Genomic DNA, 134,108 nt, shown 5'->3' with positions numbered 1-134,108 from the left:
AAACTATTCCAGATCTCTGGCGTGCCTGGGTCAAGCGCCAGTCGGGATTAGACACAGGCAAGTGACTGGTCCAGTTGCGCCTGTGACTCAGGCAGAGGAGGTGTCCGGGACTGCTGCTATGTCGTAGTCACAGTGCCCCGTCGAATGGTTACCTTCCCCGTAAGGGGCCCCAGGTGATCCTTCATCCCCCGTGGGACCGCGCTCTTCCACTCGCTGGGGGTGGCTAGGTCAGAGCCACAGCTGGGTGATTTGCCCTGGACTGGGCGTGGAGCGGTCCTCACAGCTATGTTGCACCTTGTTGGGGAGGGATGGGGGGGGGGGCAATGTTTGAAAAGGGGGACCCCCTCTCGCCCCGCACCCTTGTGTCCTTGGTGTTAAAAGCCACTAATAAAAGATGGCCTCTGTTGCCATGGTGCTGCACTCGTCTTGTGGCTCCGCTCACTGTGAACAAGCACCTGCATCCCTCCGCAGACGAGGCGGTGACCTCCGAACGGCCACGCGTAGCAGACAGTTAGCTCGCCAGACCGGTTTGCAACCCAGCTGCTGTAGCAAACGAGAGTGTTACCTGGCCCGTGTGATGCTCAGTGCTCCTTAAGAGACGGGCATGACGAGCTGCTGGAACGTGACAGAGGATGGGATTAGAGATATTTAATTAAGAATATAGTTGAGAGCTGTATTTATTCCACCACACCCCCCCTCGCCTGTTCATCGGAGCAGGTAGAATTGTAGCAGTCGGCTGTACTGTCCATCCAAACCGATCCTTGCCTCCACTCTTGGGAAGTGCCTGGATTGCTGCTACTGTTCCAAAAAGCTGGGTCATTTGCCACCTCTGTAGCCGAGAAGCTGCGGGCCAGATTCCAGTTTGAAAGCCAGGTTTGTGCACTTCCACTGCTGATGGGTCCTCTGCTAGAACGTTACTGGTGACGCTTCAGCAAAATGATGGAATTGAATCGGAAGATGTGTAGGATGTAAGCTCTATTTTTATTCGTCAAAGTGTATAGAGAGGGTGTGTGTGTGTGTGTGTGTGTGTGTGTGTGTGTGTGTAAATCATGTACAATCTCCAACTTCGCTGTGTTGCTTTTTTGAGTGTATCTAATAAATCAACATTATTTTCTTGAAAACTAGCTTGTGCCATTTAATTCTGAGGGGCTACATTTCCCAGGTGCATTACAACTAGGTAATGGAGAACAGGTACTGAGATCGAACCGGGCTACCCGGAGACTAACACGTGTCGACCAAGAAATAGGAACATGTATTTGTGATTACATGGAAAAATTCCTTTCTTCAAATAACAAGTTAACAGTAATAGTCATTATTTTTCATGTTTTTTACTGAGTACTGTTGGTCGTGGTATTTTTGTTTTTATATCTGCTTCTTCTGTCACTTGCACAGTCTGATGGCTTTACTGATACAAACCCATTTTAACGCTGCCAAATGCAAGGTCACACATCTATGAACAAAGAATAACAGGTCGCTGTGACGTACCCAGGGTACAATCTGACCTGGTGAACAGCTGTGTCCCCTCAGTTCTCTGACCTAGGGTTCAGTTTACACTACTTCGCTGTGAGAGCTACCACTCCGGATGTGATCACACACAGCCTCTAGCATGTAAGTCACTCCCAGTTATACTGCAGGAGTGCTACAGCCAGCCACCCTTGAATTACGCTGCAGACAGAGCAACACCTGCAAATTCCCAGTCCCAGACTTTCCCCAGAAATGTGTCTTGTACTGCCCAGCCCTCTCCTGGACAACACAAGCTCATAGAAAGTCCGTCATTTTATTAATAGAAAATGATGTGCACAGATCCTGTATCCCAAATGGAGCTTCCCAAACACTTCGATCCAAGCACCCTGGTCTAGATAAAACAGTAAAACTAGTTTATTAACTGCAGAATGATGGATTTTAAGTGAGTACAAGTAATGAAGCATAAAAGTTAGAATTGGTTACAAGAAAATAAAAGTAAATTGCAACTAATGCCTAACTGAATAAGCTAGAGGGAATTCAAAGCCAAGGTCTCTCTCACCACAATCTTATTAGCTGAATATTTCAGTCAGGATCCCTCCCCCAGTCCAAAGCTGTTTCCTTTGTTCTTCAGGTGTCGTGGATGCTGTGGGAAGAGAGAAAGGAAGAACCATTAGGAGCATCTCCTCTCTCCATTTTTAGCTCTCTCTGTTCTTCGAGAATCATCTCCAGCTGAGGTTCAGGAGACAGAAAGTCTATGTGGATGGGAACCCCCAGTTGTTTCTTTGTCAAGATGTAAATCTTCATCCACATCCTCTTTCCTGCCAAAGAGTGGCCACTTCACCAGGCGATGATCCATTTGATTTTGTTGACACCTGGCTGAGGCATTGGCTACATTTTTGTCTCTGGGGAACTGGTTTGTGGCTTCTCCCCTCCAGATTTCATAGAATCATAGAATATCAGGGTTGGAAGGGACCTCAGGAGGTCATCTAGTCCAACCCCCTGCTCAAAGCAGGACCAATCCCCAACTAAATCATCCCAACCACTTGGAACATGTCTAATATCATACAGAGGAATCCTATAACTTGAAATCTGTGTGGCAACATTGCATGTAACCAGGATAATAATGATCAGCAAATTATGAGCTCGCAAATGATATCTCACAAGTCATACTTTGTACAAAATGTATGTTCACCCATTTTACAGGACTATGATAGGGTACAGACTTTCACAGTCACCCTTATGATTAAGGCCAGAACTCAGAGTTTAAGGCCAGAAAGGACAGTTAGATCATCTCATCTGACCTGTATTTCACAGCCAGTATTTCACCCAGTTACCCCTGTATTGAGCCCAATAACTTGTATTTGGCTAAAGCATCTCTTCCATAAAGTCTTGATCTGAAGACATAAATTGATGGAGACTCCACCACTCCCCCAACGGTTCACCCTCATTGTTAAAAAAAAATAGTGTCTAATTTGAATTTGTCTGGCTTCGGCTTCTGGCCATTGGGTCTTGTTTATGCTTTTCTCCAAATGACTGCGTCCTGGAGAGCAATGTCTCTGAGAAGGATTTTGGGGTCTCAGTGGATAACTAATTTTACATGAGTGCCCAGTGCAATGCTGTAGCTAAGAGGGCAAATACTCCCCTTGGATGTATAAGCAGGGGAGTATCGGGTAGGAGCAGGGGAGTATCGGGTAGGAGTAGGGCCGGCTCTAGGCACTAGCGCTCCAAGCATGTGCTTGGGGCGGCACTTTCCAAGGTCAGTACTCCAGCTCCTTTTCTTTTCTTAGGGCGCAAAAAGCTGGGAGCCGGCCCTGAGCGGAGGTGAGCTGCGGCGGTGGGGGGCGTGGGGAGGAACCGCTCCCCCCCCAGCTCACCTCCACTCCACTGCCGCCTGCTCCCCCGAGCGCGCCGCTGCTCTGCTTCTCCCCCCTCCGTTCCTCCCAGGCTTGCTGCGCGAATCAGCTGTTTTGCGGCAAGCCTGGGAAGGACGGAGGGGGGAGAAGCGGAGCGGCGGCGGTGTGCTCAGGGGAGCAGGCGGAGCGGAGATGAGCTGCGGCGGTGGGGGGCGTGGGGAGGGCTGCAGGAAGTAACCCTGGGGGAGGCAGAGGAACCGCTCTGCCCCCCCAGCTCACCTCCTCCTCCGCCAAGCGCGCCACCGCTCCGCTTCCCCCCTCCCTCCCTCTCAGGAGGGAGGGGTAGGAGGGGAAATGCGGCGTGCCCAGGGGAGGAGGCGGGGCCGGGGATTTGGGGAAGGGGTTGGAATGGGGTGGAGTTGGGGCGGAGTCAGGGGGGCGTGGGAAAAATTTTTTGCTTGGGGCGGTAAAAAACTTGGAGCCGGCCCTGGGTAGGAGTAGGGAGGTGGTATTACCTCTGTATGGAGCATCAGTGAACCTATCAATGGACAACTATGTCCAGTTCTCGCATCCACTCTTCAAAAAGAATGTTGACAAATTGGAAAAGGTTCAGAAAAATGCTACAAGCACAATTTCAGGTCTGGAAAGCTAGTAAGAGACTAACCAAGATCAGTCTATTTAGTTTATCCAAGAGAAGGTGACTTGATCATGGTCTACACATGCCTACTTGGGGACGAGATTTCTGATAATAGACCGTTCTTGAAAGTGGCAGAGATCCAAAGGCAGGAAACTGAGGCTAGAAAAATTCACACAAGAAATGAGGAGCCCATTTTTTAACTGAGGGCCATTCACCGTTAGAACAACTTACCAATGGGCATGGTGGATTCTCCATCATGTGACGCCTTTAAATCAAGACGTTCTAAAAGATGTGCTATAGCTCCAACAGATGTTATGGGCTTGCTGCAGAAGTCACTGGCTGAGGTTCCCAGACTAGTCTAAGAAGCGTGCTCCTGAGCTGAGCCAGCAGACGTATTGGAGAGTGAATCGAATTTCCTATGGCTTTGTGCATAGCGAGGAAATCATTCAGTTGCATTCGGGTTGCTGAGATTCCATTAGCCCCAGCAAGAAGCCCAGAGAGCACAGCCTGGATAGAAAACTGTAGCTTCTCTTTTACTTTCCGACTTTGGATTCTGCTCAGCTGCTGGTGACTTCAGACCTGAATATCTGACACAGACATCACCAAGGAGGAGTATACAAAGACCCATCCGACTGTCCTGTTCAGAGGCCTTCTCAGATGATAAGGGCGTCATCTAAAGCCTACTGTAGTCCGAGAGAGTCTGTCCATTGACTTAACTGGTCTTTTGGATCGGCTTTGATCTGCATTTGCACACACTGATTCCGTATTTCCACCCATCTGCGACTTAGAGAGATGGTGGGTGAGGTGATACCTTTTATTGGACCAGCTTCAGATGGAGACAGAGAGGTTACACGGAGCTCGTCTTCAGGCCTGGGAAAGGTACTGCAAATACCCACTAGAGGGCGATGTGAGACTTGAGCTTGAGGCTATGGAGGCGAAGCCATAGCCTGTGAGTCAGTTTCCTTATGGATCTACTTTCAATGCCACAACATGCCTCTTCTGCAGATCTGAGCAAGATTAGAAGAGAGAAGACAAAGCTTTGGGGCCTCTACTGTTTGTAAATTCCTTTGGGGGCAGGAAACTGGTTTTTAGCTGTAAAGAAGCATCAGTGGTTTCTGGAGCCTGTCTCCAAACACAGCTCCTGCCCAAGTCCAGAGTTTGTTTGCACTTTTTACTGGCCGTATGACCTCGTCCACACTAGAGCTTGTAAAACTTGTTTGGAAACCATTTCCAAACACGGTGACAGATAAACTGGGCCTGTGTCCACCCGCAAACCGTTACAGCGGCGTTAAGAGGCTGTGTTAAGAGCCTGATCCACTCAATGGCTATCAGTGTTGTTAAACACGTTCGATCTAGATACTTTTATGTCGTTCTAATACAAATATTAAATATAAGCACACACAATAGCCAAAGTGGATCGAAGCAATGTTGTGCTTTGGTTATTGGAATGAATTATTCATTCATTAATTCAACATCACTGAAATGAGAGAGAATCGTTCTGATTTTGTCCCCATCACATTTTGTCGAAATCGACACATTCCTGGGAAACGGTTTGATTTCGATAGATGCATTTTCCAACGGACAACTGGTCCATCTCAAGCTTTTCAACCCGGCTCCGCCCAGGAATTATGATCCCCATCCTTGAGTGCCATCTACTGGCCTGTTAGCCATAAACTCTTGACGTATATACAGACATAAGCACTCTTGTCACAAAGGCCCCCTGACCTATGATGTTTCCTCTTCTGATTTTTCTCTTCCTCCTTCATCCCCCACAACCAAATTCTCTTGGTAGCAGAGCAGCCAGACTCCTGCGAGGTGGAAAACTTTCAAGCCAGTAATGGTCCCAGCTTCCACTGACTGAGGAAGCGCTAAGCAGCTGTAGGGAGGTGCAATGCCCCTCAGCCAACCCAGGTGAGTCTCATTAGCTCCCGTGGAGCAGTGTGCGCCTCTCTGAAGAGGGCAGCGGTAAGAGGGACAGGGCAGCTTGCAAGCAGGGGCTGGTCGCCTCAGGAGCATAGCTTTGTTTCTACGGGAGTGGTTGGACGCATGGCTCCTGCTTACGTCCCTCAGGAAGCTGGATAAATGCAATGATCACGAAAGGAGGTAAGAACCTGCCGTGCGTGGGTGCATTATGGCGCATGGTCATGGGGAGTGACAGGTATTTCCCTTCAGAACCCCGGCTGTGTTAGTGAGGGTTAGCGAGAACCCCGGGTCAGTCGGTCTGTCTGGCAGCCTCAGAACAGGCTCCCCTTAATGGCAGCCACTGCACAACCGCTGACGGGCGGGAGTCGGGAGTGTCTCTCCGCGGTGGCTTGCCCTGCTGCCGTCCCTTGGGGTGGGGGAGGTGGCCGTCACCATCAGCTGGAGGCCAGCGGGACAGAGCCAGGATGGGACTTTGGGAGGGGGGGAAGTGACCTGTGGGTGGAGCCAGTGCTGACAGGCAGGAGGGAATTGGGGAGGGGGGTATGGGTTGCTGGGGTGGTGGGTGTGGAGGAGGGTGTTACTTTGGGTGATGGTTCTGAGGCAGGTTGTAGTTGTGGATGGGGAAGCCCAGCAGGGGGTTCTTCCCATTCACTCACTTACTGCCCTAGGGTAGGATTTTCAAAGGGTCTAAAGGACTTAACCCCTCAACTCCCCCTGAAACTCAGTGGCTGCTCTAAGCTCCTTTTGTGAGGAAATGTCTCGTTTTGCTCATTCGATCGGTCAGGTTTGGAGCAAGCTGCCGGTGCCCTTTGGGCAATGCAAAATCCTGGGCAGAAGGCAAACCAAAGTCTTCTGTGCTAGAGTTTCCGCCGGCATCTTGTCTCCTCGGAGCGCTGGGTTCAAATCCTCATTTAGGTTCCAGTTAAAAAGACTCATGCTTACAAAGTCTGGCTCTGGAGTTGGAACCACCCCAACGTTCTAGGGAGCTCAGACCCACGTTCGATCGGGATGGGATGCTCATTTCTGCTTCCCTCATCTCCAGCCTCGGTGCAGGGAGCTTGCGTGAGGTTTAGGTCTGGCGGGTTAGTGGCCGCTTGCCGTATCCTGCTGTCAAGTTCAAAGTCGGCCTTGTGGGTCTGGCAGCAGCCAGCCGGCCAGGCTCCGACTCTGGATGGGCACCCAGCAGTTTAATGTGCTTGCTCGCATCTTTTGTCAGACGATCACATGGAACGTCTAGACAAAGGCGGCAGCCGCCATTGCTAACATCAACGCCAAGGCCAGGCAAAATAAACAGCGAATGTTCCCAGGCCAGTGGGCCTGTCTGTCTCTCCCACAGGGATCTGTGGGGCTCTTTGTTCGTAGTTCATGTCTGAGTGCTCAGCTGAGATTCAGTATCTGGATTTACTAGGTACGGGGAAGGGGAAGGTACTGTTGTTTAAAGCCCAAAAGTCCGGACTCCTGCGTTCTTCTACTCCCAGCCTTGCCATTGACTTGCTTGGTGACCTTGGGCAAATTGTTTAGTTTTCTCAGTCTGTTACCCCGGTTTTTACAGATGAGGTTAGTCCTCGGCTTCCTCCTAAGGGTGGGGTTGTGAGGTTCATTAATGGCTGTAAAGCGCTTTGAGTGGCTTGGGCAGAAGGTGCTGCATAAGGGCAAAGGGTAGTGGTGGTGGACTTCAGGCAAGGGACTGCTTTGCTTAGAACCACAGCCCAGGCCGAATGGCTGAAGCCTCGCGTTATCCACCAGGTCCAAATCTCTCTCCAGTCCCTCCCACCCTGTCTCCCGATAGACCCGCATTCTTCCCTCGTCCAAGGAGAGGAGGGGCCTGGCATGCTTCCTGCCAGCCAGCTGTGGGTGTCTGCTGTCCCCCACTATGTCTACACAACGAGCCCCCGGTGTGACTCCTCTGCCCCATCGAGGCAGCACAAGGAGAAAAAGTAGCGTAGCTGAGGCAGCGTCAGTGGTGGCACAGCTGATCCCGGCCATAAAAAATCCCACCCTGAAGCCGGTGGGTCTGTATTTTCTGCTGCACTACTACGGCTACCCTGCCATTTATACTCACTGTAGGTCAATTCGCAAGGAGTACGTGTGTGCAAACAGGTGACTCTTGCCTCTAACCTGGGCCTCATCAGAATGGTTTGTATGTTAGCCCTGTACACACCACCTGTCCCCTCCTGTTGAGATGGTGATGGTCACTTTGTGTTAAGGTACCATTTGGAGGCCCCAGTCCTGCCTAGGGCTGGGTGGGAAATGGTTTTCCCACACCATGCGTATTTTCAAGAGTTCAAAACTTTTTGGGGATGAAAAGCCAGCCTCAAAAATATTCACAACCCGAATAAAACCAAAAAATGTTTACAGGTCAATTGAAACATTTTCATTTCGATTGTGACCCTTTTCTTCACCGTTTTTTTACATCCTAATTAGCTGAAATTTCCCAACAAAAGGCAGTTTCGGACAGGAGAACTGGGATTTTTCATTTCGACAATGTCAAACCTTTGTTTTCTCAACGTCGTTTCAAGTCGGGAAGTTCGTCGAACCCTGTCCTGTTTCACAAATGGTTTTCGTTTTTGACGTTTGTTTTTTTTTCCAATAAAAATTAAAAACCCAAATTGTCAGAAAATTCCCACCCAGCTGTAATCCTGACTGGGACCCCAGCACACCATGAGCCGTGCAAACACAGAATGAAGGTGTCCTAACTATAAAGGGAAGGGTAACAGCCCTCCTGTGTACAATACTATAAAATCCCTCCTGGCCAGAGACTCAAAAATCCTTTTACCTGTAAAGGGTTAAGAAGCTCAGGTAACCTGGCTGACACCTGACCCAAAGGACCAATAAGGGGACAAGATACTTTCAAATCTTGGTGGGGGGAAGGCTTTTGTTTGTGCTCTTTGTTTTGGGGGTTGTTCGCTCTTGGGACTAAGAGGGACCAGACATCAATCCATGCTTTCCAAATCTTTCTGAACAAGTCTCTCATATTTCAAACTTGTAAGTAACAGCCAGGCAAGGCGTGTTAGATTTTATCTTTGTTTTCTCAACTTGTAAATGTTCCTTTTGCTAGAGGGTTTACCTCTGTTTACTGTAACTTTGAACCTAAGGCTAGAGGGGGTTCCTCTGGACTCTTTGAATCTGATTGCCCTGTAAAGTTATTTTCCATCCTGATTTTACAGAGATGATTTTTACCTTTCTTTCTTTTAAGAACCTGATTGATTTCTCCTTGTTTTAAGATCCAAGGGTTTGGATCGGTGTTCACCAGGAAATTGGTGGAGAAGTCTCTCAAGGCTACCCAGGGAAGAGTTATAGTACTTGGGAGGGAGATATTCTGTGGGGGGAGGTAGACAGAGTTTCCCAAATAACTCCTAAATAATTTGGGTGGTGGCAGCAAAACCAGATCTAAGCTGGTAGTTAAGCTTAAAGGTTCTCATGCAGGTCCCCACATCTGTACCCTAGAGTTCAGAGTGGGGAAGGAACCTTGACAGAAGGGTGGCCTCTTCCTGAAAAGCTTGCAATCTCAAGACAAAATGCAATGAGTGGGTTAACTATTATAACAAGGTTGGGAGGGAAACGGGAATCAAAACCAAGTTGTGGAGGAAGCTGGATGGTTGAGCCAGTTACCTTCTTTAGATGACAAACATCAGAAGTCCCTACTGGCACCTACCTGGCCATGATCAGCTGGCAATTTTCCATAGGCATCATGATATAAATGGTTTTTGTGGTGATCTTGCAGCACAGAGCACTTGTGTTTAGCAATTCAACAATTGTATTGGCCAAACGTTGCATGGCATTGCAGCTAGCCAGCTGTAAGTGGCAGCGGGCAGCAGCTCATCCCCTCACCCTGTAGTCCAGGGACCCGCCTTTGACCTGTGCAGCCACATCCTTAAATAGCTGTTCCACAAAGGGCTTAAGGAGGGAATCAGAGGGCTGGTTTGGAGAGGATGTTCCATGCCCCTGGGTAAGAGAGTAGGCATCACTGGTGATGTGCAGAGGATGCTGATACAACAAGGTCCATGTGCAGACGTTATAGAACGTATTTGCTTTCTGTAGCTCTGTAAGAGAAACATCAGTGTCATTGCAGTAGTGCCAAGGAGCAACGGTCATGGCCCAGGCCCCCGTGGTGCTAGGCGCTGTACAAACACAGAACAAAACGACCGTCCCTGCCCCAAAGAGCTTGACAATCCAAGCAGATAGCAGCAGAACCAGGTGTGGGCTAGTTTATAGTTTCTTTGGGTTCACAGTTCCAGGCATCTGAAGGTCTCTCAAAGGAATGCCCTATGGAACATTCCTACCGAACTTAATAGGAATGAAACCCTCAGGGTTCTACAGAAGTAACTTTAGAAGCCTAGAGAATGGTACCTTCTCACTAGCATTTTTAAAGCAACTTACGGACTTGGATAGAGAGCCCCATCCCTGTTACAGAGCTCTACAAGGTGGAAAAGTTACCATTCTCTGTTAATTTCTTTCCCCTGGATGCATTCTGTGGTTTCCTTTCACCTTCCTCTAAAGCATCCCAGCTTAGCAACAGCTGGAGATAGGAAACAGGACAGGGTGGACCAATGTTCTGAGACGATACAGAGAACCTTCTTTCTTAGATGCGTGGCTGATGTCTTGCTCTTGTGTTTTGGGTGTTCCTCATGGCCAGATTTGAGGTTGGGAAAGAATTCTCCCCCAGGTCAGATTGGCAGGGACTTTGGGTGGATTTCACCTTCCTCTGCAGCATGAAGCATGGGTCACCTGTTAGGATCATCAACGTAATCAATTCCAGCTTCCAGCATTGGTGGCACTGTGGTCTCTCCTGGTCTCTGCCTGTGGCACACAACAGTCAGTCTCCTGAGGGCTGAAATGGTTTAATCTAACCCAAGTTAACCCAGGGGTAACTAGGCAAAATTTAGTTGGGTGTGATATACAGGAGATGACCTAATGGTCCCCTTCTGGCCTTAAACTCTCTGAAATTCCATAGGGCTTCTTGAGCAAATGTGAGGTTAACTAGACTTTAAATTGTTGACATTAAATCTTAACAAGCTTTAATTTAAACAAGTGCCTTTACCTGCTTATGTCTCTGATGTCCCCTGTTTTGTACGTACCTTTCAGCTGTATGTATAATTTTCTCTGGCAACTCGCATCTTTCATTTTAGTATGCCGTGTGGTTGTAGCTGTGTCGGTCCCAGGATACTAGAGACAAGGTGGGTGAAGTGATATCTTCTATTGGACCAACTTCTGTTGGTGAGATAGACAAGCTTGCGAGCTTACACAGAGGTTGAAAACTTGTCTATCTCACCAACAGAAGTTGGTCCAGTAAAAAATATTACCTCGCCCACCTTACCTTTCATTGTGCACAGTTTTAAAACTTTTGTGTCGTTTGCTTTGAAGTCTTTATTTTTTCCAGTGAGAATAAAGCTCTCCTCCCTCATCTTGGATTTTTCATCCTTATTACCGTCTGATGGATGCTCTCTCGGGGTGCATGTGTGAATACATGTATGTCCAGAAAAAATAACCTTCCAAAATCAAAGTTATCACACTTCCTATTAGGGCTGTCAAGCGATTAAACAATCATGGAATACCATTTATTTAAATATTTTTGGATGTTTTCTGCATTTTCAAATATTGATTTCAATTACAACACAGAATATAAAGTGTACAGTGCTCACTTTATTATTATTTTTTCTTACAAATATTTGCACTGTAAAAAACAAAAGTAATAGTATTTTTCAAGTCACCTCATACAAGTACTGTAGTGCAGTCTCTTTATCATGAAAGTTGAACTTACAAATGTAGAATTATGTACACAAAATAACTGCATTGAAAAATAAAACAATATAAAACTTTAGAGCCTACAAGTCCACTCAGTCCTACTTCTTGTTCAGCCAATCGCTCAGACAGCCACATTTGGTTACAATTTACAGGAGATGATGCTGCCTGCTTCTTGTTTACAATGTCACCTGAAAATGAGAACAGGCGTTCGCATGGCACTGTTGTAGCCGGCATCGCAAGATATTTACGTGCCTTATGCGCTAAAGAGTCATATATCCCTTCATCTTCAACCACCATTCCAGAGGACATGAGTCTATGCTGATAATGGGTTCTGCTCGATAATGATCCAAATCAGAGCAGACCGATGCATGTTCATTTTCATCATCTGAGTCAGATGCCACCAGCAGAAGGTTGATTTTCTTTTTTGGTGGTTCGGGTTCTATAGTTTCCGCATCGGAGTGTTGCTCTTTTAAGACGTCTGAAAGCAAGCTCCACACCTCGTCCCTCTCCGATTTTGGAAGGCACTTCAGCTTCTTAAACCTTAAAGGTCGAGTGCTGTAGCTATCTTTAGAAATCTCACATTGGTACCTTCTTTGTGTTTTGTCAAATCTGTTGTGAAAGTGTTCTTAAAGCAAACATGTGCTGGGTCATCATCCGAGACTGTTATAACATGAAATATGTGACAGAATGTGGGTAAAACAGAGCTGAAAACATACAGTTCTCCCCCAAGGAGTTCAGTCACAAATTTAATTAACGCATTATTTTTTAACGAGTATCATCAGCATGGAAGCATGTCCTCCGGAATGGTGGCCGAAGCATAAAGGGGCATACGAATGTTTAGCAGATCTGGCATGTAAATACCTTGCAACGCCGGCTACAAAAGTGCCATGCGAACGCCTGTTCTCACTTTCAGGTGAGATTGTAAATAAGAAGCAGGCAGCAGCATCTCCTGTAAATGTAAACAAACTTGTTTGTCTGAGCGATTGGCTGAACTAGAAGTAGGACTGAGTGGACCTGTAGGCTCTAAAGTTTTACATTGTTTTGCATTTGTAAGTTACACTTTCAGGATAAATAGATTGCACTACAGTACTTGGATGAGGTTAATTGAAATATACTATTTCTTTGGTTTATCAGTTTTTACAGTGCAAATATTTGTAATCAAAAATAATAATATAAAGTGAGCACTGTACACTTTGTATTCTGTGTTGTAATAGAAATCAATATATTTGAAAATATAGAAAAACATCCAAAAATATTTAATAAATTTCAATTGGTATTCTATTGTTTAACAGTACGATTAATCGTGATTACTTTTTTTGAGTTAACTGCGATTACTTGACAGCCCTACTTCTTATCAGTGTAAAGCCTGGAAGAAGAGGTAACACAAACAGATCCTCTACTTCTGTGTTACTGCAATAGGTCCTGTTTGTACAACCAATGTAGTATCAATTTAACACTAATGCAACCTCTATTGAGAGGCGATATGGATTATATTCTGCCTAGAGCTTGGCAGGAAATGGTTTTCCTGTCCAGTGAATATTTTCAAGCGTTCAATTTATTTTCCCCATCTCAAATCAGGATCAAAAGTCAAAGTTTCAGATATTTGCAAAATTCAATTTTTCCCCCATTTCAGGTCCATTGAAATATTTTTGAATTTTGACTTTTTTTCTTTTCAACCATTTTTTCCGTCTAATGGCTTACATTTCTAAATGAAAAGTCATTTCAAACTAGAAAACTGGAATTTTTTGGGTGGAGAACATCTTGACATTTTTTTAATAACTTCTTTCCTTGTTGTTTTTCAAGGCAGGAAATGTGTCAAACCCAGCGTTGTTTTGTGAACACGTCGGGGTTTCAGAAAATGGGCATTTTTTTTAACAAAAAAAATTGTCAAAAAAAAGTCTCCGCCAGCAATATTCCTGCCTTTGCAGGGGGGTTAATTTAATCTTGTGTGTTCTATTTTTAGGGGAGCTGCAGGGCCAAGTGGTTTGAGAAATGGAGTCGGGGGGGGTTCTGTTCCCAGTTTTTCCCTGATTTTCGGTGCGACCACAGACAAATCGCTCCCCCTTTCTGTGCCTCAGTTCTCCCATCTGTAGAATGGGGATCGTATCCAGTTTTGTGAAGTACTTTGCACTGCTATAGTGCAGCGGATCTTGAAGATCTGGGAACGGTCTTCGCTTTCTTACTGCAATGTAGTGCTGCTAGTCTGTGGACTGCCATCCTCTAACCACAAAATGGAGGAGCAGAGACCACAATAGTGCAAGCTCCCCCATGCTGCTCTGCCAGCAGGGCCTAGGAGGAGTGACTGGGAGGGATGCCTCTTGGCACTGAGGAGTGCTCTAGCATGGAAAGAGGAATTCCATTCTGTCCTTGGCCTCTTTGCTCTCACTGCCAAACACTGAGAACCAAAGCCGACTTAGATCAGCCATTCTTTGGGGCAGGGTTGGATGGTGGTTTGGTTTGGTTTGTCCAGCACCTTGCGCAGTGGGGGTGTGGTCCGTGGCTACCGTCCTAGGTGCTACCACGCTACAACTCATCAGTAAGAGTGTATTCGGGTGACAGTCTCTGGGGCAAGGTGCACACTGCACTGCCAGCCCAGCCCTGTGGGAGCCACGCTTGTGGACTCGCGGTTTCCAGGCCTGAGCTCTGGACCCAGGCCTCACAGCCGTCTTCCCGCGTCCCTACTGCGCTACACGCACCGCCTGACTCAGCTCTGCGGCTTGTCCCGCGTCCATGCTGCGAAGTGACAGGGCTTGGCCCTGAGTTTCAGTGGGACTCGGACGCTAACCCGCCCACCCACAGCAGGGGCCAGGGACCTGAGCCTAGAGGGGCTCCTGGCCCGAGTTGGACCGAGATCTGTGTGGATGGAAGGGGAATTTAGGCCCAAAGCCAGGGTTTACGGTGCAGTGTAAACACACCTTAATTGACCTGAGCGGGACTTTGGAGGAATTATCATGGGGCCTTTGCTAGGTGCCTACTAGTCTGCTGAGGCCTGGGCTAAAACCACCAGTGTGTTGTTCCCACTGAAAAGCCGGTGAAGGGGAATGACTCCTGACCACCACTGTCCTGGGCTGTGTTGGCACCAGTGAGCCAAGGTGGGAGTGCTCTGCATCCCATTCCCAATCTCTTGAGCTTCTGTTGGCAGTATTGCTATTATCTGCATTGCAGAAGTGCCTGAGAGCCCCCAATCCTGGATCAGGACCCCATTGTTCTTGGCCCTGGACAAACAAAACATCCAGCCCCTCTCTTCTTTCCTTGATCTCACAGCCACTAGGGTTTGAGGAGTTTAAAAAAATAACCCTGCAATTCAGTGACGGGCAGTAACCTCCATTTCTATTTTCCCTTTAAAGGCAGCAGGACTGAGTACGCACTGGGTGTAGCATTAGGACCCAGTGGTGCAAGCATGTTGGAGGTAGGAGCTATTTGTCCCATTTTGGAGCTTTTAGACCAGACAGAAGAGATCAAGGCATTTGGAAAGGACCAAACCGGCACATCGATCCCAAACTGGTAAGAAAATGAGAAGCGGCGAGAGGACCCCTTGGGACATGCAGAGCAATTCTGATAGGTTTCCTTTGATTTGGGGAGCGGAACACTTCCCAGCTGGAGAGGCAACATCTTTGGGTTCTACTTGGAGGGACGATGGGAGGGATGATTTTAGGGTACAGTTAGCTCAAAGTGAGGAAATGCAGAATTTCTTGGTTGAACAGAGGAAAAGGGGGGGAAATCCCCTTCATTGCATTTTTTCTTCTTGCCAAATGTGTTTGTGTTTCTCCAGCCTAAAGTGAAGCTCAGTTCTGCAAAGCTGTTCTCTGGGCTTTAAGCAAAAAGCAATTGTTCTGAGCGGCCAAAGTTTGATTGGAAAAAAGAGGGGAGGGGCTTGGAGGGGGGGGGGGACATTTTTTAAATCTAGAACTAGACAATTGTAGAATTACAGATGTTTAGCCAAGAAATAAATCTACAAATATCCTAACTTTTGAAGGAAGCTCAAACTTTTTTTTTCGCCCTGGAAACTAACGGTACAAAAGATTGTTAATGTCTCCCCCCCAACCCCCAAAAAGTGTCTGCGGGGTGGGGGGAATTAAGCCCACTTCAGTGAGTTGTACCTTTGGTCAGTGGCCAAAAAAACCCAGAAACCTCTCTCATTCTCTTTGTTCTCTCCCTCTGGCAGCTGGATTGCTGTGTAAAAAGTTGGGGGAGGGGGGACGCCTTTTGGAAGGTGGGGTTTAACTGAATGAAAGAGGGCGACTGTGTTGTTCTTTCTCCGAGATTGATTGTTCCCAGATGTGCATTACAAAAACATCTGGTTTCTTGGAGCGCTAGACCCCTGCACAGAGCAGAAAGGAAAGTTCCTCCATAAACTTGAGCAGACTTTCCCACTTCCAGCTCAGTGCATGCAACAGCCACATCTTTCATAGCAAAACAACTGTGCCTGGGTGCGGGGGTAGATTTAATGGGGTTCTTCCGCTAGGTGAGTTGGAGCCTGGGGGGGGGGGTGTATTTCTTGGCGCCTGTTGACTGATGATATTCCATTGATCTGCTCCGAGTGAGGCACTGGGATGCATATGGTTAGTGCCCATCTCTTGGGACCCTTCTACCGCTCACTCTTCGTGGGCAGCAGCGGGCGTGCCCAAAGGGAATGTAGCAGCATGCCGCTGGGTGAGCTTCCCAAGGGGGGGAAGGGGCTGTCAGCTGAAAGGATGCATTGGGGACTCGGGGCGGGGGCAGAGGGAGCTGGTGGCTCGAATGCAGCTTTGTGGAGAGTCAGAGCTCGTCTACACTTGGACGTTTTCTGGACTAAGAGTGATTTCAGTAACTTGCCAAGTGGAGACCGGTCCCAGCAGCTTGTGGAGATAAGAGGAAAAGCTGTGACGTTAACTAACCAGCAGTGGCCACCGTGACCAGTCTAAAGGCGCAAAGGGCCTCCTTTGTAATGGCCCTTTGTATCGGTAAACAGATCATGCAGCCCAGGGACCAACTCCATGGAGCAATATTGTTTATTTTTGGACAACAGTGCCTAGGGGTACCGACCAGATTAGGGCCCCGTTGTGCCAGGTGGTGGACAGACCCCTGATAAGAAACAGTCCCAGCCCTGAAGAGCTTAGAGTAGAAACAGACAAGACAAAGGGTGGGAGAGGAAACAGGCACAGGGAGGTCATGTGACTTGCCCAGGGTCACACAGCAGATCAGTGGCAGAGCTGGGAATGGAATGCCCTGGCCCATGCTGCCTCTCCTAGGCAGGTTAGCTCTGAATTTTGACTCCATTCCAGTTCGTCACCAATCTTGGATGGCAGGGATGAAAATAGAACTAACAGAGTTGATCCGCGCTCGTTGCATGGGGAAGCGCATTGAGATAAATGCTGGCTTTTGAGGTGTAAGTGCATCTCAAAGAATTGATTAGAAAAAGCTGAATTGACCGGGCGTTGCCACCCGCTGTTTAGGGATACGAATGTTCAGACGAAAGACATGAGCTCTGCCCCCGTCCGCAGTCTCCATTGCACACACAGCCACCCCACCTGAGACTGATTGATCCCTTTGCCAGCAGTCTTGGCCGAGAGGCTAAGGCCTGAATGGGCCGTGGAGCCTGTACTTACCTCTCGCTCCTGGCTGTGTGGATAGAGGACTTGGTGTGTGGGGTTGCCATTCTGCCCATACCCTATGCCCACCACACTCGCACACGCTAACAACCCAACCAATTAATGTATTTCAACCCCGTAACTTAAAGAAAAAAATAGAATAACGTGACTTTCTGGCAAGTAGCACTAACCGGGGCCTGGATTCGATCAGTCAGGGGGGGCCCTTCCAGGCCTGTGTGAATGGGCCCAATTCTCCCGTCGCCTTGTGAGAACTCCGAGTCCAGCAGGGTGGAACAGAAGCACTGCGCGGCTCAGGACAATGCAACCAGGGAGGCAGAAGTCAGAGGTGGGAGTTAGATGCACCCCCTTGGATCCACCCGTACGAGCGGTTGGGTTCTGGGGTAGAGGAGATACAAGTGCCAGGCTTGAGCCGTGGTCAAAAGCGAGGATGAGTCCACGTCTTTCTCTCGTCGTGGCAGGTCGGGCTAAAGGATGGGGCTCCAGGAGATGCGGTGACTCTTGGGACGCCAAAGGAAGGGGCGCTGGGTCTATCTGGCAGTGGTGGGGAGCTGGGCAGGGAGGCGGCCCCGTTTTCCTCCTCAGCACCCCCAGTTCCGGCAGCTGAATTCCAACGTACCCAGCACGTGGGCTGACAACAGGGTCGTCTTTCTCTTCCTCACCTCACTCGCTAGAAAAGATGGGATTGGCCTTTTCCTTTCCCATGTGGACTCTGAATCTGTTCCCCTCTCCTTTATAGCCCCGGCGGGGTGGGAACTGGCTTGGAACCAGACTCCTCAAGCTCCAGATGCAGCCCGTGGGGGAAGGAGGTTTTTGAAACAGTGACCAGCTCCAGCGGGTCCCCCCTCCTGTGGACGTTTCCACCCCCCTAACCCAAGGCGGTTGCCCTTTCCTGTGATGCCGCCCATGTGCCTGTTCTCTGGGCTGCCAGCTGTGGAGTCCATGTGCACGTGCAGAGACGTGTCGCATCCTGGGTGCAGAAGGCTCGGCCCCAGCATGTTGACTCTGGGCTCTTCAAGTCACAGCGTCCTCGTTGATCGTAGACGTCAACGGGAGACGAAAGCAAAGCTCCGAGATGCTGCAGGACCCGTGCTCCAGCGACAGTGTGGCGGCACTGCTGCGTAGCCAGGGCACGGGCATTTTAGCCACCGGCGCGTGCTTTTGTGACGTGGTGGTAAAAACCTACGCAGGTGTCCTTCCATGGCCAGCACCAGGGCAGCTCTGCCATTGCTGGAACATGGGCAGGAATCTTTCCTAGTGTAGATAAGGCCTGAAGGAGCAAGGACCGGCCAACTGAGGGCTTCAAAGACTAGCACTAAAACCTTGGAATTGGTCCACCACTGGCTGGAACGGTGTGTGCTCTCATCAGTTGTGCTGTCTGCTGGGCTAGCTGAACCTTCTGTGTGAACCCCACATTAAGAGGCAAATGAGCCTCATTCACTCTACTCTCTGCATGATCTTGGGCAACTCTTTTCCCTGGACTGTGCCTCAGTTTCCCCATCTGTATAATGGGGACCATTATCCTTGCCTATCTCACAGGGGCCTTTGTAAGAGTTTGTGTCTGTAAAGTGATTGGAGCCCTTCAGACACAAGAGGCAGGAAAAGAGTTAAGTGTTTTATTAGGGATGGGCAAGCTCATTTGGCCTGGTTTCAAAGGCACTGGAACATGATGGGCTTGGAAGTTTTGACTTGGATTTATTGGCTTCATATGCCGCTCAGAGGCGAGACTGAGACAAGAAAGGGAGGAGGGACAGTGTAATTGGGAGGGGTGAGAACAGAGCCTACAGACCACAGGCAAGTCACCCAGACGTGCCAGTTGAGCTTTAGGATGATGGGCTTGTCCCTAGCCAACAGCACAGGCTGCCGGTCCTGGAGCTAGGCCAGTGGTTCTCAACCCACTGTGGGCCGCATCCAATACTACCTGTATAGCCCTGAGGATGTCACATGGGCCGCAGCTGTGTGCTGACTGGGCCCCAAGTTGAGAATCACTGAGCTAGGGAAATCGTGAATTTAAAATGTGAATGGGGCATGGAAAGTACCCAGGGCTTCCAGAACAAGACAAAAGAGGGTTTGCAAAATCGAAGTGGCTTTGTCAACCCAAAAACCCCGGTGACTAGATGTTGGAGGATTTTGTAGTCCTTGCTATTCATTCGCCAGTGATGCACAAGATGCAAAATACCCCTTGACACAAGGACCATATGGGGAGCAGTCGAACTCTCTCTGTTTCACCCCAGAGAGGGAGAAATCTTGCAATAAGCTCTCGGTAATGTTGTGTATTTCACTGCCAGCCGCGGGGGCTGCAGGTGTGGAGACAAAGCGGTGGGAGGGCCTAGGGTTGGAATTGCAGGAGGTGCTGGGTATCTGGATTGAGGTGTATTGGCAACGCTGTGGGTGGTGGAGGGCAGGACTGGAGTGCCGGGGGAAGTGGGAGGTTGCAGGACAGGATGGAGGTACATGGGCAAACTGGAGGGGGAAAGAGGCAAGAGTGGACCAGCAGAAGGTGCTGTGTGTGGGGACTGAGGGGCATTGGCAGAGCTGATATGGAAGCTTCTGCAGCACCTTCCTCCTTTCCACAGTTGCCTACAATTAACCATCAGTTGTTTGTCTCTTAAATGCAATTCTCGAATCTCGCTTCCCAAAGCTATCGCGGCATCGCTTGTGCTTTGGTGGGAGCCGGGCGTGACTGCTCCTAGGAAGGGACACACAGAGCCTTCCAAGGAATCCTTCCCAAATGAGCTCACATCTCTGCAAACCACTGAAAGCCAAGCACGTGCAAATACCGAAAAACCCAGTGCCCAGACCCTCCTGCCTTGGGGCAAAGGCCCCACTCCCAGCCACCCCTTTGCTCAGACTGGGTCTCCCGGCACCCAAAGAGGAACCTAGTTTGCTTGTTGAAAAGTGCTTTTCTGGATCATTGACCTCATTCCTTTTCAAGCTGATTGCATCAAGGGGGCATTTGGCCCTGGATTAATTGATTGGAGGCTGGGGAGGGGCGGGGGATGGGGGGGAGAAGAGCATCAGCATGGGCAGAAATGGCCTCCTTCGATGCTCTGCGCACGCAAGTAGAGTTCCGCAGCATTTCTTCAAAGGGGAGGAAATACCAGGAAACTTTCCTAAAGAACGAAGCGTGTTACGTCCAGGCCTGTTTAAGGACACTTTGCTCAGAGCATCCAGCAAGTATTTCCTTTCCAGTGAAGGACCTTGGGGGTGGGTAAAGTGGGGGGCGGGGAGCATTCCAAGGAAAACCGGTATGGTCAGAGGGGGGAGAAAGAGAGAAGAAATTCTCCCCCTGTCGCTCAGGAGAGCAAGTCTCTATTCATGCATGGAGAAATCAAAGGACGCTCGGAAAGAGCTGCTGTACGCATTAGAAGTGGAACTGTCAACCTGTATGCTGGCCCCTTAAATAGGAGGCTTTTGACCACAGTCTGTGCTAATTGCAGGGTTTGGCTGTGTGATCTAACTCTACAAGCACCCGCCACCTCGTACCTCTGCTATTTCTTAAAGGGACACACACCAAAGCAGCCATCTATGCCAGTGTATTTTTCAGTTCACATCAGTCTGGAAAAGATTCTTTTAAAACAGATCCTTCCCCCCCCCTCCCTCCCCGTGTGATTTGCAGTTCCTGCAGCTCCCATCCTGCAAACACCCACACCGCACTTGACTCATACAGTGGCTACTCCCATGGGTTAAATTAAGCGTGTGGGTAAGTGTGTGGGGGAGCCGGGCCTTTGTTTTCAGGGTGGGGAGTTGATAAGGGGGAATCCCCCTTTTTTTTAACAAAAAAGTGTTTAGTAACGGTTGTGCAGAGGTGTTTGATACGAAGGAGTTTTGGGAAATAAGCATCATACACTGATAACAGGGATGACTTAGAATAGAATCATAGACTATCAGGGTTGGAAGGGACCTCAGGAGGTCATCTAGTCCAACCCCCTGCTCAAAGCAGGACCAATCCTGCACTAAATCCCCAAATGGCCCCCTCAAGGATTGAACTCACAACCCTGGGTTTAGCAGGCCAATGCTCAAACCACTGAGCTATCCCTAGAGGAGGAAAGCAGTGTTCCACCTTGCACTGGCACTAACGAGACGCCGGCAGCAGTCCAAGTGGTGGATAAGCCGTCGCAACTGAATCTTTGCAAGAGAAGCCTGTAAACACATGGGCAAAATATACGGGAAAGGCGAAGGGAGAAAAAAGACGTGTTTTTGTTGGCACGTTACCACCCCCTTGTCCCCCCTCCCTTTACAAGTTGCACCAGCAAGTCTTTTGACTGGCAGCTGTACAACCTGCAGGGTGTATTTGTGTCCGAGGAAAAGCTCTGTGTAGCACAAAAGCTTGTCTTTCACCAGCAGAAGTTGGTCCAATAAAAGATGTGACCTCCCCCCACCTTGTCTCTCTAATATCCTGGGACCGACATGGGCTACAACATCACTGCGCACAACACTTAAACGTAAGCAGCGTCTGCTCTGATCAGTACTGAGCAGGGCCGGCTCCAGGCACCAGCCCACCAAGCGTGTGCTTGGGGCGGCGCCTGGAGGGGGGCGGCGCGGCGGGGCGCTCCGGCCCGAGAGCGGGGCCACGACTGGGCTCGCCGTCCTCCCCGCGGCGCTCCGGCCGGTCGGGGAGAGCGGGGCCCCGGCTGGGCTCGCCGCCCTCCCCTCGGCGCTCTGGCCGCCGGGGAGAGTGGGGCCCCGGCCGGGCTCGCCGCCCTCCCCCCGGCGCTCTGGCCGCCGGGGAGAGTGGAGAGCCCCGGCCAGGCTCTCCGCCCTCCCCCCGGCGCTCCGGCCGGTCGGGGAGAGCGGAGAGCCCCGGCCGGGCTCGCCGGTCGGGGAGAGCGGAGAGCCCCGGCCGGGCTCGCCGCCGGGGGCTCGCCGCTCTGCTCCCGGCGCTCTGGCCGCCGGGGAGAGCGGAGAGCACCGGCCGGGCTCACCGCCCTCCCCCCGGCGCTCTGGCTTTCAGTTCTTGGCTTTCAGTTCTCCTTGGGCAAAACAAGGCTACGTCTTTGGTTTCGTGCCCAAATCTGAAGTTGTTTTGGTGTATTTGTTTGTTCTGCAAGGGATACGGAGCATCCACAGTTGGTCCTGGCTTCCCAGATTTTACTGGAGAGCTTGTTAGTTGTGGGAAACAGGGCTTTGGAGCGAGCCCGGAGCTGGAGCAGCTCCGGAGCAGTGGAGCTGCAGGTTTTTGCCTGGAGCCGGAGTGGAGCCGGAGCACAGCTCCAAAGCCCTGGTGGGAAACGTTCACTTCATTGCTAGAGCGTTCTGTACACATATTGTAATACTGGTAGGTAGTTTAACATGCTGCAGTACTGGGGACCCTTCAGGAAATTTTTCCAAAAAAACTTTCTGGCAAAAGTGAAATATCCAACTAAGTTATTTCTCTTATATCAGGATTTCCCCTTGGGCATTGGGGAATGACCCCATAGCAAGCACTGCTTAGCCACTGCTTCATGGGAATTTTAGTTCGGTGGTCTCATGCCTCCATTTTATTCTATGGGCCAGCTCCCTGGTCAGACTACATCTCCCATGATACACCACTGTGACCCTTCTTGTTGAGCCATGGTGGTGTATCATAGCAGATGTAGTTGGAACCTGCCTGTAGAGGAGACTGGGGCCATGAGCCCACCTGAACAGCGGCTCCCAGAATGCACCGCAGCAGCATTCCTGAATCAAATTTTTTCAGGTATTCGGTTTTTCAACTAAAAGTTGAGATTTGCAGTGGGAAGCGGACACTTTCCACGAAAAAACTTCTTTAATCTATGCCCCAATTTTCCATCAAATAAACAGTTTCCACCAGGCCTCGTGCTGCTGCACTTTATCGCACAGCCATGACGTTCCACCCCAGAGATGGCTGCGTTTCAGTGGGAGGGGAAGAGAATGCTGAAGCGTGTGGTTAGTCAAGCACTGCTAATGAACGTGTGAGGATTATGATGATATAGTTACCATTTTTAAGCAATTCCCTGTGTGTTGAGAGAGGAGAACAGAGCGTTAAGATGAACGTTGGGAAGCCAGGGCAGCTATTTAGCACAGTTGCGTGTCAGTGCTGACCATCGCGTGAGGTTTTGGATTGAGCCAGAGGCCATCTTTGGAGGTGACCCAAGATGCACCCAGGGGTACTGCTTCGTTCTGCCTTCCTTTGAGGCTGATGCTACCTGGAGTCACTTCTCTGACTGCCCTCCACGTAGGGCACCATCCGTGATGCCTCCAGCTGCTTCCCCTTTGGACGTCTCCTGGCTTCAGATGATCCTGGTGTTAAAAACAGCGAAAAAACAAACAGCTGAGTAAAGTCAGGCTAAGCATTCATTGCTAAGCATTGACAACCCTAGTCCTGTTTTCCCCACGTGATGGGAGGGGGGTTGATGTTGTCTGGGCTGGTGTAGATCAAGAGAAATCACATTCTCGCCACTTGTATGACGTTTTCCTGTACCCGAGTGGCTGAGATGAGATCCTTGCAGATGAGTTTGTTCCGCTCCAAGATCAGGTCGCCATGCCTCTCCCGGGGAGGTGGAGGAGGAAGATGGAGCGAGGTTGCCTGCGTTGGCTTGGATTGAAAGCCATTTCTTTACTGAGTCATAGAAAGACTTTCCATTTCATGTGAACTTAGGGGGGAAGGAAGGGTGGTTTTGTGGTTAATGCACTGGACTGGGACGCTGGAGATCTGGGTCCAGTTCCTCCCTGCGTGACCTTGGGTAAGTCACCTCATCTCTCTGTGCTTCAGCGCCTCGTCTCTACAGTGGGGATCATAATTCTCCTACCTTTTCTGGCTTGGATGGAAAGTTCACTGGAGCAAGGACTCGCTCTTGCTGGGTGTATGTACTGCTCTGATCTCAGCTGGGGCCTCTTAGGAGTAGCAGGAAGTGAACGGTGCTGGATTGACAGGACTGAAGGCCTCTGTTTAGCCACAGGGTAGAGATCACACGTTGGCAGCAGTACAGGCTTTCTCCGGGTCCCTGCTCCGCCAGCGTGCCTCCATCCATCCCCAGAGGGACCCTCCCTAGGGGTCAGGGGAGAATTCAGTCTCCAGTGGTCCTTCACCTTGCTGCTGAAGCTGCTGGTAGGAGATGGAGAAGTAAGTGCCTGTCCCCACGGTGGTGGCTTTGTGATATAGACACCAGTCCTGCTAGGAGCTGGACTGAGATCCCCCCCCAACCCTGCGCTGGGGTGAGGATGAGCTGGTGACTCGGAGGCTGCTCACAACAAACCGTATCCGAGATCCCAGATCCTCCTCTCTCCAATCCAGCCTCCATGATGGGCTCTTGCCAGGAGATGTATTAGCTTGCTTCCCCCGCAGCGCTGTGACTCAGACAGACATCTTGTTTGGGGAAGAAGGGTGCTCTCACTCCCCTCCCATCAGCAGGACATGCTTGGGGAGATGTTAAGATCCGCAGGCCACTTGGCTCAGTGTCAGCCAGCAGTTCACCCTGTGTGGATACAGTAAGAACAAGGAGAGAACGTGCTTATGGCAAGTGACCTTTGGAAAAGGAGCCCAGCATGTGTTCTCACTTAGCCAGGCTGGGCTTGCCCTCCAGAAACTTCCATCACCCCAGTGGAAAGAGGCTGCCTGTGTGGATTTTAATTGGGAGCAGCCGGCATTCTGCACTGGGGTTACCAGTGAGCACGGGCCGCTGAGCGCGCCAAGGAGAGTGGCCGATGGCATTGCCTGTTTCTTGCTGGAGAACTCGGGTTCAAATCCAGCCCCAGTCACTTGTGCAGGGAGTTTGGCAGCATCGCTTCTTGGCACGCTTTGGGTATGGCATTGCACGGTTCCCTCGGCCTGGCAGCCTCTGTTCTTCAGGCCCTGTGTAGGAGAAGCCAGGGTATTGCAGGCCAGGGCTGAGCGCAGTGTCGGATGGGGAGCTTGGAAGTGGGTTACTATGGGTCTTGCAGAGTGGGGCAGTGGCAGAAATATACATAGGACCCAGGATGGGGATGGTGGATGGGTGGGGTTTGGGGTTTTTTGCAAGTCAAGAACAGTCCCTCCCAACAGTCCTGGGTAGGGTTGCCAACCCTCCCGGTTTCACCGGGAGTCTCCCGGAATCCAGCCCTATCTCCCAGAGGTGGCTGAAGCCAAACCGGGAGATTTTAGGTGGTTAAAAGTCCGGCGGTGCAGCGGGGCTAAGGCAGGCTCCCTGCCCCTGGCTCCACGCAGCTCCCAGAAGCGGCCAGCATGTCCCTCCGGCTCCTAGTTGTAGGGGCGGCCATGGGGGCTCAGTGTGCTGCCCCCACCCCAAGTGCCAGCTCCGCAGCTCCCATTGGCCGGGAGCTACAGGGGCGGTGCCTGCAAGCGGGGGCACCGCGCACATCCCCATGGCCGCCCCGCCACTAGGAGCCGGAGGGACATGCTGGACGCTTCCTGGGAGCCACCAGAGGTAAGCGTCACCCGGAGCCCTCACCCCCTCCTCCACCCCAGCCTGGAGCCCCCTCCTGCACCCAAACTCCCTCCCAGAACTTGCACCCCACACCCCTTTCTGCACCCCAACCCCAGGCTCAGCCCGGAGCCCCCTTCCACACTGCAAACCCCTCAGCCCCAGCCCAGAGCCCGCACCCCCTCCCACACCCCAACCCCCTGCCCCAGCCCAGTGAAAGTGAGTGAGGGTGGGGGAGAGCGAGCAACGGAGGGAGGGCGGAATGGAGGGAGTGGGGCAAGGCCTCGGAGAAGGTGCGTGGCAAGGGTGTTTGGGTTTGTGTGATTAGACAGTTGGCAACCTTAGTCCTGGGTTTCATGGGCCTGCCCTGCTTTGACCCCCAAAACCCCTGTCCTGGTTGAAGGGCAGTTTGCTAAGGGCCCCCAAACTGAGTGGGATACGGACCTAGTGCACAGGAGCAAATGGGGCAATAGAAATCAGAATTAAGGTGCATTGGCTGGTCAGTGATAGATGCTGTCTGCAGTGTTGTCTCAGAGCAATGAAATGCATCACGTTCCCCTACACGCCGTCTAAAAAAGAAATGGTGAAATATCGTCAGTTAGCTCTTACGGAGCCCCCGTCGTCTGATCTCTAATGCTTTACAAAGGAAGGTCGGTAACATTAGCCTCACTTTACTGACGGGGAAACTGAGGCATGGGGGTTGTCCGAGGTCATGCAGCACGTCCGCATCAGAGCTGGAAACAGAACCTGTCTCTTTTGGCTCCCAGCCCGGTGCCCTAGACATCTAGCAACAGGCACTGGGGACGCTCCTGGTAGAACTGTAGTCAGTGCAATCCTACGGGTGCTAGATCTCTTGTTAGAGCTTGGCGAAGTGCTTTCCGATGAGGCTTTCTGCCATGTGCACGGAGGACATGCTCTGCTTCCATCAGGAAGGGAGGGAATGCTGCAGGTTCCGGCGATCCACCTGCATCAGTGGGCTTGGGCCCATTATAGGACAGCCCAGAAGACCCCTTTAAAAAATAAGCTGGTCTTGGCAGGGACGCACACGGAGGGGCTGCTGATGGATTCCTGATGGGGAGGAAGGGATGGCCTTGTGGTTAAGGGGTGCGGGAGTCAGGACACATGCGTGCCAGTCTCTACTCTGCCACTGACGTACTGTGGGGCCTTAGCTAAGTTGCTTAAATTCTCCAAGCCTCGGTGTCTCTGTGATGGGAGGATGATCCTCAAAGGGGGGAAGTTCAGGCCTCATTAATGTTTTGTCCAGTGGCTTTGAGCCCCGTGGCTGGAAGATGGCACAGAAATGGCAGGTGTTAATTCTCGGTGGTTCTATGTGGGAGAGCTTAGAGCGAGGTGTGCAGGAGCCGTTAATGGGTCCGACTTGGCCAGCCAGCGACCCCAGTAATTCCATCCCCATTGGCCTGGGAGACGAGTGGTGATGCATCAGCAAGAGGAGGCTGTAGAATGCCCCTTTGGCATCTCGGCAGTACCCCCAGACGGCACCTAGGGATTGTCCCTGTAGTGACATGGTTGGGACGACGTCCAAAGCCTCCTGCTAATCCCTGCTCCCGTCTTCTTTTCCAGACTTCCCAAAGCTCATCCAACTACCTCCTGCGCTGCTTCGCTCCTCCCCGCTGCCCCCCGTGACCATGAGAGCCGTATGTCTCATCCTGCTGTGTCTGCCAGGTGAGTGCAAGGCATCCCAGCCCCGAGCCCGCTGGCATGGGCAGGCCAGCATGGCATGCGCGTACCTTGGGGAAAAGTGACCTGGTAGAGTCACTGTTAGAGATCCACCCACCTGGTCAGTGATGGACCAAACCTGGGGGGGAGGGGGAGAGGCACAGTCCCTCCCCCACAGAGCCTCTGGTCTAAGCAGACGAATGACACCGTTCAGGTGTACGATGCGCTGACCAACCAGCTCTCCGAGTGCGGCAGAGTTTTCATCTCCTGAAGCCCGGACTCAGATGCCTCTCCCGGGCTTGGCAGTCACTGCTCGGCCTCCCGGAAGAGGGGCGTGGAGGGGGAGGAGTGTTCGGAAGCGATTCGAAGGGGAGAGGGAGTTTGAACCTTTGGGGCAATGTGGCAGAAGGCAGAAAGCCAAGAGCAGGGGGAGGGTCCAGAGGAAGGGGCTAGGCAGTCTCCATCCACGGGGCTTCAGGAGTGAATAGAAAAAAAAGGAACTGAGGACAGGACAGCCTAGAGGCTACAACAGTGGATTGGCCTAAATGGGCCTGGGTTCAATTCCCTGCTCTGTCACAGATTCCCTGTTCGTCAGTTAGACTCTCTGGGCCTCAGTTTCCCCACCTGTGAAATGTGACGGCAGCCCTTCCCTACTCTCCGGCGGTGCTGGGGGGCTGGCTGGTGCTTTGAGATCTGGGGACACTAGGTCCAATGTAACAGCAGATTATTGCATCATTAATGACCTTTTATGTACTTGTCCCTATTGGCGTGGGGGGAATAGAGGGGTGCCAGGGAGACGGCGTCACTCTCGATCGGTGGTTTATGTGGGCAATTAACAAGGCTGTAGGATGTCTGTCCCCGGAGCAGGGCAGGAGGACACCAGTAGCTCTGTGAGGTTAGAATGCATGTCTCCGTTCCCTAGCAGCATTTGCAGCCTAATGTTGCAGCCTCGTGCTATTGCATGAGATCCAGCAAGTGAAACCAGCCAGCTTAGCTGATCCTTGAGTGAAACTGAAAGAAGCAAAGTAACGTTAACAGTGAGAAATATGCACTAAATGTTCGGAGTAACCTCACGTCGAGTTTGTGAAAGAACGTGCTTTTTAACTCGGTGTCACTTTAAGGCTGTGTGTACATGGGAGCTGGAGAGGAAACGGATTTACCATCCCATGAACATTTTTGAGATTTAAAAAATGTTCCCATTCCACGTCGGGAAGAAACCGAGGGCTTTCAAAATTCTCCATCACCCACACACTGGGATGAGGGAGTCCTATCCCAGGTGACTGCCCTACCACGCCATTGCCTAGGCTGGAGCTTTCTCTCTCTGGTTTAGACCAGAAATTCCAGCCCGGACCTGCGACATCTCAGTGAACGTTTCGTCAGAACCGTACATTCCCTAGGAATCTTTTGACAAAATTGTTTTGACCAGCTCTAGTGTGTGCTTTATCAGGGAAATCTTGTTGGGACATCGCCCCCTGCCAGCAGGAGCACTAGTGTCGACGGCACTCGGGCATTTTCGCCATCATGTCATCTGAACCTGGCAGGTCTATAAAATACCCGTGGCCCCGGAGGCCTGTCTACACTTGGGCTCTCGCTGCCACGGGCAGAGCTGGGCCTCAGATGATCAGTGGCAGCTGTGGCGAGCAGCGTAGTGTTTGAGTTCACAAGGATGGTAGCCAGGTGAGCACCTGGGAAGGGTGAGTGCATGGGCAGTGGGTTTCATAGGCCGGGGGAGGCTAAGCCTCCCCTAACCCAGGCCATGGCCCTGGCTGAGCCCTGAGCACTGAGCCCTGGCGCCCCCTTTCCCTCCTGAAGCCAGCAGGGGCTCAGCTCGGGCTGGCAGCCTGGAGCTGGGGCTCGACTAGCCGGTTGCTTCGGGGGTCGGGCCGGCACTCAGGGGCTGGAAGGCGGCCTGGGGGTTGAGGAGGTTTGGTGAGGGCTCCTCCAGCCGGGTGGGCGAGGCCTCAGGCAGAAGGGGCAGGCCTGGGGGACTAGCCTCCCCAAAGGGGGTGTTCATGTGCTGCCCATGGCTGGGTGTATTTTTTCAGTGGTGCAGATAGGGAAGGGGCAGTGGGTAACGCTTTCCACTGGACGTTCAGCCTATGTTTGAAGTGTGTGTGTGACAGGGAGGAGAGACCCTGTGGGAATTTCCAGACTTCATGAGGGGAGGTGCATTTTCCAACCCCACCGTGGGGCCTGAAGATGGACAGGGGGAAACAATGGGTGCTGAGCAGTGATTCGGCTCTTACAGCTTATTGCAAGGTTTGGGGTTTTTACCTGGCCTGGAGTCGTTAGGCTATTGCTCTTTCTGGGCCTAAGCCAGCTCTTCCCCTTCCTCATCTGCCGTCTGCTGCTTTGTGGACACCGACCTCGCTGAGGAGTGGAGGAGCTCTTGTTCACTCAATGACTTCCAGCCGGAGGGAGACTTGTCCCAATTTCCTGCTTCATTTGCCAAGCCCTTGACTTCCAGTGCATCTGCTTTCCTAGCTGCATTTGAATGCAAATGGCTGAAGAGGCTAGCGTGCACGCATCCCATAAGCACACTAGGTTCGGGGGTATGTTGCCATCTGGATGTGGGTACCCCATCGGCACTCGGGGGGGCTGTGGGTGCGACACGTGCTCTGCAGATCCAGAGGAGAGGACCTTAAATGTCCACTTTGCTCCGCATCCGGCATTGTCGGTAACTCAGCCCAGATTGGACCCCAGGGTGCTTTTAACTGGGATTTGGGCTGTCGGTCCGGACAAAGCATGAGGTGATTGTCTGTGCACCTCGGCGGGGACGCCCGTTTCTAATACACTCCCTGGACTTGTGCTTGACGAGACAGATTTACCAAGCTGCCAGCCAGCTCCAGGCACCAGCCCTTGCTGTGGGTGTAGGAAGGGTGAGGGACCAGGCTCAGCTCCCTCGCTTTGCAGGCCTGCCCCACGCTTGCTGATTTTGGGACCTAGCACTTTTTGTGCTCTCGGAGGTCCCTGCGGGAGTTTGTGGCCCTCGTTTGCGCTGTCTCTGTGTAGCACGCACACTAGTTAGGGTTGCCAACCCTCCAGGGTTGGCCTGGAGTCTCCAGGAATTAAAGATTCATCTTTAATTAAAGATTATGTCATGTGATGAAATCTCCAGGAACCCACCCAAAACTGGCGACCCTAATCCTAGTGCTTGCGTACACGGCTGGACGCATCCTCCGCGAGGTGGTGGCTCACAGCTGGTTCTCAACGCTCGCGCTCTTGGCGAATTTGAGGCCTCGTAAAGTTCCCACTTGCAGTGAGCAGGAGGATGTTTGAGGCAGGACTCGGAGCCAAGCACCCTCTCCCAGGCCCCCCACGAGTCCCTATCCAGGGAGTGGTGATTCCTGTCCTGGGCGGGGGGGGGGGCAGTCCACAGTCCGTGCATCTGATCCCCTCTAAATCGTGGAGACGGAGAGACTGGCCCGTGTAGCTCATGTCAATGCGATGTGCAGCCTTCAGGGGCGCCGCTATGTGAGTTCAGCTCACGCTAGTTGAGGCTTCTTCAGTAGAGCCATGGTGGGACAGGTAAATGTAGCAGAGTGGCCGCCTGGCTCGGCCTGCGCCTCCTGTTTGTACGGTACGGGCAGTGGCACCATGGAGCCGGGCCCGTGCTCTGCGCCCCGAGACCCCGCCAGCCCGCTGGCTCCCCCCCCCCCGCCACCCACCATTTGCTCCTCTCCACCTCCTGGCCTCACCCTCCAGCTTCTCTCTGCCCCTGGCCGGACCCCAGTGCCCCTCCAGCTCCGGGCAGTCTCTGCTTCCCACCACCTGCGCGGCCCCGCCTGTCTCCCCGGAGCTGAGCCGCCTGGGACTGGTGCAGAAGCCTGGCTAGTCCCAGCCTGGGGGGGCGGATAGTGTTGGGGGATTGGCTGGGCCCCTCCAGGCAAGTGGGTCCTGAGGGAGCCCGGCCGGGGCAGGCCCTGGCCTGGCTGATCGCGCCCCCTCCTGAGGGGCCGGAGCGATTCCTGGCCCTGGGACCGGCCCTGGCTGCGCTGCCGGCTCAGACCGGCAAACACTCACCTTCCAGCAGAGCCAGTGAGTGCGGCCAGGAGGCAGGGCGTGGGGAGAGGGGTCTCTGGAGGGCCTGGGCGGGGGTGCTGGGCTGTGAGGGGGCAGAGAAGATCTCTGTGTGTTGGGGCACTAGGGAGTGGGGTTTCTGTGTGGGGTGCTGGGCAGTTGTGGTGGGGCTGTGGGCAGCGGGGCGCTGGGCAGGGGTGGTGGTGTGCAGGGCACTGTGCATTTCTGGCAGGGTCTGCGGGGGCGCTGGGCACAGTGCGTCCAGGGGGGCTCTGGCCATAGGGAATTGGGTGTGTGTGTGTGTGTGTGTGTGTGTGTGTTGGGGCACTAGGGAATGGGGGATCAGGGGGGTGCTGGGCAGTTGTGGTGGGGCTATGGGCAGGGGGGCGCTGGGCACAGTCCGTCCAGGGGGGCTCTGGCCATAGGGAATTGGGGGGGGGGTGTTGGGGCACTAGGGAATGGGGGATCAGGGGGGGTGCTGGGCAGTTGTGGTGGGGCTATGGGCAGGGGGGCGCTGGGCACAGTCCGTCCAGGGGGGCTCTGGCCATAGGGAATTGGGGGGGGGGGTGTTGGGGCACTAGGGAATGGGGGATCAGGGGGGGTGCTGGGCAGTTGTGGTGGGGCTATGGGCAGGGGGGTGCTGGGCACAGTGCGTCCGGGGGGGCTCTGGCCATAGGGAATCGGGGGGGGATGTGTGTGTGTGTGTGTGTGTGTTGGGGCACTAGGGAATGGGGGATCGGGGGGGTGCTGGGCAGTTGTAGTGGGGCTATGGGCAGGGGGGTGCTGGGCACAGTGCATCCGGGGGGGCTCTGGCCATAGGGAATTGGGGGGGGGATGTACGTGTGTGTGTGTGTGTGTGTGTGTTGGGGCACTAGGGAATGGGGGATCGGGGGGGTGCTGGGCAGTTGTGGTGGGGCTATGGGCAGGGGGGCGCTGGGCACAGTGCGTCTGGGGGGGCTCTGGCCATAGGGAATTGGGGGGGGATGTGTGTGTGTGTTGGGGCACTAGGGAATGGGGGATCGGGGGGGTGCTGGGCAGTTGTGGTGGGGCTATGGGCAGGGGGGTGCTGGGCACAGTGCGTCCAGGGGGGCTCTGGCCATAGGGAATTGGGGGGGGATGTGTGTGTGTGTGTGTGTGTGTGTGTGTGTGTTGGGGCACTAGGGAATGGGGGATCGGGGGGGTGCTGGGCAGTTGTGGTGGGGCTATGGGCAGGGGGGTGCTGGGCACAGTGCGTCCAGGGGGGCTCTGGCCATAGGGAATTGGGGGGGATGTGTGTGTGTGTGTTGGGGCACTAGGGAATGGGGGATCGGGGGGGTGCTGGGCAGTTGTGGTGGGGCTATGGGCAGGGGGGTGCTGGGCACAGTGCGTCCAGGGGGGCTCTGGCCATAGGGAATTGGGGGGGGATGTGTGTGTGTGTGTGTTGGGGCACTAGGGAATGGGGGATCGGGGGGGTGCTGGGCAGTTGTGGTGGGGCTGTGGGAAGGGGGGGGCTGGGCACAGTGCGTCCGAGGGGGCTCTGGCCATAGGGAATCGGGGTGGGGGGGGGGAGAGGATGTGTGGCTCAGCATGGGGCACGCCGGCAGAACAGGGCCACAGACCATTGTGCATCTGGCAACTGCCGGTTTGTAACTAGTGCCCTCGCACAGGGCTGGGCAGAGAGGGCTGCCCCTGCCATGCCATGTCCCTGGCCGGCCCCTCGCTCTGGGGACCGACCCCCCCGCGCCATGCTCCAGTGCCCCCATGGGGGCCCACACGTACGTTTGGCGCCGGGCCCACAAAAGGTTAATCCGGCCCTGCCCGGGTGCTGTTTGGGTCAACCCGGAGTCCTCTCCCGAGAATTTCTGCTCTGCAGGCGGCCCTGGCCACACCCTGACAAGGGGCAATCCCAGCGACTGAGCCGACCGTCCCAGCTGCCAGGATCGGTGGCCAGCCATGCGGCGTGGAGACAAACGCTGGCGCTCCTGGGGCGGAGCGTCAGGTCAGCTCTCTTCACGCGGCCGAGCCCTGACAATGAAACTCTCAGGGAAACTGAGGTAGTGAAGGGCCTGTTGTCAAAGCAGCGCAGGGAGGCCCTTGCCTGCCGGCTTCCAGGCACTGAGCCCTTCACCCCCTCAAAGGAGCCATTGCTATTGGTCCAGCATTCCCCCCTGGGGGGCTGGTGAACCAGATGTGCCTCCCTAAGGTGTCTGGTTCAGACCACGACCACTCTCATGTGAACATGGAGGTGGAGTCCAGTTGTTGATTTCCAAGAGCTTTGCTATGCCAGCGGATTGGGGCTCTCCCAGGGCTGCTGAAGGTGTGGTGTGGGAGGTGGGGATTGAACTCACAGATACCTGGATGTTGACTTGTGCCTGGGATGCTGGCTCCCCTTCTACGTGTCCATCCCACAAGCAGTGGGGGCAGCTTTTTTATGTTGAATCTGCCCATTAGTCAAGGGACAAGCAGTGGGAGCGGCGTGGGGGGGGGGCAGTTTTGAAAGGGTCAAATACTTTGATCACTCAGTAAACCACAATGATTTCTCTCTCCTGTGTGTGTGCGTGTTCCCAGCAGCGCTCCTGGCCCAGGGACAGTACGATCTCGAAGGACCTCCTTATCTTGACCAGCTGCAGTATTCCCAGTACGACCCTCAGTTAGGTGAGTGGTCCTGGTGGCTTCACGTATATATCTCCCCCCGCTCCATCCCTCCACACACACGCCTGCTCTTTCTGTGTCTTGGTGAGACGGCTTCACCACCTAACAGATCTCGCCAACTGGGAGGCTTTTTTCCTGATGTTCAGTCTGAATGTCCCCTTTCTGAATTTCATTCCAGTTTGTCCCATGCCAACCCTTTCCTCTCCCTCCCTCATATTTACACCTTTCAGGTCCTTGGAGAGAGCTCCTCCCAACCCCTGGTCCAGTCCCAGTCCACAGATGTCGCTCCATTAAACTTCCCCCTAAACCAGTCCCTGGTAACGTCTGATGCGCTTCACTGAACTCTTCTGATTTATAGGATAGTAGGACTGGAAGGGACCTCCCTGGGTCATCTCAGTGCAGGGGACTGGACAGGGCAGGATTAGTCGCTATCTCCCTGGTAACAAGGTGCCCAGAGACAAACAGAAGCACCTCCGATTCTATGTTCCTGGATGCTGTTGCCTTTAAACTGTATTAAATGTTTCTCACTGTCACATCGCCCAACAAACTCGCAACGGATATGCTGCCCACGATCACCCCTAGCTGATAGAGAAGGTTGGACAATTTAGGGTCCTCCCAAGTAAAATAATCTGCTTTTTCCCATCTGGCAAAGCTAATTTATTCCATTAACAGACGCTTGGCTAACTCAGGTTTCTACTTCCCGTGTTCAGAGTAGCTCATGAGGTGTCAGGGAAATTATGATTGCAATATTGCAACTGAACTCTGATGGTTCCTGATATTCTGTTGTGCCAGGCTGCTTCCAAGAAGCGTATTCACTGCCCATGAATCTTGATCAGTCTAGAAGAGACTAATGGCCAAGATTTTCAAAAGCGACTTGTGATTTGGGAGCCCCAGCTTGAAACATCTTTCAGAAAGTGCTGGACACCTGACCTCTGAAAACTAGGCCTCTGTATGGTGTCTTCAGGGCCGGCGCTTCCACTAGGCGACCCTAGGCAGTCACCTAGGGCAGCAGGATTTGGGGGGCGGCATTTTGCCACCCTCGGCGGAAATTCGGCGGCAGGGGGTCCTTCCGCTCCAGGTCTTCGGCGGCGGGTCCTTCACTCGCTCCGGGACCCGCCGCCGAAGTGCCCCGAAGACGCGGAGCGGAAGGACCCCCGCCGCCGAATGCTCAGAGGAGGAGCGCTGCTGCCTAGGGCGGCAAAAACCCTGGCACCGCTCCTGGGTGTCTTGATCATTCCACTAGTCGCTTTAGAAAATTTTAACCTACTATCTCAAACCGTCTTCCCATACTGCAGTGGGTGAAAGTTTATGCCTTGATTTTTTCCCCCAGAGATCATAGACTATCAGGGTTGGAAAGGACCTCAGAAGGTCATCTGGGCCAACCCCCTGCTCAAAGCAGGGCCAATCCCCAGACAGATTTTTACCCCAGTTCCCTAAGTGGCCCCCTCAAGGATTGAACTCACAACCCTGGGTTGAGGAGGCTAATGCTCAAACCACTGAACTATCCCTGCCCCCTAAGACATTTGTGACGGACACAAGATTTGAACCCAGATCTAATAATTCCTAGCCCAGTTTTGTAACCATAAGACCACTCTCCCGTTGACTTGGGCGATCAGCAACTCAGAGCAGACTTGTAAACCCTAGAGTGGATTGTCTGTACACTGCAACCACCTGGGATTCCATTGCCCTTGGGATTAGGAAATCTGTCAGTATCCCAGGCGAGATGCAGCCACCACTGAGATGACTGGGCGAGACAGGTTTTGTGCAGAACAAGAGCAATTTGTTTCCTTCTTCCACATGCTGTAGTGGTCTTTGCTGTTCCTAAAATGAGACCTTTCTCTGTGCTTTGTTTTTTTTAGACAATCAAGATTACTATGACTATCAAGGTAAGCGCTTGCTCAGTGGAGCACTCATCTGCTCTTCTGAGCTGCCCTGTTTGCTACAGCTGGCCAGCACTGGCTGGAGTGTAACTAACGTGCCGCAGAGGCTGCATAATTGTGCTTTGTTGGGAATATGAATTCTGCCGTTCCCAGCCTGGCTTCCCTTTTGCCTTGATCTTGCAGGGAAGGTCTAGTCCTGCGGGGTTTTATGATGCAGTCTGTTGCCCCAGTTACTATGTGGCATTGATACGTCACTGCGGGATTAAGGAAGAAACGGAGGAGGATCCAAACTGCAAAACGGGGAAAATGACCAATAAAACAAGGCTCCTGGGGAGGGAGAGTGCTGGGGTCTCTGGCCCCGTTTGGCGGGGTGGGGTGTGGGTGGTGCCCGATTAGTCTGAGCTGAACATGCTTGTTCTCTGTTGCAGATGCCACCCAGCGCACTCCCGAGGAGCAGTTCCAGTATCAGTCCCAGCAACAGACCCAGCAGGAGATCATCCCAGCGCCAACCCCAGGTGCGTCGTGGAGCCCTATTGTAGCCAGTATGTCTGCTGCCGTACACTAGCCGAGGAGCAGATCCGCCCTGTTTAAATGTGGAACAGAGGATAAACAGTGTCGTGTGTGTGTGTGTGTGTGTGTGTGTGTGTGTGTGTGGGTTGCTTTCCTGGGCAGTAGCACCTATCCCAGAGCGGGAGGATGGCCCAGTGGTTAGTGCACTGGCCTGGGACTTGGCAGACCTGTGTGCTCTGCCACAGCCTACCTGTGTGACCCTGGGCAAGTCACTTGGTTTCTCAGGGCCTCGGTTCCCTATCTGCACAATGGGGATAATGGCCCTCCCTGCCTGGCGGGGCGTGGGGAGGCTCAATACATCCCAGATGGTGAAGCGCTCAGAGGCTGGAATAACAGGGGGCCCTTATGTACCTTATAGACAGGAGCATGAGTTGTACCAGTTTGCAGCCCGTTCCCAGCCTAGTGCTGTTTTCTCAACGCCACCTATTGTCTTTCCCCTCCAGATTTTCCCGAGACCGAACCCACAGAACCTGGACCTCTTGGTAAGACCCGCAGCCCATTGTTCTCTGAACCGTAGGGTGCCTCCGGGAGCTGCAGCTGCCTGAAGTCAGCTCTAAGCGGGAGGAAGGGCCTGCAGGAGGCACGGCTGGAAAGTTTAAAGGAGGTGGAAAAAGCTGCTCGCTCGAGCGCTGAGAGAGGAGCCAGGGCACTGGTTTTCCCCCCTCCGCCCCCGAGCACGCAGGCAGGACAACCTGGGGTGGAACGTGAAGGAGACACCCCAGTTGGGAGGCGGGGCTGTAGGCTCTCTCCAGCTGGCAGGAGCTGCCTGGTGGATTTCTAGCTTTGATGACGTTTCGCTTACAGGAAATGCTTTAAATTGAGCAGGGGGTTAATGAGGCCACCCTCGTACCTTCTAATCCTTCAAATCACCATTGATCGATTGCAAGCATATCGTCTGAGGTCTGCCCGCAGCGTAAGAAACCCGTAGCTCTCCGACGTGGCTGCCCACGCATCAGCCAATCTGCCTTTGAGCAGGGAGTCTGAGAGAGAACCTGCCATTAACAAGCAGGGTAGTAGATGGGACAGAGCGTTCTCTCCTTGGACCAGATCCTGCAGCCCTCCCTTCTGGGAGCAGCCCTGCTGAATCCAGCAGCGCTTCTCCCGGAATTGCAGGATCGGGCCCTTCCAGTGGATGCTCTCGGTGACACTTGTTTTTTTTAACTGATGTCGGAGAGTAGCTTAAAGACCCTGCGCGGCGCAGCCCCTCCTCTGTGGGGAGGAAATGTTCAATCCCCAGAGAAAGCACAAAGTCCCCTTGATTTCCACAGTGGGGGGCTGGTCTCCTCCCCCTTCTCCCTAAACTCTGCCTGCGATGCCGTCTGCCGTCCCTGCCCCAGAGTTAGACACGAACCAGCTGAGTTTGCAAAGCCCCATGGAGTTTCCTTGTCTTGCCCACAGGTGCTAGCTGGTTACCGCTCTGCCTTTGGGTTAGGAATCGGATCTGTGTGCGTAAGGGGAACGTTCAGTGGCAGAGCTAATGAGGGTGGGGAGCAACAGCCCCCCGTCGTGGCCTCTAGGTGTATGAGGGTGCCTTTTGGGGGCCCTGCAGTCACCCAGCAGTGGCCACTCCTGTCCCGCAAGGTTGCACCCAGTTCCTCACTCAGGCATTGCAACATGGTGCCCGGGGTCCCGTGGCGCTGTGAGTGTGGGGCAGGCTCGCTCTGCGGCCCGCCACCAATGACCCATCTGGCTCCGCCACTGGGAGCATTGAGCTGTTGAGGGTGGACACGTTACTGAGAGCAGTTGGGGTTAGAAGTCGGCCGTCTCCCGGTGACGTGGTGTGGGGCTGCTGCATAACCGCCCGGCGTTGCAGGGCGGGGATGGAGGGACGGCGCAGGCCAGCGCTAGCGATCCTACCAAGCGTGCAGAGACCGGGGTGCTCTGCTCTGCTCCAAGCTAAACACTCTGGCACGGTGTCGTGAAATCACATTTTTCCTGCTTCTGCCCCCCTCCCCCCCCAAAAGGGAAAATCGAGATCACCTTCCAGATTGGACCTACTCCTGGCGCTTGCCAGCTGGCCGAACTAAAGGAGGCGGAGAACTCCTGCTCCCGGCCTAAGGAGGCCAGCTTTCCAGGAACTGCTGGATAACCCCGCCATGGGCTGCTGGCAGCACCCGAGGTGTTAGCCGCCTGTCTTCTGCCAAGGGCTGACTACCCTCCAGCCCCTGCAATTCAAGGCCCTTGCAAGATGTGGCTTTTAGCTTGTTCATTCTTCGCAGCAGGGGCTTTATCTGTGAAGCCCCACCCATGGGAGCAGCCCTGTATCAGCACCTGCCCTCTCACCATTGAGATACTAGCTGCGGGCACACACACCCCCGTCCCCCCTAAAGCCGTGCCAGCCGCAGGATTTGCAAGCTAAGCAAGGCTCTGGCGTTCATGCAGTTGAGGGGCAGTCCCCTCTGACAGCCGGGCCAATGCCCCAGCATTCTGCAGGGGGCGCTAGTGTGCTATTAGGTGTCGTCTAAAGCTGAGGTTCTGGCCACGGCTCTGTGCTCATTAAAGAACTCGCCACAAGAGGAAAGGCGTTAACTCAGCTGTCCAGCTCCAGTAACTAAATTCTCCTTCCCTGAAGTCCCTCCTCCCCCCCAATCCAGTTTTCATTGGAGATAAAGTCCTTCACTTTCTGCCCTAAGCTGTGGGGCTATTTAAACAGTTGTGCTGTTCCACCCTAGAAGTGGCTGCATTTCACTGCTCCTTACAGCAATTCCCAGGCACGGGGGTGCAGTCGTTTGGGATCCGACGGGATGAAAGGTGCAATAGAGAGAGGACATTCCTACTCCAGCTCCACTCCGCTTGTGGGGCACTTCATTAACTCGGGGAACCAGGAGGTCCGAGTCAGCACTGGCGTGGCACTCCCATTGAGATGGTGACTGGGCCCACGGACGATCTCCCCCCAGCCCTCCGCTGCCCCAGACTGGTCAGAACTCCCATTGGGCTCATGCTGCAGACCCAGCAGCCAGTGCAGAAGAAGCAGGAGAGGCTGCTCTCCAGGGAAGGGTTAAGGGAGATGGGCGGCTTGCTGACCACGGGCTCTTAAATGAAATTGTGGGTCCCTGTTAAACACTCATCCCTACCTCTCAGCTTCCCCCATTGGCACCAATGCCAGAGCCACAGCAGCTGCTCTGGAGTTTGGCTGATGTCAGCGGCCAGTTTAATGGGCTAGTGCTCTGTTCTCTCGTTGGGCAGATTGCCGGGAGGAGCAGTATCCCTGCACCAGGCTCTACTCGGTCCACAAGCCCTGCAAGCAGTGCCTGAACGAGATCTGCTTCTACAGGTAAGCGGGAGGCAGGGCTGAACCGCATGGCCTGGTTGGAGGGCCAGGCCCCGGTTTTTCATAGGCCATCCCAGGAGCAGCCCCCAAGACGGCCCAGTTTTGCATTTAATAAAGGAAAACAAAAAGTTCCATCTGGGTAGGGTGGGTAGGGTGACCAGCTGTCCCGATTTTATAGAGACAGTCCCCATTTTGGGGTCTTTTTCTTATATAGGCTCCTACTACCCCCCTATCCCCTGCCCCGGTTTTTCACACTTGCTGTCTGGTCACCCTGCATCTGGGCTGCTCCGAGTTCGCGGTGTGACGAACCGAGTTTGGGGCTGCCCCTTTGCACGGAGTGAATTTGAACTACATGTGGGCAGTGGCTTGTGACCCTTGTCCTCACTAGCCAGTGAACCGGAGCTTACAGCTTGAGTGGCCCCATTCACGCGCCCCGTGGCCACACACACAACCCACTCATGGTAACACAGGGGTGTGTGTGTGCGGGGGGGGGAGATAGGGCAGACCTTGAGTGAGCCTCCCTTGACAGCCTGAGCTAGTATGGACATAGGCTAACACCACGAGGTAACCAAGAGCCACCAACACCTTCCCATGGGCCCCCCCAGAGCCCTGGCCCTGTGGCTTGTGTTAGAGGGGAGGAGTTCTCCCCCATTTCGCTGCTGACTCAGCTGCTGGCCGCAGCAACACCACTGCACACGTGATTAAAAAGAGCCCTTGTCTGCGGTATTTCATTCCCCCCAAAACGTGGCCCAATTTGACAGTGAAAATACAGGTCACTTTGGCCCAAGCACGGGCAGGGACCAAAGAGCCCTTCCCCCACTCCACCCACCAGGGCGCCTCAGGCCGTGCGCTCTGTTCTCCCTTTCAGCCTCCGACGGGTGTACGTTATTAACAAGGAAATCTGTGTTCGTACCGTGTGCGCCCACGAAGAGCTGCTCCGAGGTAAGGAAGTGACGCGCTGGCGCTGAGCTGCCGCCGCGGGGTGAATTGGCCCATGAGACGGGCCGCGGCCTGGTCTCTGGAGGACCCTGGGAGGGGACATTTCAGCGGGAGGCTGGCTGAATGGCAGCTCTCCAAAAAGGGGGGGAGGGAGAGATTTGGCTCACACACAGTGGGGACCCTATACTTGGGCAGTGGGTGCGAATCACTCCTCGATCAGTACACAGGAGCGGCTGGTGAGAGGGTCCAACCACTAATTCCTTGCTCTGCCCTCCTAGGACAGGCCGGCCCCTCTGCCCCTAAGATGCTAAACTCCTGGACACAGCTGCTCGGGAACTGATTTATTTTATCCCCTGGCGGGGGGGGGGAAACAGGGATAAAAACAAATCTTCAGCTGTAGAAACTTTCTGGCGTTCTGGTTTTCAGTTTTGACAAACCCCTGAACCTTCGTGCTCCATCCCCCCGAGCTCTGCCCTGTTCCTTCATGGTTCTTCGCCTCTCCTCCACAGCTGACCTGTGCCGTGACAAGTTCTCCAAATGCGGCGTGCTGGCAACCAGTGGCCTCTGCCAGACCGTGGCTACCTCCTGCGCCAGAAGCTGCGGCGGCTGCTAAGGCTGGACGGCGGATGCCACAGCAGACGCACGGGCCACGACTCTGCTGTCTCGAGGCCAGGCCAAGCCGAGCCAGAGGAAAGTTCTCTCCCCGGAGCGACCTTCCGTCTGCCCCGGTAGAATAACATTGTCATTGTGCTCATGAAATCAATGGTGCTAAGGAAACATGGTGCATGAAACAGCATAGAAGTCCATTTTGTGCACATAATATAGGGATTTTTATGGGGTTTTTTATTACTTTTTATTATATTGGAAGAGTCACCGGCAGGGGCTGGACTGAGCCAGTGCAGTCTGATTGGACTCAGCTGACGCAGGCCAGCCCAGCCGGGCTGTTGGCTCGATTTATACGTAGAGAACAAGTGTAAGGAGTTGTCTGAATTTCTGGTCTCTCCCCCCCCCTTCCTCCCACCCACCCTTTTTGCTGCTTTCTTAGACTGTTGCCCTTGTCTCTTCCTCCTCCTCCAACTTTCCAGTGGGTTTGATGGCTGCTGCTTTAGTCCTTAGTTTGGACCAGGGTGCAGTTCGAAGCTCGTCTATTTTGGGGGGCCCGTCTGGGCCCAAAGTTGTGCCGGGCTTGTTCAACTCTGTAGCTTGCCACAATGCTTCAGGAGCTGGGCTCTGCCTGCTGCACCCCACCCCCACTCTGCCTCACGCCCAGGTCGCCTTGTGAACGCGCCAACGGGCTGAATGGCAGCTTGGCATATGCCCCAATTCGCCTCTCCTCAAGTGTCCGCTTGTTGCCTGCCCCACTGCGATCGCAGGGAGGGAAACAGCGGCTCGGCTGAAGATGTCTGAGCTGGGCCGCAGCAGGGACGCTGTACTGCACGAGAGGCAGCCCGGGGCGTATTTTGACAGCTGGCAGGGTACTGCTGCAGAGATGGGAGACGCCCGTTCTCTCGGTGCAGGGACTTTGGTTCCCACTGGGGAGATGACGGGCTAGAGAGGTCAGAGCAAATAGCACAGGTGGGTGGATGGAGGCCACTCGTACCCTCTCCCTCTGTGCTTTGCCAAAGTCAGCCCTTTTCAGCTGCGGAGTTTAACTCTTTCCCCGTGCTCTTGCTCCTTCATCTCTCTGCTTCCTCGGACGGGTGCTAGCTCACCTGTATCACCTGCAGGAGAGCTTTGTGGTCCACTGAAAAATCACTGGCCGTCTCTGCATCAACAAGCCAGGCATCTGTCACTCTTGCAGCTCCATACCTGATCCAACCGGGGGTGCCCTCGCCTCCTGCCCTTCAAGCCAGGTATTTCGGGTTACTGGGCTCAGCATTTCTATGTGTAAATGATTTAGGAACCTAAATCCCATTGACAGTCAATGAGATTTAGGCTCCTAAATGGCCATGCTGAGTGCAGCAACTGCTAAATAGCTTGTTAAAAAAACAGGGCCATGGATGGAGATGTGACCCTGACTGTGTGCAGTGAACTGGGCCAGGCCATTTTCCAGTACCTCTGGCTTAGAGCGGCCCCGAAGCGCTGCATTCTCCTCGGCTGGTCTGGTTTGCTTGCATTCGCTGTAGCTTTGTACGGATAATTCCTTTTTTTTTTTTTTTTTTTTTTTTTTGTACAAAACGAATGTTTAAAAAAAATAAACACCCCAAAAAGGTCATGGCTGGCTGCATTGAGCCTCACGGCTTGAGCTGGGGGAGGAACGGCCAGGGCTGGGCAGCGGCTTGGGCAGCGTAGCAGCAACATGGAGCACAGACGTCCCGCCACCCGCTCTACTATGAAAATACTTTGCATTTCGCTACTGCGGCTTCCGCAAAATCCCGCCAGCAAAGAGCATCCTGTGAATGTTGTCCCGGAGCCAAATGCTGGAGTCCGGGTCAGTGCTTTCTGCTGCAGCTCCCCCTTTCCTCTTCCAGCCTTTCAGTTTAACTCCAGTAGCACCTCAGAGATACGAACACCAGCGTTACGGACGGGCCTGTCATCTGGACACCTTGTGAAACTGGAAGTAACCAATCAGGCAGCAGCAGGGACACACACAAAAAAGCAAACCCTGTGTCTGTATTGGGAGGGATAGCTCAGTGGTTTGAGCATTGGCCTGTTAAACCAAGGGTTATGAGTTCAATCCTTGAGGGGGCCACTTAGGGTTCTGGGGCAAAATCAGTATTTGGTCCTGCTAGTGAAGGCAGGGGGCTAGACTCAATGACCTTTCAGGGTCCCTTTCAGCTCTATGAGACAGGTATCTCAAAGGTAGGCACATCCAGGGTGCCTGTCCCCACCCCTTCACCCCCATGCATGGGGCAGCCACTTACAGCAAGACCCCGGGGCTTCCAGCCCAAGGCGGCTGTGATCAGGGTGACCAGACGTCCCAATATTTAGGTGTTTGTCCCGCTTCCCGACCAATCTTTGGTCGGGACACAATTTGTCCCGATATTTCACTCTGCCGGCAGCACTCAGCTTTTTTTTATTTTTTGCTCCGCTGGCGGACCCCCATGTGTCCCGATATTTTCTTCCTCTCATTTGGTCACCCTAAGCTGCTCCTGCTCTGGGTCCAATGCTGGGGTCCAGGCCACTTTCACACACCCCTTCCCTGGCTGGGAAGGGCTCAGCTACTGCTGAAACCTGGCGTGGAGTGTTAGCTGCTGGATCTGGAGCCTGAACTCTGCTTTGTTCTGAGTTATGAACATTTCAGAGTTAGGGACAACCTCTGTTCGGAGGTTCTACTGTATGCGTCGATCCCTGGCCGGCCAAGCAGGAGCTGTGATTAAGCAGCAGAGGCTTGTCCCTGGGCTCAGACCACACTCCCTCCTTGCCAGCCTAGAGAACCTCACCCCGTACTGAGACAGCGCTGGAGGAGGCATTAGCTTCAAGCTCTTCGCCTCGAGCTTTCTCCAGCAGCAGCAGGAGGAACATGGGAACATGCTAAAAATGGAAGTGGAGCAGCAGGCTCGACTAGCTGCCCACATATGTATCTATGGTCCCCGCTCGATTGTATTCAGGGCAGCTATCCCGTCCCACCCCTGTGGGTACACTGCTATTTTTAGCATGCTCGCTGGATCAGAGCTAGTGCCGGTATGTCTCCTGGAGCCAGATCGTCCAGCTCCAAGTGGTGACATAACCTGAAAGTGACCATCCTTGTCAGTTTCACCACTAGCCTGAGGGGATCTGTATGACAGCAGTGAAACTAGGCACTCATGTTAACTCCATCACAAATTAAGTCAGGAGGTCCTTCCTGGCTTTGCTATTTGATTCATGTTCATAAATTATAATCTGCTGCTGAGTAAGGCCCAGGTTTGGCTCTTGAGTTACCCACCAGCCCTATAATTCTATTCCAATGGCAGCAACCTCCTACAGGAGAAAATGAAATCACACACACTCAGTTGGCACACTTTTTTTCTTCCTGTTTAATGCGACTTTGGACCGGGTGCCGGTCCCTGACAGCAAAGGCGGGGAGGCAGGCTGAAGCAATGTCCTGGCTGTGGTGTGATTTTTTTTTTTTTTTTTTGAAAATCCCTCTGTAAAACATTTATACAAACTTTGGAAATGTTTAAAACTCTGACTCAGAGACACAGAGTTCCCTGGTTGGTCTTTCCATTGCCTCAGCTTACAGGGAACTGACCACCAGGGATTTCAAATGCAAGGTGAGCTAGACGACAGTCTGACATTCCCCCGCAGCACCAACCGAGTGTGGGGCAAGCTCTCCTTTTTCCTCCCCCAATGTCCAAATTCATCAAGAAAGTACCAATAGAATCTATATATTAAAAAAAAAAAAGCTCTTCCTGGCATGATTAATTGTTACACAAGTGAGAACGAAAGAAAAGTAAGAATTTCTAGTAGAAAACTTGGTCACTTTGAAAACAAACCCATCTACCCCTCTGTAGAAAAATCTTGTGCTAAAGAACCAGGATTTCAATAACGCCCTCATCGCGCTGCTGCTGCTGTGGGCGGTCAGCCGGCGCCTTTTCAATTTAGTGTCACAGACCAGCTGGGAGAGGAATGTTTCTAGGCGTGAAAGGACTAAAAAACCTACAGCCTGAAAGTGTGCTTTAAAAGGGGCCTGATCTCATGAAGAGCAACAGCTGCTGCTTTTTAGTGTGTGTGGGTTTTTTTATTAAGTGTTGGCTCCTGCATGGCTAATACAGTGCGAAAGCGACAGCTGCAGTCTCGCCTCCTTGGGCCGCGTCAGAGCCGTTTGCTGGATTCCGATCAGTTACACCTGCGTCAGTGAGCACAGCCAGACACGGGTGGGGGTTCCTGCAAAATCATTAGTGCTGATGCAGGCGAGGGAAAGGGCCCAGGTTGACTCAGAGCCTAGAGCAAAAGTGAGGGCAGCTGACTTGTGAATGGAGCACAGCTGAGCTGAGGCTCTGCTGGGAGCAGAACTGTACTTTAAACCAGTGAACAGAGCCCAGTTCCCCCATTCTCACGTAGCCAGCGTTCGTGGGCCCCAGCTAACCTAGCGCTTGGCCAGGCTTTCTAAGTAAACAGCTTATGCTATGGCTGAGTGAGCTAGCCTCACTTCTGCCCATGGAGTTAATTTGGCTTCCTCCTTTCCAGCTGCACTGGCCAGCGGGGCTGGAGGGTGGGGCAGAACTCTGTGCTAGTGGGGGTTACGTTACACTAGTGCTGGGGGCTAAGATCAGAACACGCCGCCTGATGCCGAGTTTCTTCCCAGCCCTCTCGGTGCCTTTCTAGTCACCTTACCAAGAAAGCCAGGCAAGTGGGTATTAGAGAAAAGTTCCCTGCAAATGCCACCTCCACTAGGTGCATTTCCTTCTCCTGCTCTAATTTTACAGCTGCCCTTCCGCAGCCGATTCTCTCATTTGACACACAACCGGAGAAGTCTGAAGAGATGCTACTGTCATTAGCCTAGACAGCTCTGCTCATCAACCGAACTGGCAGAGCCAAGGGCCACTGGAGGAGGATTTGGGTCTGGGACAACCTGGAATCGGGTCAGTTTCGAAAACCTGAGTGATGATGTTTCAGGTGGTGCCCCTGGCTCACAGGCCTGACGTTTAACAATCACACTTTCTGATCTTCAAACCCCCCGTAAAACAAGCGCCACAATGAAACTGACTAAACACACAGTGCTGTCAAATGCACAAACCAAACTTAGAGTAAAATAAATTCTGATGATCTTGGTGTTACCTGTAATAAGTTAAAACTTTTCAGCCATCAGTGCTCAAGTTGGCAGTGGCTCTTTAACTAGACGCTAAGGCCACGGCTGCATCAAGTACAGAGTCTGCTGCTAACTCTAAGGGACACTAATGCTCAACTCGTTGCTATTGTGGAAAAGGAACTTCTTCAGGTTCAATTTGTCCCCTAACCCAGTTATCTTGGCTCTTCTGGGTTTCAGGGTCCTTCAGCTTTCCCCTCCCTGAGAACTAGCAGTGCAAGAAACTGGGCTTTGGCAGGCACAAAGAATGACTCTAGCTCTGATGGTGGAGTTTGTTCACCTACTGGTTTCAGGAAGCAGCGACGGGCTCAGGTTGTACTTAGAGCACATAGTGCTTACTACGCTGTCATCCCAGTGCAGGCACTGGGTGTGAGCAGGATGCTGGGAGGAGCGGGGGGCCCTGAGATGGTATTGGACATACAGCTACACTATGGGCATGTTCTCAGCCAACATGCCCATACAGAGCATGAGGCTGCTGGCTACTGGAAAGGAGGAGCAAACATTCAAAAATCAACAGCTGCTTAGACTAGCGTTCTGTGAAACTGACCCGTCTCTGCTCTAAGGGAAACCAACTGGGAGGGCCAGCGTAGAGCACAACACCCAACTCAAATCCTTGATAAAATACATCTTCCCATCTTCCATTTTCTACAAAGGGTTCTGGGTTTTCTGGGCAACACACTGGCTGAACCAGAGCTGCAGAAGCAGATTTCATACGAATAGTTAGGACAAAGTCTTGAAAAGTTTCCAAACCTCTAGTTAAAACTGCAGTAGAAAATTACATGTATCAAATATACATTCTCCTCCATTAGCATCTTACGCTTAGGAAAGTACTGTTTTTTTTAAAAATGGAATGGCAGAAGTGTCCTTGCTGGGAAGGCAAATGCTGGTTTTGCAGGACCTAGTTCAGTTTGGTTGTAGATTTTTTTTTTTTTTTGGTCCCCACCTACCCCCAAAATATATTTTTGCTTAAAGGGGCCTTTTAGGGTTAATGAAATAGCCGCGGGATGACACAGATCAGCAAACCCATTTCACTGGTGCCTGAGCCCATGTTCGGACTCCAGTCACCCAGGGGCATTCAATCGTCGGCCTGCGAATTCACTCCCCTCTTCAGCGCTGCATTTTAAATGTTAGCCCCCAGCATGACCCTCTGGACAAAGAAGCCACTGTTTCTATTAAACTTAATAATATTGCTTACGAATAACCCCACTCCAGAGCACCTTCCAGCGGAGGATCTCAAAGCGCATCATGGTAATTAGTTAAGCCTCAGAATTCCTCTATGAGGTCAGTATTATTAGCCTTGCATTAGATGGGGAAACTGAGGCACAGAGTGAGGCAATCATACGATGCATCAGCGTCAGGAATAGAGCCCAGGAGTCCTCACTCCCCTGCTCTGAATACTAGCCGTTACCTTCTATCCCCGCTTCAAAAGGAAGGTGGCTGCTATCCAGTGTAACAATTCGCCCGCCGTTGGAAAGATGCTACAAAAGGATTGAAGGTGGCTTCTAAGCAAAGCCACCCAGGGCCTGATTGCCCCGCGCTGGGCACCCCCAGCGCCAATGGACTGTGCTTTGAGCTGGGGGTGCTCAGCGCTGCTGAAAAATCAGACCCAGGCTGCCCGTTGTCACTGATTCGTTTCCATTCGTAGCGTATCCGTAACGATACATTCGTGGAGAAGGCAAAGTAGCAGCTCTGAGACGCTCCCCGATTCCACGTCAACCCGACTCGATGCACACTCAGGGGAACGTGTGCGCGTGCTGGGCTTTTGTAACGGGCTGAGCACCCAGGGAATCCACAGGGCCATATGGGGAGGGTGATGGCAGGGGCATCGCCCCTCTATACAAACCCAATGTCCCTGCCACAGGGCTGGAGCATCAAGCCGGAGGGTGCTTAGGACTGAAGGCTCCTTGGTCACAGTGGCGGTAGGGAGAGGGAGGGAGCCTAGTTCCCCGAGAGGAGGGAGGAGTGAGAGTAATGGGTCTGGCACCGCCGCAACTCCTGCTGCAGCTGATCCTTCAGCGTGGAGATCTGTGAAGGAGAGGATTAAAAAAAAAAAAAAGGGGGGGGGGGAATCCAGTCAGCACTTTGGCTGCACAGGGGTCCCCCGAAGCTGTGGCAGAGCCAGAGGGTGCAGCAGCATTTCGGGGCTATTTCCCCGAATAGGCAAAGGAATCCGGGAGCACGTGAGCTGTGGGGGCAGTGGAACTTACAGCTGCTCCAGTCCCAGCCTCTCCCAGCAGGGGGCGCTGTAGGGACCCTGGCGGCAGGGGAGCTCGCAGCTAGTCAATGTCCAGCAGCTCACCTGCTCTTCCAGCCCCTTGACGCGCTGCCTGTGCGCGCGCTCCCTGGCCTCCAGCGTGCGCTCCGCCTGCAGCTGGGAGCCGCGCAGCCGCTCGATCTCCAGCTGCAGCTCCTGCCGGTGGCGGGTGGCCGTCTCCACCAGGCTCTGGGACTGGGTCTGCTCCATCTCCGCTACCTGAGCCTGAGCAAGGGAGAGGAGGGGTCACACATCCAGGCTTCCATGGGCAAGGGGCCACGCTGGTCTAGTGACCGCACAGGCCCTCCTCTGAGGGCTGATTTATCCCACCTTGGGATTCCCCCCCATGCAAAAAAAAGTCCCCTGCACCCCATCTGCCCAGACAACCCCCTTGTGACCACATCACTCTGCCATCATTAGCCACCACCCGCCGCATTTCCTCCCGCTCCCCAATGACACAGCCGGCGCCGTCTCGCAGCCAGCACGGCCCCAGCCCCTGTGTGCGTCCTCCCTTGCTTGGAGACACCAGGGCCTTTCAAGGAAATGGAGGATCCATCCTACCATGCCGCTGTGGCTGACGGAGCCACCCTCAGAACTCAGTTCAGTAGAAGGGCCACCAGCCACCTTGGCGAGGGGTCACCTCTGCCCACACTCCCTCGTAGGCTAGCGCCGCCTTTTCAGCTCCAAGGGCCCTGCAGCAGCATCTGACCAGTGACCCTCGCCAGGTTTGTCTCGCTGCAGCCTGGGTTCTTCCAAGTATTGGCTAAAGCGCTCTGCACAGTCCCTAGGCTTCTCTGCTGCCTTGGACGGGACGGATCCTCACCCCACTAGGGCTGGTGGACCTCAGCACTGCACTGGCTTCAAATTTAACCCTGGTTGTGCGGCTGCTGTGTTAGAAGGCTGCTATTTTAAGGCCCCCTAGGCCCCGCCCAGGTTCAACCACGGTCACACACACCCACGCACATGCATCGTTTCGCCTTCCTGCCTGCTGAATGTTTTCATGTAAGCTCGTGGCTATTTTTTGACCAAAAAAATTTTCCTGGCAGAAACATGTAGACCAAAAATTCTCCCAGGGACAATGGCAGCGTTGATTTAGTGCTCCAAGCAGGACAATAAAACGAATTGTTTCAAAACTGAGCCAGCGTCACTTCGTTTCGGGTTTTGGAAACCAAGACGTGGCCATTTTCTGTTGGGATTTTGGGGTCCTCGTGCTGCCCTCCCTTTTTTGAAATGATCTCCCCCACCCCCCAAGTGGAAAAAGTTAGAAAACAGAGCTTGGGGGGAAGGAAAACCCTTTTCACACTTTCTTACCGGCTCCCAACTGGAAGATGTTTGCTGACCAGTTTGGGCTTAACACAGCTGGGCCACAGACAGCTTCACAGCTGAGTGGCGATGGAGCAAGTGCTGTAGTGTAGACAAGGCCCCGGGACTTTGTGTGCTCACACAGGCCATGGACTGCATGGGTCTCCCGACGGCTCCATTTCATAACCACCTGCTCCTGTCCGCACCCCCCCTTACACCCAAAAACTCCCTTAGGGCTCAGCAGGACTAGAACAGGAGCCACAGAGCAGGCTCAGAACCCGAAGTCCCCAGAGCTGCACTTCACATAAACAACCCCAGCAGCTTCTTGTCTCAGTTGCTGCCTGTGTAACCCACCAGCTAAGGCAGAGGTGGGCAAACTATGGCCCACGGGCCAGACCGTCCTGCCCAGCCCCCGAGCTCCTGGCCCGGGAGGCTAGCCCCGGCCCAGGGCCGGCTCTAGCTTTTTTGGCGCCCTAAGCCTGACCTGGTCTCTGTGCTGTGCGGTGGTGGCGTGGCCCGGCTCCAGCGGGCAGCGTGGCTGTAGCGCGGCCAGCCACCGGTGCTCCAGACAGCGCGGTAAAGGGGCAGGGAGCAGGGGGGTTGGAAAGAGGGCAGGGGAGTTTGGGGTGGTGGTCAGGGGCCGGGGGTGTGGATAGGGGTCGGGGTGGTCGGGGGAAATGGGGTTGAATGGGGGCAGGGGTTCTGGGGGGCAGCCAGGAAGGAGGGGGCGTTGAATGGGGCGGCAGGGGGCAGTCAGGAGCAGGGGTTCCAGGGGCAGTCAGGGGACAGGGAGCAGGGTTGTATGGATAGGGCAGGAGTCCCAAGGGGTTTGGGGGGGGCAGGAGTCCCGGGGGGGGGGGATCAGATGGGAGGTGGGGGCTGGGCCACAACCCCCTCCCCTAACCGGCCCTCCATACAACTTACGAAACCCGATGCGGCCCTCAGGCCAAAAAGTTTGCCCGCCCCTGAGCTAAGGAGTCTTGGGGCTTTCGCACAAGCTGTAGCAGCTCATGAAGGGCCCCGGTTCGATCCCCAGTGCGTCTTCAAACCGTGGCCGCTTCTACCCTATTCTCGGCTCCGCCACTGAAATGCTGTGTAACCTTGGGCGAGATACTTCACTGCTCTGTGCCTCAGTTTCCCCTCCCACCCTCTGTCCATACAGATGGTCACCTGGCAAGGCGGTCTCCTACTCCATGCCTATATAAGGCCTAGCATGACAGGATCCTGATTGCAATTACACCTGCGCATTATTGTTACTCGTATTACAGCCATGCCCTGGCCTGCTATAGATTGGCTCTCTGTTAAGAGGGGGTGCGTCGTACGGGAGGGGCTGGGTGAAAGGCTCCGGCGCACAGGACTAACTACAAGCACTGAGCCAGAGGCGTGACTCACCCAGGAACACGTTAGCGTCCTTCTAACCATGCTTAGGTTCTCCTGCAGGGACCAGCCGCCCGACCGAAAGAGAGAAGGCAGTAAGCACACCAGTGAGCGCCAGGGTTCAAAGGTTAGCAGAGCTAGGGGAGGGGGAGAGGTGAGCGAGGCTCCCGCCTCCCAGGAGAGCCAAGGATTCCAGGTGACAAGGGGGCGGGGGAGTTGCACATGGGTCTGATCCATGGGCGTCTTTCAATTGACCACGATGAGCTTTGGCTCAGGCCCTGGGCACGGATACAGCTGCAGGGCCCCTGCCGGCCTCAATCCTGGGGGCCTTGTATCCGCTCAGTGCAGCCATGCCCAGCGCCTCTGGTGGCAGCAGGGCATTCTGGGAGTCTGGAAGCGTTGGGCGCTGGGAGGAGGGCGCAGGTGTGTAACGAGGTTATGGGTCTCAGCCCATGTAGGGAGAGGCTGTGGAAGGAGGGTGGCCTTGGGACGCGCCTGGCTAGAGCTGAAGGAAGGGGGTGGGGGGTAGCTGGGAGGAGTTTGGCAGCAAGGGCAGGTCACTGGCTGTCAATCAGCACAGCTATGGGTGCTGCTCACCCACTGCTCTTCCACCTCCCTGGCTCCCCACTGTCCATCGCACTAGAGGGAGTATTAACCCTTCAATGCCGCTGCCAAGTCGAGGCTGGGTCCCCCCTAAACTTCTGAACAGTGCATTTCCACAGCACCTTCCCTCCGGAACCCAGCATCACACGACACACGGCGCTATCCCCATCCCCATGTTCCTACAGAGGCACAGAGCGGGGAAGCGCCAGGCCCCAGCTCACACGGCGTCCCAGGGGCCAAGCGGAGAGAGCGAGCCCGGATCTCCTGACCTACACTCCGCCCGGGGCTTTAACTCCCAAACCACCTTCCCCCCTCGTTTCACACCCCCTGGGCTACACCAGTCTACTGGGGAGAGATGCCGTCACGTCCACCCCGCTCGGCTCTGGGGCTAGTCCACCCTAGCCATCCTTCACACCCGCCTTGTAAATTAAATTGTATTTGACCCCTCTCAGACCCACGTCTCCACCATCTGTGCCTCTTCCCCCCAACTCCCACCCCCTTTCATCCCCCACCTGTCCCCACCTACTGTTCTGTCCCCTCCTCCCCCCTCACCCAATGGTTTTTCATAGGCAAGGGAGCCTATGAAGAGGCCCCGTCGACAGCACCCTGACCCAGCAGCATAATGCAGAGTTCTGCACACCCTGGCTCTTGGCTACGTCCTAACAGCCACGGCAGCGCGTGACTGAAGCTGCGAGCAGACCCGCGGGGTGTTTCCACCCCCAGGGGTCAGCAGGAACCAGGACTGTGCCTAGATCTTTGGACAGCTGCCCCGCACCCCGGCTGCTCAGGACAGAGCACTCAATGGGGAGGGTTTGACGGCTGACCTCGAGCAGCTGGATCTGTCGCTGAGCCTCTGCCAACTCCTGCTCCACCGTGTTGAGGGAACGGTCCAGCCGGCCCTTCTCCGCCGACAGCCGCATCGAGTCCTCGTGCGTCTTCAGCTTCTCGCGCTCCACCTGCCGGCCAAGCAAGCCCAGGGAGAGAGGGTGGGTCGGGCCACGCTGGTTATGGCTACACTCCACACTACGCCCCGGCCCGCGGGAGCCGAGCTGGTGGACTCGGAGGTTCCAAGCCTGCGCTTGAGCGTCCACACTGCATTGTAAACGGCTGCACCCGGGTCTCACAGCCAACACTGCACCGCGCAGCCCTTATGAGTCGGGGCTGCGGTTTGCGCTGCATCCACTCTGCGAAACCACAGGGCTTGGATCCACGACCCGGGTCCTGAGTGCTGACTGACCCAAATCAGACTGATTTGTGTGTGGACGGAAGGGGGGCTTGGGCTCAAACCTGAGTCAGAGCCCGGGCTCAGTATGCAGTGTAGACGTACCCCATGTGATCACAGAGGGTACCTGGCGTTGACAGGGGCCTGAGCCCCCACCCCCACGCACTGGGCGCCAGACTCCTGCAGCTCAGGCCCAGCCCTTGCTCCAGCCAGGACCAGGCCTGCGCGGCGTGGCGCTGCCGGGTACTGACTGACGAAGGCTGGAGGTTGGCCTGGTCCTGGGACGGCTGCTGTGGGAGTGAATCGGTTTAGTTCAATGGGGGGCTCTGAGAAAAACGCAAGCTGGAAGGAAATAAGATAGCTCAGGCCCAGCCACCCGTGAGCAAACACTGGTGTGTTGTTACGGGACAATGGCAGGGCCGTGGGCTCTGAGGAGTCCGGCTCAACCTCTCCCTGAGCCCACAGCTGGGTTACACACGCAGGGCCAAAGCCAGGCACTGACCCGAGCAGGGAGTGGCTGGATTAGCCGGGACACCCACCCCTCAAGTGGGGCGGTGGTTGCTGGGGAGCCATACCCGCCCAGCCAGGCCTCGGGAAGTCTGGGACACCGCAGGCGGCCAGTGAGTTCCCGACCCAGGGCGGGCTCTCGCTGAAGGCAGGGATAGAGAGATGGGTCGGCGCTTGGACACGTATATGTGCATATTTCATTGCTTTTCCTAAAGTTAATTAAGTATTTTAGGAAAAGTTGTCAGAGCGGCCACCAGCAAGTGTTGTTGGCGGCACTCTGAGGCCACCAAAAAATCTGCTGTGAGAAGCCCTGCTTTAGAGGATGTGTAGAGAGAGAGAGAGCATTTCCCCCACTGCTGCAATGGGGAGGAATAAGGCCCCCACTCTTCACCAGAGCCCTTACACCCCAGCTTTCGGGAGCGGGAAACGACTCCAGGGCTGTGTCCCCAAGCTGTGCTCTCCGGAGGATTGCAGGCAGCTGCAGAGGATCATGGGAGTCTGGCTATGGTTCTCTCTGCTCTGAGTTTGCTGGTTCAGACCACAGTGCCAGGCACCGCTTTATGGGGAAGTGATTGAATGTGGATCACGGTTGGGTGGGTTTTCCCCATGGCAGACGGGGGGGGGGGGTCACTCAGGGAGGGGCTGTCTGCTATGGCCAGTCTAATTCCACGGGTTGCCAGTTGAAATCGCAGGCACAGGAGCGTAAATGCAATGACCGAAGCACCACTGAATGGACGGAGGAGATTTCAGGCCGTTCCCGAATGTAACGCCCCACGACGCCATGGATAATACCCAGTCACAGCTGATTGGAAGCCAAGCTGAGCATTCACCCCCCTTCGCGCTCAGTAGAAATGCCAGCTCGGGGTTCGAACCCGGTGCCAGACCCAGGATTCTGTGGAATTTTGCGTCCCCTGCTCGTCACCCCCATCCTCTGTCCGAGATCAGGCAGCCCCCTGCCAGCCGGGAAGGTGGCACGGAGCTAGCGAATTCCCATAACAATCTCCCCATGGCTAACCCTGGTGCCGTTTCTTGGAGGGACCTTGGATAAGAAGCCTACAAATCGGCTTGTACCATTCCGGCTGCGTGCGCCGGGGGCAGAGCACTGAGAGCCATCAAGCCCCATCCCCTGCTCCTCACCTTGTCCAGGGTCTTCTTCAGGGCCATCTTGTCCTTCTCCAGCCGCAGGGAGGAGCGCTCCACCTCCCGCTTCTCGCTCTCCAGCTGGGCCAGCGCCCGCTGCAGGCTGCCCAGCCGCTCCTGCAGCAGGCGCTTGTCCTCCTGCAGCTTTGGCAGGCTCCGCAGGGCCGCGCTCTCGCTCTCCTGGCACTGGCGCAGCAGCTGGGGACGAGAGACGTGGCTGAGCACAACGTCACAGGGCAGGGAGCCGCTCTAGTGAGAGGCGCGTGGGATCGGCCCGGTAGCCTAGTGGTTAGAGATCAGCGCTTCCACGGGGGAGACCCAAGTTCAGTGCCTGGGCCCCGGCTCTTGCTCCGTGGCTGGGAAGGGGGTGAAAGCGGCAGGACGAGCTGCTGGGATTTGGGAGGTGAGCGGGGCAGGACTGGTAGCTCAGCACAGACCCTGCCGGCAGCACTGAGGGGTTAACGCTCTGGTTCTCCTCAGCTGGAAGGGCTGAGAGCCTTGAGGATAAATGGGGCTTGGTGAGGGACCCCCCTGGGGGAGCAACTTCCCTCCCAGTCTGGACCCCCCGAAGCAGGCACAAGGCTGTCGGCACAAAGCAGCGCCAGGGGCAGCGGGGGTTTAACAACCGAGGGGCTCAGCCCCCTGGGAATGCTGGGTGGTGGGGCAGGAAGGGCCCAAACCCTGAGGAAAGGCAGCTTCAACTCCCAGTGCCCTGGCTGGGGCAGGCAGAGCCCACAGATCCATAGGGAGCCCTGTGTCCAAATGCTCTGTGGGGAGAGCCACAAGTGACCCCCCAGGGGGTGCTCCAAGGAAAACCTCCCTCCAGCCCCCCCCCCCCACACACACACTCAGGAAAACCTCTCTCCAGCCCCCCATGAGTGGCACAGGGCGCTCTGAGGAAACCCCTCTCCCTGCCCCACATACACTTCCCGTTCTCTGTGCCGGTGATGCTCTCACTGGGGTCACCATGGAAAGCCAGGCACGACCCAGTGACCCACTGCTACGTCTCTACGGAGTCAGCTCCCTCCCTGCCCAGATACCAGCCCAGCTGATCAGCAGCCGGCCGGCTCTTGGGCCAGCTCGGACTAGATTCATGGGACAGTCGCCCCCAATCCCGACCCAGCGCCGCATCCTCACCTCCTGCTGCTGCCGGACCTGCCCTTCGAGCTCCTCCTTCTGCAGCTCCAGCTCTACCTGCTCGGTTTTCAGCACCTGGACTCGGTCCGCCAGCCCGCTGTTCTGCTTCTTGGCTTCCGAGACCGCCTGGCGGGCAGCGTCCAGCCGCTCCTGGGACAGGAGAGGAGACGGTGACACCCCAACGGCACAGAGGGGCCAGGCTGTACAAAACAGATCCCGACCAAGCTCCCCGCTTCACGAGCTCGGACCGATTAACCCAACACTAGCAGGACGGAGCCACCCGCTTGCAGCAAAGACAGTGGGGAGGGGAACCAGTCCCTGTGTTGTGTGGAAGGGCAGCTGGCATGGGGAGGATGATGTGGGACTGAAGGAGGTGTCTACAGTCAGGCTCAGTGCCAGCAGTTTCCCCTACAGCCCCCGATGCCCCTGCAGCCCCCTGGCTAGGCCAGCCCTGGCCCATCCAAGACAGATCTACCAATGCGCCCAATCCTGACTTGCTGGAAGCCTTGGGGAACTCCAGTCCTGGCCCGATTCCTCTCCCACCTCTGCCAGTGTCCCTCAATCCTGCTGGAAATCTCTGCCCGGACCCTGCACCCCCCCACACCCACTGCCTCGCTGCACCTTGCAGCCCCGGGCGACTCCCACCTGCAGCACGCGGCGGTCATGCTCGCTGGCTGTCAGCGCCTTCTGCAGCTGGAGCACTTTCTCCTGGGTGGCGCCGGCGCTGGCGCTGCTCTCCGACAGAGACAGGGCCAGGCCCTGCACCTTGTCCTTCAGGGCGCTCTCGCCTTCCTCGGCCTTGGCCAGGGTGAGGTGCAGTCGCTCCACGGACAGCTGCAGGGCGTTGGCCTTCGTCTCGCTGTCGGTGACCTGCGGTGGGATCGGCGCAGTCCGGCAATGAGCCAGGGCCCAGGGCTGCATCTCCCGCGTTACTAGCCGATGGTCACAAAGGCTCTGTGGTCAAGCCCTGCCCTTAGTGGCAGGGGCCGCACCAGGACGGCTGGAGCGGCGCCAGCCCCGCGGGTGTTACACAAACCGCCCTGCCATCAGGAATCCTTCGGAGAGGAGCAACCTGCATGGCCGACTAGTCTGGTGTGCTAGGCCACGCCCCCTAGCCAGTAGGCCACACCCACTCAGGACAGCAATGGAGCGGCCCCTCGGGGAGATCGAATCCACCCCCCAACTCATGGATTGGGAGCAACGGCCTAGGGGCTGGACCATGGTGCTCACTCACCCACTGCACCAGGATGGTGACCCCCAGGGCTACATAATCACAGACCCACTAGCCACGTCACTCCCTGCCCCCCACGCTGGGGCAGGCAGAGTGGGCACAGAGCTCCGCTCTACGACACGCAGGGGCACTGCACGGGTGCCATGCAGCCCGGCTGTGCTGGGAGCTGGGCAGCCCGTCAGCAGCGTGGGGCTTTGTGCCTCATCACGGCTCCTTCCCCTCCAACGCACAGAGAGCCTACAGGAGGAGCGGGCGTAGCCGGTGCCAAGGGGCTGCCACGGCCTCGGTCTGCCACGGGGCACAGGCCCGGCCCAGCAGCAACGGCGGCGCTACCTGTCTCTGCAGCGTGTCACCGCGGTCCTGTAGCACCTGGATCTCCATCTCGCGGTCGCTCAGCACCAGCTTCACCCGCTGCAGCTCCCCCTCCAGCGAGCGCCGCAGCAGCTCCAGCTTGGTGCAGCGGCTCTCCGAGGCGTCCAGGATCTCCTTCAGGCGCCGCTTGTCATTCTCCAGCTTGGCCTCGTTGGCTTTCATCTTGCTGATCTTCTCCTGGGGCCCGGGAGAGCAGGGAGCAGAGTCACCAGCCGCCTCCCCTCTCCCCCGGCTAAGGGCTCCTCCGGCTCTGGGGCCGGACAGGGTAAGTTCAGGGCTCATGAAAGCTGAATGGCATGGCCGGAGTCCTGCGCAGGCTCTGCCTCAACTTCCACACCCAGCCCTGCTGACGTCCAGCAGTAATGATCTGCAGCCCCCTTGCTAGTCCAGCCCGAGGGTCCCTATACAGCTCTACTGACGTGCCTCCATTCTCGCCGGCACCACCCCTGTGAGTCCAGTCCCAGCTCAGCTCACGCCCCTCAGTGCCACCCTGCAGCATCCCCTGCTATAGCAGCCTGGGCCCCCCCCAGCTCAGCTCACGCCCCTCAGTGCCACCCTGCAGCATCCCCTGCTATACCAGCCTGGGGCCCCCCCAGCTCAGCTCACGCCCCTCAGTGCCACCCTGCAGCATCCCCTGCTATACCAGCCTGGGCCCCCCCAGCTCAGCTGACGCCCCTCAGTGCCACCCTGCAGCATCCCCTGCTATACCAGCCTGGGGCCCCCCCAGCTCAGCTCACGCCCCTCAGTGCCACCCTGCAGCATCCCCTGCTATACCAGCCTGGCCCCCCCCAGCTCAGCTCACGCCCCTCAGTGCCACCCTGCAGCATCCCCTGCTATACCAGCCTGGCCCCCCCCAGCTCAGCTCACGCCCCTCAGTGCCACCCTGCAGCATCCCCTGCTATACCAGCCTGGGCCGCCCCCAGCTCAGCTCACGCCCCTCAGTGCCACCCTGCAGCATCCCCTGCTATACCAGCCTGGGCCCCTCCCAGCTCAGCTCACGCCCCTCAGTGCCACCCTGCAGCATCCCCTGCTATACCAGCCTGGGCCCCCCCCAGCTCAGCTCACGCCCCTCAGTGCCACCCTGCAGCATCCCCTGCTATACCAGCCTGGGCCCCCCCCAGCTCAGCTCACGCCCCTCAGTGCCACCCTGCAGCATCCCCTGCTATAGCAGCCTCGGCCCCCCCCAGCTCAGCTCACGCCCCTCAGTGCCACCCTGCAGCATCCCCTGCTATACCAGCCTGCCCTCCCCCAGCTCAGCTCACGCCCCTCAGTGCCACCCTGCAGCATCCTCTGCTATACCAGCCTGGGCCCCCCCCAGCTCAGCTCACGCCCCTCAGTGCCACCCTGCAGCATCCCCTGCTATACCAGCCTGTCCCCCCCCAGCTCAGCTCACGCCCCTCAGTGCCACCCTGCAGCATCCCCTGCTATACCAGCCTGCCCCCCCCCAGCTCAGCTCACGCCCCTCAGTGCCACCCTGCAGCATCCCCTGCTATAGCAGCCTGGGCCCCCCCCAGCTCAGCTCACGCCCCTCAGTGCCACCCTGCAGCATCCCCTGCTATACCAGCCTGGGCCCCCCCCAGCTCAGCTCACGCCCCTCAGTGCCACCCTGCAGCATCCCCTGCTATACCAGCCTGGGCCCCCCCCAGCTCAGCTCACGCCCCTCAGTGCCACCCTGCAGCATCCCCTGCTATACCAGCCTGGGCCCCCCCCAGCTCAGCTCACGCCCCTCAGTCCCACCCTGCAGCATCCCCTGCTATACCAGCCTGGGCCCCCCCCAGCTCAGCTCACGCCCCTCAGTCCCACCCTGCAGCATCCCCTGCTATACCAGCCTGGGCCCCCCCCAGCTCAGCTCACGCCCCTCAGTCCCACCCTGCAGCATCCCCTGCTATACCAGCCTGGGCCCCCCCCCAGCTCAGCTCACGCCCCTCAGTCCCACCCTGCAGCATCCCCTGCTATACCAGCCTGGGCCCCCCCCCAGCTCAGCTCACGCCCCTCAGTGCCACCCTGCAGCATCCCCTGCTATACCAGCCTGGGCCCCCCCCCAGCTCAGCTCACGCCCCTCAGTGCCACCCTGCAGCATCCCCTGCTATACCAGCCTGGGCCCCCCCCCAGCTCAGCTCACGCCCCTCAGTGCCACCCTGCAGCATCCCCTGCTATACCAGCCTGGGCCCCCCCCAGCTCAGCTCACGCCCCTCAGTGCCACCCTGCAGCATCCCCTGCTATACCAGCCTGGGCCCCCCCCAGCTCAGCTCACGCCCCTCAGTGCCACCCTGCAGCATCCCCTGCTATACCAGCCTGGGCCCCCCCAGCTCAGCTCACGCCCCTCAGTGCCACCCTGCAGCATCCCCTGCTATACCAGCCTGGGCCCCCCCCAGCTCAGCTCACGCCCCTCAGTGCCACCCTGCAGCATCCCCTGCTATACCAGCCTGGGCCCCCCCCAGCTCAGCTCACGCCCCTCAGTGCCACCCTGCAGCATCCCCTGCTATACCAGCCTGCCCCCCCCCAGCTCAGCTCACGCCCCTCAGTGCCACCCTGCAGCATCCCCTGCTATACCAGCCTGGGCCCCCCCCAGCTCAGCTCACGCCCCTCAGTGCCACCCTGCAGCATCCCCTGCTATAGCAGCCTGGGCCCCCCCCAGCTCAGCTCACGCCCCTCAGTGCCACCCTGCAGCATCCCCTGCTATACCAGCCTGGGCCCCCCCAGCTCAGCTCACACCCCTCAGTGCCACCCTGCAGCATCCTCTGCTATACCAGCCTGGGCTCCCCCCAGCTCAGCTCACGCCCCTCAGTGCCACCCTGCAGCATCCCCTGCTTTACCAGCCTGGGCTCCCCCGCCTCCACAGCTCAGCTGACGCCCCTCAGTGCCACCCTGCAGTCCCCCCGCTGCTATTCCAATCTTACATCCCCCTGCAACTCTGCCTCAATGCCTAACCCACGGTGTCCCGCCTCCCCCTTCCAGCACTTGGGTCCACCCCCAACTTTGCTGGTGCCCCTCAATCCTGACCCGCAGCCCCCCTGTTATCCCAGCCCTAGACCCCTTCTCCCCCTGCGACTCTGCCCATGCACATCAGCCCTGAGCACGTCCGCTGCAGCGTAACGGGGACAGAGGGGGCCAACATGAAATGAACCATGCGGCCGCTCACAAGGGTGCACGAAGCCGCCCGAGGGGCGAGTGGGAGAGCAGCACCCAGCCCTGAGTCTCCATCTGCAGAGACTGCACGGCCCACAGCGAGCCCAGCTGGGCCCCATTCCACCTCCAGGCCCTGCATCCCTTCCTCCCCCCTTCGCTCCCATTCCAGGCAGGCAGGAGGCTGGTTACAATAAGGCAGGAATTCAATACAGCTCCAGCGCCACACAGGAAGCCCTGGCTTGGCTCAGCTGCTGCTCAACACTCGGCCAGAGAGTCTGTGGGCTCCCACGTCCCGCCGTCACCCTGCATCCCGGCGGACGGCGGGGAGCAGAGGCTAACGAACCGCTGTGGGGCTGGCTTCCCCTGCTATCGTGGAGGGGATAGGAGAGAGCCAGGTGCTGCTAGCCAGGGCGGGCTGGCAGCCACAGCCTGGCAGATCAGTGCTCGGCCCGGCAGGGGCCAGCAGGAATCTGCGATGAGCGGCCAGGGCTCAGCACTGGCCTTTGTGAGCCCAAAGCCTGGAAGACGCAGCAGCCTAGGGCCAACGGGCTCTCAAGGGATAGGGGGGCCCCCTAGGAACTAAGCTCTTTGGGGCAGGGATAGATTGTACAGCACCTTGCACAAGGGTGTCCTAGTCCGGGACTGGGGCTCCTAGATTCCACCACAATACAAATAATAAACAGCAATAGTCAGCGCTCTGCTCTGCTGCCCGGCCTCCTCGCCAAGTGACAGTCCCGCTTGCGCCAGAGGCCAGGATGGGGAAGCGATGCAGCGGACAGACACCTCTCTGTCCCCAGGAGAGCAGTGCATCAGCGACAGCACCGCTGCCACCAATCCGCCGGCCTCCTCCCCAGAGTCAGCTCAGAGCTCCCCGAAGCTGGAAGATCACAGCAACCCTCTTAGCAAGACAGGGCGAGGTGAACTCTCCGTGGGCTCCAGGGTCAGGCAGGGGTTAATTCCAGGCTCTAGAGCAGGGTGCAGAGGGGGTAGTAGACAACACAGGATCCAGCATGCACTGCAACAAGGCCGGCCAGAGCAAGCCGCATTGCATGCTGGGCGCTGTAGTCTCCCCAGACCACAGGTCCAGCCCTAACCCAGCTTTAAAGGCACAAATCAATCCCCCCTCGCTGACCGGGGAGGAAACATGCAGAAGAAATTAACGCACAAAAAAGCGAGCTCGGCAGACGGACCCCAGCAGAGGAAGGCCCCTCGCTGTGCGCTGAGCAGGGCACTGCCAGCCCTAGCCTTGCCAGCGAGGCTCTCGGTGGTACCCATCTGCCTGGCCTTCGCCTTAAGGGGTGCCCACAGCCCTCTCCCCTTTGAGTCCCCAGGCTCGGAAAGTTCTCCTAAGAGACAAAGATGCAGCAAGTTTGCCTCCTGCTTTGCAAGGGCAGAATGCAGGGAGAGCGGCTGTGGCCGAGACCCCTGCAAGAAAGACTGTTCCTCCCCTTCCCAGCCCGCTCCCAAGCTGCACGCTCAGCAGAACGCGGTCTTTGGCCTCCATCTGAGCCGGCAGACCCAGGCCCTGCCAGACTGGCAGCCTCCCAGCTTTGTTCCTTAATCCAAAGGGCTGGCTGGCCTCCAAGCCCGGCAGACATAACACACACAGCCCAGACACGGGGCACCCCCTGGGACCGTGAGCAAAGAGTTCCACCAGGCAGAGCGGCCCGCACGCTGCCAGGAGCCAGCCCCACAAGGCACAGTGAAGGTGCACGCCCGCTGCAGGCAGGGGATGGAGCAGACTCCCCTCCGGCCCCCTGGATTTAGCCCCAGTGCCAGCCTGGGGGCAGGGAGTTACTGGAGGAGTCTCACCCATCGTGCCCTGCCTGTTGCCCAGTGCAGCTCTGCAGATCCAATACCCCGCTGCATCTCTCTCCCAGCGCCTGCAATGGGCACGGAGCCCCACCGCCCGACAGATCGGGGGCAGGCAGCTTCGTCTAGGGGACAGGGTACCGGACTGGGACTCGGAAAACATGGGTCTGATCCCAGCTCTGCCACTAGCCTGCTGGGGGATCTTGGTCAAGTCACTTCCCTTCTCCCCCTATGTCCGTCTGGTCTATTCTGCCTGTAAAAGATTTGGGGACAAGGAGTGAGTGTGAGTGTGCGTGTGTGTGCAAGTGTCCATGTGTGTGAGTGTGTCTGTGTCGGTGTGTGAGTGTGTCCGTGTCGGAGTGTACACAGGTGTGTGTCCGTGTCCATGTATGTGTTTGTCCATGTGTCTGTGTCCATGTGTGTCCGTGTCCATGTGTGTGTACAGGTGTGTCCGTGTGTGTACAGGTGGCTCCGTGTCGGTGTTGTGAGTGTGTCCATGTCGGTATGTACGTGTGTCCGTGTCCATGTGTGTGTACAGGTGTGTCCGTATCCATGTGTGTGTGTGTCCGTGTCGGTGTTGTGAGCGTGTCCGTGTCCATGTGTGTGTCCGTGTGTGTACACGTGTGCCCATGTCCATGTATGTGTCAGTCCGTGTGTGTGAGTGCCTATGTACAGACACACACGCCCAGTGCAATGGGGCCCTGATCTTCATGGGTGCTACGGGAAGGTAAATCAGAGGTCAGGCAGGCAGATCCCAGTCACATTAGCATGCAAAATGAAGCCACTTCCGAGTGGATCTGAACCTCGAGCCACACTCTATCCCACACAAACCTCGCAGAGAGGGGGGCCCGCCACAGCCCCGTCAAGTCTAAGGCCTGGTCTCCACTCCCCAGTTAGGTCGACGCGAAGCAGCTTACCAGTGTCCACACTCCAGCTGTGCTCCCCCCCCGGGCTCTTGGCTCCCCACCGGGAGCACGGCAGTCAACGGGACTCCAGGCCTGGATCTCCCCACCGGCGGCAAGAAGCCCCGGGCAGCTTTCTCCCGCTCCCAGCTGGTGAGAAGTCCAGGGGACAGCTGGGCTCCCGGCAGGGAGCTGCGTGGGCTCCCCACACTGCCCCTCTTCAGTGGGGGGAACGCTGTGGTGAGGACGCGCACCACCGACAGTGTGGCCATCGGCCACCGCAGTAATTACACAGGTCGACGTAAGATTGTAGCGTAGCCCTTTCCCCCAGCCCGCTGGCTGAGTGCAGGACTGGCTCCTACTCGATATCCCGAGCTCAGAACGACACTAGGACGTGAGCAGCGGCCGCCGGGGCTGGGGGGCATTCTCATTTTCAATAGATACCCACCACCCCAGCTGGCGAGAGGGGTGCAGGGCAGGTGTGGTGCTGTTCAGGGCAGGCCTGGAGGCTCAGGCGGACCACGCAAACCACCCCGTCAGTGGGTGCCCCCATCATGGCTCCTAGCAGCCCCCACTTCCCGCCTTTCCATGCACAGCGGCAGCCTTGAGGAGTTTTCTCCTGCCGGCCCACTGTGTGGAGCAACGTCCCAATGGAGACACTGTCTCCGAGGGGCGATCCCAACAGGGGCCCTGCAGGGAGGGCGTCCCAGCCAGGAGCTGCAGGCACCGGGCATCCCCACTGCATCGCACAGGGCGTTCGCCGCCCGCCAGGGAGACTGAGCTGGGAAAACCCAGCTCCTTGCCCACCCAGGGTGAACGAGGGTGAGTACCCACTCTGGGGGCGGGTGGATCAGGCTGGTATTCAGTGCCCATTGCAGCCGGAAGAGAGGCCCAGCCTGTGGATGGGTCACTGCTTCCCGAGGGGAGAAACCTAGAGCTGCCTATGCCAAAGGGAGATCCTAACCCTCAACACTCACTTTAACCCCTGGGTGCCCTGAATGGCCTTGACCCACCCCCTGCCCCCCAATTCCGACCAACGAGCGCACACAGGGCTCACTTCAACCCGTCTGAAATGCCTTGCTCCCCTGGTGTCCTCATTCTCCCTCTCTACGGTTTTGCCTTCGGGTTCCATTCCTATCCCTGATCCATGAGAACCTGCCCCCGGCCCCGTGTACCTGGGTGGTTCGCCGGTCGCTGTCTGCCGACTGCAGACTCCGCTCCAGCGCCGTCACCTTGTCCATCAATGCCTTGCGCTCCCGGTCGTTGCGGCGGAGGGTCTCCTCCTGCAGCAGGAGGGCGGTCTGGGCGCTGGTCAGCTTGCCGTCCGCGCTGCGCCTCCCTGGGGCAGAGAACGCGGGCGCAGAGCCCGTGAGGGGGCATGCAGGCACTTTGCACCCGAAGCCAGCGGCAAATAGGAGGCACAGGGCGCCTGGGTTCTAATCCTGGCTTTGACACTGACGCACCGCGAGACCTTGGGGCGAGTTCTTTAAACCCTCTGAGACTCAGTTTCCCCATCTGTAAAACGAGGCTAGTGCTTGCCTACCCCAGAGGGTGAGGGAGAGAAAAATCCGTTACCAATGAAGATGTGAAGCGCTCACTGTCAGAGCTAAGTTTTACTATGCAGCTTGAATAAACACTTGTCCCTGAAGGGGTCATCTTCAGCATCCGCGTGGGGGCTGCCTTTTGGAGTCTCAACGTCTAAACCAGGCGATAGCCAACTTCTTCACACAGCCTGCGCCACATCTCACAGCACTGGGCTGGGATCCAGGAGAAGTGGGTTCAGTTCCCAGCCCAAAGTGGGAATTTTTTGCAATATTTTTATGAATCCTACGTGTGCCTCAGTTTCTCCCTACACTTTGCACTGTTACCGAGTCGGGGGGAAGGATTATGTCTGCTCTCAGGGAAAACTAAGGGTATGTCTACACTTAAACCACTGCCACTGCTCCACTGTATCACTTCTGCTTCGGGCAGGTCTGCACTGCAGAATTACTTTGGTATGTTGCTCAGGGGGTGAAAAATCCACACCCTTGAGTGACGTAGTTATTCCAACCCATGCGCTGGGGCAGACAGCGCTATGTCGGCGGGAGAGCTTCACCGCCTCTCGCAGAGGTGGATTAACGATGCAACAGTGGCGCAACTGCACCGATGCAGCCTTTTAAGTGCAGATGTGCCCTTAGACACTATGGACGCTGATGGGAGGGGTTCTCCCGTTGGCACAGGTAATCCACCTCCCTGAGAGGCAGTAGCTAGGTCGACGGAAAAATTCTTCTGTCCACCTAGCACTGTCTACACCAAGGGTTAGGCTGACAACACACCGTCAACCAGTGGAACTCTTTGCCACAGGATGTAGTGAAGGGCAAGACTCTAACAGGGTTCAAAAAAGAACTAGATAAGTTCATGGAGGATAGGTCCATCAATGGCTATTAGCCAGGATGGGGAGAGATAGTGTCCCTAGCCTCTGTTTGCCAAAGGCTGGGAGTGGGAGTGGACGACAGGGGATGGATCACTTGATGATTACCTGTTCTGTTCATTTCCTCTGAAGCACCTGGCATTGGCCACTGTCGGAAGACAGGATACTAGGCTAGATGGACCGTTGGTTTGACCCAGTCTGGCCGTTCTTATGTTCTTAGCTATGTTTCTTAGGGGTGTGGATTTTTCACACCCTGAGAGATGTGGCTATGCCAGTGTAAGTTCCCACTTATAAACCAGCCCTAAGAAACAGACATAGCCGTGGGTTTCACCTCCACGTCTGGATGGGATGAATAGAGTCGTTAAGGAGCTGCCTGAAACTGACCCAGATCAACAATGGGTCCAGAGAGACAACGCAAGCGCCAATGACTCATGAAGTGACACTCAGTAGGCTGGACACTCCGGCCAGCATGGGCCCGCCTGGAGACCGAGCCGTGACCGGGAGAGAAGAAAGAGCCGACTTCTGGAAGAGGCTGGGAGCTCTCGGACCAGGAAGTCAGAGAGAGACAGAACCTGAACATGGAGTTCACTACAGCTTGGCGGTGAACTGCGGCTTGACCAGAATGGACGATGCTTTAGTGCTAACCTAAGGACTTCCTCTGCTGTGTTCCAGCCGACTAGCCCACTGCAAAGACTGGCTGGGGTGCAGTCGTCCCCAAAGAGCGCACGCGTCCCTCCCAGGAGTCTCTCTCAGTGGGACTCGCTGAGCAGAGCTCACGGCGTGAAGCAGGAGGGCTGGAGCCCCATAGCTCAGTCTAGGAGGCGGTGACGGGCACACTGAAGGGGGTCCTCCAAGAGACAAAAGCCGGGGTGTAGCCCAGAGCCTGTGGATTTGTGACAATGTGTCTTGCTCCTCTCATCCCTGGGGGGATAATAATACTGACCGTCTGCCCCCCGCTCTTTGCCTGGGCTATTTAGACTGGAAGCCCTTTGGGGAAGGGGCTGAGTCCCACTACCTCTGTACAGCTCCTAGCGCGATGGGGCCCTGATCTCAGTCAAGTCTTCTAGTCGCTACATGTAACAATAAGAAGGATCAAGTGGTTTCGAAGGCCCATGTAAAAAAGTTTTTGCCTCGCCTTGTGGTTCCCCCTCAACCAGGGAATTTATTTCGATGCTAAAATAAAGCTGGAGAACGACTCGATCTGTACAGCTGGCTTTAAAAATGGCCCCCTTCCCACTGAACCTCAGAGGAAAGGCTTGAGGGGCACAGACCCGGGGGAGGGGAAAGCATGACACCCACAAAAGGGGAGAGGGCAGGGAATAACCAAGCCCCCCTGAAATGCTGCGCTGTAGGAACAGGGCTCTGGAGCCCGGGCAGAGATCGCTGTCTTCTGAGCTTTCCTAGCCGATGCAACTTAGAGAAAGGAGGAAAATGGATTGTCCCTTTGGGGGGGAGCAGCCCAGCCCGAGGGCAGCCAAATGCAGAACGCCAGATCCGAGACACAAAACCCCAAGTGTCTGGAAATCCGCAGTTAAGGATTAAACCTCCAGTCGCAAACGTCGGCAGGGGGCAGCCATACCAAGCGATGCCCAGGCTCTGCTGGGTGCTAGTGGTTCAAACCAAGGGCTGGTATTTCCTAGTGTTCCTTTCATTCAAAGTGATCCCCAAAACGGTATACAGGGATCCTTTCACCCACCACTGAAATGCAGCCACCTCTGGGGGGGGGGGGGAGGAGAGGTAACGAGCTGTTTAAAACAGCACAAAGCAGCGATGCACAACAATCTAGTGCTTGATGCAGACGCCACAGGGACACGGTGCAGCTGCATGGGAGAGACGGCGCACACAGGCTTGACTGAGAGGGGACTCTGAAAATCTCACCAGCCCTGGCCTGGAGACTCACTAACCACCGCCCCCTACCATGCTGCCCTTGTTCTCGGAGGCTGTCCTTGCATTTCCAACGAGAGAGATGAGCTAGCGCCTGCTGCATGGTGCCATGGACTGAGCCTGCGTGCCTGCCAGCTGCGTATAACCTCTGCATGGTAGCCCAGCCCACTGGTATCAGAGCATTAAAGCGCCGAGTTAACAAACAAAAGGTACCACTGCAAAAAATTAAAAATCCTGGAGCACCACTGGTAACGGCACGTAAATTGCCATGAAGAGACGGTGCAAGTAGGGGCTTCGAAGAGCAGGGGCCCTCACTCTGCCACTGGCCTGGGGCAAGTCATTTCCCCGCTCTGTGCCTCAGTTTCCCCCTCTTGAATATAGGGCTATTAAGACTAACCTAGGGTAAGGGGTCGTGAGGCAAAATGCATCCATCTGCACACCGATGCTTTGAGAAGGCCCTAGAGATGGGGCAAGCGTTGCCAAGAGCCCCCTCTGCACGCCCCCACGCTCAGCCTCACCTTCCTCGCTTTCAGTCACTAGCTTCTGCAGCTGCTGCACTCGGGTGCTGGCGCTGTCCTGCTCGGACTCCATCTCGGCCAGCTGGCGGGTCAGGCTGCCCAGCTGGGCCCGCAGCTCTTCCTGGATTCGGAGGGGAGGGCGAGACAGGAGGGGGGCGGTCAGCGGTCGGGAGACCCACCAGGCCGCTCGCACTTCGGGCAGAGCAGCGGGGGCAGAAGTTAACCCCTTCCTCCCCACACGGGTACCCGCTCGCGCTGCGTCTCCCGCAGCTCCTGCAGGAAGTCCCGGAGGGCGGCCCGCACCACTTCAGGGTCGATATCTGCCACCAGCTGCTCGCTGCAGCCGGGCGAGAGGGCGCGCTCCGGAGACAGAGGGCGCGAGCTGGGGCTGCCCGCCCGTGGGGTGGGGCTGCCGCGCCCGTCCGTGGTGCTGTACGCGTTGTCACCTAGGGGGAGACGGGCACAGGGGAGAGATGGTGGGCCCCGGCTGGGCTCGCCGCAGAGCGGGAGTTAGCTTGATGGGGAATCAACAGGCAGGGAACAATGGGGAATCCAGCGCTAAACCCATTAGGGTTTTCCTAGTCCCCGGCTCTGATCCCACAAGGAGAAGGGGGACACCTACTGGCAGGAAGAGGAGCTGCAGCCTGGCCAGAGAAGACCCTCTCCAGTACAGCAGGGCAGCAAAGGGCCCCTCACCCCACCCTGAAGGGCTCAAGGCAGCGAACAGGGAGGAGCTGAGGGAGAAGCCACCGGACAGGCGTGACGAGCAGCGCAGCCAGGGTCCGGAGAGGCCAACAGTTCTACCCCACCCTCCTCCAGGCCCTTCCACCTGGGCATCCCCAAGCGCTTGGCAAGCATCAGTGATTTATCCTCCCAACCCCACTAGGGCACCAGGGGCCTCCTGTCCCCATTGCAAAGATGGGGAAACAGGCAAGGGTAGTGACTTGACTAAGGCCCCATGGCAGGGCAGTGGGACGGCCGGGAATAGGACCCAGGAGTCCTGGCTCCAGTCCACCAGATGCCACTCCCACACAGCGGGGCACTGAAGACAACCATGCCCTCAAGGCTTGGGGAGGAGAGAAAGGGGCCTCCCCGAGGGCTCTCCTGACCCGTTACCTTTGGTAGGGGAGAAGTATCTTTTGGGGGAGCTGCTACGCCCCCTGATGGCTGGGCTGGGGGCCCGGCCGCCCCGGCTGATGCCCATGGTGCGCCTCAGGGCAGAATGCAGGCTCCCCAGCTTGAACTCCACGTCCCGCTTCAAGCCCTCCACTCGAGCCAGCTCGGCCTCCAGGCCGTGGGCGCGGCCCTCGGCGGCGCTCAGCCGGAGGCTCAGCTCCGCCGCCTCGGCCTGCGCGTTCTCCAACTTGATCTCCAGGTTGCGGGCGTTGTCCAGCAGCTTCTTCTCATTGCCGCGGGCCTCCTCCAGGCTGCCCAGGAGGTCCTTCTCCCGCACCCGGAACTCGCCCTCCTGCTCTGACAGCTTCCGCTGCAGGTTGTGGAGCTGGGGAGGCAAGAGCGAGGGCTGAAAGGCATTCTGGGTAGGCAGAGCCAGCCCAGGGAGAGCACAGCCGCCTCCGCGCGCAAGCCACGTCCTCCTGGCCATGTGGTTACTCCAGAAGGACATGGTCTCCACCCCTACAGGCCACTCTCCTCCACTTTATCATGCCAGGTGGGAGAGGCAAAGAAGACCAAGGAGGAAGCATGTAATCTCTTGGTAGCTTGAGCTCAGCCAGAAGTTCTGGAGGCAGGAATTACTGGGGAGGTTCTCTGGCCTGGGTTACACCGGGCGTCAGACTACAGCGCCGTAATGGTCCTTTCTGGCCTTAACCTCCATGAGCCTCCGTCAAGTTGCCCTGGAGGGACGCATCTGCTCCACACGCCCGGGCCATGTGGGCAGTACACAGCATGACCGTCCCTGGCGGCGGCATTGTGATGAGCAAGAGCTGGGTGGCTAACAGGAACGACCAGGCGAGAACTCCTGGGTGGAGGCGGGAGGAGCCCCACGCTCACCTCCTTCCTGGCGGACTCCCTGCTGGCTTCGCTCTCCACGATCTTCTGCTTGAGGCCGAAGGATTCCCGCCGATTCTCCTCCTCCCGCTGCTCGTCCAGTGCCACCCGGGCCTGCAGCTCTGCCACCTCCTTGTTCTTCTTGGTGTTCTCGCTGTCCAGCATCTTGATCTGGGGGCACCGGAAGGGGGACGGGGGAAGCACATGACTGCGCCCCGTGGACAGGGGAGGCGCAACGCAACGGAGAGGCACCGAGGCTGTTCCGGGCCAGCGAGGGGAACGGCAACTCGCCCCAGGGCCAGAGAGGCAGGGTCCTACACACCCACAGCCCCTCCTGAACTACAGATGCTTGGCCCTGTTGCCCCGACTCTGCTACTCCAACAGTGCAGGTTGCATGGCCCTTGAGAGGCCCACACCCGCCTGCCCCTCCAACAGCGACTCGTTAGCGGGGGCTCGGGGACAGCTGGGCAGAGCCTCTCCTTCCCCGACCTCGCTAGCCCCTCGCTCAAAGCCCTGCTTCGCCGCCTGCCCCCCCCCCCCACACACACCTGTCGCCTCAGCTCCTGCAGCTCCCTGCGGGCCTCCAGACGCGATCGCTCCACCTCCTGCAGGCTGCCCCGCAGGTCGGCAGCTTCCTTGCCCACGGCCGCCCGCGCCTCCTCCAGGATGGACAGCTTCTGCTCCTTCTCCTCGTTGGCCCGCTTCAGGCTGGGGATCAAGGCGGCGTCAGATCCCAGCGGGACGCAGTGATGTAACCCACTCCCCCCTCTCCCCCCACAATGGTGGCCGCCGGCCGCCCCCCACCCCTCACCTGATGCGGTCGCTCTCCGCTCGCTTGATGGCAGCCCGCAGCTCCTGGTTGGATCTCTGCAGGGCCTCCTTTTCCTTGGCCTCGTCACTCAGGCTGCGCCGCAGGTCCAGGATGTCCTTCCTCTGGATCTCGTGGTCCTCCTGGCTCTCCCGCACCTTCCGGTGGGCCTCGATCACGTCCCGCCGGATGCTGTCCCGGGCATCCTCCACCATGCGCAGCTGGGTCTTCAGCTCCTCCACCTGCGAGGCAGAGGACGGGAGCGGCCGCCCTCAGATCCCTGCGGCCCCAGCGCACGTGGGGACTGGGGACTCCGGAGGAGGCGGCCCTGGCACGATCTCCAAGCACCCTCCTCTGTAGAGGGGATGTGCAGCCCCACCTACTAGCTGCAGCGCAACACTGTCAAGCCCCACTGAATAAGATCCATTGTGGGTCAGATCCAAGAGGCCCAACCGCACTGCATGCTGAGATTCGTAGTCTCTGGGCTGCACCTCCATGCGCAGGGGACTCTGCCCCATTTTATGCCAGCTCCTGGCTCCACTTCTGACCCCGGTGACGCTCTCCTGCCCCCGCTTCCATCCCCGACTGGAAGGGGGAGGGTGGCGGTGGGGCCCAGCCCTCTATCCCCTCCCCATGAACGCACTCACCTCGCGGAGGGTGCATTCCCGCTGCCTGGCCAGCTCCTTGACCTGCTCCTGCAGCCCCCGGGCCTCCCGCTCGTGGGCCGCGACGGTTTCTTCCAACTGCACCCGCAAGCTCTTCAGCTCCGAGGTCAGGGCGTTGACGGTGCTCTGCGGGCAAAGAACGGCCCAGCCCTTACTGGCCTGCACCGGCTCCCGCCTCGCTGGGGTCACCTTTACCAGGGTCACCCGGCTGCCAAGGATCCGCTAATCAGTCAGGTTGAGCCCAGTGACGCAGGAGGGGTAGGGAGCCAGATGCCCGTCTCCCCTCCTGGAGCACCGAAGAGAAGCTGATCCCTGTTCACGGCGAATGCCCCCTCCCTGTACCTGGTGGCTGTGTAGTGCATGGGGCGGGGGCTGCAGGCCGGGAGTTAGGTGCACTGGCATTGCTGCATGGGGGGGGGGGGGGGGCTGCAGGCCGGGAGTTAGGTGCACTGGCATTGCTGCCTGGGGGGGGGGGGGGGGCTGCAGGCCAGGAGTTAGGTGCACTGGCATTGCTGCATGGGGGGGGGGGGGGGGGGGCTGCAGGCCAGGAGTTAGGTGCACTGGCATTGCTGCATGGGGCGGGGGCTGCAGGCCAGGAGTTAGGTACACTGGCATTGCTGCCTGGGGGGTGGCTGCAGGCCGGGAGTTAGGTGCACTGGCATTGCTGCCTGGGGGGTGGCTGCAGGCCGGGAGTTAGGTGCACTGGCATTGCTGCCTGGGGGGTGGCTGCAGGCCGGGAGTTAGGTGCACTGGCATTGCTGCATGGGGGGGGGGGGGAGGGGGGCTGCAGGCCAGGAGTTAGGTGCACTGGCATTGCTGCCTGGGGGGTGGCTGCAGGCCAGGAGTTAGGTGCACTGGCATTGCTGCCTGGGGGGTGGCTGCAGGCCGGGAGTTAGGTGCACTGGCATTGCTGCCTGGGGGGTGGCTGCAGGCCGGGAGTTAGGTGCACTGGCATTGCTGCCATTCAGGTTTGAAGTGTCTCAGCAGAGGACCTGAAACAGGTTCTGCAGATACTGATTAAGCATCTATGGAGATGTGTAGGGCAACAAGAAGCAGTGTGGCCTAGTGGACAGAGCACTTTCCTGGGACTCAGAAGACCAGGGTTTTAGTCTCAGCTCTACCACTGGCCTGCCCAGTGACCTTGGGGAAGTCACTTCTCTCTGTGCCTCAGTTTCCCCATGTGTAAAATAGCGCTAACGCTGCTTTGCAAGGTGCTCTGAGATTGACTGATGGAAAGCGCTGCCTAGGAACGAGCCGGGGGTGTTATTTGCTTCCCGAGTTATGCTTCGGTTCAGCTGCAGCAATCATCACCCCACTCCACAAACACTGCGGTGAAAGTGCTAACCACCAGCAGCGACCGTCTCGGATGCGTGGGTAGATCTCACGCCCTCCCGCTGCCCGCACAGCACCCACACCAACCCGGTCCTGCTCCTGCCGGCTCATGGCCTCTCGCTTCTGCCGCTCCATCTCCACGGTCACGCTGGCGAGGCTGTGCTGGGCGCTGGTCAGCTTCTCCGACAGGAGGGTCTTCTCCGACTCCTTGAGGGACAGGGCCTGAGAAATTCAGAGGGCACATGGCGCTGGTGTGACAGGGGCAAGATCCAGGGGGTAAACTCGGGGGGGCAGGGAGATCCCTGGAACAGCATTAAAGCCAAATGGCGATAAAGGCAGTGGGGGCTGGAGCCCGGGATGCTGGGGAGTTGGTGGGAGCCGCAGCGGCTGTTCTGCCTACTGGGAGCCAGTACATGCGGGGTCTGGTGTGGGGCTGGCCGGGCCCTGCTCTCGGCCCCGTTCCACCACACGCCGGCTACTGCGGCTCACAATGCTGAGCGCCTGCCAGGATCCGGCCCCAGCTCTCGGCTGGAGTTAATGGGAGCCTCCCCCAGGACGGGGCTGGCAGCAGTGCCAATCCCCTGCGCCCCCCCCCCCCCACCCCACCTGCTGCTTCTCGTTCTCTGCCTGCAGGAGGCTCTCGTCCCGTTCCTGCTGCAGCGCGGTGATCTCCTCGCTCAGCTCCTCCTTCTCCGCCTCGTAGCGGGCCAGCAGCTCCTCCCGCTCGTGGCCCAGCCGGTGCAGCAGCTCCTCCCGCTCCGACTCCAACTCCAGGCGCACCGTCTCCTGCACGGACCAAGCAGCAGACGCCAGAGCGCTAGGTGAAGGCTCCAAAGCCACGGCTTGGGCGCAAGCCCATCCCCGTTACCGGAGGGGACAGCAGAGCTAACACCCGGCCCGCTGGAGGCGGGAGTCCAGGGAGGTGCACGTGACCCCTAATACTGACGCAGCTGATGGTGAGTTCCAGGGCTGGAGGCCTTTGTCTTCAGAGCTGTGGGTCCCAAGGAAACTAACCAGCAAACCAAATTGCCCAGTTGAGTTGATGCCCAAACCCATGCTAACTCCTCCCTAGACCGCGGAGGGAAGGCAGGCTCTGTGGCCCTTTCCAATTCCAGAAAACTGAACACCCTTGCCCCGCCCACTGCCCCACCCCTTCCCTGAGGCCCCGCCCCACCTGAGGCCCCACCCCTACTCACTCCATTCCCCCTCCCTTCGTTGCTTGCTCTCCCCCCAGGGCCGGCTCCAGGCACCAGGCAACCAAGCTGGTGCTTGGGGCGGCACCTGGAGGGGGGCGGCGCGGCGCTCGGGTCGCCGGAGAGAGCAGGGCCACAGCCGGGCTCGCCGCCCTCCCCCCGGCGCTCTGGCCGCCCTCCCCCCCGCGCCCTCCCCGGGGGGAGAGCGGCGAGCCTCTGCCGGGGCTCGCCGCCCTGCGCTCTGGCCGCCGGGGGGAGAGCCGAGCCCCAGCCGGGGCTCGCCGCCCTCTCGCCGCCCTGCCCCCTGCGCTCTGGCCGCCGGGGGGAGAGCCGAGCCCCAGCCGGGGCTCGCCGCCCTCTCGCCGCCCTGCCCCCTGGCCGCCGGGGGGAGAGCCGAGCCCCAGCTGGGGCTCGCCGCCCTCTCGCCGCCCTGCCCCCGGCGCTCTGGCCGCCGGGGGGGCGGGGGGGGGGGAGAGCTGAGCCCCTGCCGGGGCTCGCCGCGCCCCTGCCGGGGCTCGCCGCCCTCCTCCCGGGGCTCCGGCCGCCCTGCCCCCGGCGCTCTGGCCGCCGGGGGGGGAGAGCCGAGCCCCCGCCGGGGCTCGCTGCCCTCCTCCCAGGGCTCCGGCCGCCCTCCCGCCCCGGCGCCCTGCCCCCGGTCGCCGGGGGGAGAGCGGAGCCCCCGCCGGGGCTCGCCACCCTCGCCCCGGGGCTCCGGCCGCCCTCCCCCCGGCGGGAGAGCGGAGCCCCCGCCGGGGCTCGCCGCCCTGCCCCTGGCCGCCGGGGGGAGAGCGGAGCCCCCGCCGGGGCTCGCCGCCCCCCCCCCCGGGCTCCGCCCCCCCCCACCCTCTCTCACATGCTCATTTTCACTGCAAGGCCCAAACAAGCATATTTCTTGTTTTGACAGATGTGTTATGCTAAGTTCAGGTTTTATTTGTTACAGGACGCTAGAGCTGGGATGGGGGGCGCGAGGGGGTTGGGACGGGAGGGATGCAGGGTCGGGGGATGGGGTGCGGGGGGGTGGGACGGGGAGGGATGTAGGGATGGGGTGTGGGGGGGTTGGGACGGGGAGGGATGCAGGGATGGGGGATCGGGTGCGGGGGGGTTGGAACGGGGAGGGATGCAGGGACGGGGGATGGAGGCGTGGGGGGGTGAGACGGGGAGGGATGCAGGGACGGGGGATGGAGGCGTGGGGGGTTGGGACGGGGAGGGATGCAGGAACGGGGGATAAGGGTGCAAGGGGGTGGGACAGGGAGGGATGCAGGGACGGGGGATGGAGGCGTGGGGGGGTGAGATGGGGAGGGATGCAGGGACGGGGGATGGAGGCGTGGGGGGGTGAGACGGGGAGGGATGCAGGGACGGGGGATGGAGGCGTGGGGGGGTGAGACGGGGAGGGATGCAGGGACGGGGGATAAGGGTGCAAGGGGGTGGGACAGGGAGGGATGCAGGGACGGGGGATGGGGGTGCCTGAGGGCAGGGCAGCACACGGACACCTCCCCCCCCCCCCCCCGGCAGCCCCTAAGGCTAGGAACCGGACATGCCGGCTACTTCCGGCCCTGCTGCAGCACCACAAACTGGAGCCGTCGGGATTCCTTTTTGACCGGGCGTTCCGGCCCAACACCGGACACCTGGTCGCCTAGGCCCACCCCTGGTCCTGCAGTCAGTCACCCAGTCTGCTGCTCTTTGCAGTGCCGAGCCCACCTCCTGTTTCACCGGGGGGAGGAGTCTAAGGAGACTGGGGCAGGGCTCTGCTCTAGGGACAAACAAGCAAATTCCTCCTAGGGGCTGGATGGGAGCAGGACTGGGCGTTCAGCCAAGGGACATCTCCACGCGGGGGTTATTTTCCTGCACCAGTGCAAACCCCCAGCGCAGATGCGCTGCACTGGGGTAAACCGGGCTGATGTCAGCGGGAGTCGCATGGGGCCTGTTTCACACCCCCAGGAACTAACCCGCCACCAGCTAGACACGGGACTAGCCAGACCAGAGTCTGTGGAAGCTCAACACCCCCCCAAAAAGCTCTGCCGAAGCCCCTAAATCTGACTCCCAGCCCCTGGCTATTCTAGGCCTAGGCTCCTCCCCAGTTCTGCCGGTGCCCCTCGGTCCTGACTCGCAGCCCCCTGCCGGTCCACCCTTGGGTGCCCCCTCAGCTCCGCTGATGCCCTTCAAGCATAGGTGCCCCCCTACCCCGACTCCACCCTTTCCCCGCCCCTGCCCTGCCCCCATTCCAACCCCTTCCCCAAAGTCCCCGCCCCAACTCCACCCCCTCCCTGCCCCCATTCCAACCCCTTCCCCAAATCCCCGCCCCGGCCCCGCCTCTTCCCCAAGCACGCCGCGTTCCCCCTCTTCCCCCCTCCCTCCCAGCGCTTGCCACGCAAATCAGCTGTTTTTCACGGCACAAGCGCTGGGAGCCAGGGGGAAAAAGCGGGAACGCGGTGCGCCCAGGGGAGGAGGCGGAGGCGAGCTGGGGGGGGGGGGCGGGGCAGAGAGCTGCCGGTGGGTGCTAAGCACCCACCAATTTTTCCCCGTGGGTGTTCCAGCCCCGAAGCACCCATGGACTCAGCGCCTATGTCTTCAAGCATGACCTGCAGCACCCCACCACTCCTCCGCTCGCCGAGCCCCCTCCTGCTACTCCAGTCCCTGCCCGCCCCTCGCCGTAACTGCCCAATCGTCCTGAGTTACGTGACCCATGCAGTAAAAGATCCAGCGACCCACCCAAGTCACTTCCCTAGCGGCGCCAGCTCAATGCCACTCGCTGGGACAGCTCCTGAGTGCATCAGAAATATAAACGAACCAGCCCATAGCAGTGCGGGCGTTATCCACCCCATTTCATAGCTGGGAAACAGGCCCAGCTCCGTGACGTGCCCGAGGGGGCCAGCGGCAGAACCAGGATCCCTGGATTCCAGCCCTGTGCTCAGGAAAACTCACTGCCTCCCCCCCTGAAACCCACAGGAAAGATCTGTGCACTCCCGCTGCAGGGTCAATCCCAAAGGGCCTGACCTGGCGCCATAGAAGACAAGGAGATGTTGCTATGGACTCGCTGGGATCCCTTCCCCTATCGGACTGAGCCGCTGGGGTACGTAATGTGGCGCAGGTCTGAGTCAGACACGGGGCCTGCCCCATGCCGTACCTTCTCCCTCTGGAGCCGATCGACATCCTCCTCGTGAGCCGCTTGCTTGTTTCTGAGCGTGACCTGGGCCTCCTGCTCCGCCTGAGCCAACTTCTGAGCCAGCAGCTCCTTATCCCTCTCCAGCCGGGTCACGTCCACCTCCCTCTGCTTGCGGACGCTGGCCAGCTCCACTGGGGGTAGAGCAAGGAGGATCCGATCAACATCCACAGCGTGAAGGGAGATCTGCTAACTACAGCCCTTCCCGAGGTCTGGGAGTCTTGGCAGCATGGAAGGGACGGGGACCCTGACCATCTCGCAGCCCTTACCTAGAGACTTCCAGCCACACAGCTCACAGCACATTACAAAGGGGGAGGGTGTCATTCTCCCCAGCAGAAGCAGGACTAGAACTCAGGGCCCCCAGTCCTGTCTCCTACCTAGTGGACCAGTCTCCTTCTCCCTCTCAATCCAGCCACCAGAGCCCGGCGAATGGGGGACGGAAGGAAATGGGGGGTGGGGCATCCAGGCTCAGGTTACCCTGCAGCATCTCCTTGGCCAGGAGCAGGTTCTGGCTGTCGGCCTCCAGCTGCTCCTTCCGGGCGTCCAGCTGAGCGAGCTGCTGCTGGATGTCAAAGAGGGTGGTCTCCAAGGCATCCTTCTCCGACCTGGAAAAGAGCGAGCAGAGTGAGTCCTCCCAATCACCAGCCCCTGCCCCTGGTCTCATGCAGAGAGAGAGAGAAAGCCACCGAGGAAGTGATGAGGAAGACCCCCACTCATGGAGCAGGCCCTCGGTGTGCTAGGCGCTGGACAAAGCCGGAACAAAACGGCCTCACGGAGCTGATGATCGAAGACATGAAGCACGTTGCTTTGGTGACTGAACAGGCACGCCGTGGGTCCTGGCACATGGCAGCACCCTGGCCTCTGAGTTGGAGGGCAACCAGCCCTTAAAATCCCCATTGGGTCCCTCCAAGGAGGTGTGGAAAGTCACCCCAATACACCCTCCTGCTGCGGGCACAGTGGTGCATTTCAGAGCGCCAGGAAGTTGCTCCCTCTGCAAACCTCTGCCCTGAGGTCAGGAAGATCCAGCAGCAAGGCCTCAGGGACCCCCGGAGAGGCCCGCACCGCTAGGCGCTCCCTGCAGATGCGCAGGTGTGGGGTCGTCCGCAGGGCAACGGCGAAGGTGCCCACTTGATCTCACACCTCCTGGCAGAGCAGGGGGCAGCTGCAGTACGGCCCAGGGGTGAAGGGCCAGCTCCGTCCCAGCCAAGGCGGTTGCCCCGGCACAGATCTGACCCCAGGTCTGGGAAGTGCACAGAGCAGAGAGAGGGCAACGAGGAGACAGGACAGGAAAGGCCGGAGCTGGGGGGAGACACTGACCTGCCTGGGGATTGCGACATGAGAGATTCCACCTGCTCCTACAGACCCAGAGCTGCCATTCGGCACGAAGCTCCGTGCTCCCCCACTCCCTGACCTGACACAACTGTTTGCAAACACTGCTCCCTGGTAACCCTCCCACACACCCACACAGGCAGCTGCCTCAGGGAGAGCTCACTGTGCACCTGGCCCCGGAGCTCGCCACGCCTGCATCCAGCGGCTCCAGGAGCCTCTCTCGAACCTCACAGCTGGAGCAGCAAGGATGCAGCCTCCCTGCGGCCCCGCTCGCGCCCCTCGGCCTTGCTCCGGGCCCACCTATCCAAGGGGGGTTGCCGCGGTCTCTGGACTGGTGCCAAGAAGTCGGGCCTCGTCTCCACGTGCAGCTAAGCCCCGTAGGCGGTCCCAAAGGCAGGGTGCCCATCGAGGGATCCCCATTCCCAGCACTCGTGAGGAGGGAGAGGCCAGGGGCTCCATGCGCCCAGCCGCAGGAGGGACCCCGTTGTTCCTGGCCAGCCCGAACCTTACCGGAGCCCAGCGATCTCCTCCGCCAGCCCCCTGTTCTCCCGCTCTGACGCCGCCAGCTGCACCACCAGGCTGGCCTTCTCCTTCATCAGCCCCTCCTTCTCCCTGGTGGCTCGCAGCAGGGCCTCGCTGTGCCGCTCCTGCTCCCGCCGCGCCTGGCCCAGCTCCTCGCCGGCCGCGTTCCTCTGGCGGGACAGCTGGCGGGGATGGGAGAACAGGCAGAGCTGAGCCTGGAGGGGAGGCCATGCCCTGGGCACCCAGCACCCTACCAGAGGGAGCCAGGCTCCAGCCCCTCTTGGAGGGACCCATCTCAGCTGTTGTGTCCACCTGCCTCCCCGGCTCTCAGAGCCTCCCAGCCTGCTCCCCACCCAGGCCCCCACCACCCCCCAGCCTGCTCCCCCAGCACCCCCAACTTGACCCCCAAATCCTAACACCCCCACAACTGCCAGCATCTAGCAATCAGAGCCCCACATGCACCCCCAAGCGCATGCCCTTTGTATAGAATCATAGAATCATAGAATAGCAGGGTTGGAAGGGACCTCAGGAGGTCATCTAGTCCAACCCCCTGCTCAAAGCAGGACCAATTCCCAACTAAATCATCCCAGCCAGGACTTTGTATAGCCGCCCTCCATGCGGCTCCTGCGCCCCACCCCCTTACCTGCCCCAGTTGCTCCTGCAGCTGCACCCTCTCCTTCTGCAGGGCCAGCAGCTCCCGCTCCAGCCTCTCCCGGCTCCGCTCCCCATCCTGCAGGGAGTGCTGTAGGCCCTGCCGCTCCGTGTCCAGCTCCAGCTTCTCCTGCTCCAGCCGGACTAGCTCGTCGCGGATCGAGGTCTTCTCCTGCTCCACCTCCTGCTTCTGCCCCAGCAGGGCCACCTTCTCCTCCTCCAGCTGCCAGGGGCAAGAGAGGCCGTCACCGGCCTTGGAAACAGGGGCAGCTCCTTGTTCACCCCCTGCCCATCTCCTCCTCCAGGGGCCTCACCCATAACCCCTCGATCCCTCCCCGTGGGAAGGAGCCACGGGCCAGGCCGACCCTCCCTCCGTCTAGGACAGACTGGGCTAGGGCGCTTGTCCCCCACTGAGGCGTCCCTGGAAAAGCAGAGATTCAAGTCTCCCCCCAGGCTGCCTGCCAAGGTCAATGTCCCCAGCCCAGGGCCACCAGAAGGCGCTGGGGCGCTGAGCCCCACCACCAAGCCCAAGGCGGCACCGACCTGGCTGATGATCCTGTTGAGTTCGATTTTATCCTGGGCCAGCCCCTCGTTCAGGGAGCTCATCTTGGACAGCGAGTCGCGCAGCGAGGCCTCCTCCGCCTTCAGCTTGCTAGTGGTCAGTTCCAGCTCGGCCCGGCCCGCCTCCGCCTGCGAACATGGGGCGGGGGGCAGAGAGATGGAACTTGGGCAGAGGAGTTCTCGCAGAGCACCACAGGGAGAGGAGAGCCGCCCGGCAGGGGAGGATGCAGATGGAAGCCTGGATAAGCCAGGGGTGTGAATTCCGCTAGCCAAGCTGAGGGCTAGGTCCCCTTCACCAGCCCTGGGGCAGCCCCCTACTGTCCCAATGCTGCATGCCTAAAATAAAGCAAACGGGCTGCAAGAAACGCAGCGCCCTCCAATGGTTACAACAGGGACGGCGTCCTGGGCGCTATTCCCGGCTCTGCCACTGACTCGCTCAGTGGCCTCAGGCAAGTTCCCTTTGCCCCGCTGCGTCTCAAAGGACCTCCTGTGACGAAGTGGGGGGTTTTCTTGTTCTCTGTGGAGTTTCAATGGTTTGCATGTGGAGGGGGTGGGACTCAGTTTCCCTGGGTGTTACTGGTTTAACGAGGTGAGGGGAGAGGGAGTTTGTTGTTACAGAGGACAGGAGAGAGGACTTGGGGACCCAACCGATGGCCTGGAGGATGGATACCCCAGCGACCGGTGACCTGGCGACCTGGTGACCTGGAGGCCCAGCTGAGGAGACGCAGCCGGTTCTGGCCAGTGGGCGGACAATGGGCTGCAGAGTGAGGACCCAGTGACCTAACCAGCCAGTTCCAGCCAGAGGACAGAAGGAGGAGAGGAGGCCCCGGTTTACGACCCTGTTTACCTGGAGAGAAGACAATGGACAGAGGTGGGGCTTGGGGCCGGGGATCTCGGATGCCCAGCTGGGAAGCAAGGGGGCTCTGGGCTGGAGAGGGGGAGCAGGCAGAGCCCACCTGGAGGCAGAGAGACTGGGATGTGCTGGGCTGAGGGAGGCCAGGCCTGAGGCCCTGAGAGTTTCCTGTGCTGTGTTCAACCCTCAATAAACCCTCCTGATTTATGCTGGCTGAGAGTCACTCCGGTCTAGAGAACAGGGTGGCATCAACCCCTTCGGGGGTGAAGGCCCGGGGGGTCCAGAGCGAGTGGACTCCCTGAGGGGGCCCACGGTGAGAAACAGGTGTGCTAGGGCTCCGAGAGGTGCGGCTCCAGGAGGTGGAGTGGCCTGACCCCGAGAGAGAGTGGACCCCCGAGAAGGGCTGTCTCACTAACAGGGGCACCCCCCACGGACCGCACAGGGCCAAGAGTGGGCACGATCTGTGAGTCCGTGACACCTCCAAGCACGGTCTAAATATGAATCAAGGCTACGACACCTGCGAGGCCGAGACGGGTCCTTCTCCCGCTTTGACGGAGGAAGCAGAGAAGGTCAGTGGCCTGCCCAAGAGCCCGCAGCAGATCCGTTGTTAGCTAATTATTTGCATTACCATAGGCTCTAGGAGCCCCATGGCCCGGGCCCCCGCTGTGCTCGGTGCTTTGCAAACCCAGAACAAGAAGCTCCCTCCCGCAGATTGCTGACAATCTAAGTGCAAGACAAGAGCGAGCAGGTGGATACAGACAGACAGGGAAGCATCATGAAACAATGAGCCAACAGCGGGCAGCATGACAGGCAATGGAACGCAGGAATCCTGCCTCCTGGTCCTGTGCTGTAACCACTAGGCCGTGCTCCCCCTCTAGAACAGGTGCAGCACCTGCCCACTGGATCAGGTAGTTGTGAAGCACAGTTTTGTCTGCAGGCCTCGGATGAGAGGCGCTAGAGAGGGGAGCCTCCTTAGTCAAGATCTCCTGCGGGAGCTGCCTTGAAATCAGAGCTGTGGATTGGAAGTGGCAAAACGAGCGATGCTACCACAGCATTATCCATCCGACGCATTCATAGCAGCCAGCCCAAGAGCTACTCCTGAGCCCCCCTGTAATACCCGCCCCCTCCCCCCCAATCCCCTACTGCCTCTCGTGGTGCAAAGCCCTACCTTGGAAAGAGCCTCCGCCACCTCCACCTTCTCATTCTCAGACACCTCCTTCTCCAGGGTGGCTTTGTTCAGAGCCTCCTTAACAAGCATCAGCTCCTTTTTCAGACCGGATTTCTTCACTTCCAGCTGCTCCAGCTGTTTGTGGCTGCAGGGCACAGAGAGGCACTCACATACACCCGCATCGAACTGTTCCGGCAGCCGGGGACCTTGAACACCCTTTGTCACTGGCTCTCCTCGCAGGAGCACAACAAAGGGCCTCCGAATAGCTTGTGGAGCTAATTAGTCCAATGGGTGGAACTCTCCAGCCTGTCTTATACACGAGGTCAGGCTAGATGATCCACCCTTGGAATCTAGGCAAGGCTTAATTTGGGCTGGGGCTTGCCAAGGCTGAGCCCCGGCACTTCCGGGCCTGGCGGTTCAGAGCCCCGGCGCCTCCGGGCCTGGCAGGTCAGAGCCCCGGCGCCTCCGGGCCTGGCAGGTCAGAGCCCGGCGCCTCCGGGCCTGGCAGGTCAGAGCCCCGGCGCCTCCGGGCCTGGCAGGTCAGAGCCCCGGCGCCTCCGGGCCTGGCAGGTCAGAGCCCCGGCGCCTCCGGGCCTGGCAGGTCAGAGCCCCGGCGCCTCCGGGCCTGGCAGGTCAGAGCCCCGGCGCCTCCGGGCCTGGCAGGTCAGAGCCCCGGCGCCTCTTTTTGCCTGAAAACATTCAGGACAGAAGTGAGGTTTTTGGAAATTTTGAAGGAAATCAACAGAGTCATTTCTGAATCTTTATGGCTCTGAAAAAAATGACCATTTTTCTAGGTATAGCCAGAACACACACACAAACACACAAACACACACTATATATGAGATTATTTGCAGCGTTGTAGCCGTGTTAACCCCAGGATATGGAAAAGACAAGGTGGGTGAGGATATCTTTTATTGGACCAACTTCTGTTGGTGAGAGAGACAAGCTTTCGAGCTCCACAGAGCTCCTCTTCACTACTACTAAACAATCTGTCCCACCTTGTATTTAGCTTCTTCAGTACCTTTCCCAGATCTGAAGAAAAGCTCCGTGTGGCTCGAAAGCTTGTCTCTTTCGCCACCAGACGTTGGTTCAGTCAGGCTTTGTCTTCACTACCCGCCGATCCGGCGGGTAGCAATCGGTTTATCGGGGATCGACTTACCGCGTCTAGTGAAGACGCAGTAAAATCGATCCTTGATCGCTCTGCCGTCGACTCCGGAAATCCACCTCGGCAGGAGGCGGCAGCGGAGTCGGCGGCAGCGGTCGACTTTCCCGCGTCCTCACCGCTAGGTAAGCCGACCTAAAATACGCAACTTCAGCTACGGTATTCACGTAGCTGAAGTTGCGTATCTTAGGTCGGACCCCCACTGCAGTGTAGACCTAGCCTCAGAGAGATGACCTCACCCGCCTTGTCTCTCTGGATGCGATCAATGAGTGGTTTGCCCACTTGTGGTGCCTTATACAAGAACGTCTGCTTTTACCAGCCCTGCTCATCGCTCAGTGCCCTCCCTTTGCACCACCTCGCCGCCTGGAGATTAAGCTTAAACCAGCCAGGCAGAGTGTTCGGCCCAGGTGTCCGCAGTAAGAGAAGGGAAAACACCACGAACGGGGGTTGTTTTTAGAGCAGCTCAGCTCAAGTGACCCATGGAGAAACTCCATCTCCCCTGGAAGCCAGGCAGCCTGGGTCTGCAGGACTCAGCTAGCAGGGAGAGTTGGGCCCCAGGATCAGGGCTGGGATTCTGGGCATGGGCACTAGCAGGGCTTGCCTTGGGGTGCTAAGGGGAGGAAGGCCTGGCACGTCGGAGCACCGGGCTAGGGTGCTGGTCACTGGAGGGGGGTGGCTACCGAGGAGCCTCTGTGTCTAGCTTGGTCTTTCCTCCACGCCTGCCCCACACCCCCCAAGCTGGCCACTCTCCCCACACCAACCCGCGTTCAATCTCCTTCTGCGCCCGCTCCTTGTCCTTCGCGATGTCCTCCTTCTCGTCCTCCAGGTGCTCTCGCTGCCGCTGCAGGTCGCTGTTGGCCAGCTGCAGCCTCTCGCTCTCCTGCCGCAGGGCCTCCACGTGCTGCTGCAGGACCTGCAGGCTTCGCTCCAGGTTGCTCTTCTCACTGACAGACGGGCCCAGACAGACAGATTTCGGGGGGCGGAACAAAAATCAACCCTCCCCACATTCCAGGGCACTTGCTCTGTGGTGCAGAGGATGCCAGCAGGGCAGAAATGCCCGCGTGACGCCCGTCCCGTCGGCCGGGGCACGCTGGAGCACAGGGGGACGGGACGGGGGGAGCGCCCATGGAAGTACCTGCCCAGCAGGTCAGCCGAGGAGCGGAAGCGGCTGGCATCCCGCACGGCGGCGTCCTTGGCCCGCAAGGAGCAGTCGACGTCATCCTTCAGCTGCAGGATCTTCTGCTCCAGGGAGCGGCGTTCGTGATCTCTCTCCGCCAGCTGCTTCTTCAGGGAGCCCACCAGCTCCTGGATGGCTTCGTACTTGCTGCGGATGTCCTAGCAGAAACCCCAAGGAGTCAGCTCCTCTCCCTCTGCGGCACTGCCCCCCCACCCCGGTGCACCCCCTGCCACCGGGGCTCCCTGCACGGCTGACCACACTCCACGACCTATGGACAACCATCTCCCATGGGAATCCCACCCTCCCCAGAATCCTATTCCCTGCAAGGCACGAAAATCTCCCCGGGGTTCCCAGCCCAGCATCTACTCCGTCAGGCAGAGCAACCCTGTTCCCTTCCCCCTCCCCTGGTGGGCACCAGCAGCCCCACAGAAATGCAGCCCCAGGATCTATAACCCCACAGATGGCCCCATCCCACGCAGCCTCGCAGAGCTGGGGAGCAGGAGTACGTCTGGGTGCCCAGCCATGAAGGAATCCCATGGCCACGTGCTCTGGGAAGTCCCGTCCCCTCACCTGCACCTGCATTTGCCTCTTCTGCAAGGCGGAGTGCACCACGGCCAGCGTGGAGTCGGAGAAGGCCGGCGAGAGGCTGCGCCGGGGCGAGGAGCTGCGCCGGGGGGAGGAGCGCCGGAGCGGGGACGGGGTGCGAAGGCTGGAGGAGAGGCCCCGGAGGCTGAATCCCGTGGCGTCGCTGTCCGAAACGTCCGTCGTTCGCTCCGTGCCCGTGAGGTGGATGGCGCTGTCGGCGTCGGACAGGACGGCCTGCAGAGAAGAGACAACGGCGAGCCACTGGGTACAGGCACAAGATGGCCAAACCGGTCTCTAGGCTCCCATCGCCACACACACCGCTAGCCGGGGGCTAGGCCGCCAGCCTCCAGAGGGCGAAGCAGCCATCACTCAAAGCCCGACAGGAGCAGGGCAACATTGTTCCAACAAATGGTTTTTTTTATCCATACCTTTTGGGGCCCAGAGCTCCCCACCAGCTTCGGGGTGAATTCAACCACTAGCTTCAGTTGAGAAAGAAAATGTAAAAAGAGTCCGAACGTTTCCTGCCGACCATTTCGAAAAATTTGGTTTTGACTTTTTTTGTTTCAACTTCAAAGTTTCGACAGTTTAACAAGGGGAACCCCCGCCCCGAAACTGAATGTAAAAAAAATCGTTTTGAGTCGACTCAAAACATCTTGGGTGCATTCAAAACATTTTATTTTTTTAGTTTTTCGAGTGGACAAAACAAAATGCGAAGAGCTTTTTGGTTTGGTTTGAATTGAACCAGATTTTTCCTCTGGATTTTTCAGTTCAGCCCGATGACTCCGAGAAAACGGCTTGTTCTTGAGGGGGCTGCTCCTCCGTCCAGGCGATCCATTCGCTGGGTGATAGCCCGCGCCTCTCCCTGAGCTTTCCCCCCAGGTCAGACTGACAGTGAGTTGGGGGGGTTCACCTTCCTCTGCAGCATGTGGGTGCAGGTCACTTGCCGGGATTACCTGAGTACATCTCACTTGATCAATTTCCCGGCCATTGCAGGGGCCTCGGGCATTGGTGCACCTGGGTCCCTCCCGTTCTCTGCCTGTGGCACAGAACAGTCTAGTCTCCTGTGGGCTGTGAAACCTTGGTCTCATTTCGGCTGCTGGGTTTACTGTACGGGTGCTGGCGGCTGCGCTATACAGGAGATCAGGTTAGGGCAGGGGCGGGCAAACTTTTTGGCCTGAGGGCCACATCGGGTTTCCAAAATTGTATGGAGGGCCGGTTAGGGGAGGCTGTGCCTCCCAAAACAGCCAGGCGTGGCCCAGCCAATGCCCCCTATCAGATCCCCCCTGCTTCTCGCCCCCTGACGGCCCCCCCAGGACTGCTGCCCCATCCAGACACACCCCACTCCCTGTCCCCTGACCGCCCCCGGACTCCCCGCCCCTGACTGCCCCCCACCGCCCCATCCAACCCCTCCTCTCATTCCTGACTGCCCCCCCTGGAACCCCTGCCCCATCCAACCACCCCTTCTCCCTGACCACACCCAGAACCCCTGCCCCTGACTGCCCCCTGCCACCCCATCCAAACCCCCCTCCTTCCTGACTGCCCCCCCGGGACCCCTGCCCCCATTCAACCCCCCTGTTCCCTGCCCTCTGACCACCCCGACCCCTATCCACACCTCCGCCCCTTGACCACCACCCCGAACTCCCCTGCCCTCTATCCAACCCCCTGCTCCCTGCCCCCTTACCACGCTGCCTGGAGCACCGGTGGCTGGTGGCGCTACAGCCGCACTGCCCAGACCACCAGGACAGGTAGCCGCGCCGCCTGGCTGGAGCCAGCCATGCCACCACACAGCACAGAGACCGGGTCAGGCCGCGCGCCGGCGGCGCAGTGAGCTGAGGCTGCGGGGGAGGGGGAATAGTGGGGCAGGGGCCGGGGGCGAGCCTCCTGGGCCAGGAGCTCAGGGGCCGGGCAGGAGGGTCCCGCGGGCTGGATGTGGCCCGCAGGCCGTAGTTTGCCCACCTCTGGGCTAGGTGATTGGGTGATTCCTTCTGACTGTAAACTCTATGACTCTATGACTCTGTAACTGCTCACAAGTGAGAGAACCTGCTCTCTGGGATATCCCGCCTTGCTCACAGCACCCGCGCACCCTGTACCTGAGCAAGGTCTCGCAGCGTCTGCTGGAGCATCTCCGACTCCGTCCGCAAGGCCTCGATCTCCTCGGCCTCCAGCGCTGCCTGCTCCTGCGCCCGCGCGGCCTCCTGAAAGCAGAGACGCGGCATCAGCCAGGTGGCGCGCGTGCCCCCCACGTCCGCTCAACGGCTCGTTTCTGGCTCCAGCTCTCAGCTGTGCCCATAAGGCCGATCAGCCGGGAAGCGGCAGGCTGACTGCTGGTGAGCCCTTCCCCGGAGCACAGGCACCAGAGCGGGCGGCTCTGCCGAGGATCAATCGCTGTTTCAGGTGCTCCCGTCTCCTCCGGGAACCAGCCAAGTCACGCTGAGTCTCTCACCAGAGTTTCCAGCTTCTGGGTCAGCGTCTCGATCGTCTTCTCCTTCTCCGAGTTCTGGGCTTTCAAGCGTTCCATGGTGGCCGTCGTCTCAGCGATTCTGGAGCAAGGGAGGGGGGCCGGTCAGGGCGAGCAGAGGAACGGCCAGGGGCGCGTACTATATGGCACAGGGCCAGAGCCCAATGGACATGGGCCCGGTCAAGCGTTTGGAGATCCCTGGTGCCCCAGCCGTGCTAGAGAGAGGTTTACCGCTCCACGTTTGGTCCAGGGACTGAGACACTTCATGCCGACAGTGCCCTGGGAAAACCCCCACCCCATTATCTCAGCCCTGGCTGGAGCACATGGCCGTTTCCTCTCCACTGTCCCACTAACATCCTCCACATACACCACGTCCCCTCCCCACGGCGCTGAGCTTGCCCAGCTGATGTCTAGTAAGAGGCGGTGGGAGACCAGGCCACACCCCATGTCCTGGGCCTGGCACCTGGGGACTCAAAGGAATGGCTCTGCGGGGAGCCTCTGATCGGCTGGAACCAGGAACCACGTTACTCTCCAGCAGTGATGCTCAGACTCCGGCTCCGGAGCCACGAGCGGCTCGTTAACGTGTCTCCTGCGGCTCTTTGCCGCACGCGCTATTAAAACACCGCGGGATGTGATTATTGACGTATGTTATTAACCAATCAGGAGGCTTTTCCGATGTTATTAACCAATCGTAGTTGATAAAATCACAACGCTGGGTCAGAATAACCAAGAATATATAAACAGTGAATGAAACACTGAATCCCCACGACTGGGGCTCTTTTGGGTAATGCCAAGCGCTAATTTGGCTCCTGGAAAATCCGAGGCCGCCACCCCTACCCAGGCCTGCATGAGATTTGAACTGGCCACCACCATGTTCTGAGACCACTGTACTAACCCCCTGAGCTACCAGGGCCAGCTCTAGGTTTTTTGCCGCCCCAAGCAAAAAAAAATTTGGCTGCCCCCCACCCCAGCCCTGGGCTCTTTCCTCCCCCCCCCACCAGTGCCCTCCCCCACCCGCACCCCCTGATGCCCCGGCCCTGAGCTCCCTCCCCCCAAACATGACCTCCTTGTTCTCCACAGCAATCCCCATTTACACTTACAGTGGGGATCAAACCGTTTCTCCTATTTTTATTTCACTTTAGTATAAATCTCGCCCCCACAACCCCATCTTTAGTGCTCCAAATGCACATGGAAGGCATAGGGACTAACCCTCAAACCTTGTACCCAGAAAGGGATGGGGAGCTAGTAAAGAGGGTTCAGGCAGAGGAGTGGGTGTGGGGGTGCTTGGGGGCTCTACACTGGCAGAGAGGCAGGGTGTGATGTACTTGCGAAGGAGGAGAGGGGGTATCAGGAGGGTTGCGGGAGAAGAGGTGCAGGGGAGGAGGGAGGTGCGGGAGGAGAGGGCTGGGGGAGGGTACAAGGGGAGAGGTGCGGGTGAAGGGAGAGTACAAGGGGAAGGGGTGCAGCGAAGGAGCAATGGGGGAGGTACAAGTGGAGGGGCTGCGAGCGGGATGGGGGGTGCAAGGGCTGAGAGGGGCAGGTGCTGATAGCTGCTTCCCCAGCCCCGGGGAGAGGACAGACACTGACCCCCAGGTGCCTGAGCTGCGGGGGTCCCCCGGCAGGGCAGTATTCCCCGCTGCCCCGCTCGGAGCCGGGCTCTGCCTCTCCCCGCTCAGGGCAGGCAGCGCGGGGCTGAGGCGGGGCAGGTGTGTGGTGGGCTGGGTCCGGGCGGGGGCAGGAAGGGGCAGCGGCAGCTCCCTGGCAGCTCGGGCTGCCCAGCCACTCGCCCTGGCAGCGCGCGAGCCGGGATCCGCGCCCTCTGCCCAGCCCGGCGGTGCCCTGCACAGCCCCCTCGGGCGGGGAAACGCCGTGCCGCCCTGGGGAGACTCAGAACAGCGGCAGCAGGACACCCCCCCCCCCCTGCATCCCGGGCCCCACTTCCCTCCCTCCCTCCCCGGCTCCTCACACCCAGGCTGGGCGGCAGTTCAGGCTGCCCGGCCGCTGGAGAGCCGGAGCTTCATCCCCCGGAGCTGAGCCCCTCTCGGCACCGCAGCCCGGGCTCAGCTCCGGGGGATGACGCTCCGGCTCTCCAGCGGCCGGGCAGCCTGAACTGCCGTCCAGCCTGTGCGACTCAGGCTGCCATGAGCGCCGTCTAGCGACTTCAGCCAGAACTGCAGTGTCAGTTCCAGCGCAGCCTGAAAGCCTCAGCTGACAGGGAACATCATGGTTCAGGGCCGGCTCCGGGCTTTTTGTGCCCCAAGGGAAAAAAAAGGGGGAGGGCTGGAGTGCCGCCCCTTGGAAAGTGCTGCCCCAAGCACATGCTTGGAGCGCTGGTGCCTAGAGCCGGCCCTGTGAGCTACAGAGCCAGGCCCCAGGTTGCCTGACCCATTGAGGTCTGAGTATCGCCACTCTACAGGATTCAGCCTGCAGGGAGGTGGAAAGTTAAGGCTCCGGGATGGTCGTAACATGGGACAGAGGGGCCCCCTCTGCCCTTCCTTCTCCCATGAGCAGGATATGCTCAGCCCAGAGCCCCAGGATCTCCAAGGTTGCTGGAGGGGCAGCGCTCCCTGATTCCCACACGGTGCCTCTCCCGGCCCGGTGAGCACCAAGCTTCAGGGCCTGGGACACTGGCCCTGATCGGGGGCATCCGTACCTGGTGCCGAGCTCCGCTTTCTCCATGTCGCACCTGACCTGCAGCTGGATCATGTCGCGCACCTTGTCCTTCAGCTGCTCCTCCAGCTGGGCCAGCAGGAGAGCCTGCTTCTCCAGGGCCGCGCCGGCGCTGCTCTCCGACAGACGCAGGTTGCTGCTCAGGTTCAGGCAGGCGGCGTGGATGGTGCGGCTGGACCTGGACAGTGCGTTGTTCAGCTCCGACAGGTCCCTGCACCGGAGTCCCAAAGAGAGGGGCGTTTCCGGGCGCCCGAGCACCCCGAGGAGCCCACGCTGCTGGATCTACAGAACCCCACGCCCCATCACCTGCAGGGCATCTTCTTCCAAGGGGGCCTGGCTGGGATCTAAACCCACGGGAGCCCGAGTATTCAGAACCTGCACCACCCCCGCCAGGGAGAAGGTCATTATAAGCCGGACATGGGGACACGCAGAGAAGCAGAAATCAGGCCGGGCAGCCGAACGTGGCTCCCAGGGCTGGCTAACGTGTTTGTCTGGGTGGTGCAGGGGAGATCGGGAGGGCTGTTCTGTACTCAGGTTGTTCTCACAGGGATCCTGGAGGAGGCGCTGTACGCCACGGGGGGCTGGGCAGCTTTCCCAGGCCCAGCTCCTTGTGCTTTTGGGAGAAAAAGAGCCCGCCCCCTGCACACCCCCTGCCCCCACTCCCCTCCTGACCTCTCGCTCATGGTCTTCATCTCACTGAAGTGGCGCCGGAAGCCCACCACCTGTCTCCAGAGGGTCAGCAGCCGGCTGTGCTCGTTGCTGAAGTAGGTGTTGAAAGACTGGGAGGGGAGAGGAGAGGAGAAGCAGTGACAGCCGATCCCCCTCCCCAGGCACCACCACGCCCCCAGCGCTGCCAAGGGCCTGGCCAGCGCACCCCGGGGGAAGCACAGGGCACAGCAATGCACTCGCTGCCTGGCTGGATACAGAGCACCTGGCTTTGATCCCCCATAATGTCCCACAAGCCCTGCTCCGGGGGGCGCCCTGCACTGCTCTCGCTATCCCGAAGCGCCGGCGCCGCTGACCTCAGTGGCAGCTCCAGGCAGGACTCTTAGCAACAGCTACGTTTATACAGAGCTTTTGATGCGGCAGGACCCCCCCCCTAAAGGGCTTGACCCAGCTATGCACAGGCAGCACCACTGAAATGCAGCCACCTCTGGGGTGACGCAGTGATCGCTGGCCTGGAAAGGCCTGGAGCAGAGAGACTTGGCTCCCACTGAGGGTAAAAGGAAGTTGAAGGGGAGGGGACGAACCACCTCTCCAGGGACCGGGGCAAGGGAGGTGTCCTATGGCCGGCTCCCAGCAACGTACTGCGTGGCCTACAGCCAAGGCGCTGCCTTTCTGGGCCAGCGTGAGCCGCCCTGGCAGCATGTGTGCAGATCCGTCTGTGCCCAGCAGGACAGTGCCCACAGGACGGGCATGCACCAGGGAGAATGACGCATGCCAAGCAGGGCATCTCTCCGGCCCTAACCTCCTCCTCTCGCCTCCACTCCACCTCCCGCTGCTCCAGCTCGTTGCGAGCTTTGGTCCAGTCGGTCGTCAGCTTCCGGATGTCCTCGCTGAGGGCCTGGTTGGCGGTGTTGGCCTGGTCCAGCTGCTCCCGCAGCATGGCGTTGACCTGGGCCAGGCTGGCGCTCCTGGAGACGGGGACCCAGCGAGAGCGTCAGCACCGACCGAGAGAGCAGGGGCTGAGAAGGAAAAGAGGGGCCCGCGCACAGGTGGGAAGGGACCGACTCTGGCATGGGGCAAAGGGCCCAACGTGGAGGATGGGCCCTGGTATCGCAGCTCTGAGACACCAAACAACACAGATCCAAACACTTCCTTCAGAATAAGACAGTCACTGCCCAAGTCGAGCGCCTTCCAGCCAAGCGCCTCCTGGCCCTTTCCAGACCTTAACTGACCCCGACATTAACTGACCCCATTGTCAATAAGGGAGCTACAGGGATCCGTTCACCCACCACCGCCAGGCAGCCACCTCTGGGGCGCAGCGTGGCAGCTGCACACAACAGGAAGCAAAAAAAGAGCCCATCCAATCCAATCTGCAGAGGAGATTTGGGGAAGCCCAACGTAATAACCTGTGAGGGAATTTGGCCGCGAGGCTGAAGTGAACACCCTGACTCATCCAAAGCACCAGGGGACCAATAGTGAGCACTAGCGCTCAGGACAGCTTCACGCCACAAAATACACGGCACTTCCAAAGCGCAGCTGCTAGGGGTTAGTAGTGCAGTACTTGGGGGGGTTGGGGGGGTAAACGCCAGCGACACCACTGCCTACAGTAACCAGGCGTCCTAGGAGGTCACCTGTCCAAATATGAACCCAGCCTGACCCTGGGTTAGCCGGGGAAGCCAGACAGGATCACAACCCGCAGGGAAATGCTGGGCCTACGTGCAGGCGATGCCAGGAGCCCAGACTCCAATGGTAGATTCCTGGCATAGCCCAGGCTCCAAGGAAGGTGCCCTCTCGTTCTCCCAGCCCAGCATGAAGCCCAGCCAGGCAGAAGGTGCAATAGAGGCCCAGAAGCATGGGGCTCCGAGGATGCAGCTGCCCAGACCCACCTGAGCCCCAGGTGGAGCCCCGTGGACAGGACCCCTCCCACCACCACCCCCGACACACCTTTGCTGCTCCTCCTCCAGCCGAATGAGCGCGTTCTCCAGGTCGTTGCTGTGCTCTTCGTCCTGGCGCAGGCGCGAGTCCGTCATGTCCAGCCGGCTCTGGGGAAAGGAGTGGGCAGTGGCTGCTTAGCAGGGGGCCGGGGGCCCTGGAGAACCAGGCCGTCCCTTCGGCCATGGGATGGAGAAGGGCAGCGCGGGGCAAGCGCCCCACAAAGACCACCCCAGCCCTGCCGGGACCCCCCTCCACGAGTCGGTCAGGCCTGGTGCAGTCTGGGCTCCCATCTATCCGAGCAGGAACCGGCCTGGGGGGGCGGGGGAGACAGGCTCATTCCAGCAGGTCCAATCAAGCAGGAACACGAGAGGCTCCGCCCACCATGCCGGAGTCCCTGAGCCAGCCGCCCCCCCCCCCCCCCCCCGCAGGTGGGCAGAAAACAACAGCGGGTGTAACCCACCCCCACACCGCCCGGTGCCATCCCCGGTAGTGGAGGCTGGACCATAGAGAGGCTGTTACAGGCTTGGCTCGGAGTTGGGCCTTTCGGCTCAGGCAGCCACTACTCTTACTGTTAGATCAAGAAGTCGCCGGTTCAATCCCACCGACAAGGACCCACCCAGGGACACTATTTCACTAGTGGGCGTGGGGGCCATCGGGCTTTTCGCTGGCGACACTCACCGTGAGTCTCTGCTGCTCCAGCTCGGTTGATTTCTCCAGCAGCTGCTGTTCCACCTCCCCGCACTTCTTCTTGTACTGGAGAACCTGCGGGAACGCCGCTGCTCAGAGCCCGCTGCCGGCCCGGCTCCGCGGACGCACGGCAGGACAAGGAAAACACAACCACAGAGCTGGCCGGCCCTGCAAGGCCCCTCACTCCTGAAATCCTAACCACCATCAGCCGACCCCCGTGGCAGGCCCCTTCCACCCCACCTAAGTCGCTAGTTTGGTAGGGCCACAGCACCAAGTCCCTGCAAGCGGAGCGGGGGGGCCCAGACTGGTCTCCCTACCCCATAAGCTGAGAATCTTCAGCTATGTCCAGCAGGGCCCTATCTCTGCCACAGCTAACCCTTTCCCCCTCCCCTAATGCCCCACCACCCTCCATCCGCTGGAGAGCCCTCGGCGACGGAGCAGCTCTTTGAGGAGAGACTAGTCCAGGACTCCAGGGAGGACTGACTCGCCTCGAGGCCACTGCACTGAGCCCCCGGTCATTTTGGGGGCCGGGGGCACCTTTCCTTCCAGCCCAGGCCCTGCTCGCTCTGCATGGACATTACAGATCCCAGAGCACTTCGCCAGTTTTGCTCAGACATCCTTAGCCAAAATATTCCGTGCCGTGCTGGGTTGGCGGCCACTCCCCCGCCCCCCAGAGGTGGCTGCACATGGGTGCCGTATATACCCAGCGGAAGCCGCAGCCTCCAAACCCCAGCTGTGCAAATTCCAGAGTGTCCGAACGCCGATGCTCAGAACGACCCCGCCCCGCTCAAAGCTAGTCGAGCCATCGGGACAAAACAACCCTCGAGGGGTTTATTCGCAGTCAGAAACCGCGTTTTAAACGACCTCGGAGTCTGACACCCAACAGTGCTTGTGGGGGAGGGAGCTGAGTGGGCAGACGAACTTGGCGAATGCAGATGGGGCCTTCTCTGCACCGGCCTCAGGGTTCCTTGTCCTGGGTCAAGCAGCCCCTTCCTTTCCTTCAAGCCACCCTAAGAAGTAATTCCTCCTCCCACACCCCACAAGCCTCTAGGTACCTATCACAGCAAGAGTACAGCCCCTAGCGGCTAGTCTCAGAGATCGCGCCTCCCTGGGCACATCTACATGGCCATCAGGAGGGGTGAGGGCAGCATGTGTAGACGTGCCCGAGCTGGCTTGGATCCCACTAGATCAGTGGCTCTCGACCTATTTACCATTGTAGGCTGCATATGCAGCTCTCTCTGTTAGGTGGGCCTCATCCACACAAGCTATAACAGTAGTTCTCAAACTTTTGTCCTGGTGACCCCTTTCACATGGGAAGTGTGACCTCCCCCCCATACATTAAAAACACTTGTTTATATATTTAACACTATTATAAATGCTGGAGGCAAAGCGGGGTTTGGGGTAGAGACTGACAGCTCGCGACCCCCCCCATGTAATACCCTTGTGACCCCCTGAGGGGTCCGGACCCCCAGTTTGAGAACCCCTGGGCTATCAACTCCCTGTATGGCCCTGAGGATGTCACATGAGCCGCAGCTGTGCGCTGATTGGGCGGGTTGAGAACCAATGTGCGAGATCACGGCTTGCTCAAGTAGCAGTGGCAGCGAAGCCGGGGCCACCTGGGCTAGTCCTAGGTAGATGAAAGCTAGCTCAGGTGTGCCTGCTCGAGCTGCAACCACACCCCCTGATGGCAGTGCAGACATCCGCCCAGAGCCTTCCCACCAGCAGACCCCGGCCTGCCCAGCGCAGGACACGCACCTTCGCCTGCAGCTTCTGCACGAGCTGCGCCTGCCGCTGCTGGCCCTCCTGGTAGGCCTGGAGCTTGCGTTTGTAGGCGGCCTGCTCCTCCTCCAGGCGGCACCGCAGCTCGATGTTCTGCTGGGCCAGGCTCTTGTTCTCCAGCGACTCCCGCTCTCGCTCCCCGGTCTCCAGGCGCAGGGCCTGCTCCAGCTGAGCCCGGAGAGATGGGGAAACGGGTCACTGCAGATGCGCCTTCCAACCGGCCTCCTGCGCACACGATCTGGCCCCGCGAGCCATCCCTTTCCCATGTCCCATTTGGCCCCCAACAGAATCCAGGGCTTCGCCTGGGAGCCACAGTGCGCAGCGTCTTTGAATTCGTGCTCTGAAGAAACCTGCTGCCAGGCCAGGGTTACAGGGACATTATTTGTACTTTTTGCATTGCAATAGCACCTATGGGCCCATCATGGACCAGCACCCTGCACAAACCCAGACCACACGCGCAGCCCCTGCCCTGAAGAACTTGCAATCGAAGTAAATATCCGGCAGCTGAGGCAGAGACACAGAGCTACAAAAAAAAACTAACAGGAACAGAAAGGGTCAGCGATGTATTTCAATGAAAACAAGCTACGTTTGCAAAGAAAGGCCCCGGGACCCTTCCTTTTCGGCTGCCTCTGCACAGCCTCCCTGATCCGTCTGCACAGGCAATCTGACCAAGGAGAGTTCCTGAGCTGGGAAGGAATCTGGAACTCAACAGCCTTCAGGCTAGAGCAGAAGGCCTGGAAAGTGAAACTGACCAGTCGAGCCTCACCTTCCCCAGCTAAGCGCAAAAGATCAAAGCAGCCATTCAACAACTGACGGAGCTCTTAGGACCAGAGTATTTATCCTCCGCCACGGGCGTGAGCTTTGGGGTGCCCACTGGGGTCAGGTATAAATATTGTTTCTCTGCAGCAGAGGCCTCTCCGAGTCACATCACATTCTGATGGCGCTGTAGGTGTCAGCCTTCTTGCCCCAAACCCGGCTGATCCTCACGCCACCCGGCCTGCTCCGCACAGAGGGGCAAAGACACTTTGCTGCAGCTCTGATTAGCCACCCTGACTGACGGGTCTCCACCACCTCCAGCCTCCCACATGCCTTGAAAGCAGTCCCCTGTCTGCGGCTAGGTCTGCACCTATTGCTGGAGTCTGATACCAGTGCCTTCTTATCTGTAGATGCTACTGTAATAGAGAACCCAGCCGAGATCAGAGTCCCGTCGTGCTAAGCACTGGTCACACGTTTAGTCCAGTCTCTGCCCTCTTGAGCCTCAATAGATCAGACAAAAAAGGTGGGAGGGGAAACTGAGGCACAGAGCGGCAAAATGATTTGCCTAAGGTATCACAGGCAGATCAGTGGCAGCATCAGAACCCAGGTCTCCTGACTCCCAGGCAAATGCCCTATCCACTAGGCCACACAGCCATCTTATCTAAGAGAAGAGACTCAATGTATTACAGAGCGGGTCCACTTCTGCTCCGCGGCGGCCAACAGAACAGAGGCCATCCCAGGCCAACCCGAGCTCCTTACCATTTGGTTCCTCCGCCTCAGCTCCATCTCTTCCACGCGCGTGGTGCCCAACCCCCGACAGCTCCAGCGGATGGCTTGCTCCAGCTTCCGCAGCAAAAGACATTGCGAGATCAGTGCTTGGGGCCACTCCACACACGCAGCACAGAGCCCGGGTGCCACAGGGGCTGCATGCTGCTAACCGGGCATGCACTTCCCTGACTGACAACAAGAAGAGAGCCCCGCGGCCTGCAAAGCAAACCCTCCCAGGCGCGAGAACACAGCAACGCAAACCATGCACCGAACCCCTGGCTGGGTGGGAAAAAAGTCACCACCCTGTGATCCCCAGCAAAAGGCGAACAGAGTTCTGAGAGCAAAGACAGCAACTCTGCGAGGACCGACATCTACATGCAAATTTAAGATCCCAGGGGACTCGGCAATTAAATGTTGTGCTTACAAAGAAGACTGCAAAAAAGATCACATATATATAGCCAGCCTCCTGGGCTGCCAAAGCCTGAAAGGATAAACAGCCGCAATGCTGCTTAGCTGGTGGGGGCAGCCGTTGTGAAGGCTGGGAAAGGGGTCTGGAATCTGTAGGAAGTGGCACACAGGGCAATTCGCACCAGGGCAACGTCACATCTTGCATGACACGGGCAGGCAGACTCCTGGTCTACTATCATCTGCGTTATCACATGACCCGAGTCAGAAACCAGGCTGGAGTGAACAAGACTCCACCTGTCTGGGCTGGGCTGGGGGGGAAGGTTACCGAGCTAGTGGCGAGAGGACACGCCAGTAACACCAGTTTCCACTGCTGGGCACAGACCCCCGGGGAGCTGCGTAAGCACAAGAGGACGTGGGACTGGCCGACCACTGAGAAACCTAACTTCTGGGGACTTTATGCCACATTAACAAGCATTAAAAATACCTGTCGCACATTCTAACAAGGGCAGGAAAAACTAGATCATCTATTTGGGGGGATTCGTTAATTTATTTGCTGCGCAAGATAAAAGTCTCTCCCGTACATGCACGCAGACCTCAGGCAGGGAGCTCCCACCCAGGAGCCATCCAACCGCCAGTGGGGATCCCTAGTATATAGCAACGGTGACAGGACACGTAAGCCACGGAGCTTTCCCTGGGGATGTTACCCACGAGCCCGTGCTGGGTCGGGGTTTGGCTCCTTCCATGAACGTAAAAACGGGGCTCTGACGAGGCGGAGGGAGCTGGGAACCCTAAGGTGTGAGTTACGAGCTACCATGCTCGAGGCTCAGCCAGGGCCGGCTCCAGGTTTTTTGCTGCCCCAAGCAAAAAAAAAAAAAAGTGCGGCCCCCAAAGGGCCAAAATGCTGCCCCTTGAAAAGTGCCGCCCCAAGCACATGCTTGGAACGCTGGTGCCTAGAGCCGGCCCTGGGCTCAGCTGTGTCTCACGAGGGGCACAGGGGCCCGGGAGACGGGGGGCTCTCGCTCCTATCCAGGCAGAGGACGGACCATCTACGAGCAGCGTCTGTAGGAACTCAGGGCCTGATCCACGCTGAAATCAATGGAAGCCTTTCCACCGAGTTCAGCGGGGTTTGGATTAGGCCCCTCCCAGGGCCAGAGTGGGTGTTAACTTGGCACAAATCATCCCGTTCTGTAGAACTTTGTGGGTTCCGGGTTTGGCTCCCGCTCCGTCATGGGGAGGAGAATCCTGCCTTTGCAGGGATGTCGAGGGGGACATTCAGCCAGGAGGCAGCTGGTCCAAGCCCCTCGTCAGTTACTCCAATCAGAGAGGGGTTCGGCAGCGTGGTGAGCCGTGCACCCCAACTGGCCAGGGGGAGTGGGGAGGTCTGGAGTATTTTGAGGCACCCAGGGTCACAGGGGAGCGCTCGCTACCCATCTGTTGTACGGGATTCATGCCTTTCCAGCCAGCAACAGCCTTCCGCTGCAGGATACCCACGTCAGCATTGGTCACCGGGTCCGTCCCCCTCAGGCGCAAGCTCTCCTCTAGCTGCGGCGGGGAGGCAGGTGGAGAGACAGAAAACAGACAGCATGAGCACAGCCCCCCCCCGGGAGGAACCAGCCCCGCCCCGAGCACAGACACCAGCCCGGTGCCCACAACCGCACACAAAGCAGGGAGGGGAAGCACCAGATCTCCCCAGGAACGGTCCAGCCGAGGGGGAGAGAAGGAAGAGACGGGGGCAGAAGCTGGGGACGGCCTTAAGAAAAGCTGGGGGAGGAGTTTGGCTAATTTGGTTGCGCAGCAGAATTTAATCCTCCCCAGCCCGGCCCCTGCAGCCCTGGGCGAGCCAAGCGCAGAGAGCTGCCATCTCCATGAGCTCCTCAGGCCAGATGCAAAGAGCCCATCCACCGGCGTTTAGTCACCCGGGGAATCCAGCTGGATTCGTTGTTAAATGGGCAGTAGACTCATTTGGTGCGTTTTTAGGGTTCGTTTAATGTCAGGTACCAACAGCTGATTCGACAGAGCCTGCGCCAGCTTCGCACGTGCGGCTCTGCCAGCGCGGGGCAGTCCTGGGCTCTCCCCTGGCCGGCTCTGGCAAGATGCTTCAGTCGTCACCTGCAGCCCCCTCTGAGATTTCCAGTCCTACCCGTTCCCCCTCAGCTCAGCCGGTGCCCCGCAACCCTGCTCTGCTGCCCCTCCCCCCTGTACCCCAGCCCTGGGATCCCCCCACAGCTCAGCCGGTGCCTCTCAACCCTGCTCTGCTGTGTCCCTCCCCCCGGTACCCCAGCCCTGGGATCCCCCCACAGCTCAGCCGGTGCCCCGCAACCTGCTCTGCTCCCCCTCCCCCCTGTACCCCAGCCCTGGGATCCCCCCACAGCTCAGCCGGTGCCCCACAACCCTGCTCTGCTGTGTCCCCCCCCGGTACCCCAGCCCTGGGATCCCCCCACAGCTCAGCCGGTGCCCCACAACCCTGCTCTGCTGTGTCCCCCCTCCGGTACCCCAGCCCTGGGATCCCCCCACAGCTCAGCCGGTGCCCCACAACCCTGCTCTGCTCCCCCTCCCCCCTGTACCCCAGCCCTGGGATCCCCTCTCAGCTCAGCCGGTGCCCCGCAACCCTGCTCTGCTCCCCCTCCCCCCGGTACCCCAGCCCTGGGATCCCCCCACAGCTCAGCCGGTGCCTCTCAACCCTGCTCTGCTGTGTCCCTCCCCCCGGTACCCCAGCCCTGGGATCCCCCCACAGCTCAGCCGGTGCCCCGCAACCTGCTCTGCTCCCCCTCCCCCCTGTACCCCAGCCCTGGGATCCCCCCACAGCTCAGCCGGTGCCCCACAACCCTGCTCTGCTCCCCCTCCCCCCGGTACCCCAGCCCTGGGATCCCCCCACAGCTCAGCCGGTGCCCCACAACCCTGCTCTGCTGTGTCCCCCCCCGGTACCCCAGCCCTGGGATCCCCCCACAGCTCAGCCGGTGCCCCACAACCCTGCTCTGCTGTGTCCCCCCTCCGGTACCCCAGCCCTGGGATCCCCCCACAGCTCAGCCGGTGCCCCACAACCCTGCTCTGCTCCCCCTCCCCCCGGTACCCCAGCCCTGGGATCCCCCCACAGCTCAGCCGGTGCCCCACAACCCTGCTCTGCTCCCCCTCCCCCCGGTACCCCAGCCCTGGGATCCCCCCACAGCTCAGCCGGTGCCTCTCAACCCTGCTCTGCTGTGTCCCCCCCCCCGGTACCCCAGCCCTGGGATCCCCTCTCAGCTCAACCGGTGCCCCTCAACCCTGCTCTGCTCCCCCTCCCCCCGGTACCCCAGCCCTGGGATCCCCCCACAGCTCAGCCGGTGCCCCACAACCCTGCTCTGCTGTGTCCCCCCCCGGTACCCCAGCCCTGGGATCCCCTCTCAGCTCAACCGGTGCCCCTCAACCCTGCTCTGCTCCCCCTCCCCCCGGTACCCCAGCCCTGGGATCCCCCCACAGCTCAGCCGGTGCCCCACAACCCTGCTCTGCTGCCCCTCCCCCCTGTACCCCAGCCCTGGGATCCCCCCACAGCTCAGCCGGTGCCTCTCAACCCTGCTCTGCTGTGTCCCCCCCCCCGGTACCCCAGCCCTGGGATCCCCCCACAGCTCAGCCGGTGCCCCACAACCCTGCTCTGCTGCCCCTCCCCCCTGTACCCCAGCCCTGGGATCCCCTCTCAGCTCAGCCGGTGCCCCACAACCCTGCTCTGCTCCCCCTCCCCCCTGTACCCCAGCCCTGGGATCCCCCCACAGCTCAGCCGGTGCCTCTCAACCCTGCTCTGCTGTCCCCCCTCCCCCCGGTATCCCAGCCCTGGGATCCCCTCTCAGCTCAGCCGGTGCCCCACAACCCTGCTCTGCTCCCCCTCCCCCCTGTACCCCAGCCCTGGGATCCCCTCTCAGCTCAGCCGGTGCCCCTCAACCCTGCTCTGCTCCCCCTCCCCCCGGTACCCCAGCCCTGGGATCCCCCCACAGCTCAGCCGGTGCCCCTCAACCCTGCTCTGCTGTCCCCCCTCCCCCCTGTACCCCAGCCCTGGGATCCCCTCTCAGCTCAGCCGGTGCCCCTCAACCCTGCTCTGCTCCCCCTCCCCCCTGTACCCCAGCCCTGGGATCCCCCCACAGCTCAGCCGGTGCCTCTCAACCCTGCTCTGCTGTCCCCCCTCCCCCCGGTATCCCAGCCCTGGGATCCCCTCTCAGCTCAGCCGGTGCCCCACAACCCTGCTCTGCTCCCCCTCCCCCCTGTACCCCAGCCCTGGGATCCCCTCTCAGCTCAGCCGGTGCCCCTCAACCCTGCTCTGCTCCCCCTCCCCCCGGTACCCCAGCCCTGGGATCCCCCCACAGCTCAGCCGGTGCCTCTCAACCCTGCTCTGCTGTGTCCCTCCCCCCGGTACCCCAGCCCTGGGATCCCCCCACAGCTCAGCCGGTGCCCCGCAACCTGCTCTGCTCCCCCTCCCCCCTGTACCCCAGCCCTGGGATCCCCCCACAGCTCAGCCGGTGCCCCACAACCCTGCTCTGCTCCCCCTCCCCCCGGTACCCCAGCCCTGGGATCCCCCCACAGCTCAGCCGGTGCCCCACAACCCTGCTCTGCTCCCCCTCCCCCCGGTACCCCAGCCCTGGGATCCCCCCACAGCTCAGCCGGTGCCCCACAACCCTGCTCTGCTGTGTCCCCCCCCCGGTACCCCAGCCCTGGGATCCCCCCACAGCTCAGCCGGTGCCCCACAACCCTGCTCTGCTGTGTCCCCCCTCCGGTACCCCAGCCCTGGGATCCCCCCACAGCTCAGCCGGTGCCCCACAACCCTGCTCTGCTCCCCCTCCCCCCGGTACCCCAGCCCTGGGATCCCCCCACAGCTCAGCCGGTGCCCCACAACCCTGCTCTGCTCCCCCTCCCCCCGGTACCCCAGCCCTGGGATCCCCCCACAGCTCAGCCGGTGCCTCTCAACCCTGCTCTGCTGTGTCCCCCCCCCGGTACCCCAGCCCTGGGATCCCCTCTCAGCTCAACCGGTGCCCCTCAACCCTGCTCTGCTCCCCCTCCCCCCGGTACCCCAGCCCTGGGATCCCCCCACAGCTCAGCCGGTGCCCCACAACCCTGCTCTGCTGTGTCCCCCCCCGGTACCCCAGCCCTGGGATCCCCTCTCAGCTCAACCGGTGCCCCTCAACCCTGCTCTGCTCCCCCTCCCCCCGGTACCCCAGCCCTGGGATCCCCCCACAGCTCAGCCGGTGCCCCACAACCCTGCTCTGCTGCCCCTCCCCCCTGTACCCCAGCCCTGGGATCCCCCCACAGCTCAGCCGGTGCCTCTCAACCCTGCTCTGCTGTGTCCCCCCCCCGGTACCCCAGCCCTGGGATCCCCCCACAGCTCAGCCGGTGCCCCACAACCCTGCTCTGCTGCCCCTCCCCCCTGTACCCCAGCCCTGGGATCCCCTCTCAGCTCAGCCGGTGCCCCACAACCCTGCTCTGCTCCCCCTCCCCCCCGGTACCCCAGCCCTGGGATCCCCCCACAGCTCAGCCGGTGCCTCTCAACCCTGCTCTGCTCCCCCTCCCCCCTGTACCCCAGCCCTGGGATCCCCCCACAGCTCAGCCGGTGCCCCTCAACCCTGCTCTGCTGTGTCCCCCCCCCCGGTACCCCAGCCCTGGGATCCCCCCACAGCTCAGCCGGTGCCCCTCAACCCTGCTCTGCTGTCCCCCCTCCCCCCTGTACCCCAGCCCTGGGATCCCCTCTCAGCTCAGCCGGTGCCCCTCAACCCTGCTCTGCTCCCCCTCCCCCCTGTACCCCAGCCCTGGGATCCCCCCACAGCTCAGCCGGTGCCTCTCAACCCTGCTCTGCTGTCCCCCCTCCCCCCGGTATCCCAGCCCTGGGATCCCCTCTCAGCTCAGCCGGTGCCCCACAACCCTGCTCTGCTCCCCCTCCCCCCTGTACCCCAGCCCTGGGATCCCCTCTCAGCTCAGCCGGTGCCCCTCAACCCTGCTCTGCTCCCCCTCCCCCCGGTACCCCAGCCCTGGGATCCCCTCTCAGCTCAGCCGGTGCCCCTCAACCCTGCTCTGCTGCCCCACTCCCCCCCCCCCCCCCCCAGCTCTGCAGCACCTTTGAGGCTTCTAGAGCTAAAACTGCCAATTGTGCCCACTGGGGGTGGGGGTGGCCAAACCGCCCACTAGGGTTAAGGTGTCCACTCAGCCGGCATAAAGAGGGCTCCCAAAATCATCCCTCTGGGGCTGGAAGCGGGTCTCGAGCCGGATGCCCGACAGCGAAAAGCTTACTGCAACCCCCGCGGTGGCGGTCAGCGTCCAGAACAGCAAGCCAGCGGCTGCCTCCGTGGGACTGTGCACAGAGCAAAACCCGCCCCTGAGAGCCCACCCCACTGCACAGCAACCAGCTCCCACCACCAGCTCAGCCGGGTCCCACCACCACCCCAGCAAGGCCTATAGCCGGTGGGGTCCACAGAGAGAGGAATGGATCGGCTCTCCCGGCCAGCACACTCCAGTCCTGCCCCCCCGGCTGACCCAAGGGGTCACCATAAGGTAGGGGGCCCAGGGATCTGGACTGTGGGCAGCTCATTCAGCACCCTGGGTCTATCCAGCTACTGTAGGGGGCTCTTCCAGGCCAGAAGGAAGAGCAGGGGAATCACAGACCCTCTCTAGCCTGGAGGGCATCAAGGCAGAGCAGGGGGCCCCCGGGAGGGGCTCTGTGAGTCTGTTCTTGCACCCAGTGATGATCAGCTGCGGCTGGTAATGGCATGCAGCTCCCCAGGCAATACCCTCCCTGCCCCCCCCCCCCCCGCAAGGGTTCCCTCCTAGCATCCCTCTGCAAGGGCACACGGCACCCCCCCACTCCCTCCCCAGCAACCCCCACCCCAGGCATCCACCGGCCAGCCCAGCTCAGCCCAGGCGGTAGCCACTTGCCCGCTCCACTCGCTTCTTCACGTAAAGCCCAGGGGGGTCCTCAGGGGGCCCGGAGGGGGCCGGATCCTCCGGCTCCATCCTGCAGGCAGCGTTGCCAGACATCTGTGTGCCCAGATCCTTGCAGAGCCCTCCCTCTCCCGGCTCCAGCGAGGCACAAAGCCCCGGCGCCTTCGAGACACAGGCTACGAAATCCAGCTGCCGGCGGGGCCCAGGTTGTGCATTGTCTCCCCTAAGCCACCCGGAGACTCATTCACATTCTAATGGGCGGCTCGGAAACGAGACACAGAGCGAGCGTAATCCGTGGCCTGCCACCGCTCCAGCCTGCCTGCACAGGCCCAGCCGGAGTCGCGTGACCAAGCCGGGGTCGGCGGAGCAGCCCGTTCATGCCCAGTTGGAGACTGCTGGCCACGGAACTCCCGGGCGTCTGCACTAGACATGGACAGACAGACACTAGCGCCGGCAGCCAGAGCGTGCTGTGCAGAACTCCCCCCGAAGCGGCGTCACCACGGAGATTCAGAGGAGTTCAGTGATATTCCCCCCAGTTCTCCATCCTCAAGGGTCTCGATCCAGGACACCTCCCCTCCCCCGAACTAATCAATGCCAGCCTGAGGGGGTGGTTCATGAGCAGGGTGCTCCCCCTGCACACACACCGCGCCACGTTGCCTCTGCAGGAGGCTCAGGACGCAAGGAACACGTCAAGGATCATCACTCCCTGACATGCTCATCAGCTGTGCCTCAGTTTCCCCATCTGTAAAGCGGGCGCGACAACATGCACCCACCCCATACGGCGCTTGTGTGAGTGACATGCTTCGAGGTGCTTGATGTCTAGAGACCGGGGAAGGGCTCTTATGGCTATTCCAGGCAGAGGCGTTTCAAAGCAAGAGGCGCTCAGGAGGACAACTTGCTAATGCAGCGGGGAAGCGGCAACATCTCAACAGCCGGTGGCACCGCTCTTCCAGTGTCCACTTCTGGGCACTGACAGCACGTGGCCCCAAGAGACGACGGGAACTGGCGCTTCCGAAACTCTATAGGTCAGAGAGACAGGGCACTCAGTCCCCGGTGAAGGGGCCGCAGGGCCAATCTGAGCCTCCCGACAGAGGAGAGGGCCCATTAATGGCTGTGCCTGTCTGGAAGTTTAACACCCCGACTTCGCCTTCTTTAAAATATAGAAGTGTTTCTACGCTTAGAAAATGCAACGGATTTTAGCCACACAGCAGCACTTCCAGTCCCAGGGGATCAGGCCGGCTTCTTCTCCAGTCAGATCGGGTGAATCAAGCAGAGCTGGGTTCTATTCCCAGATCTCCCAGTGACCCACTGGGTGACCTAGGGATTGTCCCTTCCCTTCCCTGGGCCTCAGTTTCCCCATCAGTACAATGGGGTTAATAATATGGGTCCATATTTGCAAGACACGTTAGAAGTGCAGTACAAGAGCTAATATTAGAACTGATTCATATTTTTGTTTCTGATCTGTCCCTCTTCTCCTAGTCACACACATTCTCTCTTACATCTAGCCACAAGCCTGAAACATACAGATTTGCTGGGTGTCCCGTTTGCTTGGCTCCCGGACTTCCTGTTTGCTTATGGACGTCGTACTTGCTGCTGAAAATCCAGTTAAACCGTTATTTTGAACAGGGGCAGGAATCAGGGGGAAAAGAAGAAAAAAAAAAATATCAGGCAAGCTAACATATGAGCCAGATCACCTTGGGTCCTCTGGTTACAAAACTGGAGCTAAAGGGAAAATCCCAGTTTTTCTCTAAAAAGAAAAATTTTTAATTGTGTAATAAAATAAAAACCCAACAACAATACGTGGTGCTTATTGGGCAGTCTGCCATCCCTACATCTCAAAGCACTTTACAAAGAAGAGTCAATATCTTTGTGCCTGTTTTACAGCTGGGGACACTGAGGCACAGAGCGCTGCAGCTCAGTGGCACAGCTGGGAATTACCACCAGGGCTTCCGACTGCCGGTGCGGTGCCCCAGCCCCTGGATTTTGTTGCTGCATTTGCGATGGCGGAGACGTGGATCAAAACCGCCTCTGCAGCCCCCCCTCTGCAGCCCCCGAGAAGCCAAGCAAGATCCCCGAGACCGAGAAGCCAGAGTTACCAAGCCTCACACATTTAGTCTTCATTTTCGGGTGCCTCCCGCTTAAATGGGGGGGGGAAAGGATTCCCAACTGCAGGGCCAACCTGCTCCCAAAGAGATTTCCGTCAGTGGCACCAAGATCCGGCCCGCTGGTATTTCGTGGCTATTCTCAATTGTTTATATCGTCCCAGCTTGGTGGAGTCTGGAATAAACTGCCCAAGAGGTGACCCCACCCCAGCTCTCTGCTCATCTCATTATTAGTATTATTACGTATTCTGCATTTTCTAAAGGCTCAGGCCCTGGAATGAACAAAGTTTACCATCTCCCCTAGCAACTGCTGCCTTAGCAACCAGGGATTCCTTCCATTCTTCTGCCCCGTTGCCACGGACACCAGGGCTGTCGCTAGCCCAAAATGCTGCCTCAAAAGAAGATGAGAAACCGTGAGGGGGCTCGCGCCTCCCTGCCACAGCCCCTGCTCCCCCCTACACACAGGGTAGGTCAGTTTCTGGGGTACAAGTGCACAGACGCCGCCAGGCCCCATAATTTGGGGGTCTGGAATATAAAGGTGCCAGGTTATGCTGCACAATTCCCCACTGACGTGCTGGCCCCTGCTGTTGCCCTCACCCCCGGCCCTGCGGCACTCAGCTCTACTCTGCCCTTGGCCCCTGTGCTGACAGCAGGGGCTAGTTAGCGCCAGCTGTGATGGTGATTTCACGACGGGGACACTAATCCACTCAGAAACGGACAGAGACCCATCACCATCCCCAACTGCTGTAACACGGGCCACGGCAATAGCACCAGATGGTAGCACCTGCCCATCACCACCAACCAGGACTGCACTTGAAATAGTGACTGAGAAAGGTAACATGTTCCTCCAGGGATGGGCTGGGCTAGCAAAGAGGAAGGTTGCCACTGGAGAGGCCAAGCGGATCAGGCACAGGACTGGGACTCAGGAGACCTGCATTCTGTTCCCGGCTCAGCCACCGGCCTGCTGGGTAATCTTGGGCAAGTCACTTTCCCCCTTCTGTGTCTCAGTTTCCCCACCTGCACAGAGAGGATAATGATCCTGACTTCGTGGTTTGAGATCTACTGATGACAAGCGCTATCCCAGAGCTGGATATTATTATTATTTCCATAAGGACAGACACACAGCCACCATCACTGAAGCGAGCTATGCCAAGCGCTCCCAGGCCAGCGAACCCAGAGATAACCGCCGCTCCCATGCTTTGCCTCGAAGGAAAGAATCTGCCGTCATTCGGACCGAGCTAGGGCTCCTCAATCACCGCCCCATTCCCAGCTCACAGCGTGTGATGCTCGGAGTTCACAAATTGCTCCTCGCGCATCGATCTACAGCACCTGGGATCAAACCTCTCTCCGGCCATCTAGCCAGGGGGGCCATTCGCTGCTTTCTCTCTCCCCAGAGCCTTGTAGGAACGCCTTTCCGCAACGATCCCAGACTAACCCAGTGTGGCTGCTGCCAGAGCATTGCCCCAGCTGCGTGGTCACAACACACAGACATTTGACCCGGTCACCCCTCCGTACAGATGGAGGGGCAGCCGGGCTACACGGTACTGCGACCTGGTGCCTGGGGAGTCGGTTCCTGTACTGCCCTCAAAAAATATCTGAATTGGTGCCACTGCCTTGTAGTGGTTGGTATTCCACTTTCACACCATGCAGCTCTCTCCTCTCCTTCATCACCCTCTGCCGTCAACCCCCCTCCAGCCCGCCCCACGCCGCTGAGATCACTGCCCCCCTGCAGTGCTGATCATTGCTTCTCGTGGGATCCCTGGCAACCCCCCCACGGAGTCTGCGCTTCTCCTCCGCAGGGTCGAAGCTCTCCAGCCTGCCCGCATCTCGGCCTTGACCTCCTCCTGTGCCTGCTAACTAAGGGTACATCTACCCTGGAGCTGGAAGGGGTCTAGTTATAGACACGTAGCCTCAGCGGCACAAGGGGCTAGCTGCCCCAAGTACATACCAAGGGGACCAGGGTGGTATTAGGCTGTTCCCAAGTGAGGGGCAGCGGGAGAAGGGAGAAAGTTTGGAGTGGGGAAGGGGACTTGGACTGTCTAGGTATTTTTTCAGGGTGGTTAAACACTGGAATAAATTGCCTAGGGAGGTTGTGGAATCTCCATCTCTGGAGATATTTAAGAGTAGGTTAGATAAATGTCTATCCGGGATGGTCTAAGACCAGGGGTAGGCAACCTATGGCACGAGTGCCAAAGATGGCATGTGAGCTGATTTTCAGTGGCACTCACACTGGCCACGGGTCCAGGGGGCTCTGCATTTTAATTTAATTTTAAATGAAACTTCTTAAACATTTTAAAAACCTTATTTACTTTACATACAACAAGAGTTTAGTTATATATTATAGACTTATAGAAAGAGACCTTCTAAAAATGTTAAAATGTATTACCGGCACACGAAATGTTAAATTAGAGTGAATAAATGAAGACTCGGCACACCACTTCTGAAAGGTTGCCGACCCCGGTCTAGACAGTATTTGCTCCTGCCATGAGGACAGGGGACTGGACTCGATGACCTCTCGAGGTCCCTTCCAGTCCTAGAATCTATGAATCTATGAATCAATGAATCAATGGCCACAGACAGGGTCATTCTTGGGGCGGTGAGCCAAGTCCCTCTCCCCACTCCAAACTTTCTCCCTTCTCCCGCTGCCCCTCACTTGGGAACAGCCTAATACCACCCTGGTTCCCTCCTTCAAACAACTCCCAACCTCCAGCTCCCACAGTCACCCCTCGGGTGGGGTGTATTCTGCGATCTACTCGTGCAAAGTCCTCTGCACAGCGTGTTATTAGCTGGGTGCAGTTCAGCTGTCATACAGCACTACAGGTGCTATCTACATACATGCAACCAGCGCCCACCACCCTCCCTCCCCCCCGGGGGCCAGAGCATCCGCCCACCACCCTCCCTCCCCTGGGGGCTGGAGCCCACCAAGGGGCTCCGACCTAAGTGCTTTTCACAGAGATTTGTTACTGCACTTGGAGAAATCCAGCAACAAAACCTCCATTCAAGCAGCCCGACGGGCGGGAGTTGGGAGTGGGAGGGTCCCTCTGGCCCAACTTCCCCCTCGGGGCCTTCGCTGCGGCCGGAGTTGCACAAAGGACGGGATTCAGAGCTTCCATTGTAGCTGCTGGTTTGAAATCAGACGCTCAGTGTCACTGGAAGGGGCTTTTCTGTGCTTTAACCCCTGCAGCCCGCCCGGCTGTGTCGGGCGCAGGTCAGTACCCCACCCCCAAGGTGAGTGCCAAGGACACCAACCGGCTGCTATCCCAACCACTAGCCACCAGGCCTTTTATTTCCTCTGGGGCAAGTCCCAGCAAGCCCCGGTCACATTCCCTGCAAGAACATGCCCAGACAGGCCCCTGATCCTGGCGTGGACAAGAACACACAAAACTTCCCTCAGAATCAGCCAACCTGTGTATTCCACCGGGTCACTGCCCCAGACGTGCTGCTGTGCACGGGGCCCCCCGGCAGGGAAACATGTTGCATTGTGGACTGCCCGTTTTGGTTGGACATGTTCCTGGAGGTTTCATCACATGACATAACCTTTCATTAAAGATTAAGCTCTAATGCCTGGAGACTCCAGGACAATCCTGGAGGGGGGGCAACTCTAAGTGCATTCCGGGCTACAGCCCAGGAGAGACGTGCTATCATTTGGCCCCCGCAGCACGTTCCCATCTTGGCACATCAATGCGAGAGAGCTGGGACTTTCCGCCCAGCAGGAGGTCGAGAGCAGCCAGGCATGCAACTGCACGGGCCCCCCTAGCGAGGCAGGAGCAGCCAAGACCCCAGCAACAACGTGCACTGGTAGAGAGGCAACAACCAGGAGCCCTCTCTCCCCACAGCGCTTACTGGCGAGGGCTGAGTTGAAATGCTGCACAGACACGCTACAAGCTGGAAACTCGACCCAGCTATCAGAACATGCTTCCCGGCCCCGCTGTAGTGCTTAACGCAGTGCCAAAGGAGCGCCATTGCCTGAGGACAGCCATTCCCTGGTTCCTAACCAGTTCTCAGGGCTCAGCTGGTTTCAATGTGTCTATCCCTCTATGGGGGGAGGGATAGCTCAGTGGTTTGAGCACTGGCCTGCTAAACCCAGGGTTGTGAGTTCAATCCTTGAGGGGGCCATCTAGGGCAAAAGTCTGTCTGGAGATTAGTCCTGCTTTGAGCAGGGGGTTGGACTAGATGACCTCCTAAGGTCCCTTCCAACCCTGATACTCCATGAAGGGGAAGAGTTGGGTTTAAGACAAGGCGAGATGTTCTGAGCACACCGGCTGGGGAAGAGTCCCGAAGCGATGGGGGTCACCAACCCCAAGAGACCAGATGCAAAACCAATTGAACCCAGGAGATTTGCTTCTAAGCCAGAACACACAGGGCCCCATCCCCAGTGCATGGGCCTCCTGCACACGCGGCCTCCTGGCACCCTCACCACCGGCACTGGAGGCGGAAGAGGCTCCAAGGAGACCCCGGGGGGTGGGGAGGGAGGATGTTTCTTCAGACTCAACTGCCCTACTGCACCTCATTAAGGCCTGATGACTAGAGCTGGGCAAATCACAGATTGTTCTGTTCACTGCTGGTAATGCCAAAAAATGGGGGTCTCTAGTTATTTTGGGGTCACCTGAAAAAACAAGATTTTTCTAAATTTTTGGCCAATCGAAAAGTCGTGAAAAAACAATTGTGGCTTGAACGAAGAAAGGTGGCGGCTCGATGTTGAGCATTAAGCGGGGGATGTGATAGACGTCTCTAAAATCACGACTGGTGTGGAGAAAGTAAATAAGGCAGTGTTATTTACTCCTTCACATAACACAAGAACTAGGGGTCACCAAATGAAATTACTAGGCAGCAGGTTTAAAACAAACAAAAGGAAATATGTCTTCACACAACGCACAGTCAACCTGTGGAACTCTTTGCCAGAGGATGTTGTGAAGGCCAAGACTATAACGGGGTTCAAAAAAGAACTAGATAAGTTCATGGAGGATAGGTCCAACAATGGCTATTAGCCAGAATGGGCAGGGATGGTGTCCCTAGGCTCTGTTTGCCAGAAGGTGGGAATGAGCGACAGGGGATGGATCACTTGATGATTCCCTGTTCTGTCCATTCCCTCTGAAGCACCTGGCATTGGCCACTGTCAGAAGACAGGACACTGGGCTACATGGACCTTTGGTCTGACCCAGTCTGGCTGTTCTTATGTTCTTATTTTCCCTTTAATGTTTTTGTCATAAAATTCGAGGGCATTTCAAAGTGAAAAGTTGAAATGTTTCGTTTGGAAAATGTCAAAAGGAAACGTTCTGACATTTTCAGAATTTTTTTCAGTGTGTTTCCCCCCCACACACACACCGTCCACTTCAACCAAAACACTTTGGTGAAATCGACCCGAATCTGCAGAATGTTTCAGTCGACCTCACTCTTCACTTTTTTTTGCCAAAAAAAAAAAAAAGTTTCAGATGAAAAGTTTTGCCCAGCTCCGATGACGACCTCCCCTCCCCCCCCATGGCAGAGCCCCATTTCTGGCACAAAGGACTTCTCCATGAGCACAGAGCTCAGTGGGAGCTGCCACAGCACATCCTATGGTGCCTGCCTGAACACAGACCCGGGGGCGGGGGGAGGATCCACCCCCATCCGGACAGGCACGGCTTCCCACACCTACCCTCTCGCTGATGGCGTTGTATTTGATGGCCAACTCATCGCGCTCGGCCCGGCTCTGCGCCAGCAGGTCCTCGACACGGGACAGCTCCTGCTGCAGGATACGGTTCTCCTCCTGGAGGGAGAGGAGCGACGACATCTCCCCAGGGCAGGCTGCTGCGGGGAGAAGAGCGAGAGCCGTAGCAGAGCAGGGTAGGATGGGCATCAGCGCCCAGCTGGGGGCGCCCACCCCAGAGCCACAGGGAGGCGGCTGCCTGGAGAAGAAGCTGGCCCTGTGGTTCTCCTAGCAGAGGTCCAGATCGCCCCGGTTTAAGGCCTTGGTAACAGGCATGACATCCACAATACTAGACCCGGCCGCATGGGTGATCACCCACGTTCCACGTGACGCACCCGTCGGTGCCACAGAGTGAGGTGGGGCCAGCCCAGCCCTGTCCCCTTCCTCCCGAGCCCAGGGCAGCGTCGCAGCAGGATTTCCTGGGAGCCCTCAACACAAGACTCCCAAGGCAGCGGCCAGTGGCAGCCCGAGATGTAGAGCCCTTTGTGGGAAGACGGAGGCTCATGGATACAGCCAGACCCTGGGCTCCAAGAGATGAAGAAGAAAGTGGGGCCGGGGGTGCTGGGGGGGGGAATATCAACTGAGGTACAAGGCAGCCGTAGCTCCTAGCTCCAAGCCCCTCCCTGGGCCGCATTGCTTTGCTGCCTAAATCAGCGACCACCTTTGGCAGTGGGCACCCAAACTGGGCGCTCCACCAGGGCACAGTCCCGGGGCACTGGAAGGGTTAATCTGGCTGCCGTGGGTGGCCCAGCTCTCCCCTGGTTTGGTGGGCCCCACAGCAAGGGAGGTTTTGTGGGAGGAACCACGAGCCTTTAAAGCACCAGTTTTGCACTGCATGGGGGATGGGGCATTTAGCAAGGCAGCCGGCCTGCTTGGATCCAGACAGATCACTGCAGACTGGGGTCTAGTCTCTGCAAAGACGGCTGCATTCCACACCATCTAGGCATGGTCCTGAGGCTCCTGGCAAGCTACCAGTGCAGCCATCAGGTGGGCACAGCCTGGCAAGGACCAGGGGCCAAGAACCCGCCGAGAAGCTGCTCCTTGGTGGCTGTGGTTTGGCGTGGCCGGGCAGAACCCACGCACTCCCCCAGCACGAGGCTCAACCCAGTAGGGTACGGCGGTGAGCGGGTTAGACTGATGGACACGGAGAATGGCAGGGGGGCAGGACTGCCACAACCCTACCTGGGCTCTCCTGCTCCGACAGGTTCTCGGCGACGATCTCTCGGATCCGGGCGGGCAGGCGGGTGGGGGGCGCGTCCTCAGAGCTGCCCCGAATGGTAAGACTCTTCCCCTCCGCTGAGGTCAGCACGCTGCTCTCCAGCTTCTGTGGGGCGCGAACACAGCAGGCTGAGCGCGGGAGCCAGGCCCGCCAACCTGGCACTCGGTCGCTAGTTCCCCCTACGGACAGGAGCTACCCCAGGAGGTCTCCATAGCCCGTACGGCCTTCTCCTGGCCCTTCGTGGCCCTGTGCACCTTGGCAAATGCCTTGAACTCGCCCTGCACCTTCCTGGGACTGCAACTCTTGCTCCCCAGACAGACATACTGGGAGGCAGCCTTGCGCTGCTCAGACACCAGTCAGCCAATCAAGACACAATGCAAAGCCCGTCCAACCCTCCTAACCAGCTGTGGCTGGGATACAGGTGACTGACTGTGGAGAGGCCAATGACAGGAGGTTGGGATGCTCAAGACTCCGTCTAGCTGGATTGGACCCAGGTCCCCAGAAACATCACAGGCAAAGCCAACATGGAACCAGGGGATTAGCAGCCAACCTGCTGACCTGGGTTCAAATCCTGCAGGTCTGGTGGGTTTCACCCTATCACATATCCACCCATGCTGTAAACTCACTGCACGCACCTGCTCAGGAGAGGGACACGCCTGCAGTGGCCCAGGACGGAGGAGCAGGGCAGAGATGAGGGAGGAGCAGCAAGAACAGTGGTGGGCATGGGGGAGTTTACACAGCACCTGGCTGCTCTACAGGTCCTTTGCATTGCTAAGAACTAAATTCACCCCGAACAGCAGAGGAAAGAAATGTCAGCAGGAGCTGGGAAAAGGAAATATTGGGGGGAGGGGGAGATTTAGCGGCCCCTGGCCCCAAGATGCTAGTGTAAGAGATCAGTGCCCCAGCACCCCCACGATTGGACTCAGTCAGGGACAAATAAATAAACCGAATCCACTGGACTTTATGACATGCCACAAAAATCCCTGGCAACACCCAGGCTGCCGGCCACTGCGGGTTCCATTTTCCACCCTCATTTGCTTAAACGTGGCAGCATCTTTCCCAGGGAGGACGACAGCACCTCTAGGGTCCTGGTCACCACCTGCCTGTCCTGGGTTCAGATCATGCAGGGGAAAGTCCACATCAGGCTCCTGGGTCATTTCCCCTTCACTTGTCACCAGCAAGGCCGACGGATGGTTGTTTCAGCTGCAATGGGATCAACCCCACCCTTCCCCAAGGGAGATTCATGGGGCCAGGCCAGACCCAATAGTCACTGGGGTCAGGCTGAGAACGAGAGGAGAAGAGGATTTTTACTGTCAGCCCCAGTCAATGGAGCACCAGATCCTAGCCTCCAGCTCCTGGCCCTGGCGAGAACAATCCTCACACCCCATCGCTCACTTTCTAGTGCTGGGCTGACAACCCAGGAGGCTGAAGTCCTCAAGTAGGACCTGATCCAAAGCCCGCAGAGGTTGATGTTGGGTCCATCGCGGGCAGGGCAAGCTCCCACCGTGACACCCTCCATTCAACCCTCGGCCTCACCGCAGAGGCAAAGGGGGCCGGGGGTGAGAAAGGTTTTTGTGGGGCGTGGAAATCTGGGCACTAGGGACCTGGCTGGAGGCCAACCCACTCGCTTTACACAGGCCACTGAACAGCCACCAGGATGGAAGCAACTTCCCATCGCTCCTGGCAGTTCAGACTCAAACCAAGAGCTCGGAGGCAAAAGGCTCCCGGTTCCATTACCAAGCCCCAGCCCCTCCACTTATCCCACGAGGAGCCCGGATTTGGACCCAAGCTACTCGGGTGTGCAGCTCAGAGCTGTGACACCCCCAGAACCCAGGAATGGGCAAAGCACTTTGCAAACACTTTCTAGGTGCAAGCTCCCCAAGAAGCCCTTACAAACAAGGACCTAATCTCTCCCTGCCCCGCCACGCCCGTCCCTGCCAGGGCAATACGGACAGGCATCCTTTACCCGTTGGCTCACCTCACACCAGAGAGCTCTACGGTATCTTCCAGAGAGACTCTCCCCCTGGCCTGGAATGGGCTTGGGAGTCAGACCCAGCCCTGCCTCTGAACCCGGTTCCTTTGCAGCTTTCATTTCAGGGGATAAAAATAGTGCCCTAATACAAAGCAATCCAATCAGGTGCCAGCGTGTGCACCCGTTTGAGCCTGTCGAGGGGCTGACAGGTGATCTGCACAGGGGGTAGAAAAGTTGGGCTCATGCCCTTTTCTGCCTCTTTCCCTACTGGAGAACTCTGCAGCCAGCTGGAGAACTTCGAGGATGATGCGATTACAAGCATCAAACCCGAGCAACAATGTTTTTTTAAAAACCACTCATATCACTCCAATGCCTGGCACGTGCTTGGGAGACAAACACTCCAGGATGGATTAAATTACACGGGCGCCCCTTTAATAACTGGCTCATACATCTCCCACCCTGTCTCTAGCTGTCCAAGCAACAACTGGGAAGGCAAGATATAATATTCCAGATATTGTACGGTTTAAAAAACAAGGGGGGGAGGGGAAGAAAAAAACCTTTCAAGCTTCACATATATATCCTAAAAAACTTCATCAGCTTGGCAGATCACCCTTAATCCAAGCGAGCAGCATTTTCAAGGAGGCCTTTCAGGACTGGCTCATACACTGTTGCTACCCAAACAGTCAAGACAAAGGGCAAAGAGGGGTCTTTGGAATATACCAGGGGCCTGATTCGCCTCTCGTTGGCCCCAGTGTAAATCGCGAGCAGCCCCACTGAAACCAGTGTGAAACCGGTGTGAAATCCGAATCAGGCATTGGGTCCCCCAGCAATTCTCCCGGCCCTGGGAGAGGTAAAATGCCTCAGAAGTCGGGGCTGGCTTGAGCCACAGCAGGGAGAGGGGGAGTCGGTGCCACACTTACAGGCTCCGCTTGCAAGGCGAGGAAGCGAGTGAAACCCAGGACGGCCCAGGAGTTTCCGATCCGGAGTGAGACCAGAACCGGGCGCTCCCTCCTCCCCCCAGTCCCTGCCCGGATCCTTTCAGCCTAGCGCCCCACAACCCGAGCCGCGGGCTCCGCAGCTGGACCGGCCCCTGCTCCCGGTCGGAGAGAGTCGGAAAAGCGAAACCACCCCACCAACCTGGATCACCGCCTCCAGCTTCAGCTCGGCGTCCGCTGCGCGCTCGGGGGCGCTCATGGGGGGGTCCCCGGGAGATCCGCGAGCCCCCCGCCAGCCGGCCCAGCCCAGCCCGCTCCCTCCCCGCCCCTCTTCCCGGCTGCTAGCGGCTCAGGAGCGACCCATCGCCTGGGGCCCCCAACGGGCTCTTCCCCGGGCAGCGCCTGCTCCGCACCCAAAGCGCAGCGCCCGGGGACTCGGGATTAGGGTTAAGTCCCGCTCCCCCGTGTGACCTCCGGGCAGGGAGACCCAGGGCGGCCCGGGAGGCGGGCAGGCGGCCCAGGGATCCCGCCCCTTCCTGGAGATTTCATTCATGGCCATCCTCTCCCTGCCCTGGGGTCCTAGCGCTCCCCAGCCGCCTGCCGCAGAGAGGCGAGACACGGGCCCTGGACGTGGCTACGAGCTTTGGGCTGGTTTTAGCCACCGAAGGAGCCCAGAGTGCTGGGGGGAGGAGGGGGGAAGTGGGTTCTACAGTTACAGGTGCCCCCGCCCCCAAGGAGTTTAGGGAGACTAGGATCAAAGGGTGTTAAAACACGTTAATCGACACGTTTTAAAGCTGAGTGTGGACAGGGTAAAGGGTTATGCTGAGGCCAAGAATTTAGGATTCAAACAGGGAGGGGACATTTCTACAGGGATGGAGACTATGCAGTTGCCATTACTGACAAGGAAAACTGTGGGAGGGATATTCAGCCTCGTGCTTCCGGGCTTAAGGCAATCTCTAACTATTAAAGATTGGGATAAGACCCAGTGTGGAGGGCAGTTTACCCCACATCTGCCCCCTGAAGGGGAGGGGTCTTGAACAATGATGGATTAGCTACTGGGCCAACGGTGCCTGTGCCCAGGGGCCCCAGCCAATTGGGGGGGGCCTGGAAAAATGGGCACCCCAACCCGCTCCACCCATCCGCCCGGCCTTCCTGCCAGGGAGCGGGGTCAGGGAACAGGGACTTGCCCTACTCTGCCCACCCGCCGTTACTGCTGGGGAGCGGGGGAAGCCTGACCCCATTTCCCTGGCAGCAGCGGGGGGGAGGGGAAGGACTGCTGGTGGAAGGAGTGGGGCAGGGCCCCCGCTTGCTCTGGCCCAGGGCCCCACAAAACTGTCATCCGCCTCTGGTCTTGAACCTTCTTCTGAAGCTGTCCACTGTCAGAGACAGGATACTGGGACAGACAGACTGATCCAGTCCAGCACCTGCCAGCCCTCAGCATCCGGGAATCTCTCAGGCAGCATCTCTCCTTTCAGTAGCTAGTAGGGAACACGGATCCAAGTGATCAGACTCCTACTAGTCAAAGGCTGATGTGACAGATCAAGCCCCCAAGAAGGGTCCAGAAATCAGCCTGCTAGAAAACCCAGCACCTCTCCCAGGCCTGAGAATTTTGCTGTAAATCACACTATGCTTGAAAAAGTACAGTACTCTCAAATGTGTCCCTCAGCCCCTCCCCTCTCTGTGCCCCCTGCCACTAGCGGGTGAGGAGAATCAGACTAATACTTTGCCCTTCTCGGGAGCCTTTTGCCCAGGAAGAGCCCAAGGCGCTTTACAGACTCATGAAGCCACACAGCACCTCTGGCAGGTGTATTGTATTAGACCCATTTTACAAATGGGGAAACTGAGGCACAGAAAGACAAAAGTGACTCGCCCTCAGTCACCCTGCAAAGTTGGTGGGAGAAGCTGGAAATGGAACTCAGTGAATCCGTCTCCCTGTGTCCTGTTCTACCCACTAAGCGACACTGTCTTGAATAAAGGCAACTTCAACCTAGCAACCTGGTCTCCTAAGAAGCCAGAGGGATGGGCAGCAGGATTTCTAGCAACTGAAGCAAATGGCACAAAAAGGCCATTATACTGACCCAGTCAGGTTACACTGCATCCTCTTGCCTACCACGGTATAGTGCATCTAAGGGATGTCTACACTGCAACGGGTAACTGCAGCTCAGACAGGCATACCAGCGCTACCTCTAACCCTGCTAGCACAACTAAAAATAGCCGTGAGGACGCAGTGGCATGGACCCTGGCACAGGCTGTACCTAGGGTTCCAGATGGGCTCGCACAGGCCACGCTGAAGCCCGCGCCACCGCATCTTCACTGATTTCTTTAGCCGTATTCCTAATGGGCATGCCTCCCCGAGCTGCACTCAAACCTCCGATCACAGGGTAGACCTACCCAAAGACACAGGATTCACACCGTCCTTCTGGGCTCACAGCTGGGACCCTAACTTTACACTTCACAGCTGTCTCTTGCACGAGCATTTTTAGAAGAATCTCCCACTGTTGCACTAGCACCGGTGCAGCTCGGCTGGTGCTAGTGATAGTGCAAACCCTAACGGGGGCCAGTCGTTGGTGTTATCACCACTGCCTCAGCTAGCCTGCCCTCTGGTGGACAAGGCTCAAAGGGGACATCTCTGGTGTCACCAACATCATCATCTGAAAGCAAAGCAGGGTGCACTAGGACCCAAGAGTAGCCTGGCTTTGGAGCGGGGAGGAGGGGGGATCAAGCCAATGGGGGAGAGGGATATGCGAGATGGTGCTTTGCCCAACCCCTAAGCAACCGTCACTATGACAACTTCAAACCTCCATTACTATGGTAATACAAATGTGGGCAAACTCCATTGCTGAAGAATCCCGCCTTTTCAGACCTTGATGGGGCTTAAGCAGAAGCGAGGCCCTTTGATTTCAGTTGTTACTTTGCTAAACTTTCCTGGTAACTTATCAGTATGTATTACAAAAATTAAACAGCGGGTGAACATCGATTATTAACATCGAAATTAACAGTTTTCAGGATAAAGATCAGAGTTACTATGGGGAGACAGGAGGGCAGTAAAAAAGCAACGAATAGAAAAAAAGTAAAAGTATTGAAAGTCAAAGCAGTTTAATACTGTGGTTTACTTCACAAATTGGACACTAACCGTATTTTCACCCATGCGGGCATCTTCCGCTACATTGCCTTATTTTAACAGACAGCCTCACTTTTAACACTTTGACTGACTTATTATTAACATAAACACTTCCACCTAATGTAGTAGATTGGATTTCCTTAACACACAGTATTTTCATTTACCTGAGTAGTCCCAAATTCGGCTGTAAATCAGTAAAAATAGAACAATCGCTTTTGTGAAACCTGGAAATATAGGATCTAACCACATCAGCCACACCATCAGGGGCTCGTTCACCTGCACATCTACCAATGTGATCTATGCCATCATGTGCCAGCAATGCCCCTCTGCCATGTACATTGGCCAAACCAGACAGTCTCTATGCAAAAGAATAAATGGACACAAATCAGATGTCAAGAATTATGACATTCAAAAACCAGTAGAACACTTCAACCTCCCTGGTCACTCAATAACAGACTTAAAAGTGGCAATTCTTCAACAAAAAAACTTCAAAAACAGACTCCAATGAGAAACTGCAGAACTGGAATTAATTTGCAAACTGGACACCATCAAATTAGACTGAATAAAGACTGGGAGTGGATGGGTCACTACAAAAACTAATTTCCCCCGACTGTTACTCACACCTTCTTGTCAACTCTTTGAAATGGGCCACCCTGATTACAATGGCCTCATCACCACTACAAAAGTGACTTTTCCTCCCTTGGTATTCTACTGTTGAGAACAGGCCACTTCCATCTTAATTGAATTGGCTCGTTAGCACCGACCCCCCCCACACATTTGGCAAGGCAACTCCCATCTTTTCATGTGCTGTGTATATATACCCGCCTATTGTATTTTCCACTCCATGCATCTGATGCAGTGGGTTTTAGCCCACGAAAGCTTATGCCCAAATAAATGTGTTAGTCTCTAAGGGGCCACAAGGACTCCTCGTTGTTTTAACTGACAATGAAAGGCCTTAAGTAGAAGCAAAGGTTGGAAGACCCCAGTGTTCCCCACGAGGCCATCTGTAGAGAGGTTAGGTTGGTAAGAATCCTTCCCAAACAACAAATATTTTCATCTTAAAATCAGCCTGTAAACAGAGAGAATCTCATACAAATAAACTGAGAATGAACAAGGCAAAAATTAACAGCTGCAGCTAAGCCCAGAAGTCCTGCTGTCTCTGCTTGTAAGCATGTCTACACTAGAAACACCCTTTTGGGACGCTGTTAGCACCAGCTATGTTGCTGTGCTCTACACGTAGGTGTCCCTTTAGAAACACACGACAGACAGATTGGTTCCAGAGCTGACTGCTCAATCTCAAACACCCCAGATTTTATTGGCAGTCACTGGATTCGAACCCTCAAATCCAAAGGCTGTCCCGCCAGGTGCTTTGATCCTAAAATCAGATCTCAGGGCAGAAGAACCCGGATTTCTAGGTCCAATTGGCTCCCAGTCCAAGAGGGTGGAAAGCTCATGACCCAGCAAGATTTCCGCCATCTGAGGGATGTGGACGATGGGCTTTTCCAAGCCACCGGATTTTCTCCCTGCAGAGTCCCATCCTTACACAATGAAAGGCTCAGGTGAGCCTCCAGCGGGGTCCCACTGAAAGTCAATAAGGGCAGCTGGGCTAGAACTCTGCACGAGCAGACAAAGTGGGCAGAGCCCGGCCACCTCCGCATTACAGCTGGGCAGCTCCAGCCTCGACGCCTCCCACGTCAATGGAAGGGGGGTTTCTGCGGATGCAGTTAATCCACCTCTCCGAGAGGCGGTAGTTAAGCCGACTGAGGAATCCTTCCATCGACCTAGCTGCATCTATAGTGGGCGTTGGGTCAACCTCACTATGGCGCGAAATTTTCCCCAGCCCTGAGCGACATAACTCGGTCGATCCGTTTTAAGATGTAGACCAGGCCTCAGTAAATCTATGCCAGGAGGATGAAAAGGCTGATTTTCACTGGCCTCTACTCGACCATCCCTATTATTATATTACAGTGGTGGCCAGATCAGGATCAGGGCCGTAGCGTACGGTGTACTGGACAAACAACATAAAGTCCCTACACCAATGAGCTTGCAGCGGAAGGCCCTGATCCTGCACTAAATATCAGGCAAGTGAGCCCTGGTGGCCACGCAGAACCATTCTGCAGCACCTGGGTGGGCAAATTGCAAGATCAGGGCTCAGTGTCAGACAAGATGCAGCAAGTGCATACGGCAGAGAGAGGGGTGCTCAGTTTACAAAGGGAAAACAATATTTCCCCCTAACTGCCACCCCTGCAGAATCACCCTGGACTCACAGTCAAGCTGGCCTCTCCTTCTCAGACATCACCAGGCACAGAGCTCCATCAGGTCAGGTTCTGCCTTCCCCCACAGCTGTGCCATGCCCACTGCTTGTGCAGGTGTAACTGACCAGAACTTAGCAAACAACGCACAAGGAATGAGAGAGTCCAGCTCCCTCCTTTGCCAGCCGCCTTGGCTCCTACAGGGAAACGGGATTTAGACCCTAAGTGAGGGTCTAATACCGGGGTCGGCAACCTTTCAGAAGTGGTGTGCCGAGTCTTCATTTATTCACTCTAATTTAACGTTTCGCGTGCCGGTAATACATTTTAACATTTTTAGAAGGTCTCTTTCTAGAAGTCTATAATATATAACTAAACTCTTGTTGTATGTAAAGTAAATAAGGTTTTTAAAATGTTTAAGAAGTTTAATTTAAAATTAAATTAAAATGCAGAGCCCCCCCAGACCCGTGGCCAGGACCTGGGCAGTGTGAGTGCCACTGAAAATCAGCTCACGTGCCGTCTTTGGCACGTGTGCCATAGGTTGCCTACCCCTGGTCTAATAAGTGTGATGCTGAGACGCACTCGGGGCCAATCAGATGGAGGCCACGTCCCCAGATTCCCTTTTTAGAGGAGACCCACATTGTAAACAAGGGTGATGCTCTCAAGGAAACCAAACAAGAAGCCGGCGACTTAAAGCCCCACACAGAACGAGTACACGTGTCACAGACCCAACCCCAACCCTTCTGCTGGCTTGACCTCACCTCCTCTTCCCGTAGGGGGCTTTGTGGACATCCCTGGGGATTACGGACAGCACTGCTGAAAGCCCAGCCCTGCTGAACTGAGACGGAGGTGCTCATGATATTGTGAGCTGACCCTGCAGGGCAGCAGGGCAGGCTTGAACCAGGGTGATTCTGGATCTGGATCCTTCCCGTGCTATCAAATATAGATTAGGGAACCCCCAAGACCCCCCCCCCATCCCTGTCTGTTCTGAGTCACTCTTTGCAGGTCCCCCTCTGCCGGTAAGAAGCAGCACAACAATTCAGCGTCACCCAGATAAACAAACACGCCAGCAGCAGATGGCTTAGCAGTGAGATGCGTTTTACGCAGAACAGACATCATGAAAGGAGGGAGCAGGGGGATTAAGGCGGGAGGCTTGGGATCGAGGCAGCCGAGAGCATCTGACGGGAACTGGGGAGGGTGGGGGGGAAGGTCATGGGAGCTGGAAGATCAATGAGTCAGTGATGGGGAAGGAGACTGGGTTTTGGTAAATCTGGACCCTTTTCAGTCTTGATCCAGACCCCAGCAGCGCTTTGGCTGGGTGATTACTGTTCAGACTGTGCAAATATAATCCCTCTGTGCAGGCCTCCCCTGCTTTCCGGTAACCAGAATAGTTCACGGCAGCAGGAACACGCCCCAAGAAGCAGCATTAAACTGGATGCTCACAGGCCTCAGGTGTAAAGGGCGGTAAGGTGGGATAGCAGCAAGCTTTTGGGGGACTGTTTTTTTGTCTTGCACGTGTGCTCTTCAGCAGTGTAGCCTAGAGGCTAGAGCAGTAGCCTGGGGCTTAGGAGACTTGGGGATCTATTCCCAGTTCTGCAACTGGTCTGCTGAGTGACCTTGAGCAAGTCATGGTGGAATCTCCTTCCTTAGAGGTTTTTAAGGTCAGGCTTGACAAAGCCCTGGCTGGGATGATTTAGTTGGGAATTGGTCCTGCCTTGAGCAGGGGGTGGGACTAGATGACCTCCTGAGGTCCCTTCCAACCCTGATATTCTATGATTCTATGTCCCTGCTCTGTGCCTCAGTTTCGCCTTCTGTAACATGGGGCTAACGATACTGAATCTTTGCAAAGCGCTTAGAGATCTGCTGAGGAACCGCACTAGATAAGAGCTAGGGATCAGCACCTACCCCAGTGGCGTGCTGACCCTTGCTTGGGATCCCACCAGGCTGCCAGAAGACATCACAGATAACAACGATGCCAGGTGTGTGCTGCTGATTCTATGCTTTAACCTTTCTCCTGCAAGAGTCCATCAATAAATCTATTCTCCCGACCCTGTAATGGGAGGGGGAGACGGGGGAGCCGATATCTTTGATTGGACCAGCTTCTGCGGGGGAAAGAGACGAGCGTTTGAGCCACGCACAGAGCTCTCGAGCAGCATTTCGGCCCGGAGGTGCGAGATGCCAGGCGTGCCACTGAGACAGGCGGCGAGGTCATTAGTGCCCCGCCTGTCACACGGCTCCTTGTCTTCAGAGCCAGAGCCCCATCCGTTGCAGAGCATTGTATTTACGTGGTGTGGCGGGAGCGAGCTAGGGAGGAGCCAGCAAAGCAGAGAAGGGGAAGGAGGGTTACAGGGTTACCAGTGGCTGGGCAAAATGCAGCTGCCCCCAGCAAGGGTCTGGTCCTGCCCTTCCCCCTTCACAGTCAGAGCCACAGGGCCTCCCACCACAATCCCCAGAGAGGGGGAAGACCTGACTTATTATTAACATAAACACTTCCACCCACACAAATGGGGTGCTCTGCCCTGCTGCCCCCACAATCCCCCTGGGGCAGGGTCTCCCCACATGCTCCATTAGTGGGGTCTCCCTCCTTCCATGTCCCACCCCATGGGGATGCCTTGGCCCCACCCCACTCCTGTATCTGCCCCCCCAGTGCACTCCACATTCTCCCCTCCCAAAACTAAGGGGGTGAAGCCCCTGCCCCAGGGTCTCCCCACCACCCCAGGATGCTCCCAGTACAAGCCACTCTTGTTTTCATGGGGTCTCGCCCCATACACCCATCCTCCTGGCTCTGTGCACCAGTGGCCCCTATACATGCATGGAGGACTTGGCCCCCCTAAGCCGGTGCAGCCCTTTGGTACCACAGGGATGCATGCCCCATAAAAAAACCTACGGTAGGACGAGGCCAGTCTGTGCACTGGAATCCTCAACCGGGTCTGTCATAACTATAAAGGGAAGGGTAACAGCTCTCCTGTGTACAGTACTATAAAATCCCTCCTGGCCAGAGACTCCAAAATCCTTTTACCTGTAAAGGGTTAAGAAGCTCGGGTAACCTGGCTGACACCTGACCCAAAGGACCAATAAGGGGACAAGATACTTTCAAATCTTGGGGGGGGGGGGGGGGGAAGGCTTTTGTTTGTGCTCTTTGTTTTGGTTGTTGTTCGCTCTTGGGACTGAGAGGGACCAGACATCAATCCAGGTTCTCCCCATCTTTCTAAACAAGTCTCTCATATTTCAAACTTGTAAGTAAAAAGCCAGCCAAGGCGTCTTAGTTTTACTTTGTTTTCTCAACTTGTAAATGTACCTTTTACTAGAGTGTTTATCTTTGTTTGCTGTACTTTGAACCTAAGACTAGAGGGGAGTCCTCTGAGTTCTTTAAGTTTGATTACCCTGTAAAGTTATTTTCCATACTGATTTTACAGAGATGATTTTTACCTTTTTCTTTAATTAAAAGCCTTCTTTTTAAGAACCTGATTGATCTTTCCTTGTTTTAGATCCAAGGGGGTTGGATCTTTATTCACCAGGAGTTGGTGGGAGAAAGGAGGGGGATGGTCAATTTCTCCTTGTCTTAAGATCCAAAGGGTTTGGATCTGTATTCACCAGGAGCTGGTGGGAGAAAGGAGGGGGATGGTTAATTTCTCCTTGTCTTAAAATCCAAGGGGTTTGGATCTGTATTCACCAGGGAATTGGTGAAAGGTTTCTCAAGGCTTCCCAGGGAAGGGAATTAGTTTTGGGAATGGTGGCAGCGGACCAGATCTAAGCTGGTAGTTAAGCTTAGAAGTCTTCATGCAGGCCCCCACAGTTGTACCCTAAAGTTCAAAGTGGGGATACAGCCTTGACAGGGTCCAATCTACATGCACGGGGATTGGGGCCACCCTCCATCCACCAGCATCCTGGTCCAGCACCGGCTCCTGGCTCATCCAGAGTGCACCGAAAGCCCAATCCGTGCCTGGGTTTAACAGCAGAAGAGCACATGCCATTATGAAACGGTTGCCATCTAGCACGCATTTCACCAGGACTACTGTTGGCTTCCTTTAGTAGCCTGCTTAGCCCCCCATCTGCACTTATTGGCTACCAGTCCCTCCATATCTTCTGTTGTGTTTGGGATGCACATGCTTCAGATTATTATATATGATTTGTATTATCCTAATGCCTAGGAACCCCAGTCACGGACCAGAACCTCACGGTGCTAGGTGCTGTACAAAGTTTCTGCCTCAAAGAGCTGACAATCTAAGCATAAGTCAAGAGACAACAGCTGGATACAGACAGCCTGGGGGAGTACAAGGAAACAGTGAGAGAATGTGACAGGCTGTTATTTAAAGCAAAGGTTCTCAACCTTTTTCTTTTTGAGCCCCCCCCCCCCCAGCATGCTATGAAAACTCCACGGCCCCACTGTGCCACAACTACTGTTTTTCTGCATATAAAAGCCAGGGCTGGTGTTAGGGGGGTAGGAAGCAAGGCTGTTGCTCGGGGGCTCATGCCACAGGGGGCCCAGTGAAGCTACATTGCTCAGGCTTTGGCTTCTGCCCTGGGTGGCGGAGCTTGGAGCCCCAGGCTTCAGCCCCAGGCAGTGGGGCTTCGGCTTTCTGCCCTGGGCCCCAGCAGGTCTAAGGCCAGCCCTGCCTGGCGGCCCCCCTGAAACTTGCTTTTGGCTCCCCCAGGGGTCCTGGACCCCTGGTTGAAAACCACTGATCTAAATCATTGATGAAGATATTGAACCTCCTCCCTGGCTGCCACTGTTTTCAAGCTCCATGCAGGGGGCTAGGAAGTAAAGAAGGAGCTTTTCTTAGCCATTGCCCCGGCTCAAGGGAGGAAAAGAAGGAACTGTCCTGCCCACAAACTCCGGCCAACACCCAGCTGGGGAAGCCCATGCCGGTGAACCCCTTTCCCTGCTCCAAACAGTTTACAGTCTAAATAAATTTGTTCTAATTTAAGCCCTGATCCTACAATCCCAGAGCCACTGGCCAGGGCCTCTTGAAAGTTCATAGGGCTAAGGACCTGTACTAGTGGATGCAACCCCAGGATGTGGCAGCAGAAACCAAAAGTGATATAAAAATGCTCCCTGGCACACGAGACAGGAAGCGAAACAAACCGCGAAACTGGCTGTGCATGAAGCACTGCCCCCAAAGAGAGAGAGATCTTGCAGCACTGGCTCTAATCTTGTTCCCTTCTAGTCATCCAGTGTTACTTGAGAGCCATACACGACCCATTCTCAGACAAAACCGGGCCCAGGTTGACCAGGTTAGAATTTGGCCAAGACACGAGCGCTAATGAGCAAAACTCTTGGCAGAAAAAGTAAATAGTGTGTCTGGCTTTTTAATAGCAGCATCTCATGTGTAAATCAGCCAAGCAGCCTACATCTGTTCCAGCAGTAACTCAGAGGGAAGAGCACCACCTAGAGAATCACCAAGGTTGTGCCTTGCAGGTCTCTCAGCCAACGGTTGACCCAAGCCTGGCCCTGCTTCGTTTGAGAGATCGCACAGTAGCCCAGCACAAGCTGGCATGGCTACAGAGAGAGAGATCTATACCCAGGTGAACCACAGCTTGCTTTGCCTGGGCTAGCAGACTGCAGAACCGTTTGCCAATAGCAGTGCAACTAACAAGAGCTAGCGACGGTGAAAATGATGGTGTGTAGACTAAGCTCACACAGGGGTCTTCAACCTGATAGCATGAAACTCATCCCAGTCACTGGTTTTACACAATTGCTAGTGGCAGTACAGTTTTGGCAGTGTGAAATTCTGTAGTGTCAATGCACCCTCTTAGTGCTGAACAAAGTTCCATTTTGGTTCGGGATAAAACTGTATTTTAATTCCTTTTATTTTAGAAATTGCTGGAGGGGTTTGGTGAGGGATACATTTCTGTGCGACAGCCAAAAAGATGCACTAATAAAATCCTTGCTTTTGCTGAAAAGGCCTCCCCTCTATGCCTCTTGCCTGGGCTACACCTGAACTTCCAAGAACCCCCAACTGTCACATGGTACCACTGTTGGACGTTTGTACGCACTGTTCACACACATGGTCTCCTCTGGATTTCACAAAGGGAGACTGACACCCTGGCCAGTTTCCCTTCTGCAGAGATGGGTTAGATCCACTCTCCTCCCCAGCGTTGTTTACCTGGTGGGGTGACCCAGCAGACAACAGGCCAGTTGCAGTTAGCGAGATCTGATCCTTGAGGAGAAGTGTTAACAACAAGACATCAAACAGCTGCAGCAGGAAGAGCAATGGGAAGTTAAAACTCCCTAAGAAATCCCTCCACTGTCTCCAAAGCAACCACCTTCAGAGCCCTTTCCCTGAGCACCTGTTCAGGAAGTGGAGGGAAGCTGAGCTGGATTTAACCCCTCCTTCACCAGGCGGCCTCTGCTCCCACCACAGCCCCAGAGCGCAATCAGTGTTAAACCTCACGTTCTCCTTCCCCCTTCATGCCCGCACTCACCTGCAGTGATCTCTCTGTTAGGTTGCTCTGGGGCTTGCTGGCGTGTTGGTTACTCTCCCAGGGCTGGTTACTATAGAGCTCGGCACATGCTGAAGTGCTGTGACATTCAGGTTAGGTCTCTTTTGTTGGACAAGGTCACTGCCTGCTCCTGCATGGCCACGCTAACCCCTTGAATTCCTCCTGGTAACCAGGTACCAGGAGCCCAGCCGCCCACACCATAACTCAGCCTGTCGTCCTACGTGCTGCCCGCCTTAAGCTCATTAGCTGCTAGGGGTTATGACTCCGCAGGGCGGCTGGTAAACAAAACCTGTCTGCCCAATCAGCCGCACGTTGCTAGAGCAGTCAGGTTTTCCCAGGACTTGCCAGTTTTTGTTCATAAATTTTGACTTGGCGTGAAGGGTTTCTCTCTCCGCAGATGGCTTTGGGGAACTGGCCAGTGCTGCAGATTAATCATGACTGTGGCCATGAACGCGTCAGTAACGGTGCGGGATGCTAGCTGCTGTCATTGATTTGAAGTCTCAGGACACCTGCCCTACACCTCCACTCCTCACTCACTGTTCTTTGGCCCTGGCCCACCCAGACCCGTTCCCTGGGCCAAGGAAGGATTCAAACCCATCCCTAAGACTCACAAGTGACTATTTTTTAAATCCCAAACTTCTAGTTGGGGGGTGGGGAGAGGGAAATGACAACTGCCAAGTATGACCGCTTAGTGTCAAGGACTAATGTTTATGCATCACTATGGGCCAGAGATTGTCAGGAATTCCTGACTGACAGTAACCATGGCTCCCCAGGGACTAGGAACAGTGGGGGGTGATTGTCAGGTTGTAACACCTCCAGAGAGGCACCATTTCCTGCAGAGGCTCACTTGTACTCAGGCAAACTGGATTCTCCCAAGTCCAGCAGAGAGGGGGCTTGGGGATAAACAGCCTGCGTTTAAACGGACTCAGGGGCTTTTTTCTGATCCAGCCAACAGACAGGACCTTCTCTCCCAGGGGAGGGCCCCGCTCCTCAGGGGAGAGGTGGAAGGACTGAAATGGACCAGAGTCCTTTTGTAGACAGGGGGTGATATCTGGTAAGCTTATGAGCATGCACATAAGTTCTCTTATTGTTTTTAGTTTTCTCTGTCATGCTTTTATCTTAAGAATAAAGGTGCTTGCTTAGAAAAAACAATTACCCTGTTCATAACCTTCAAAGAGAAAGCAAAGCAGAGACACTGGGCTCTAAGCACTCTGTCCTGCTGGGTATCTCAGTGTAGGCAGGGAACGGCAGAGCCCGGAAAGACCTCGTCAGGAGGGAACTACGGGTCTCTGCCCGAGAGGTGACAGCTTGAGGAGCCCCAAACCCTTAAAGGGCCACACCATATGATGGAGAGGGATGACCAGTGGGAAGTACTGCCCTTAAAGGGCAGATTACCCTGCCACCTGGCCCACTCACTGTTCACAGGTAAGAATCTCCAGGATCAAGGCCTTGGACTGTAAGCTCTTCAGGGCAGAGACTGTGTCTATTTGTACTGTGAAGCCCTCAGCAGTCTTGAGCAAAAATTGCTTTCACTTCCGGTGCAAAAGAGGGACAAGCCTAGAGACACTGCATGTGGTCTAAGACTCACTGGTATAACATGTCTCTAATAATCCAGCTGGATATCCCAGGGCTCCAGGATTCTCCCAACCCTTCTCCCTTGCTCAACATTAGAAAGTGGCCTTTCCCTTCTGGCTTTATTAGCCAATTAACACAGCAGCAGATTAGCAGCAAGAGGGGGATCATGACGGGGCAAGCAGATGGGGCAGAGGATTTGCTTGTCCAATCAGTCCAAACCAGTGTTCCTCACACACTCGCTCTTTCAAAGCCCACTGAACACAAAGGGAGACTTTCCACTGGCTTCAGCTCAGGCCCTTAGGAGGCTATGATCTCTCCCCAGCAGGAGGCGCCAGCCAGACGACACATTTTTTCCAAAGTTCCCATCTGTGCAGGAGTCTCACTTCTGCTCTTAGCTCCTTGGCAAGAGACAGGCGGCACTGCCCTCACTCTTGGGGGGTTTGACACTTGAGGGCAATGGAAGCAGGGTAGGGTATAAGCCAGATCTATGCTACTGGTGGTTACGTGCTGCCTCGTAAATGCTACACCCTGAATGTTCCACCCAATTCATTCTTCTCACCCCCATAGGAGACCACCTTGCCAGCCATCACTCCAGCTGTTCAACAGACCCCACCACCTTGTCAGGTTATTCGTACCCTCCCGTCCACTTGGGTGCTGTATGGTTGTGCTAGATGTTAAGGTCATTGTTATCCAGCACTTTTCTACTGTGCCTTCCCCCCATGCCCTCAGACTTTTGGCAACTGCCTTGGTATTTCAGTGCATATACTTCTGGTGCCCAGCTGCACCCTTCTCTAGATCAGGAAGAAGGAAGAAGATAAATCAGGGAATCATTTCCTACAATCACAGCGGAGCCTGTCTAATCCAGGTCAGGTAACTCTGGGAAACAAACAGGAATCCCACTTACCCCCAAAACATTTTATTGTTAATTTAATGTTACATTTCCCACCTGTTTTTCCTAGGTGCTCTTCCCGTGGCTCAAAGAGGCAAAATTAAACACATTCTCAGGAATTTTTTTTAAATATCAGAAATCAAATCCTCATCATCCAGTTTGAAATAATAATAATTAAAAAAAAAGACAAAGTGGGAACACTTAAAAAAAATAGCAGGACTTCATACTGTTAAAGGCCTTCACCTCGAAATAAATAGATAAGAAAATATTTTTTTAAAAGAGAAATCTTAAGCCCAGCTCCATAAAAAAGGCAACCAAAGCTCTGTCCTTCATTGCATCTAGCTATGTCAGAGACTTAATATCAAAGCATGAAAACTTATAAGGAATTTCAGAGTTTTGCTCAGATACAGCTAATTAACCAGAGTCGTCCAATTAACAGCTTTTCCCCATCAGAGTTACCTATTGTAGTTAATCTAAGTGCTCAAAAGCTCCCAGGCTGGTTGTGAGGACCTTTCAAAGAGGCACGTCTCAGTGACAAGGCAGCACTTCAGAAGACATGCAACAATTTGCTGTTGAAAAGTCTTGGCAAGGACAACACTAGAACAGTTCTTGGCAGCATTAAAGGTCTTGCTGCCTCTATATCAATCCCACTGTCCTGCCCCCTGCCAGATGGGGAGGATTTCTTCCACCACCACCCCAACAACAAACTATTCAAGGTGAGAAGTGCCCCGGCATACAGCTGAGGCATCTCATGGCAGTACCCAGCTGCCGTGGCAGGGGTCGCCAGTTGTTAACCCTGCAGATCCCTTGCTGCACGTGTCATTCCACATCTATTGCATTGCAGAGCCCATTAGCACATCAGACAGCAAATGCTAACAAGATTTAATCCAAATTGGAGTCTTCTGATACTGCTCTTCGCTCCCTCCTCACCACCAGCTCTTTAATAAAGCACCTGGTTTGTCGAAGGGGACCAGGTCGAGTTACTGTCTTTGGCTATCCTCAGTTACATTAGTCAACAGGCTGCAAATAAGGAGAGGGAGGAAGAAGCGATACGCAAAAGCATCCTTGTTGGAAATATGTAAACACCACAGTGTGCTGGTTTGGAGAAGTGGGGGGACAATCGCTCCCCCCCCTCCAGGTTTATAGTCCTCTATGGTTTGCTGTGATCTCAGAGCAGAATTAAGAGCCCCAGCCGCTGGGGCTGCTGGTTTCTGTTGAGAGTTCAGAGTTTAAGGCATCCCTCTCCCACACTCCCCAGCGCTGGGGCACTTATTTCCACACTGCAGTCACAGGGCACTTTTTGGTTTTTGCATAGCTCTCACCCCTTTCTTGTAATGCCCAAGAAAGCTACAAAGGCTGCAACCAGTCATGGACTGGGCTCTCTTGAAGTGGCCTGTTAGCTCAGAGGGTAGGGTGCAGGGGGGCTCCCCCCAGGCTTTGGTCCACAGTGAAGAGAACAGGTTTCTTCCCCAGCATCCACACGAAAAAGCAGACAGGGTATCTGGTTTAGAACTGAACCCAGCCCGGGCTCTGCTGGTTCTGGTTAGATGCAGACCTGGAAGGAAACAAAACCATGCTTTGAGATACTGAAGGTGGTTTGGGCTAAGGCTGTGGGTTGCCTCTTGAAGGGCTGGTTACTTTGTGAACGTTGGCGAAGCTGCCATATATTGCAGAGATCAAAACCAAAACCCCTCTTAGGGTCGGTCTTTGTTGCGGAGTTAACTTGGGCTCTTACTAAGGTGCTGCCCCATCCCCCTCCCACAAAACCCTCTCACCCAAGTTTGTTGGGGCTTTAAACCTGGGCTAGTTGGCCTGGCTGCGGGAGAGTTAGAGCTTGGGTGCTGCTTTCTCTTGGGGCTGGGAACCCCCCACTCTGCAGTAAGGATGCAGGCTAAATCATGCTGATAGTCCTCCAGTGCCTTCCCATGATTCTCCTGGGTGCCCAAAAGGACAGACAAGTTTGCCCACAATTCACTGGGAAAGAATCATAGAGAAGCTCAGCAAAAAATGATGGAATGTGTCCCCAGAAGTCTTAGCAACACGCACAGGGGCGCACAGCACTAGTGAGGACACAGTAACTCGACGGGCTGCTCACACCCGGGCTCCGCTAACCCACTACCAGTCACCCAGGCTAACTGCAGTGAAGACAGACCCTTAGTTCACACTCGGGCTTTATCATCACTGCTTCGAAAGGGGGGTTGTACAGTGAGAAAGGTGCGGCAGTTATGGAGACAAGGCACTTTTTGTGCTTCCCGGAGGTAGCTAGGCAAGGCCAACACTGTATCCCACATCCGGTGTTGACCGCACCGAGTTTACCTTGCAGTGCCCTGTCTCCTGTTCTCCCAGCAGGATGGCTGTGCGGGGTAGTTATCCCAGGGTAAACCCACCTTTTCTTGTTAGTGAAGACAAGCCTGTGGGTAAGATGCCCTGGGGGCCTGCTTGAGCTTGCTAACAGTAATCATTTGAACAGGCTGCAGTGACAGACAACAGGGATGTTAGGGGACAATACAGAGCACCAACAAATACAGGAGCACTCAGTCCTGTTTCTAATGGATGAATGTCCATGTTAACTCACCCCTCACCTAGCTGGCAGTTTAAACAGAGGGGTCGAGGACAGCCATCCCTTCTCACCCGAGAACGGTGCTCTTCTAGTTCAGGGGAGGCGTGCACGGGGAGCACCCCGGAGGATGCAAGGCTGAACTGTCCAGTGGTGATGGGGATTTGCTCTCCAGGGCTGCCAATACAATGTAACCGCTCCCACCCAGACAGCCACCCCTGCTCACTCAGCTACACACCACACTGAACAGCAGGAATGGCCTCACCCTGACGCTTTGGCAAAGTCTCCCCAGATATCGGCGCTGGCGGCTGTGGTGGCACCACTGGGCTGTGGCCAAGACAAAGCGGCATCTGCCGGCAACCAGGAAATTCAAAGGAAGGAAAAGAAAAAAGAAAGATCAGATTTCACCCCCATCAGTTATTTCCCACCAACCCCAGTTCCTTATGGCCCCAGGAAGGCACCACATCTTTACCAATAAAACCAATACAAGCCAGATGGAAACCTAGCTAGCCATGTCCACCTAGCTCTTCTCACTGGCTTAGCTAAATTGTTTTTTAAGCCAATTAGTTGAACTGGTGCAATTTCTGGCTTGAGAGAGGAACGCCTTGAGCTGCTTCTTCGAGATCTCTACGGCAGACCCAGCAGCAGTACTGGTTTCCTCGGAAGGTGGAGACTGATGGCATTAGCCAAAGCCAAACCTAACGTGGGCAGGTTATATTTACAGCCTGGTTCCATGCTGAAAAGTGACACTACAAATGGCACCGATGAGGGGTCACAATTTTTGCCTCTGTCTAGAGATACAATAGACATTCCCAGCCTCACAGACCTCACACAATGCATCTGCCAGGCTGAACTCTTACCATCACAGACTCAAAGTGCGGTCAGAACGAACCAGAATTCTGATCCCCCAGACACCTGGGTGCTACTCCCATTTCTGCTACTAGCCTGCTGGGTGACCTTGGGCAAGTCACCGCTGCGTGCCTCAGTTTCCCCGTCTGTAAAGTGGGGAGGATACTGACCTCAAAGCGCTTCACAAAGATCTACCGATTAAAAAGCACTAGTTAGGAGCTAGGGATTATTAA

The 134,108-nt window shown here is 57.1% G+C and overlaps 3 protein-coding genes across 3 annotated transcripts in view; 1 reads left to right on the top strand and 2 right to left on the bottom strand.

The window, feature by feature from the left end:
* The first annotated feature begins 27,216 nt into the window (after positions 1–27,216).
* Positions 27,217–41,171, top strand: MFAP2 (microfibril associated protein 2). Its single transcript, XM_065421174.1, has 8 exons — positions 27,217–27,253; positions 33,815–33,901; positions 35,758–35,784; positions 36,207–36,293; positions 36,792–36,830; positions 39,535–39,622; positions 40,488–40,561; positions 41,068–41,171. Exons 1-8 carry the CDS (start codon positions 27,217–27,219, stop codon positions 41,169–41,171), a joined length of 543 nt encoding a protein of 180 aa, XP_065277246.1.
* A 7,318-nt stretch (positions 41,172–48,489) lies between these two features.
* On the bottom strand, positions 48,490–104,373 carry CROCC (ciliary rootlet coiled-coil, rootletin). Its single transcript, XM_065421128.1, has 37 exons — positions 104,272–104,373; positions 98,878–98,928; positions 96,970–97,053; positions 95,431–95,622; positions 93,667–93,750; positions 92,998–93,095; positions 91,856–92,021; positions 91,060–91,166; positions 90,371–90,598; positions 87,703–87,799; positions 87,350–87,454; positions 85,245–85,493; positions 84,633–84,832; positions 84,259–84,441; positions 82,336–82,480; positions 80,297–80,443; positions 79,746–79,976; positions 79,091–79,284; positions 77,729–77,856; positions 77,216–77,385; positions 73,505–73,684; positions 72,986–73,120; positions 71,549–71,692; positions 70,905–71,143; positions 70,642–70,801; positions 70,097–70,264; positions 69,203–69,587; positions 68,333–68,532; positions 68,087–68,207; positions 64,450–64,613; positions 57,393–57,608; positions 56,474–56,698; positions 55,829–55,978; positions 54,689–54,889; positions 52,647–52,778; positions 51,235–51,276; positions 48,490–48,765 (listed from the first exon to the last, which is right to left on the bottom strand). The coding sequence occupies exons 1-37, from the start codon at positions 104,371–104,373 to the stop codon at positions 48,490–48,492; spliced, it is 6,099 nt and encodes a 2,032-aa protein (XP_065277200.1).
* Positions 104,374–130,480: 26,107 nt separating this feature from the next.
* NECAP2 (NECAP endocytosis associated 2) overlaps positions 130,481–134,108 on the bottom strand; it is a 16,186-nt gene continuing 12,558 nt past the window's right edge. Inside the window, exons 7-8 of the mRNA XM_065421232.1 lie at positions 133,292–133,376; positions 130,481–132,024 (exon numbers count right to left, since the gene is read on the bottom strand). Of these exons, the coding sequence (XP_065277304.1) occupies positions 131,976–132,024; positions 133,292–133,376 (134 nt within the window). The 3' untranslated portion in view covers positions 130,481–131,975. The remainder of the gene's footprint in view (positions 132,025–133,291; positions 133,377–134,108) is intronic.

Source organism: Emys orbicularis, chromosome 22, assembly GCF_028017835.1.
Source record: "Emys orbicularis isolate rEmyOrb1 chromosome 22, rEmyOrb1.hap1, whole genome shotgun sequence".
Classification (NCBI taxonomy): domain Eukaryota; kingdom Metazoa; phylum Chordata; order Testudines; family Emydidae; genus Emys; species Emys orbicularis.
The sequence above is the reverse complement of the archived record's forward strand: the minus strand, read 5'-3'. Positions and strand labels throughout refer to the sequence as shown.

Excerpts from the sequence above, each read along its gene's own strand:
- MFAP2 (XM_065421174.1), top strand. The coding sequence starts at position 27,217 with ATGAGAGCCGTATGTCTCATCCTGCTGTGTCTGCCAG. Across the intron at positions 35,785-36,206 it reads AGATTACTATGACTATCAAG|ATGCCACCCAGCGCACTCCC; the intron begins GTAAGCGCTTGC and ends TCTCTGTTGCAG. Across the intron at positions 36,831-39,534 it reads CACAGAACCTGGACCTCTTG|ATTGCCGGGAGGAGCAGTAT; the intron begins GTAAGACCCGCA and ends CTCGTTGGGCAG.
- CROCC (XM_065421128.1), bottom strand. The coding sequence starts at position 104,373 with ATGTCTGGCAACGCTGCCTGCAGGATGGAGCCGGAGGATCCGGCCCCC. Across the intron at positions 98,929-104,271 it reads TGAAGAAGCGAGTGGAGCGG|CTAGAGGAGAGCTTGCGCCT; the intron begins GCAAGTGGCTAC and ends TCCCCGCCGCAG. Across the intron at positions 48,766-51,234 it reads GGACGCTAACGTGTTCCTGG|GCTCAGGTAGCGGAGATGGA; the intron begins GTGAGTCACGCC and ends TCCCTTGCTCAG.